The sequence below is a fragment of the Giraffa tippelskirchi genome, chromosome 7 (assembly GCF_054371585.1).
Source record: "Giraffa tippelskirchi isolate mGirTip1 chromosome 7, T2T-mGirTip1v1.2.pri, whole genome shotgun sequence".
Classification (NCBI taxonomy): domain Eukaryota; kingdom Metazoa; phylum Chordata; class Mammalia; order Artiodactyla; family Giraffidae; genus Giraffa; species Giraffa tippelskirchi.
The window spans coordinates 70,896,866-71,018,761 of record NC_137281.1 but is presented as its reverse complement, the minus strand read 5'-3'; the positions used below and the strand labels follow the sequence as shown (position 1 = coordinate 71,018,761).

Sequence of the window (121,896 nt, the reverse complement as noted above, 5' to 3'; positions counted from 1 at the left end):
CTTTCCAGGGGGACAAGAAGAAATGGGCCATATATATCATATTCAAATACTGGAGAGCCATTCTGTGGAATAAGGTTTAGATTCATTGCCAACTCCAGAATGTGTTTAGTGGCAGCTTAGGGAGTGGCCATCAGGAAGAAGGTGAGGACTAGAGGAGTTCCTTGAAGCTGATTTGCGTGTCACCAAATGCTTTGTTTGTTGTGTTTATTTGAGCTGGCTTCAGAGAGCAGGCAAGGACTGGGGGTTAATCCTTGTGTATACGTCACAGTCTGGCTTCACCAGGAACTGAACCACTCAAATCTTTAAACATGTAAAACAAATAATATTTTTTTGAATAATGGAATTGATAAAGGAATCCCTACATGAGAAAGATAAAGAACTTTGCAACATCAGAGCTGCATGAAGCTGGAATGGAACCAGTCAGCTCCCCGCCCCAGAGAAGGTGAGCTCAGCTGGAAGGCAGGAACTGCGCAGAGGATCACAGGCTGGCCATGTGCGGCTAGACTCGCTTTTAGGTTATGGTCAGTGTGGACAGCAAGATGAGCAGGACTCCATTTCTAAAGTCAGCATTCCTACTGCCTGTTCTTGAACAAACTGCATTTTCGGAGTAAACAAATCCTAATTAATGTGGGAAAGTTCCTCTTTTCAGAAAAAGTCTCAGTTTAAAAGGAATGATGGGAGATGGCGGGGGGTGGTGTTGAACTATTTTACAAATTCTCAGGGATTCTAGGCAAAAATCATCAGTGGATACTGAAGCCATTAGGAGAAAAATTGATGGGAAACTATAAAATGGAAGTCTCAGACTTCCCGCATTTGAGTCCACTAATCAGTCCTGCCATCTCTAAAAGGAGGATAATCAGACAGTTCAGTCGATCAGTCGTGTCCGACTCTTCACGACCCCATGGACCACAGCACACCAGGCCTCCCTGTCCATCACAGACTCCCGGAGTTTACTCAAACTCATCTCCATTGAGTTGGTGATACCATCCAACCAGCTCATCCTCTGTCGTCCCCTTCTCCTCCTGCCTTCAATCTTTCCCAGCATCAGGGACTTTTTAAATGAGTCAGCTCTTCCCATCAGGTGGCCAAAGTATTGGAGTTTCAACTTCAACATCAGTCCTCCCAATGAACACTCAGGACTGATCTCCTCTAGGATGCACTGGTTAGATCTCCTTGCAGTCCAAGGGACTCTCAAGAGTCTTTTCCAACACCACAGTTCAAAAGCATCAATTCTTCGGTGCTCAGCTTTCTTTATAGTCCAACTCTCACATCCATACATGACTACTGGAAAAACCATAGCCTTGACTAGACGGACTTTTGTTGGCAAAGTAATGTCTCTGCTTTTTAATATGCTGTCTAGGTTGATCATAGCTTTTCTTCCAAGGAGCAAGTGTCTCTTAATTTCATGGCTGCAATCACCATCTGCAATGATTTTGGAGCCCAAAAAAAAAGGCAGCCACTGTTTCCACTGTTTCCCCATCTATTTGCCATGAAGTGATGGGATTGGATGCCATGATCTTAGTTTTCTGAATATTGAGCTTTAAACCAACTTTTTCACTCTCCTCTTTCACTTTCATCAAGAGGCTCTTTAGTTCTTCTTCACTTTCTGCCATAAGGGTGATGTCTTCTGCATATTTGAGGTTATTGATATATCTCCTGGCAATCTTGATTCCGGCTTGTGCTTCATCCAGCCCAGCGTTTCTCATGATGTACTCTGCATATAAGTTAAATAAGCAGGGTGACAATATAGAGCCTTGACGTACTCCTTTCCTGATTTGGAACCAGTCTGTTGTTCTGTGTCTAGTTCTAACCGTTGCTTCCTGACCTGCATACAGACCTCTTAAGAGGAAGGTCAGGTGGTCTGGTATTCCCATCTCTTGAAGAATTTTCCACAGTTTATTGTGATCCACACAGTCAAAGGCTTTGGCATAGTCAGTAAATCAGAAATAGATGTTTTTCTGGGACTCTCTTGCTTTTTTGATGATCCAGCAGATGTTGGCAATTTGATCTTTGGTTCCTCCGCCTTTTCTAAATCCAACTTGAACATCTGGAAGTTCATGGTTCACATATTGCTGAAGCCTGGCTTGGAGAATTTTGAGCATTACTTTACTAACGTGTGAGATGAGTGCAATTATGTGGTAGTTTGAGCATTCTTTGGCATTGCCTTTCTTTGGGATTAAGATGAAAACTGACTTTTTCCAGTCCTGTGGCCACTGCTGAGTTTTCCAAATTTGCTGGCATATCAAGTGCAGCACTTTCACAGCATCACCTTTGAGGATTTGAAATAGCTCAACTGGAATTCCATCACCTCCACTAGCTTTGTTCGTAGTGATGCTTCCTAAGGCCCACTTGACTTCACATTCCAGGATGTCTGGCTCTAGGTGAGTGATCACACCATCGTGATTATCTGGGTCGTGAAGATCTTTTTTGTACAGTTCTTCTGTGTATTCTTGCCACCTCTTCTTAATGTCTTCTGCTTCTGTTAGGCCCATACCATTTCTGTCCTTTATTGAGCCCACCTTTGCATAAAATGTTCCCTTGGTATCGCTTAATTTTCTTGAAGAGATCTCTAGTCTTTCCCATTCTATTGTTTTCCTCTATTTCTTTGCACTGATCACTGAGGAAGGCTTTCTTATCTCTCCTTGCTATTCTTTGGAACTCTGCATTCAAACAGGTATATCTTTCCTTTTCTCCTTTGCTTTTCACTTCTCTTCTTTTCACAGCTGTTTGTAAGGCCTCCTCAGACAGCCATTTTGCCTTTTTGCATTTTTTCTTGGAGATGGTCTTGATCCCTGTCTCTTGTACAGTGTCACGAACCTCTATCCATAGTTCTTCAGGCACTCTGTCTATCAGATCTATTCCCATAAATCTATTTCTCACTTCCACTATATAATCGTAAGGGATTTTAGGTCATACCTGAATGGTGGTTTTCCCTACTTTCTTCAATTTCAGTCTGAATTTGGCAATAAGGAGTTCATGATCTGAGCCACAGTCTGCTCCCAGTCTTTTTTTTTGCTGACTGTGTAGAGCTTCTCCATCTTTGGCTGCAAAGAATATAATCAATCTGATTTCAGTGTGGGCCATCTGGTGATGTCCATGTGTAGAGTCTTCTCTTGTATTGTTGGAAGAGGGTGTTTGCTATAACCAGTGCATTCTCTTGGCAAAACTCTATTAGCCTTTGCCCTGCTTCATTCTGTACTCCAAGGCCAAATTTGCCTGTTACTCCAGGTGTTTCTTGACTTCCTGCTTTTGCATTCCAGTCCCCTATAATGAAAAGGACATCTTTGGGGGGTGTTAGTTCTAAAAGGTGTTGTAGGTCTTTATAGAACCATTCAACTTCAGCTTCTTCAGCCTTACTGGTCAGGGCATAGACTTGAATTACCATGATATTGAATGGTTTGCCTTGGAGACGAACAGAGATGATTCTGTCATTTTTGAGATTGCATCCAACTACTGCATTTCAGACTCTTCCATTGACTCTGATGGCTACTCCATTTCTTCTGAGGCATTCTTGCCCACAGTAGTAGATATAATGGTCATCTGAGTTAAATTCACCCGTTCCAGTCCATCTTAGTTCGCTGATTCCTAGAATGTCGATGTTCACTCTTGCCATCTCCTGTTTGACTACTTCCAATTTGCCTTGATTCATGGACCTAACATTCCAGGTTCCTATGCAGTATTGCTCTTTACAGCATCGGACCTTGCTTCCATCACCAGTCTCATCCACAACTGGGTATTGTTTTTGCTTTGGCTCCATCCCTTCATTCTTTTTGGAGTTATTTCTCCACTGGTAGCAATTTGGGCACCTACTGACCTGGGGAGTTCATCTTTCAGTGTCCTATCTTTTTGCCTTTTCATACTGTTCATGGGGTTCTCAAGGCAGGAATACTGAAGTGGTTTGCCATGCCCTTCTCCAGTGGACCACATTTTGTCAGAACTCTCCACCAAGACCCTTCTATCTTGGGTAGCCCTACACAGCATGGCTTAGTTTCATTGAATTAGACAAGGCTGTGGTCCATGTGATCAGATCGGTTAGTTTTCTGTGATTGTGGTTTCTGTCTCTCTGCCCTCTGATGCCCTCTCTCAGTGCCTACTGCCTTACTGGGGTTTCTGTTACCTTGGACGTGGGGTATCTCTTCACGGCTGCTCCAGCAAAGTGCAGCCGCTGCTCCTTACCTTGGACTTGGGGTATCTCCTCTCAGCCACTCGCAGCTCCAGCGCCGTGCAGCCGCTGCTACTGACCTTGGACGTAGGTCCAGAGTAAAGGTCCTGATTAATGCCCTGTGAGGTACTCTGTACTAGATCCTTGCCAAAGACAAGGCTGGATCTACTCAATCTGCTAGATCTGACATCTAGATCTCACCAGTGAAATGGGGAAAGTAAAATGGCACCATGAGGAAGCAGGCAGCTATGTCAGAGGTACCATATCCTAAAGATGAATCTGGGTTCTTCAGGAAGTCAGTGGTATGAAGAAATGGAGGGGAAGCGATAAGGTGGACCATTCGAGATTAAAAGAAATGAGAGACATAATACATGCACCTAATTTGAGTTTGGGTCCTGATTTGAACAAACGAACTTTCAAAAGACCTTTATGAGAAGACTAGGAAAATTTGATGTGAACTAGATATTTAGTGATACTAAATTTTTTAATTTTGTTGATTGTGATAATGGTTTATGTTATACAAAATTTTTTTCTCATATTTTAGAGATTCACTGAGAATTTGGATTGATAAATTCAGAGCTGCACTTTTAAAGAACCAGAGTGAGGCTCACCTCCAAAGCTTTTTCATTCAGAAGGTTATGGTAAACAGGAATCTTTAAATTCCGCAGGTAATTCTGATGAGCAGCCAGGTTTAGGGGTTTATATTAAGTAATTCAAAAGGCATTTTAACATGGATTGTAGATGATGTTAAGGTGACTTCAGACTGATAAATGTATGTATCTTAAATAATAGCTCCAAGCAGGGGTCTTTAGGAGGCAGTCAAAATACATATGTGTACCTCCTCCTGCCCCGCCCCACGCAGCCCCACAAATACCCAAAAGTTCATCAGTACTGAGAAGCCTGAAGATTTGAAAGAGGGGAAAATACAGGTAAGGAGCCTCATAGCTCTTGATTTTCTATGTCAGACCTAGCTGTGGGAAGCTAATGTCCAACACTGGAGACAGAAGATGTTTTTATTGAAAAGATTGAGGAAGTGAAGTTTGGCTCAATGTTAGCTGTTTTATTGAAATATTTTAGCTCAATCACTCACAGATGAAACCAAAAAATGCAGGAAGAATTTCTAAGTGGAGGACCCATTAATATGTAAGTAGACAAATGAGTTTTAGGAAGTACTGCCTGGCTAAGTTTTTTCAAACATTGTGCTACTTCCTATAAGGAGAGGAAACACAGATTACAGAACATAGTGCTCCAAACCAAATTATCTCAGCTTTTATTTCTACAAAAGGCATGTACCAACTTTACTTTAGTGTCTAAATGGCTTCAGAGAGCTCACTCCAATTTACTAAAATGAGATTTTATTTAAGTCAGAGTTGCAAACTGGGTTATTATAACTGTTGAATGTTTAATACTCATAGTGTCTATGGAAGTAGCTTCTTCTCTGCTTATAAATATATTATACCATAATGGAAATTATCCATTAAATTTTAACAGTGTAGCATGTACCTGGAATGTGCTTTTCCCCAGAGTTTTGTGATAGTATATGTGGGGGAGACAAGGTGATAGGAAGGGCATCAACGATGAAGTTAGCCTGTGTTTAAAAAAGAAAAAATGGCTTTTCCTCCAGTTCATTTTTATTTTGCAACCTTACATCTCATTTTGATTATGTTTCACCGTTGTCTGAAGAGAAGGCAGAAACTGTCAACCAAGGACACAATTGGAAAAATTCTGACTTAACAGGGAATTTATTTCAAAGATTTATTTCCTTAATGAATTACTCTGGCCCGGGTAACTTAGCTTCAGGAGACCTGACAACTTTCATTTTTTCCCCTGAAACACACAGAACAAGAAGAGCTTTAAGACAAGATGATTGTTACTGCCCAAATCAGCGACTTTTCGACCATGGTGACCTCTGTCTTCTCTATTCTTTTTTTAAAGGTAAGCGGTCATATCAGAAAAATTTTAAACAAGACCACACTGACCCCCATTCTGCAGCAGCCCTCTGCAGAGGCAACATGTGTGACCAATTTCTAGAAATGGACCTGCAGATACAGCCACATCCATGTGAATGTTTATCCCTACACGCTTATATACGATGGTGACCTCAAGACCAATTTACTCAGCAGAAACCCGAGTTTTCTTTTATTTGACAGAGCCTGGTATATTCATTTTCCATATTTCTATTGTATTCCTGAGAATATTGAGGAAGTGGGGGCTGGCTCATTGTTTGTTACTATATTGAAATATTGATATTTTATAAGAAAAAATGTTCAGTTTTATCATCTATGTTATATTTTTAGAAAAGACTAAGGGATGACTTAAAATCACTTATAAAAATAATTAAACAATAGTAACTGGGAGGTCATAGAACAAGACCTTGAATTTCTCATTTCCGCTGCTCCTTTGCCGCCTCTGCGTAGTGGCAACTTTGAGCTCGGTAAAGTGGGGCTGTTGCAGACTACACCACTGGCTAGATGACCTGTCTGCTGCAGAGGTGAACTGGAAGCAAAATTTCAATCTCCTGACACTTAACGCTTGAGGAGAGAAGGCCCTGGGGCCATGCCAACAACCGGTATCAGCTGCTGTGGGTAACTGGGGTTATTTGTTGCAACACTGTGGTTTCTCAGTAGAAAACCAGATTGCGGTTCTTACAGCGAGACCTGCTTGTTTGTACCGGCTCGGTTTCTCCACCTTCCTCACATCATAGAACACATAAAAGATTTTGTTTGTAAGGCACTCACAGTCAGCGCAGGAGGCAGCTTTTGGGTGGCATCCAACATCCTAGAGGCTCTGTTGCCCCAGTGTTGGTTGCTCAGTCGTGTGCGACTCTTCAACCCCATGGGCTGTAACCCACCAGGCTGTTGGCCCAGGTCCTACCCTAGACCCATCTTCTCAAAGGATTAACGGTAGCATATCTTAGCACACAGGGCATCCATTCCAGCTACTGGAATTGGTGATTATTTGCTACCCAAGTGAGGCCTGAAAAATCACTTCACTGCAGCAGCAGCATCACCTGGTGCTTGTTGGAAAAGCTGACACTCAGACCCATCCAATCAGCATCTGTTTTAATGAGCTCCCCGGTAAGTCTTGTGAACATTAAAGTCTGAGAGGTGGAGTCCATGGGGTAACCATGTACCTCCTTAGCAAGCCCTGGTGAGCTAAGCCCTGCCCCCCTTTGCAGCACTGCCTTTGGTCCTTCCCTTCTCTCCAACCCTTCATACCAGAGGGCGCTCTGCTCTCTCTGTTCTTTCATTTGCATAGACTGCCTCTCAGCCTAGAACGCCCTTTATCTGCCCTTCTGAACTCTTCCTCTCCCTTCAACCGTCAACTTTAAAGTCAGGTTTCACCCGCCCAGCTAAACTGGGCAGAGCAAGATGCTGGCCTGTTATAGACTTTTGCTTCCGCCCTATTGCTCCCTAGTTGTGATTATGTGCCTCTGCTAAAGAACTTCCCACGTTGGACAGTAATCACCCGTTTACTCAAGCAGACTGTGAATGCTTGGTGTCAGCAGCTTTGGTTTATTCATCTTTGAATAGTGGTAGGTGTGACAGTCATGCTCACTGGATAAATCAATCAGTGAATCTTGTTGGCCATTTTTACGAGAAAGCTATTTCCCTAAAACAGTAGTGTATATATATTTATAAGTCATTTCAAAATAATTTTGTTTGTATTCCTCTGATTTGTGGCCGGTTTTCATGAAGTGCAGGCTAGCACGTACCCCATTTCTTATCCTTCAGGCCAGATGTACAATTATGCTTTTTTTATGATTTAATATATTTTAACTGTAACAAAGTTGTTACAAAAGAAGTTAAATCATATCAAATAAGTTATAGATGAACACATCTTCTGATATGACTACTGTCTAGTAAACCACCATTCAGTGCTTATTTTTCAATGGTGTAACTCTAAATACTGATTACTGTCTTTTCTTTAAAGATGCTTAAAAAAAATCCTGATTCTTAGCTGGTCTGCATTCACTTTAAAAATCACATTCTCAGATTGTATCCTTTTTTCCCCCTGGATATTGTAAACTTATCCCCACATACATCCTCAGCCAGCCTTGTAAACACACCATTTTTAAAATCCAGCTCTGGGTAAAGAAATTTTACTGTTAGGAAGACTCATAAAAGGAAGATATTATAAAACACCAATTTCCCCCAAAGGCTTAACAACTATTGGGGTAATTTACCAAAGAAGTGCAGCCTGTGAGACCACGCCAGCGACAAAGCCAAGCAAATAGTTTCTTTCCTCTTCTGAATTTAGGGAAATGAGTATGAAGGGAAGGATATTAACTCTCTCAGGGTAAGATGTGAGCATTGTCTTTGAGAGCAGGAACTTCTAGGACATGAGAGAGCGGCTGGTGGTGACAGAAGGCTCCAAGGAGAGATAGAAGAAGGGCCCACTTGATGGCTGCTTGCCACGTTCAGAGAACGTGGAAAAGGAGCAAATAATTTGGAAAATATATAGAATAAAACTAGCAGAGACAACTGATTTGAGACCTCCCATTTAGGGAATTGCTTCTTTAATTCAGAGACTCACTATTAAAAAGAAAAAAATCTCTCACATTTGCAAAATGGGCTTTGTACAGTACCTCAGATGATGGCCTAGAGGAGCAAAGAGTTACCATGACTCCTTGAATCTTCCACAGGGAGGAAACAGACCAAGGAGTGGTTCAAAACCTACGAACAACCTGCCTGTGCCCTACTATCAAAGGGTGTAAGAAAATTGCATTCATCTATGTGGCCCTGACTAGCTAATCACTAAAAGCACAAACAAAAAATTCAGGCTGTCAACACTCTCCTAGGAGTGCCAACATACCTCACAGTCCAGAAAATCCTGCACGATTTCCCTTTTCCATTTAAACTTCAGAGACACAGGAGGAAGCCAAGTAAATTGGACAGTAGCTTCTTTTGCTGTTTTGCTATTCATGTCTATCAGAGCCCTTCCATGTTCTCACGAGATCCGGGTCACTGAATGTAAAGTCACTGCCCTTCCAGAAAATGGGCTTCAGTGCTGCAGGCCCACGCCTGCCTCCACGTGAACCTACAGAGGAGATCTGAAGAGGGCTGAGAGGTCAGATGCAGCAGGACCCGTAACGAACTAAGAAACACATTTTCCCTAACCAGGCCTCACCTGCACTTCAGGCTGAGATTTTTTTTCTAGGACTAAAGAGCTACCTCCTTCCTGGGGAAGCCTTTCCTCTCAACTCTCTGCGTGCTCTTCGCTTGTCTACCTTGGCACTTAGCTTCTTGTGTTGAAAATAACTGTTGATACATTTCTCTCTTCCCACCTGCACCATGCAGCCTTTGAGCAGGGAGCTGAACCTCATTCAGCTTAAGGCCAGTACTGGTGGGTGCTAGCTGACATCAATTTCCCCGCCTAGCCTGCAGTGATACCAGGAAAGGTTAGCAGTCAGGGCTCCACACCCAGCTCGGCCCTTGACCTTTAGCAAGCCATGCCTGTGCAAGATCTCATTATTGCAGAACACGGGGATCATAAAATGTGCCTCATAGATAGCTCCAAATAATGAAAACTAAGGTGTCTCTCTTTATAAATTGCCCACAGCTCTTCAGAAAACAGGGGTGTTGAGTTCCGTAAATGAAAGAACAGTATGTCAGCCAGCCCAGTAGAGTCTCACATGTATGCTAGGACTTGACAATACTGCCCATGTTTGCTCGAGATTAACAAGCTTTTCATTTTTAGACGTTTTAGATTTACAGAAAAATGCAAAGATGGTCCAGGGAGTCCCCAAATACTCCTCATGCAGTTTTCTGTATTATTAGCACCTTACATTAGCAGGGTATATTGGCTACAATTACTTAACCAATATTAATGCATTCTTATTACTATTAATTCTATTCAGATTTTCCTTAGGTTTTGCTTGGTGTTCTTTTTTTGTCTCAGGATCCCATTCAAGATACCACATTACATTTAGTTATCATGTCTTCTCTTGACTATAACAGTTTTTCAGACTTTTCTTCATAACCTGGACAGTTCTGAGTACTGCTCAGGTATTTTGTAGAATGTATTCGGTTGGGATTTATCTGATGTTTTTCTCATTATTAGACTGGGGTTATGGGTTTTGGGGGGCTTCCATGGTGGCTCAGTGGTTAAGAATCTGCCTGCCAGTGCAGGAGACACAAGTTTGATCCTCGGGTTGGGAGGATCCTTTGGAGAAGGAAATGGCAACCCACTCCAGTATTCTTGCCTGGAGAATCCCCATGGACAGAGGAGCCTGGTGGGCTACAGTCTGTGGGGTCGCAAAAGAGTCGGACATGACTCAGCAACTAAACAACAACAGTGGGTTTTGGGAGGAAGATCACAGAAGTAAAATACATTTTTATAGCTTTCTGCTTTTTAAAAATTCTTTCACTTCCTCTCTATCTCCCCCTGCCTCTGCCAATATGCTGTTAATACACCGATAATGGCAGTTAGTATCAAGGAAATAGGCCCTATTCTTGCATGTGTTACAAGAAATCATTCTCCCCAACTGGATATCACTAGCAGGAATGGATTCTTCAGTACAAATGTCCCCAGAGAAGTGGCCTTGGAGCCGCAGACCAGAAGTTCCTGTGGGCTTTTGATAGTGAACTCAGATAAAGGATCAACCAAAGACAACAAACCCCCAGCACAGAAAACAGTACAGTCCTGGTATTTGATCTTGTAGAAGCGCTGCCTGAGAGATTTTATCGTCCTTTGTGAGTAAAGGAAGAGTGGAATAACAAGTCATAAAAATACGACTACAGTTAAAGGTACTGGGTCAGAGAATCACACCTGCACCCAGCCCTCGACAGGGGCTGAGGCTTGCAGAGTAGACGCAGAAGTGGAGAGTTCATGACTAAGACAGATACTGTGCGCGGGCTAGAAGCACGGGCTCTCTCCTCACTCTGCTGCTGCTTCTCCCGGGATGCTGGGCAAGTCACCCCCCTGTTTGTGGCTTAGGGCAACCTTCTCTGGATATAGTGGATATAGTAATAACTGCCTTGCAGAGTTTTGTGGGGATCAAATGGGATGATATGATTAAGCACTTACAACGGTGCTGAATCAGAGTGAGTACCTCAGTACATATCAACTGTCATCATTTTTTTATTAAAATTAGAGTGAAGCTAATCTGAGAGGCACTCTAAAGTTAAAACCCTAAGGCTCAGAAGCCTTCTAAATAAGCCAGATGGAAAAAAAGTCAGATTTCTGAAAAAGATTCTGGAAATCTCTCTTTAAAAAAAAAAAAAAAGCCTGTTACAACCCCCATGCACCTGCTGGCAGGTGGAGAAGGCAGACAGTTTTTCCAGCATGGCTGAGTTACACGCCCACATGTCTTCTCCCACACAATTTAAACTTGGAATCCTGTTCAGAGGGCAATTAAGCAGGGTTAAGTACACTGCACAGTCTAAGGGCATGAAATGGAACCAGCCAGCTGGCCCTCACTGCTCCAACCACTGAGCCCGTCAGCTAGTGACCTGCCGACACAAACGGGCTTCAGCGTTCGCCTTCATCTCAAACCTCTGGTAAGGCCTAGAGGCACTTAGCTATCTGAGTGCCTTTAAGTGCATTTAAGCACTTAGCTTGCTAATCTGTAAAGTGATTTTAATTGAGAAGCATGCGTTATCGTGTTACCAGGGTTCTGTTAGGCCCTTTGCCCAGGTCTCTGGCTCTGACGAATGCAGCAAGAAACAAATTCCATGAGTTTGCCTCTTCACACACACTCTCCTTTCACATTTAAACTCCAAGGATGGTGTTACGGATGGCACAAGTGCAGAATAGTGACAGGGTTCGCTGAGCATTCAGTCTGCTCTGGTTACAATTCTAATCACTGTACGTGTATTAGTTCATTTAATCCTTACAACAACTCTCTGAGCCAGTACTGTTATTGTGCCCATTTTTACAGATGAGTAAACTGAGATACTGAAAAGTTAAATTAATAGCTAAAGGCCAAATAGCTATAATGTAGTTCTATCAGTTGGGACTATATTTGGTTGCATGTAACAGAAAACTCAGAAAGAAAAAAGAAAGAAAGACAGTGAAGTTGCTCAGTCGTGTTTGACTCTTTGCGACCCCATGGACTGTAGCCCACAAGGCTCCTCCGTCCACGGAATTTTCCAGGCAAGAGTACTGGAGTGGGTTGCCATTTCATTCTCCAAAAAACATAGTTTAAACAAGTTAGAGTTTAATTTTCTCTTGAGTAAAAGAAGATGGGGGTGGGGGTGGGGGTGGAGGTAGGTCGTCTAAGGCTAGAATGGAAGCCCCAAGATTCCTAGAGAACTGGACTCATCTCTTTTTCCTTTCTAGTCATCCTACTACATGACTTCTATCCTCAGGGTGTCCTCAGGAGTCCGAGGTGGAGGTTGGAGTGCCAGGCATCAGAACTGTGTTTCAGTTAGGAGAGAAGAAAGGAGAGGGCAGAGAGCTTCCCTGGAAGCCCCACCTAACAACTTCCAGTGACATCTCACTGACTGCCTCTAGCTGCAAAGACCGCTGGGGTTTTGTTTTTATTTCTCTATGCTGGGCACATTGGTCAAGGTTCTATAACAGAGACGGGGGAGAAAATAAATGTGGGACTTAAGTGCCAAAAAATGTGGGCTTCGCGGGTGGCACAGTGGTAAGTCTGCCAAGCAGGAGATGCAGGTTCCATCCCTGGGTTGGAAAGATCCCCTGGAGAATGGCACCCCACTCCAGTATTCTTGCCTGGGAAATCCCATGGACAGAGGAGCCTGGCGGGCTACAGTCCATGGGATCACAGAAGAGTCAGACTTGACTTAGCAACTAAACAGCAAAACAGCCATAAAATACAGCTTTTCAGATTAGAACTGTGGTGCTAAGAGCAGGTAAAGATATGGCTGTATTTCTGGTTTTATTTCCCATTTGCAGTAGACATTTGGAAAATACGAACAAGATGTTGTATGCAATTTTTAAAAAGTTAGAACTTTACTAAGATTTCCAGCTTTTTCTTATCCACAATTTCAAGTTATAATTGATGAGACTCTGTAAATTCATAGTATTTAAACTATTTTTTCAGACTTTTATAATTAAGAGTAAAAGAAACACAGAAGTGGTATTTTGATCAAATAATTTTCTTCCTTATTTTTATTCTGAAATTTTAATCTGAGGCTTTTTATCTGTAAAACATTACTCCCAGGTTTCCCTTTCAAAGAGGAAATGTCCATTATTAGAACTTTCTTTATCTTTTAAGGAAATATAGGAAAAGAATATTTGAATCATATTTTTCAGAGAATTTCCTGAGTTATACATAGTTATAGCTAAAATCCTTTCGTTTGACCTCAGTTTCTCCAGTTATAAAGTAGATATTCATTCATTGAATATATACTTGTGGGCTTATTAGGTGTTGGATACTTTATATATGATAGTCATTTTTGTCTCAGTGTTAACAAAATAATGGGGTAATTGCTAATTATGGAGTTTGTTACTCAATCAGTACTTTTACAGTTAAATTTCTTTTCATACAAGTAAACCAAGTTTGATGTATTGAAAAAAGAAACTTAAAACTCCTTCTGGAATCATGAGATGCAAATATTTCAACTAGGTACACATTACACATAGCAAAACATGTTTTGTCAATCATTACATGTAAGGATACAAAATATTAACAATTTTCCTATTTAAGAGGAATGGTTTTGTGAAATACAACACTTACCCCTAGCAAGCTGAGGGAACTCTAAAATAGATAACATTTGCAGCACATATTTTTTTTTAATTTATATTAATATAGCTATATGGCTGCATCTCTAAGGAAATACTTACAGTGTCACTGTGTTCCAGAAATATGTTAGAATCAAAATCATAGTAGAATCCTCTGTAATGGAAAATGCCATAATAATGTTCCCCCTGATAGAATTCAAAATTGTTCACGTCTCGGTAAATGAAGAGAGAGTTCAGAGTCAGAGCCTGAGGTTGGGGTACAGTGGTTTATTCTCGGTTTGTTACTAATTGTAATTACCTTCTGACACTGGCCAAACCAGTCAAACTCTGGACTTCCTCACTTTCTCCTGCCAGAGTACGTGGGGCAGCAGCGGTCACAGGAGGAAACTTGGCGCTCCTGGGAGCTTCGCGACGTACCTGACGACCTGCGAGGCGTTAGGAAAGGGGCTGCAAAAGTGATTTGAGTCCTTAAAAGAGAGCGTATCTGTGTCACATCACAAAAGACACAGGTCCCTCCACTTCAATTATGGATTCAAATAAGAAGCAGATGAAGTAGAGTCAGTGAGGAGAAGTGAGGCGGCAAGGACAGCCAAACTCAGGAGGGTGTTCTGTGGGAAGGGAGTAAACACGGTAGTTACAGAGGAGCAGCAAGTAGGTTAATAAATAGAAGTTTCATGTGTTTGCACATGTGCCCTTACTCAGACAAGTGAAAGTGAAGTCGCTTACTCCTGTCCGACCGACTCTTTGCGGCCCCATAGACTATAGCCCACCAGGCTCCTCCGCCGTGGGCTTCTCCAGGCAAGAATACTGGAGTGCTTGCCATTTCCCTTTCCAGGGGATTCTCCCTACCCAGGGATCAAACCCGGGTCTCCCGCATTGCAGGCAGACTCTTTACCATCTGAGCCACCAGGGAAGCTGGTGTTATTTTTAAAATTTTGAACATACTCCATAGCTCACCTCTGCCTTGGCTGGCTAATTGTAGGTGAAAATGTGCCTGCTTCTTGACCAAAAGCTTGTCCTTCCTACTGCTCAAAGTCAATGTTGTTTTTATAGTATGATGTTTAGAGTCTCTTTCTTAGCATCTTTTTTTCTACTCTGTAAATTTCTCCCCAGATATTTCTCCCCTCTACAATAGAACAGCAGTACTTGAAGCCCTATCAGGTATCAGTACTTAGATTAACCAGTAAATTGTTGGCCAATATTGATGTTGACATTTTTAACTTCAGATTAATGCAGATATGAGCTGTGTTCTTTGTTGAGGAACAGTGGCACAAGAAGATTTTTAAAATATGTTCTGTCGCAAAAGAAAACAATACATGCACGTTATCACTTTTGCCAAAGCCAATGAACTCTGCTATGTGATAGGAAAGGAAAGTCGCTCAGTCGTGTCCGACTCTTTGCGACCCCGTGGACTGTAGCCTGCCAGGCTCCTCCGTCCATGGGATTCTCCAGGCAAGAACACTGGAGTGGTTTGCCATTTCCTTCTCCAGGGAATAAGCTTACACTGATTTCTTCGTTTGAATACAACCCCATCTCCTCACTCACTGCCGCCAAAACCGATACTAGGTCTGAATCCTAAAAATGACCCCTTCTCCTTCCTCCCATGTCTTCCCTCTCACAATTCTCACAAAACAAACAACCGTCTACAATAAACAAGGAATTAGAGGAGAATGGTCGTTAGAGCCAGCCCATTTATTTTATTTTTATTTTTTTAAATAAATTTATTTATTTTAGTTGGGGGCTAATTACTTTACAATATTGTAAGTTTTTGCCATACATTGACATGAATCAGCCATGGGTTTACATGTGTTCCCCTTCCTGGACCCCCCACCCACCTCCCTCCCCATCCCATCCCTCTGGGTCATCCCATTGCCCCGGCCCTGAGCATTTGTCTCATGCATCGAACATGGAATGGTGTTCTGTTTCACATATGATAATATACATGTTTCAATGCTATTCTCCCAGAACGTCCCACCCTCACCTTCTCCCTCAGAGTCCATAAAATTGTTCTATGCATCTGTGTCTCTTATTCTGTCTCGCATATAGGGTTATCAATACCATCTTTCAAATTCCATATATATGCATTAGTATACTGTATTGGTGTTTTTCTTTCTGGCTTACTTCACTCTGTATAATGGGCTCCAGTTTCATCTATCTCAATAGAACCGATTCAAATGTATTTTTTTAATGGCTGAGTAATATTCCATTGTGTGTATGTACAACAGCTTCCTTATCCATTCGTCTGCTGATGGACATCTAGGTTGCTTCCATGTCCTGGCTATTGTAAACAGTGCTGCGATGAACATTGGGGTACACGCGTCTCTTTCAATTCTGGTTTCCTCGGTGTGTATGCCCAGCAGTGGGATTGCTGGGTCATATGGCAGTTCTATTCCCAGTTTTTTAAGGAATCTCCACACTGTTCTCCATAGTGGCTGTACTAGTTTGCATTCCCACCAACAGTGTAAGAGGGTTCCCTTTTCTCCACACCCTCTCCAGCTAATTAAAATTAAAAGCTTTTGCACAACAAAGGAAACTAAGCAAGGTGAAAAGACAGCCCATTTATTACAGCACTAATTAACTTCCTTTATCCCTAGCCTGTAACATCTCAAAGCAGCAATGGACTCAAGATTCTTCAGGATGGTTAAAAAACATTGATGCTAACCTGTAAGGCAGAAGAAATAACACAAAGTGGACCTTTGCCCCCAGAGAATGACTGAGGTCCTGAGGGAAGATTCTTCAGTCTTGCAAAGAGCAAACTTATGTGGCGGTAACACAAGCAGGCGTGATGAGAGAAGCAGATCAAAGAAACTAAAAACAGAGTATGTGGTTAGATTATTTATGATGATGCCGCAGCTGTATTGATCAGAGGCAGTTTTCTCTCCTAACCCTACCTTCCCCGTACTTATAGAAGGTGTCATCCATCCCCCAAAGAATTATGCCCCGATGTGAACAGGTTGGGGACAGGGTGTGGGGTTAGTTTTCAGGACCTTAGTTACGAGAAGCCTGGTTATCTAATATAGTTCTACCGTATCTAATGACAAACAAACCAGTGATCTCTTTGCATATCCCATTTCCTAGGAAAGAAGTGGTGTATCATTTCACAGTGTACCTTGCAGGAAAAAAAGAGTTCTGCCTTCCCTGCCAAGATCATATTACCTTCAGCATCAAAAAGTCCAATACAAAATTGAAGTTTTTAAAGCACAGCATGGTATTGAAAGAGCATTTATAGTTTAAGAGTCTTGCTTATCTTGTTCACTGCTGAATCTGCACTGCCAGAACACTGCTAGGCACACAGTAGGTGGTCAGTCATATTTGATGAATGAATGTTGTTGGTATACTTATCGGGACTCAGTGAATGGACATGGAATGCAGGCATTCAAGTCTCTATGCTTAGCAGCTTGGCTGATGGGACCGCAGGCTCCTAAGATAGCTGGAACTGGCCATTCCAGGCTTCCTTTTGGGCCCAGTCTTACTTGCTTGAGAAACAACAGTGTCCTCCGAGACTGAAGATGAATTTAGAATATGTGCCCACAGTTCCAACTTTGCAGTTTGGGAAACTCTGAGACGAGAATTGATCCTCTGTCCTTCAACAAACCACCCTAAAGCAGTTTGCCACCCTCTTTGGGCCAAAGATTGTCTGTGATAAACTTCTGAAGAAAAGAAGCTGGTAGAAAATACAATGTCCTTTTCACCTCAAGGGAAAGGGGACTTAAAAGGAAAGCTCTCCTTAATGTTGCTGAGGTAACCAACATTTCATTTGGAAAAAAAAAAATCTGTGCTCTGATGCAGAGGGGAAAAAAAGATTGGTAGCTGATCAAGCTGGTTCATTCTAAGAAAGTCTAAGAATTTGTCCCAACTGAGTGTTGAAAAGTCATCTAGGGAAGGCAAATTGTGACTTATCTCTGTAACAGACAACTTTGGCTAATGTATTACTACCTTTATTCCTAACAGCTAACATTTTATGGAATTTAAGCAAAAACCCCATTAGGAAGAGAAGAAAATGTTACTAGGTAGATGTGTTTAGCTTCTGGTGATAGTTAAACTGGTCAGAGAATACTAGAAATTATCAGGTTCCAGCAAGAGTCTAAAATGGCATCAACCTTGGATTTTGAAGAAGATGGAAAATAGAGCCATGCAAAGGCCTCTGTTCCTTCCATTTCAGGTTCCTGGAAATGACAGATCTTTTTTGCTCTTTAAAAAAAAATTCATAGCAGTACTAAGAAACAGGAATTGATACACTAGGCGGGCCAGAAATTATCATAAGGAATCCTGAAATATATGCAAAGCAGATGGAATAATGTTAACAGAGAAAAGCTACCAAACTAAAAATGGAAATGACTTCAAATGTGCTACTGACTCAGGGCACATACAGGGAACAGGAAGAACCCTAGACCCCCAGAAAGTGATCAAATGAGACAAATATGGACATTGAAGCAAAAATGCTGAAGAACATGTTGGTACACCAGATTCAGTAGTGTATTAATAGATTTATATATCATAACCAAGCAGGATTTATTCCAGAAGAGATTCAACACTGGAAAAAAGTTAACATAATTCACTCTATTACTAGATTAAAAATGGAAATCCTACAGTCATGTAAACAGATGTCTCATGAAAGAATTCGATTAATTTCAACATGTATATCTAATAAAAATTTCTTTTTAGCATAGTAGGAATAGAAAAAACTTTCTTACCCCAATAAAGGATATTATTAACCCCAAATCCTTAATCCCCCAAATCCTCAACTACAAAGATGAGCTATTTGGAAAGTTTCTATTAAAATCAGAAATAAGTCCAGAATGACTTATCATTTCTGCTAGCCAACATTATAATGTGGCTAACATTATAATGAAAGGTGTAACAAAATGGGTAAAAAATTCTCTAAATATTGGCAAAGAATAGATAAAGTGAGCTATGTGTATGCAGATAATATAATGTGCTTTTTTTCATTCGAGGAGACTCAACTAGCAAACTATTAGAAATAATAACAGAGCTCCACAATGTGACCAGAAACAAGATAGACAGTCTTCAGCCTTAGACTGAATGGGTGTGTCCCTCCAAAATACTTCTGTTAAAATCCCAATCCCCTACTGTGATGGTATTAGAAGGCAGGATCTTTGGGAGGTGATTCAGTTCAGTTCATTCACTCAGTCGTGTCTGACTCTCCGTGACCCCATGGACTGCAGCATGCCAGGCCTCCCAACTCCAGAGTCACCAACTCCCGGAGTCCACCCAAACTCTTGTCCATTGAGTTGGTGATGCCATCCAACCATCTCATCCTCTGTCGTCCCCTTCTCCTCCTGCCCTCAATCCTTCGCAGCATCAGGGTCTTTTCCAATGAGTCAGCTCTTCACATCAGGTGGCCAAAGTATTGGAGTTTCAGCTTCCATATCACTCCTTTCAATGAACACCCAGAACTGATCTTCTTGGGAGGTGATTGGGTCATGAGAATGGAGCCCTCTAGAATGAGATTGGTGGCTTCTATGAAAGAGATATTTTTCTTTCACGAAAAATGTACCTCAGTTAACACTGATATTACTAATTCTTTGAATTCTTTGCCTGGTAAATTGTTTATTTCATTTTTTTCCCAAGGGGTTTTCTTTTTTCTTTGAATTGGGACAGATTCCTCTGTCTTCTCATTCTGTTTGACTTTGTGTCTCTGAAATTGTGTGAGACAGTTACCCATTGTGGTCTTGAAGGAGTATCCTTATGTGGGAGCATCCTCATTCAGTGAGTGCCCAGTGGCTTTGGCAAGAGAGCTGAGTCTGCTGTGGCCCTGAGTCACATCTCCCCCAGGGTGTTGGTAGGAGGCGCGGCTTGAGTTGGAGGGGCTCGGGCTGGAGCCAGGTGTGAGCCAGGTCTTCCTGTCTCTCCTGTGACCATCCTCACCCAGTCCGGGGCTGGCTTGGGTCCCAGGTTACGGAAGCAGAAGCCTTGAGGACTGGGTTTGAGCTGGTTCCACTCCCTTTTAGTGTGTTCTCTCGCCCATCCCAGCAGCAGTACCCTCACCCTATGGGGAAGCAGTGCTGGAGAAGAAGGACTGGTGTGGGCCCCTGGCATGAGTTGGGGCATTGCCTGTAGCAGTCTGGCTGGGGTCAGAGGCCCAGGCTGCTTCCGATGTGCTGCCTGTGGAAGAACCAGTAATGGCTGCCCTGCCCTGCTTGGATAACACATCAGGTCTGAGTCACAGCTGTGCCTCTCTGCTGAGCCCTCTGCCTGAGCCTCGGCAGCCCCTGGCCCAGTGTAGAGTTGTGTCGTGATGCAAGCTGCTGGAGCTCTCCCCTGTCTCAGGCTGGGGTGTGCTCGGGGGCAGCGCTGTGCCGTCTCCGTCTGCTGGCTCTGCCCTGCTTCGGGCGCAGGCTGGTGGTCGTGTCCTCCTCTCGAGTGGAGTCCAGGCTTTCCGAGGCCTCCTTAGTCCCACCAGCCCCCCAGCCAGCTGCGGGGGCTTGTGCTCCCGGAGTTGGACCCCAGGGCTCGGGTGCTGGTTTGTGTCTTGAATGACTCACTCCCAGGGCGAATCTCCACCCGTGTAATCCCTTTTTGCCTCTGGCACTCTCCCAGGATCGCAGGTCCCAACCTGTTTCTCTTCCCTTCCCACCTGATTCTGCTGCATGCACCTTTCGTACCACCTTGGTTGTATGGCAGTCTCCTTGCCAGTCTCCAGTTAGTTTCAGTGTGAATTGTTCCACATGTGATGGTATTTCTGATGTGTCCACAGGGGCAGGTGAGTTCTGCATCCTCCTATTCCATCACCTTGCTCTTCACCCTTTCATCACTGATTTCTAGTATCACCTTTATTACGTAGAAACTAGATATAAATCATGTAAAATTGAATCACAAGTTTTAATCTAGATTATCTATATGTCTTATTGATCTACTTATTATTCTTATACCAATTGTCCTAATTATTATGGCTTCATTTTTGTATTTGCTACAGCATTGTTCTTTTACAAATTGTCTTACTAAAATCTTGTGTATTTCTCTTTTGAATTAATTTTATAATTAACTTGGCAAATTCCTGGAAAATCCTGAGAGTACTTTTATTGTGATTATTTTGGATTTACAGATTAATTAAAAGATTGAAGAAATTCGTTGCTAACACACTGTCTTGCAAATGTATTAAAGGAGGTTTTCAGAATGAAAGGAAATGACTACAGATAGCAGAAAATGATGAGTACCAGAAATGATAAATCGTGAGTAAATAAATTGTGTACATATGTTTTTAAACTCAATTTCCTTTGCAATCTTAGACTGCAATGTTAGACTGTGTAAAGTGCTGATTATAAGAATGTATTCTTGGGTTATAACATACATAGGTGTTATACATACATAATATATATGGCAATTGAGGGGAGAGAATTGGAACTACCTTCTTAAGCTGCTATATTTTACTTGTATTAAGTCAGTATTAACCTAAAGTAGATTGTGACAGGTAATATTTATATCATAACTCTTAAAGTAACTATTAAGAAATAGGAATTTTGTTAAAAATCAACAGAAGAATGAAATAGTTTCATTAAAAAATTATTAAACACAAAAGAATACTGTAAAGGAGGAACAGAGGAAGAACAAAGATTGGAGACATGGAATTCTCCACCCAACAGCAGAATGCACGTGCCTTTTAAGCATACATGGAATATTATCCAAAACATAATATTTTAGGGAACAGTAAACTACAACCCAAGGGCCAGGCACCTAATTTTTCAAAACTATTTTAAGTGTGTAATTCATTGGCATTATTTACATTCATAATGTTGTACAACCATCACCATTATCTATACCTGAAATTTTCATCATCCACAGCATAGTCTCTGGACCCATTAAATGGTAATTCTCCATTCCCCATGCCCTCCAGCCCATGTAATCTACTTTCTGTTCCTATGAATTTATTTATTGTAGACATTTTATATAAGTGAAATTACACAGTATTTGTCCTTCTGTGTCTAGCTTATTTCACTTAGCCTAATGTCTTTAAGTTCTGTCCATATTGTAAGCATATATCAGAAGTTCCTTCCATATTATAGACAAATAAGATTCCATTATATTTATCTATTATACCACATTTTGTTTATCCAGTCATATGTTGATCAACACTTGGCTTGTTTATATCATTTAGTTACTGTGAAAAATGCAGCAGTGAACACTTATGTGCAAGCAAGTATCTCCTGAGTCCTGCTTTCAGTTCTTCTGAGAGGTGGAACTGCTGGTAATCTTATGTTTAACTTTTCGAGGGACCACTGAACTGTTTCTCACTGCATCATTTTCTACTACCGCTAGCTATGTATTAGGCTTCCAATTTCTCCACAGCCTTAATATATTTAAAAAACACTGACATCATTTTTTTAAATGATTTTTGTTCCAATTAGATGAGAAATTAACAGGAAGAAATGTCGGAAATCTAAATTATTTAGAAATTTGGAATAATTTGGAAATTAAGCAATATATTTCTGAATAGCCTGTGAAAAGGGGAAATTAAAACACATTTCTTTAAAAAATGTATTCATTTTTACTTTTGCCTATGCTGGGTATTCATTGCTGTGCACAGGCTTTCTCTAGTCTTGGTGACGGGGCTGCTCTTTGCTGTGGTGCCTAAGTCCCTCACTGGGGTGCTCTCTCTTATTGGGGAGCACGGGCTCTAGGCGGTGGGCTTCAGTAGTCGTGGCACAGGAGCGTAGTGCCCCACGGCATGTGGGATCTTCCCAGACCAGGGATCGAACCCACGTCCCATGCCTTGGCAAGCGAATTCTTAACCACTGGCCACCAGGGAAATCCAAGATTGTTTCTAAATGAATAAAACAAACCCACAGTGTATCAAAAATTATGAAATGTAGCTAAACCAACATTTACGGTTAAGATGGAGTGCTTCTCCCCTTCTATTAGGAATAGGCAGGGATGTCAACTCTTGCCACTTTTATTCAGTATTATAATGGAGGTTCTAACTAGAATGATAAGGCAAGAAAAATCAAGGTATAAAGACTGGAAGGGAAAAAGTAAAACTTTTTCTAATTATGAATTAATGAATTTTACAACATTGCAAAATACAGTCTACCATGCAATTATTAGTTGCATTTCTATGTACAAACAATAAACAACCCAAAATGAAATTAAGAAATCAATTTCTTTCACAATAATAAGATATTTTGCAATGCATTTAACAAAAGCAGTGCAATATATCTGAACACTAAAAGCTGTAGAGCACAGCTAGAGAAATTAGAGAAAATCTCAATAAATGGAGACATATTCCAATGTTTTAGAAATGGATTATGAGATACCTGCATAACTCCATAATTTAATAAAAATTACTAAATTATACCCTTATAATTGGTGGGTTTTATGGTATGTAAATCATACCTCAATAAAGCTGTTAAAAATTGTTTTTTAAATGACCTTTCTGGTTATAGGTGCTAGGATGCATTTGTGTCAGAAAGCTATATTTTATTAATATGTTTGCACTCAAAATAAAGACTGCTGAAGTAAATATGCAAGTTTATTAAAACCAAGATAGTTTTATATTCCTAATTCCAGTCTCTAAGTCTTAAACTGCTAAACATTCATCATCATACATTTCAACTTCTAAACTTGTACTCTCACATCCATACATGACCACTGGAAAAACCATAGCCTTGACTAGACGGACTTTTGTTGGCAAAGTAATATCTCTACTTTTAAACATGCTATCTAGGTTGGCCATAACCTTCCTTCCAAGTAGTAAGCGTCTTTTAATTTCATGGCTGCAGTCACCATCAGCAGTGATTCTGGAGCCCAAAAAAGTAAAAGTCTGACACTGTTTCCACTGTTTCCCCATCTATTTCCCATGGAGTGATGGGACCAGATGCCATGATCTTGGTTTTCTGAACGTTGAGTTTTAAGCCAACTTTTTCACTCTCCTCCTTCACCTTCATCAAGAGGCTCTTTAGTTCTTCTTCACTTTCTGCCATAAGGGTGGTGTCATCCGCATATCTGAGGTTATTGATATTTCTCCTGGCAATCTTGATTCCAGCTTGTGTTTCTTCCAGCCCAGCGTTTCTCATGATGTACTCTGCATATAAGTTAAATAAGCAGGGTGACAATATACAGCCTTGACGTACTCCTTTTCCTATTTGGAACCAGTCTGTTGTTCCATGTCCAGTTCTGACTGTTGCTTCCTGACCTGCATACAGGTTTCTCAACAGACAGGTCAGATGGTCTGGTATTCCCATCTCTTTCAGAATTTTCCACAGTTTATTGTGATCCACATAGTCAAAGGCTTTGGCATAGTCAATAAAGCAGAAATAGATGTTTTTCTGGAACTCTCTTGCTTTTTCGATGATCCAGCGGATATTGGCAATTTGATCTCTGGTTCCTCTGCCTTTTCTAAAACCAGCTTGAACATCTGGAAGTTCACGGTTCACATATTGCTGAAGCCTGGCTTGGAGAATTTTGAGCATTACTTTACTAGCATGTGAGATGAGTGCAATTGTGCGGTAGTTTGAGCATTCTTTGGCATTGTCTTTCTTTGGAATTGGAACGAAGACTGACCTCTTCCAGTGGTTTTTCCAGTGGTCATGTATGGATATGAGAGTTGGACGGTAAAAAAAGCCGAGCGCCGCAGAATTGATGCTTTTGAACTGTGGTGTTGGAGAAGACTCTTGAGAGTTTCTTGGACTGCAAGGAGATCCAATCAATCCATCCTAAAAGAGATCAATCCTGGGTGTTCATTGGAGGGTCTGATGTTGAAGCTGAAGCTCCAATACTTTGGCCACCTCATGTGAAGGGTTGACTCATTGGAAAAGACCCTAATGCTGGGTAGGATTGGGGGCAGGAGGAGAAGGGGACGACAGAGGATGAGATGGTTGGATGGCATCACCGACTTGATGAACATGGGTTTGGGTAGAATCCAGGAGTTGGTGATGGACAGAGAGGCCTGGCGTGCTGCAGTTCATGGGGTCGCAGAGAGTCAGACACGACTGAGCGACTGAACTGAACTGAAACTTGTACAATTATTTATTTGTGTCCACAGCCATAAAAAATTGGAATGTGTATTTTTTGTGTTATTTGTTAAAACTATTATATTATGTTGTTTACTACAAGGAAGAGAAAATAGGGTGTCTTGGGTGAAAACGAAGCTAAGAATTGTGGCTCTCTCTGCGTGCTAAGTTGCTTCAGGATTCGCCAGGTGAGAATACTGGAGTGGGTTACCATGCCCTCCTCCAGGGGATCTTCCCGACCCAAGGACCAAACCCGTGTCTCTTATGTCTCCTGTATTGGCAGGCAGGTTCTTTACCACTAGTGCCACCTGGGAAGCCCGTGGCTTCTATAGGTTACAATCATTTCAGTAATCCACATGGCAGTCAAGCCGTTACAGTGAAAAGTTATGTCTATTAGACATAACTGACTATTAGATATAGTCATAACTGTAGTTATAACTATAGTTATAACTACAGTCATATAGTTATAACTATAGTCATAACTATAGTCATATAGTCATAACTATATGACTATATATATAACTACAGTCATATAGTTATAACTATAGTCATAACTATAGTCACAACTGTCTATTAGACATAACTTAGGAGACTGGCAATTAGATTTCCCACAGCGAGGGACTCTTCGATATTGCTAGACTTCTCAGTGTGAAGACTTCACACATCATGTAATCCCTCTATTAAATATCTTCCTTTTAGGTGGGTAAGTTCCCTGTGAAGCAGCACCTGCCTTGTTACTTTTATTATTTTCAAGAAATGTGAATTCACTTCTTTCTTAATTTTGGTTTCTCTGGGGAATGAAGTTAGATATTAATTTGTATACTAATCTTACTGTCTTCTTAGAAGTAAGAGAAATAATAAAGCAAGTTTTGTTGGGTACCTGACCCTGTGTCTTACAAGTCCGTACAGAGAACGTCAGGGGAAGTGTTAATGCTGTTTTCATTGTGTATGCCCCTCATCTTTGAAAGGGCTTCCCTGGTGGCTCAGATGGTAATGAATCTGCCTGCAATGCAGGAGGCCTGGGTTTAATCCCTGGGTTGGGAAGATCCCCTGGAGGAGGGCAGGACAACCCACTCCAGTATTCTTGCCTGGAGAATCCCATGGACAAAGGAGCCTGGTGGGCAACAGTCCATGGAGTTGAAGAGAGTTGGACACGACTGAGCAACTAAGCACACAAGCACATCTTTGAAAAGTTCTTAATGCACCATAGTCCTGTTCACACACTGACTAAATAAAGAGCGGTAAATACCACCAGGCATCTGAATAAACAAATCTCAGTGTTCAACTTGTGGACACCTATCTAGACTCTCATGGGCAGTTTCACTCCCTGCCTCTACAGTAGCTGATTCTAAGAGCCTTGCCCCCAGCCCCATCTTGGTCTTGGGCGGGGCAGGGAATTCAGGCAAGTGTTAAGCAGATTGTGCCTGAAGTATTTCATAGTAGCAAGTGATTGGGTGGACAGATCTTTTATAATAGCAGGTTTTTTTCAGGGAAAAGAGGAGCAGCTAGTGCTGCCAGGTGAAAAAGGGATCCTTAAATGGGAGATTTAGCACTAAGACCATGAAGAGGTTAGAGACCGTTGAGTTCAGCATCAGACAAATGAGAAAGAGAAAACTGAGACTCGGAAACCAAGTGGGTTTACCCCAGGGTTAGCCGAAACTGACCGCTTCCTGCTCAGTAGCTCTTTCCTCCTCCTCACTAATAAGTCCTCGATTTTGTGCAGAGTGGCAGCGTTCCCAGAGTGAATCACCTTCTCAGCCTTCCTTGTAGCAAGGGATAAAGACCTATGTCCCTTCTCACAAGGGAGATGTAAGCGGAGGTCATCGGATGGGTTTTGGAGAAAGCTTTCTAAAGGGAGAAGTTAGACTTCTTTTTGTCTCTTCCTTCCTCCTTCCTTGTGCAGACACAAGGCTAGTTGTGTCTAGCACAATCTAACATTGTGACTTTTTATTATTTCTGGGTGTGAAAACTTTTTCTTTTCAAGCAATACCTCTTTCTGGCAATCTATCAAATATTGGTGGAGAAGGAAATGGCAACCCACTCCAGTATTCTTGTTTGGAAAATCCCATGGACAGAGGAGCCTGGCAGGCTGCCGTCCATAAGGTCGCAAAGAGTCCAACACGACTGAAGCGACTTAGCATCGAGTATTGGAGGAATCCATTCATGAATGCTACAGATCTTACTTGAATTTGTATCTAGCTTTTCTTATGGAAGCAAAGGACATACCAAGGTTCTACAGAACCTGAGAAGGACAAGAAGCTTCTCAGCAAGACACGTGCTTGTTTCTCAGTTTCTATTGAGCCCTCACTGTGAACCCCCAGCACAGTAACTTCTGCTGGTTGCTGTAAGAGGGGATCAGCACCAGCTCAGAGAGGACAGTAACACCATCAACAAAAAGGCAGAGAGGGAAGTAACACACTGAAGAAGGAGCAAAGTTCTGGAGGAAGAAAGGGGCAACATTGTTAGAGCTTTATGGAGAAGTACGTAGTGGAAAGAGAAATCATTATATACTTTTGGATTTCTGGGCCAGAGAAGAAAGGGCATTTTTTTTTTTTTTTTTAGAAAAGTTCATGCCCTTATCACTTTTCTCCTTTTAAAGAAAGATAAGAGACTGCCTATAGTGGAGGAATAGAGTAGACCTGACTTTGTTCAGCCAAGTCTTCTTCTCAAGAGAAGCAAAGATTGTCAGGTTTGAATGAAGCAGAGAGAAGCCTAAGAGGCCGTTTCAGCTGCAGCCTCCTAGGGGAGATGCTATTTTAAAAAAGAAGTATAAAACGTGAGAAACACGGCACTTAATGTTTAACTCCATGAAATGAAAATAACTGGAAAGTGAGTTAGTAGTAGCTAAAGGGTGAGGATGTTTATCCAGGAAGCACACCTTGATGGCCAGAATCGTCTATTTTTTTTTTTTTTAATTAAAGGAAAGTTGAGTATCAAGAGGATATAGAGATATAATCGACCTTACACACTTTGTGCGCTTAAAATACAATCCTGGTGTTTGTTCTCATCTCAGAAGCGTTGGCTTGGTCTTTGTTACCTATCGGATTTCAGGAAGGCTGACTTGAGATGCGGCGTTGCCATTTCCCGGGCCCTCACTTATTTTTTTTCCGGCGCTGTCAGCCAGATCCTTTGTTGTGCCTGCTCAGCATTCATTCTCTCTGCCCTCACACCTCCAGACAGTGGGATGGGGATTTTTCCCCGGCCTTGCAGGAAGAGCTCCGGACGGCCACCGTCTCAGGCATCGGATAAAGGACAGCTTTAACCAGCCAGTGGGTGTCGGGGCTGGGTCGGCGCCACCCCGGGAGCAGACAAGCTTTTGTGTCGGTGTTTGTCTCCGCGGCCGTCCGACCCCCGGGCCGGAGGCGCGGGCCGCGACCCCCGAGGAGGCGGGGCCTCCGAGCCGGGCTCCGCCCGGTGTGGATTTCGCGGTCGCCGCCGCCGCCTTCGTTTGTTCCGTTACCTCGCCCTGTCCTGAGCTAAGAACGCCAGACGTGGCTGCCCAGGAGCCCTCTATGGCCGTCATCCCACCCAACTCCGCATTTTGCTTTTCCCCCTCGCTTTCTCATTTTTCCTCGTTAACAGCATCCTGGCGGGGCGCTTGGCAAAACTCAGGCTAAAAACAGAGAAAAGAGAGAAAAAGGACAAATTCGGTGCACCTGCCTCGTTCCTCCAGAGTTTGCGAAGGATCTTAGCCATGTCTGAGTCGGGGGAGATAAGTGAATTTGGCTACATCATGGAATTGTTAGCCAGAGGCAAGGTAAGTGCCGGGGCGCGCGGAGCTCCGGCCTGGGTACCCCCCCACCCCGCCGCCCCCGCCTCCCCGGGCACTACTTGGCCTGTGGCTGCAGGTGGCCCGGGCCCTGGCAGCCCCCGGGGAGGGCGGGACTGGAGTCCCAGGTCCGTGTTCTCAGCCAGGACGCCCCAGCCGCTGCCGAAAGCAAAGCAGACGTCTGACCTCCCATTCTCTCCACCCTCATTAATTGCGCGGCATCTCTGAATGAGAGCCAAAAAGGACTTGGCCATCTGGGTGACGGCGGGGGCTCTGGGGACCGAGAGGGGCAAGGTCTCAGCCTGCGAAGATGGGGAGGAGGGCCGGGCGTTGGCCAGGGGGCGCTCCTCGACGCGCCCAGGGCTCCTAAGCGTGGTTGACATCGTGTGGTTGACCTGGTCTGTCCAGGCGCAGAGCGCGGAGGGAAGGTTGGACCAGACGGTGGATAGGCTATGAGGCTGGGATCGGGTTCACGCAGTCCGACCTTACGGCGGATAAGTAGGGGCAGAACCCCGGTTCGCCCTGCTCTGGTGTTTTCAGGTCCTCGGCCGTTGTCCCAGGCCCGGAACATTTCAGGCATCCTTCCTTTGGAGGGGAAAGGGAGATGCGAAGGCGCCAGATTTCAGCCAGGTACCTGTTTCGGAGTCCTTTCGAAATCCAGGCTGGCGCTGTCTGTGGCGCCTCGTGACCACGCCCTCGGCCGGGCGGAGTAGCGCCTCGCTGAAGCGGAAAGCCTTGCCGGAGTCTGCCCTCCGAGCTGCATCTGGGAAAGTGCCTGGAGAGGCTCCTATGTGGTTTACAGGCGGGAAGAATTGGGAAATGTGAAGGTGGCGCGCTGCGCGGTCCGCCGGGATTCGCCTGTGCCTAGAAAGCGAGAAACGGCGTCTGCATTTGTCCTCTGCACCTGGAGTTTCGAGAAAAGGTTATGGCACAGACGAGAAAAGGATGCCCTGCGCAAGGTCATCATAAAAAGAAAGGTGATCTGCAGCTGTGCTGTAAGCCCCTGGAACATGAGTCTCCTGTCTCACCAACCCCAGCAACGTGGATGCTTCAGACCAGACAGTCCCACGGCTGGGGAGCAGGTTAACGTCCTCCCCCACCGAAGGGTCCCTGGCTAACTGTGGACCTCCTGAATTCTCTTGTTGTGCAAACACGGAATACACTCACCCAAAACAGAACGCTTATTCACTTTTCATTAGTAGAGTTGCTGTTTCAGGCCATCCCTGCCGTTTACACCCCAGACCAGAAGTACAAACGGAGGACACCGGTTCGACTTCCTTTCGTGTCCTGAGGCTCCATCCTACACTTCGAGGGGCCTCCAGCACATGCGTAGGCATCTCCAAGCTCTCTGTCGCCCCAAACAGCTTCCCCTTGTCCAGGAGCACCTTCCTTCCCCACTCCCGGTCTGGAGTGCATACCACAGCCCTCTCCACCGTCTGGAGGATCCACCCTGGGGAGAGAAGTTCAGAAGGAAGTGCTGAGCCAGGAGGCTGGCTTCCAGGGGGCAAGAACCTGGCCTGTCTAAAGCACACAGCAGGAGCCTGGTTGCCCAGGAACCAGACGGGGGAGGAGGATGCCTTTTGTTGGTTACAAAATAAATGGACCACCCTTGATGGGATCAGCAGTAGAACGACTGACAGGTCAGTTTAGGCCCCTGGTGCTCAGATATTCTTCAGAGTTAGCTGGAATTGCATTCGTTGGCTAATACTGTCCTTCAGTAAGCAGGCAACACTTGATACTGGGAAAGAATAGTTTTGAGGTAGGATCCAGGGATCTGCAAGTTGACATCCCAGGTGATTATGAAGCAGGCAGGTGAACGTCTCATAAACACTAAATGGGCAAGGAGGGCAGAATCATTAATGAACCCTTAGAACGTCTTATAATAAAGTCAGGTGAAGAAAACGAACCTCTGCAATTAGCATTGTGTTTCACAGTATGCTCACTGTAGTGAAAACTCACAACTCAAAACCTTCTGGCTTTATCCACTGAATTTCTCTGCCTCACTCTCCACTAGGTGGACCCTCTTCACTGGCCTTCAGTAATGGGCCTGCAGCTGAAGTAGAGGCATGAGCTCAACTGACTTCCAAAGTCAGAGGGGCAGGTGTGGCTGTGAAATCTCTGGGGTGGGAAAGTGGGCTCTCACAGTAGGGTGTCTGCCTTTTACTTGGTGGAGTGAGGGGTCAGGAGTAGCCTCTTAACCATTACAACTCAAGCTTCTTCTCTGCCCCCTGTCCTCACAACTCGGCTTCTACCAGTTCTGCTTACACCCTCCTTATGTATGTGATTATACAGGATTTGAACACTGAACACCTTACTGAGCATTAGCCATGGACTAACAGACTTTTGAGGTTTGACTTGCTTTCTTTTCCTCTGAGAAGTTAGGTTCCACCTTGTAGCTCAAGTTGGTAATGTAAAGAATAATATGAAATGGATCTAATTACACCAGGTGCATGACGTTTAAAACAAAAGAGTTGAGGCTCTTGTTTTTCTGCTCCCTCCCCTTTCCTCCCCTTCCTTCAAAGTTGGGACCAGTGAGTTGACCATCATCATAATTTCTTTCACTTTTCTCTGATGGCTTTAAAATTTTAAAACATTTAATATATGGTTATTGCAAAATATTCAAACTTTACTGAAAATTTTACAAAGTCAAAGGTGGAACTTCACTCCCACCTCCAATCTGCTGCATTTCCCAGAGGCAGCAGTTTGCTTTGTGTCTACTTCACATTAAATCAGCCTGCTGTTGTGTTCTCTGAATGTGGGAGGTGAGCCTTTCATCTTAGGGTAACATAAAACCCACATGATGAGCTTGATCAGCTTATTTGACTCTACTGTGATGATTACTTTAATATTTAAAGTACACAGTGATCTCTACCATTGTGGTCTTTCTGTTCATCCAGCGATACCCTATGAGTATGGGTAATACCTATGATAATTCTCAAGAGGTTTAAAAATCAACGTAAATGGACTCCTTATATTTCACTATCACAGAAATTTGTACCATTTCTGGAAGCCACTTTCTGAAGTTTGCTGGTTTTTTTTTTTCCAAAAAAAGTCATATTTTGTATTGGGGCATAGCCGATTACCAATGTTGTGATAGTTTCAGGTGAACAGCACAGGGACTCAGCCATACATACATATGTATCTTTTCTCCCCCAAACTCCCTTCCCTTCCAAGGCTGCCACAAAACACTGAGCAGAGTGCCATGTGCTATACAGTAGGACTTTGTTGGTTACCCATTTTAAATATAGCAGTATGTAGATGACCAACCCAAACTTCGTAACTATCCCTTCCCCCCATCCTTTCCCTGTACAGCCCGCTGGCCTGCGCCACCCAGAAACCACAAGTTCCTTCTCTGAGTCTGTGAGTCTCTTTCTGTTTTGTAAGTTCACTTGTATCATTTCTTTTTAGATTCCACAAATAAGGGATGTCATACGATATTTCTCCTTCTCTGTCTGACTTACTTCACTCAGTATGACAGTCTCTAGGTCCATTCATGTTGCTGCAAATGACACTATTTTATTCTTTTTAACGACCAGGTAATATTCCATTGATACAAGTACCACATCTTTCTTATCCAGTCCTCTGTCAAGCTGTGAACATTCAGGTTGCTTCCATGTCTTGACCATTGTAAACAGTGCTGCAGTGAACACTGGGGTGCATGCATCCTTTCAGATCATGTTTTTCTCTTGATATATGCCCAGGAGTGGGTCATGTGGTAGGTCTATTTTTAGTTTTTTAAGGAACCGTCATAGTGTTTTCCATTGTGGCTGTACCAATTTACATTCCCACCAACAGTGTAAATGAGTTCCCTTCTCTCCACACCCTCTCCAACCTTATTGTTTGTGGATTTTTTGATAATAACCATTCTGGTTGGTATGAAGTTATATCTCATTGTAGTTTTGATTTGCATTTCTCTAATAATTAGCAATGTTGAACACCTTTTCATGTGCTTCTTGGCCATATGTATGTCTTCTTTGGAGAAATGTCTGTTTGGTCTTCTGCCCATTTGTCGATTGGGTTGTTTGTTTAGATGCTGTTAAATGTCACGAGCTATTTGTAAATTTTGGAGACTAATCCCTTGTTGGTCAGATCCATTTGCAAATATTTTCTCCCAATCTGTGGTTTTGTTTTGTTTTTCTTCTGTAACTCATCTCTTTGGACTAAAAGAGAGCTTTCCAAATCTGTGATCAAAATCTAGCATTACACAATGCAGTGTTTTCAAACTGTTTTGGTCTCTAGGAAGATGTACCTTATTAATTTGTTATCATCTCCATACATTTATTTTTTCCACACCATTGTATACTTTTCTAGAATCATATAATGAAAACTTGATGACAGGAAACATAGAAGAATTTATATTTAGTCTACATCTTTATTTAGAGTTTAAACATATTTATATTTATTTATGTATTCATAGCCAGAAAGCACTTATTTCCTACAGTTCAATAGTTACTGTTAGGGCACATCCAAAGAGTATGATAGTTTGAGCAAAATAAAGAGGCTTTGGAAAGCTTACATTTAATTTTAATCGAGAAACAGTGATGATTTCATTACTTGGTGAATTATTACTTTTAACTTTGAATATCTTTGTTGCACAAAGAATTGAAGAACTTTTATAAACACAAAATTTGCTTTCAAACAAGAAGATGCTTATACACTGAAAGAAGTATGTTTAGAAAATCCTCACATCTAGACTAATGTGAAGTCTTAAACATCTCCTTGGACCAAAACAAAAATACCACCAAATGATCTGTTTCTGAAGACTCAATAGATAGTTGCTCACACAACTGAATCTAAACTGGGTGATAATACTAAGGTTGTATCCATGGCAAAGTGTTCTTTAAAATATTTTTTTATATCTTGGGATTGGGTAAAGTGTTTGTGTTGTAGGGAGAAGGGAATGCAAAGAGAAGATTTAGGTGTTAGCAATATCACTTGAAAACAGCTGATTTTGTAAATATCAGAATTTTCCTCTGATGTCTTTTACTATATTGCTCAAAGATAATTTGGGAGGGAAAAACTTTCTCTGAAATGACTTTGTCAAAGAATGTTTAATCACATTTTCTATGAAATTGTAAATTATGTGTTAGATGCTTACCTGTGGGCAGTGCTAAAGTGGGGAGGCTAGAGTGAGTCTCAGGTTTGAATCTTAGCTCTTGGTATGTAGGCATGTGACCTTGACAGTATTACTTAATCTCTGGATAAAGCTGGAGAGAAGTTGGCATTGTTACATGTCCCCTCTGAAGGGAAGTATACCTATTTCACAGGGTTATTGCAAGGATTAAATGAATATTTTGTGCAAAGTTCCTAACGCTGTTATTAGCACCTAGTAGGCCTTCAGTGAGTAAACCTATTACATCTACTTACTTTGACAACAGGTTTTGGTCTTGAGACACCTTATATGCAAATTATGGTCATTAACAATGGGAGGTAGAGGTGCCAGATAAAATACAGGATGTAGAGTTAAATTTGAATTTCAGGTAAACAACCAATTTTTTAATCTAAGTATATCCCATTCAATATTTGAGATATATTTATACTAATAAAAAGTTCATTATGTATGTGAAATTCAGATTTATCAGGGTGTCCTGTGTTTTTATTTGCTAAAACTAGAAACCCTAAATATAGGAATAGTGAGACGCAGTTAAAGGGAGCTGCTGCTGCTGCTGCTGCTGAGTCGCTTCAGTCGTGTCCGACTCTGTGCGACCCCATAGACGGCAGCCCACCAGGCTCCGCCGTCCCTGGGATTTTCCAGGCAAGAGTACTGGAGTGGGGTGCCATTGCCTTCTCCGAAGGGACCTGCTAACAGTCTCTAAATATTATCGATGTTCACCCTAAGTTGGCTAAAGGACCCCATTGTCTACCGGTTACGCAGCCAATATACTCCTGTCATTAATGGGAAAATGTCTGCCAGGGCAGCGCTGTGTACCTCTTATCAACTCTGAAATTGTGGGTCTGGTGCTATCAGTTAGACGATGAGTGCCTCCTGGATTTTCTTTTAAACAAACAAAAGCTTGAAATGGATGGGGAGATAAGGTTTATAAAACATCAAACATGAGTGTATGGAATAAGAGCATGTAATCGTTTTAAACTGAGCAGTAAGGGGAGTGCTCCAGCAGCTCAGAGTAAGTGGAACTGATCAATGAGAACTAGACTCATGAGGATGGAGACTAGATTTGCAGCTTGAAAGGTGAGCAGGAGTTGGCCCACCAAGGGAAATCTGAACTTCCTGGCTGGCTGGCTGGACTCCTCTCCTCTGAGGTTGTTCCCATAGAAACACTTTATGACAGGTAAGCTTGGCCTGTCAGAGACTTAGGTCAATAACTGGTAAATGTCATTTATTGTCCCTTTACCTATAACTTCCTGATACCCAGCGGCACAGACAGTGCATGTGCCAGTCTACTGGGATACCCTGTGGTTGCCTTCATTGCCACCTTCCTCATCACCCAAGTCCAGGACTCTCTTGTTTCCAAACAGGGGGCACGGTTTAGGGGTACGCTGGCCATGTCGCCTGGTCGCTCATCCCTGCTCAGGATGCACTCATAGAATGAGACTCTGGCTGTTTGACCTCAGACCGAACAGACGAAGAGCCAGCGGTGCCTCATGGCACTGACTGAGATACGCATCAGGTCATTAGGACGTGACTCAGCCTGGAATTTAATCTCTTGTTGGGTATTAGGAATCAGTGTGGAAAGAGAGCTGGTTAATTTAATGAATAGTGTATAGCCTAAAGGGTATCAGGTTTATATTTTAAGTGTGAGCTCATGAACATTTTTTGGGCCTTTATTTTACCAGACCTGAATAATACGTGTGTGAGTGTGAGTGTGTGTGTGTTTCAGGAGTGGTGGTTGTTAGCAAGTGAAGGAGGAGAAATTGTCCTTTTGGACTTCATGAAACAGATAGATTCAAAACAGCTCATGCCCCTGTGATAGAAGAGCAATTACACAATGCCAACAAGCATAAGATATCATAATGTAGGCAAGAGTATGAAGGTCAAGGGACTGAGTGGGTGACAGATGTGGAATAGGCTTCCTTGTATTGAATTTTGACCCATGTTTTAAAAGAAACTTGGAAAAGAAGGTGCTAGGATACCCCAAACTGAGGGGCAGGAGGCACCAAGGGATAGTATATACAGGACAAATTGGGAGAATAATGATTTATAAAACAAAACAAAACAAAACACATCTTTTGTGTCATTCCTACTTAAACATCTTCAAAAGCTTCCCAGTACCTACTAAGAAGAAGCATGGTAGTTCTAGGCCCTCCATACAATACTGGACACTTGTGTTTCTGCAAGAGGATTTGAAGGCTGTCAGAGAGAGGTATGGGGAAAGGAGAAAGAAGGATTTTTAAAAATCCCCAAACCCATAGGATTTTAAGTTGAGCAACTGAGAAAGATCTTGCTTATCTTTGATAACTGGGAGGCTGAGATGGATGGATGTTGGGAGAAAGTGATAAGATGCCCCCAAGCATGGCAGCCATAGGAAGAAAAATGACAAGGTAAGTGGGAGAGTGGTAGTTCAGACTGGTGGTTTTCAAATTTGCTATCTTCTTACCAATATTCACCCTCCCCTGTTTTGCTTTTAAAAGTATATGGATGAGTTTACATAAGTATAAAAACAGTTATGGGTTAAATTACATTAAAAAGTTTCTAGAACTAAAACAGGTACATATTATAAAGTGCAAACAATACAATGTGGACGGAAAGTGTCTTCCACACCTGCTTCATCCCCTTACTTCTTCACAACACTGTTAGCATTTCTTGTGCTCTATTGCAGACATTTTTATTTGCTTATTTGTGTACATAAACAATATGCCTGCTTGTCTGATCTTTTTTTAAAATTTTTGCCAAAGTGGCAACATACAGAATCCATATGGTTTTTTTTGTTTATTTTTACACTATTTTAGAAATCCTTTCTCATCAGTGCATTCATTTTAACTGCTAAATAGTATTTCATGGTGTGAATGTACATTATGAATGGTAGATATTTAATTTCTACAAATAAAGTCCCCCAGAGATCTTTATACACGTTTTTTTTTTTGTGCACACACGCAAGTCTTTCAGTGGGAAAATTATTATAAGTGGAATTGCTTAAAAGTAGAAGCACTGAAATTTTTTGATAGGATTTGCAAAATTTCCCTTCAAATAAGCCAAACCAATCGGCACTGTTACAAAAAAGTTTGAAGGTGCCTATTTCCCCCATTCTCAACCAAGTGTATTGAGGTAACTTTTGAACTTTGAGAATAAGATGGAAAATGGCAACTCATTGGCATTTGATTTGCATAATGGAAGGACATTCAAGTTTACTTTCAGCCAAATGTCGATACAGTTTTTTTCTTTAGTTCATGTTAACGAAACCTTCTAATCTCTCTTAGTCTGTACTTTAACTGATTAGTTTTGGACTAACGCACTATTCAAGTGGGGTGATGTAAGATGAGAGCGACGGGGAATTACTGAACCCAAAGACCATAATTAAAAACAGAAACTGACTTATAATGTTTATTTATGGTTGAGCCTTTTAAAATCTGTACGAGAACATGGTGTCGGACATCATACAGGTTACTAAATTACGCAGGCATTTGTTATTTTCCTCAGTTCCCCCGGATTAAGACGCTTCAGACCCCGTTGGGGAGGAAGCAGCCTCAACTCCAGCCTGTAAAGCCACGCAACCAGGCATTACTCGGGATCGGAATAGTCCAGTCATTACTCGGTGAGGTGTTCATTCTCTCTGGACCTTATCTGTAAACTGAGGGCATTCCATTGAAGACCATTGCTATGGTCCATTGCTGTTCTCAGTTGTACCCTGCCACACCGTCATTTAATTGTCGGCTGGAGAAGAGGCTACCTCTGCTGACAGCACTGTGGGAAGACGGCGGAACTGGTCACAGCGAGAGACTTGTCCCAAATAGGAAATAAAAGTGGGAAGCGTGTCAAAACCTAATCCGGACTCCGCGCTACAGCTCTGCGGTTCCCTCGCCCAGCTGTTTGTTTAGAGCGCCTGTTTTCTCAGTCTATACAAAAGAGAATGGAATTATTTAGCCCGCTGGGAGGGCAGGGGCGGGATCTAAAAAGACGGCTTTCAACAACCCCAGGTTCATTTGTTTTCGATTTGTCTTGATAACTGGAGGAAACGCGCTTGCACTTCAGCAGGTGAATTTTGCGCAGCTAGTATCCGAGCTGGAGAAGCGGGGCCTGAACACTGGCTGGGCGCGCCCACCCGCGGGTGCGTGGGTGCGGAAGCAGTTCAGGACCACCTGTCCCCATGTGCCCGCACCCTCCGTGCCAGGGCTGGGTGGCAGGGACCCGCAGAGCAGCGGCGGCGTGGACGGGACGCACACCCTAGGTCGGGTAGGGAGGCTGCCGCCTCTCATTCCTGGCCAGTACCCAGGGAGAGGGACTCCTACCCTGCGGCATGTCTTCGCGCCACTCGGCAAGAACGTGCCGGGCGTGACAGCGCCGCGCCCTGGTGTGTAAAAGCAGAAGCAGAGCCTGAGTGCTTGGTGAGCAGTTAGGGAACGTGCAGCTCGCCCTGCGCCTCGGGCCGAAGAGGAGGAGAGCGGGGCGGGGGCAGGGACCCACTCGGGGAAACCCGCGGTCCGGGGAGGGGCGGTGTGAGCCGGCTCTCTCCCTGGTCGCCTCCACGCCGCGCGCGGCTGCAGTGAGACAACACGGGGAAGGAGGCCCGGGCTCGGCCTCACCCCGCCTCCCCGTCTAGAGTCAGGAAGTGGTGCTTGTCTGTGATGCTCGAGGCGCGCTTTAGCGAAGGCGCGGACGTCCGAAGAGCCGAGGGTTGGCGCGGAGAAGCGGCCCGGGCTGCCGTCCCCCGCAGCGCCGCGGGACCACTCCACGCCGGCCCCGCCGCTGCTCGGCCCTCTGCCTCCGCTGCCCCTTCCCCGCTTTCACTTCCGCCCCTCCGAGGCTCCCGACCCCGTCAGGGGGCTTCGGCCGCGGCGCAACGCGGGGACCCGGCGCAGGCCGCAGCCTGCCCGCCGCGCGGCCGCGGGCCTCCCCGCCCCCTTTGTGCGGTGGGCGCTGTCGCCCGGGCGACGCCGCCGCGCCGCCCCGCCCCGCCCCGCCCTCCGCGGGCCCGCGCCCGGGTCTCCGCGCGGCCGCCCGCCTCGCCGCAGTCTGCAGGAGCCGCCGCCGCAGCCGGCCGCGGGCTGCGATTCCTGGGGCCGTCGCAGGGAGCAGCGCTCGGCTCTCCGCGCCTGTGCTGTCGTCCGCCCTGGCCTCCCCCTGGCCGCGTCGGTCCGCTGGCCGGGTCTGGCTGACCACCTCGCCCTCCGGCTCCGAACCGAGACTCGGCGGCCGCCGCAGGGACCCGCCCGCCGGACCCTCCCCGGGGCCGCGCGTCTGCCTGCCGGGCCCCTGCCGTTGATGACACCCGGCAGGAGGCTGCCATGGAGGGGGACGGCTCAGACTCGCTGGTGGGTAGGGGCGAGGGGCGGCTGCCTCACCCCCAGGGCGGCGCGCCGGGGCCCCGCGCGCTCTGTCCCCGCGGCCGCGAGCCAGGAGCGAGCCTCTCCTCCCGAGGAGCGGGGGCGGTCGTGCGGTGGCCCCGCTTCCTCCTCGCCCTCCGCGCCCCGGGCCGATTCCGCAACCCCGGGGCGCCCCCTGCCTGCTCCTCGGAGGAGGGTCGGATTCGGTGTCGCCCGGGCCCGGAAGAGGGCGCCCCTCGGCGCGGCGATGGCCCACCTGAGAGCCTCGGGGAGTTGGGGCGGGGCTCTCCAGTGGCTTTCAGACGGTCGAATTCGCTTCACGGAGTCGGCGGCCCGCCGCGGCCCCGGGCGCCGGCCCCGCCGCCCTTTGTCCCGGAGCGCGGCGGGGCCGGTGCTCGAGTACTCCTCGGACCCCCGCGAGCCCGGCCCGCGGTTGCCGCGAGCGCGGGGTCCTCCCCGGCTTTGCCCGCCCGCGTAGGGCGGGCTTGCTCCGGCAGCTGTCGGGGCTCAAGTGCTTTTGTTTCAAGGAGTCGGGTGTGCAGTGCAGTTCTCAACTTGTCAGTTTTCCGTCGAACCTCATTTATTTTGAAATGGCTTAATTGGGGGAGCCACCGCACCACATTTCTCGTAATCAGATTGCTTCCCTTCAATGCATGTGAAATGAACACTCGTTTTTCTTTTGCGTTAAGAATTGCTTTATATCCATCGTGATTAGAAAGCTTGTACACTGCTATGTGTACAAGAAAAGTGGAAATGATTTTAGATCTTCCAGTGAGAGGTAAACCTCTCATAAAATGGGGCGTGAGAGTCTGTTTTGGACTTTGAAAACAATATTTCCCTTTGAATTAGATGTCAAATTCTTTATGAAATGAGATAGGATGTGCTTTGATGTGAATTGTGAAGTGTGGATTTCGTCCAGATTCTCTAAAACTGTGACGTGATGCGGCCTTTTACTAAATAATTTATTGAGTGATGCAGCAAGAACCGCTGCATTGCACGACCCACTGCCAGTGTTAAAGCCTGTTGGCTGAAGTGCTGTCGTCAGGGATTATTAACGCACTTGGTGTCATTTTAAGGGGAATAGACTCGCATACATTTTTATTTAACTAAAAGAAGTGAATTAATTCAGTTTTAATTTTCTGTGTGTTTGAAATGGTTGACTAGCGTACCAACCTCAAAATTGCAAGGATGCTAAATACAGATTCATAGCACCTGAAGCTTGGGATCCATGGAGGGAAAACTGGTATGAGGTCATTAGACCTTTATAGTTGTGATGAGTCTAAGTGTTTCTCATTGAAAATATTGCAAGCTTGTACCATTGAGAGCACTTATAATGGTTCTTTGTAATCCTCTCTACCCTTTAGTATTCATAAAGTGCTTTCAGGGTAAGTGCTTTGGTATGCAGCCTGAGAACCTCAAGTATTTTACATACATTACAGTTGCAGCATGTGGAAAATGGTCGTATTTAATGTAGAAAATTGCTGATAATTCAGCTTGTAAGTAGATTTCAAATAGGGTCCAGGAGCATAATGGCTAGCCCAGTTTTTACCAGCTCCTGTTACTTGTCAGTTACAGAGCTAATGTGCTAAAAGGAATAATCCTGTTCTTAGTGCTGTATTCTTTTTTTTTTTTGATGCTGTATTCTTAATTTTTATTAAAGTAATCCACTGTCAGAATTTCACTGAAGGTGAAATATTATCGTTGCCAAATATTTTATGCTAATTTTTCTCATATTTCAAATATATATATATATATATATTTTTACCATCTCATGTCTGTTCACTTCTAGGCCATGCGATGATGAGGGGGTGGATAAATAATGCTATAGACTTTCATAGCCAAAAAGAAACTTCAGATTTTAAAAAATCTTTAATTCTTTTCGGTGGTAATTAACATATGTATTTATACACGCAGTATAAGCAAGTTAACGTATTTACACACTAAAAGCCTTTTATTCTAATTTCTGCTTCTCATTAAGGTTACCATTAAGAATATCGAAAGAGAGCTCATTTGCCCGGCATGCAAGGAGCTGTTCACCCACCCGTTGATTCTCCCTTGTCAGCATAGCATCTGTCATAAATGCGTGAAGGAGCTCTTACTGATGCTTGATGATTCATTCAATGATGTGGGGTCTGACAACTCCAATCAGAGCAGTCCTCGACTTCGGCTTCCCTCCCCTAGCGTGGATAAAATTGACAGAATTAGACCAGGTATGTGGTAGAACTGGGTGATGGAGCTTGTTTATATGTTCAGAGATAATTGTAGAAGGGAAATTTCGTCATTTTGGGGGTTAATCTTTCCAGGTGAATAAATTAAAACTGTACTTATAAAAGAATCTCTGTCTCTCTTAAAATGAACTTTTAAAATGTACGAATGAACTTTTGATTGTCTTTTGATATTCATTTAAAGTGGATATTGGATGTTGAACATCAGCTTTGTGTTAAACCCATTGTTAACTGTGTCTGTATTTTAGGGCGTGTTCTAACCCTGTGATGTCCTTTATAGGAGGGTTGAAATAATGGACTACTGAAGTACTTACTAGGGACTCTTCTGTGTTTGGTAATAGGTAAATAAATATGCAAAATTAAAGGATGAGACTACGTAATGCCTAGTCCCAGAAGCCTTTTAGAGGAATGTTATTTGGTATCATTCTACTACATTTTATTCTTCAGCCATTTTTTTTGATCTAGATTTTAAAATAATGAGTTTGAACAGCAGCTAAACAGTAGTAGAATTCTGTAGTAGTTTATAGAAGTAGATCTCAGTTTAGTTCAGTTGCTCAGTCATTTCTGACTCTTTGCAACCCTATGGACTGCAGCATGCCAGGCTTCCCTGTCCGTCACCAACTCCAGGAGCTTACTCAAACTCATGTCCGTCGAGTCGGTGATGCCATCCAACCATCTCATCCTCTGTCGTCCCCTTCTCCTTCCACCTTCAATCTTTGCCAGCATCAAGGTCTTTTCCAAGGGGTCAGTTCTTCACATCAGTGCAGTTCAGTTCAGTCGCTCAGTCGTGTCCGACTCTTTGTGACCCCATGAACTGCAGCAGGCCAGGCCTCTCTGTCCATCACCAACTCCCGGAGTCCACTCAAACCCATGTCCATTGAGTTGGTGATGCCATCCAACCATCTCATCCTCTGTCGTCCCCTTCTCCTCCTGCCCTCAATCTTTTCCAGCATCAGGGTCTTTTCCAATGAATCAGCTCTTCACATCAGGTGGCCAAAGTATTGGAGTTTCAACTTCAACATCAGTCGCTCCAATGAACACCCAGGACTGATCTCCTTTAGGATGGACTGGTTGGATCTCCTTGCAGTCCAAGGGACTCTCAAGAGTCTTCTCCAACACCACAGTTCAAAAGCATCAATTCTTCGGTGCTCAGCTTTCTTTATAGTCCAACTCTCACATCCGTACATGACCACTGGAAAAACCACAGCCTTGACTAGATGGAGCTTTGTCAGCAAAGGAATGTCTCTGCTTTTTAATATGATGTCTAGGTTGGTCATAACTTTCCTTCCAAGGAGTAAGTGTCTTTTAATTTTATGGCTGCAGTCACCATCTGCAGTTATTTTGGAGCCCATAAAAATAAAGTCAGCCACTGTTTCCACTGTTTCTCCATCTATTTGCCATGAAGTGATGGGACCGGATGCCGTGATCTTCGTTTTCTGAATGTTGAGCTTTAAGCCAACTTTTTCACTCTCCTCTTTCACTTTCATCAAGAGGCTTTTTAGTTCTTCTTCACTTTCTGCCATAAGGGTGGTGTCATCTGCATATCTGAGGTTATTGATATTTCTCCCGGCAATCTTGATTCCAGCTTGTGTTTCCTCCAGCCCAGCATTTCTCATGATGTACTCTGCATATAAGTTAAATCAGCAGAGTGACAATATACAGCCTTGACGTACTCCTTTTCCTATTTGAAACCAGTCTGTTGTTCCATGTCCAGTTTTAGCTGTTGCTCCCTGACCTGCATACAGGTTTCTCAAGAGGCAGGTCAGGTGGTCTGGTATTCCTATCTTTTTCAGAATTTTCCCAGTTTATTGTGATCCACACAGTCAAAGGCTTTGGCATAGTCAATAAAGCAAAAATAGATGTTTTTCTGGAACTCTCTTGCTTTTTCGATGATCCATCGGATGTTGGAAATATTGGAGTTTCAGTTTCAGCATCAGTCCTTCCAATGAATATTCAGGACTGATTTCCTTTAGGATGGACTGGTTTAATCTCCTTGCAGTCCACGGGACTGTCAAGTCTTCTCCAACACTATTGGGATGGTGTTTTTTTCTTCTGAACATCTATTGCAGGATTAATGTAGATCAAAATTAGTTTGAAATCACTGGGAACAAGGCCATTGGAAATTTAAGGGCCAGAATGAGCAGTGAGAGTCAAGGGGAGGCAAAGGTTTGGATAGAAGTGTCACAGCCTTATGTTCAGCACTTCTTTCCTGTTGAGAGTCCTCTGGTGGCCATGAGCACCAGGACTCAGGGCTTCAGCGCTGCCCAGTTTTGGCTTTGAAGTTTCCAGTTCCTCCTTTGTCGACTCTATTTCTCTCTCTTTCCTTTAGGAGTAACTTTTTGATATTGTGAAAAAAAAAAACCCCAAAACAAAAAACTTTATTTTAAATCAGAAAAGGATCTTTTCCCCCTCATTTGCATTTTAGAGAATGTCATCATTTTTGGTTGTGCTATGATACGGAATCTCCTTGGGCAGTATTTGTGTCTGTGTTCCATTAGAGAGTGGATAAGAGGAGATTTGTTCTAAGAGTGGTAGTATGATATTTTAAGTCCATGAATTTTTCTTTAAATGGTAATCACCGGTTGCGTGGAGGATATTCTACGCACATGAAAGTTGTATGTATATACATAACCGGGAGCATTAGGTAGGTGGGAGGTGCGGGGTGCCTGAGGTTGGAGAGCGTTTTGGTCTTTGTGACGTCATCACTTGCATGTTTTCCTCCTGAGAGGAGACTGGTGTACTGAGGAGAGTAGGAAAGACGGTGATAGCCTGAAACCATTCTACCAGATAAAAATTCATCTTCTATTAGTAGATTGTTAGAGAATAATTAGGGACCCTGGCTTAATTGACGAACAAGATTCACTTTTTGTATACTAATGTTCAGCACGGTCCATTAAATGAGATTCTAGTTAAATACTAGTATTTTTACTGATCTTTAGATTGAGCTCACATGTGTATTTCATGAAATTCTTTATTATATTTAGGCTTTTAATCTTAAGACTTGGTTCGTTTTTATGGACTCAATATAAAATCTGAATGAAATACAGATGAAGAGTAGTTAACCGTTTGTTTCCAGGCACTTATCTAGCCCAGCAGTTGGTAGCTATTCAATAAATAGTTGTCACATGGATGTTGAATGGCAAACGTCTACTATGAGATTTCTGCAGAGCATGCCATAATGGCTTATCTTCATTGATAATGGCATTTTTTTCCAGGACAAGAGATCAGAAATAGATTTACTAGATAGGCTCTCCCCTCTCCTTTAGGAAGAACCCTTTACGCTGAACTGTGTCCTGACAGGGGGCAAGTTAGAAAGCTGCTCTGTGGAGAATGATTAAAGGAAATAAGAATGTTTAGCTGGGAGAAGGGTGTGACTGCAGAATATGATGGCTGTCTCGTGGGAGAGTAGTAGTGCTGTAGGTATCTTGACAGCAGACGTTCCAGACCTGTCCAGTATACCAGCCAAATATGGCTATTGAGCATGTGAAACACATTAGTCTGAATGGAGGGATACGCTTGGAACTCTTAGAATGAAAAAATGAACATAAATATCTCTAATAATTTTATATTGGTTACATTTTGAAATGATAGTTTTTGAATATATTGTGTTACTAAATATGTATTTCTAAAATTAGCTTCACTTGTTTATTTTTACTTTTTTAATGTGGCTATTGGGAAATGGAGGAGGAAATGGCAACCCACTCCAGTATCCTTGCCTGGAAAATCCCATGGACAGAGGAGCCTGGCGGGGTACAGCCATGGGGCTGCAGAGAGTCGGACACGACTGAGTGCACACACATTGGAAAATGTAAAATGACATATGGCTTACACTTTCACATGTATTTCTTTCAAATTGCATTGCATGGTTCATTTGACAGATTTTAAAATAAAGGATGCCTTGAAAGGCGAGCAAGATTTGTGTATATAACATTAGCATATTAAGTTGCAAAATCTAAAAGAGCTGTATAACTGTTCGTTTTTGGTCAGGTTTTTCTCCCGTTTTGTTGTCATGTCCCATTGTCTGTTGTCGTTAAGATGCAACCAGTGTTAGTCGTATTTATTTACTGTGCTGATTTCGGTCACTTAAAACAAGCGAAGTTACTTTATTTTGACTTTGTATTTTCAACAGTTACCATAAGTAACTTTAAAAACACAAATGTGTGATTGTTTAAAAACACACATCTACAGGATAAAGTATAGGCTCCTAATTGCTGCACCAACAGTGTTTAATTCTGAACTGTGATAAAATAATCTCGATGAATGCTTTACATTGGTGGCTTTATATTAATACCATGTGTACCAGGAGGAATACATTTTTTACTGTCAATTCAACAATTGTGTTATGTGTAGGACACAGTTACTGCTTTATCTTTTGTTAACATGTTGTGAATCTTCTCTTTGAAATTAAATTCTAAATCCAGCTTTCTGTTCATTGTTCACAGCATCACAACGGAGATCTTTGGGGTGGAGAGGTAGAAAATGCTTTATTGCTTGTGTGGCCGCAGGCAGTATAGTGTTGGATTTAAATTAAATAACTTTATAGAGTTATATTAAAAAAAAATCATCATCAGTGGTCAAGTCTTCAAAATCATGTAGAAAGTGAACAAATTGGGCTGACATGACTTAAAGGTCAACAGGACTAAAATTTCAAGCAAGTCCTGATGTTTTTAAAGGGAGTTCTGATTATTAGTGCTTGCATTTTGTCATATATGCACACACATGTATATGTATACATGATGGGATATTTTTAAAGAAAAAGACATCCCCTGTTACTGTTTTTTTAAATGTTACCTTAAAAATGCTTTACATTTACTTAATGGAGCAAAGCTTAAATTAACAGCCATATTGCTACCTTGGGGGAGGTTAAATAACCCAGTACCTTAATCTGCTTAAAGGTATTGATAACTTCCCTGGTGGCTCAGATGGTAAAGCATCTGCCTACAATGTGAGAGACCTGGGTTTGATCCCTGGGTGGGGAAGATCCCCTGGAGAAGGAAATGGCAACCCACTCTACTCTTGCCTGGAAAATCCCATGGACAGAGGAGCCTGGCAGGCTACAGTCCATGGGGTCGCAAAGAGTCGGACATGACTGAGCGACTTCACTTTCTTTCACTTTATTGATAATTTTGATAGTTAATACCATAAATCTTTGCTTGTTTATGCATATGGTGTATTTTTGGTTAATATTTTAAAGTATTTGGGATCTGAGTTTTAACATTCAGGTCTTTCTCATTTGTGAATAAATAATGTACATTGCTTTTGTGTAAAAGGTGGGCCAACTCATTGTATTAAAATAATTTTTTTTTAAATTCCAGTTGACCTTTAAAATTGGGTACTTTTTTTTTTGAAGGAAAATGCTGGTGATGCCTTAAATTTTGGTGGAGAAAATAAACACCTGAAATGTTACCCTTTTCTGTTTTCCTCACCTTCTTCTACATGCCTCAATTTGAAAATCTTAAGCCACTTTTAGAAGCCACACGTAATCCATTCTCTTATAGGCTTTAGTGAGTCCCCGAGAATTTGAAGTGTTGAAACTTAATAATTAGGAGGAAAGGTAGGAACAGTTTGCTTAAAAAATTAATTGCTCATTGCCCACTTTTGATTCAGAGGGTAGTCGAGCAAAAGTTTTTGCAGTTTGAAAATCTAATACTCAAAGAGATGGTGTAACTCACAGGCATCAGATGGTCAGAATGTGGCTGCGTTCAGGTGGAAGCCCAAGGCCGAAGCCCAAGGCCACAGCCCGTTGCCCAGCACCAGGAAGCCAGTGTGCTGTCAGCGTGAGGAGATGCAGTCTCCTATGTGGCCAGGGAGTAAGTGTGGGGACGCTGATTGCAGCTGGAATATGGCAGAAGATACGCAGTTGGAATAGGTTTGGAATTTGTGATGCATTTTTGTTTTGAAATACTCTATTTTGAAATGCTTGATTACTATTTTTTATCATTTTAAAAGGAAAACATGATGGAAAGATGACTTTTGGGGGAGGATTTGCTATAAACCAGTTTGAAATAATTTTGGAGTCTTCATTTTTACGATTGTGTCATGGTTTATGTTTAACTGGTTTAATCTGTCTTTGAAGTTAAAGGTATTGGGGGGAAAGTGTTGATTCTGCGAAATGACAGTGTTCAGATAATTAGCAGATATCTTTGACCCCATGAATGGAGTTTGACTTGGAGAATTATGTCGCTTGGCCTATTTTGCTGCTTTACCTTGCTAAGATGTCATTACTTTCCCCCCGTTATACCTTGCTTTTGGGTAGTACTGTCCGTAGACCTTTGTATAATCATAGAAATGTTTGACCCTGCCCCATACAAGATGGTAACCAAAAATGGCTTTTGACAATTTTAAATGTGGGTACTACTACTAAGGAATTGAGTTTTATATTTTAAGTACATTTAAATAGCCACACTAGGCTAATAGTTACTATATTAGCAGAGTTATAGAGAAATATTGATTCTGTTATGTTTTATTCTTAGTTCTACTGACTTGATTTTTTTTTTCCCATCTGGGTTACTTCTCAGAATATCCTTAGATTTGTCTTGTTTTCTTTATTGCCCTGAAGTATATTTTATTGTTTATTTTTATGAAAATGATGGTAGAAGATAAGACAGACAAAAATTCTTTAGTATTCATAAAAAATTTTTGAGAGCTTTTAAGATCTGTTTAGAAAAATAGCCAAGATATATTGATTTAATAGTTTGTCTGGTTTAAGAAGTTCAGTGTGATGCCTTACACCTTGTTTTTTTTTTAATTATAAAAACACATTAAAAGAGGTTTACAGAAAAGGGATAAAACTTGTTTTTGAAATTTCTGAACATGAGGGTCAAAATCTGGGTGTCACCAGTGTACATGTTAAAGCATGATTTTACTGGCATAATTTACTTTTGTTTTTTCCCCATTACTTAATTGAGCACAACTTTCAATTCATAAAACCAATGATTCATTTTTTTAAAAACATTGACTGTTAAGATTAGTTATCCATTTTACTTTTTATCACCTAGTTCATGTGTGGAAGCATGTAATTAAATATGAATTTCCATTTGTTTAAACTTGACCACTGCACTGTATCACTTCCAGAATTATTTGGCTTGTTTTTTCACTAAATGAAATTTTCATTGGCATGTGTTTTAAAAACAGTTCTGCTGCTTATTTTATTATGTGCCTGCTGTGGTGTGAAATATCTCATACTATATTGCATGTTTTTAGAATTATTACAAGAATATATTTTACATAGGATTTTCATGTTTTTGTGTGACTGCTTTCTTGGGTATATTTTTAAATGTAAAGTTTAAAAATGTCCTTAAATTTTTTGAAGATATTTAAAATTTAAAATAATGCAGCTGCATGCTTGTTGTGTAAGTAGCTTTGGGGGCCTAATGCTGTTTTGCATGTTGTAAAGTCACTTCAAATGTCTCATACCATGGACTGATCATAAATTTTACCTGTAGTGATTTACTTAGTGATATGTCAGACACCTTTTAAGACAATCTACAGTGATGATAGTAATGTTGCCTAGGCAATATTAATACAACTGTTTAAGGACCTTTTCTAAATGTGATATACTAAGTTTAACCACTCACTTTTGGTATTGGATAGCAGTATGAAAGAAACCTATAGCCAAAACAGTTTGTGTTTATACTCAGGGAGTTATTTTGTGGGCAACCAAGACTACCTGCTTGGACTAGGTTTATACAGGAGAGGAGGAAACAGGATAGGCATGCACCTGTGTTAAACAGACCACTCCAGATTCCTGCGAACCTGTGGGTAAGGACTGTCATGCCTTGGTTTCTTGATTGGTTAAAACCAGGATACTGCTGAGGAAAGGTATGATGTTTAAGATCATTCAGTGTGCTGTAAGGAGAAGCCAATGGCAACCCACTCCAGTCCTCTTGCCTGGAGAATCCCAGGGACAGGGGAGCCTAGTGGGCGGCCATCTCTGGGGTCGCACAGAGTCGAACACGACTGAAGTGACTTAGCAGCAGCAGCAACAGTGTGCTGTAAAGTTACTTGTAGTATTTTTGGTGTATCTTTTGGCTTACTGAATTAAACAATCTTAATGATTCTTTTTTTCAGGTCATAAGAAGATATTAAATGGTTGGTTCCTCTTAAAGTCACTAGATTTTAGGTCTCTGAATAAGCTTTTCACTCTTTTATAGATTGCACTGAATTAACTAGTGATTTTGCCTACTGAATTTCCTAGATAAAACAGTACTACAGTGGGGTACCCTCTGTTGTGGTGCTTCTTAACAATTTTGTTGTCACGTATTCTGAGAATCAGAGCTATGGATTTGATTGTTTCAAATTTTTTAAATTTCTTTTAATTCTTTTTTTGTGCTATGGATTGTTTAACCAGAAAGTATGTATGGATACATAGATGCAAAATTTGACATGCAATTTCAAATAGTTTACCAAACTATTTGAATCTTCCTGGAGTCAATCCATGGATCCTGCCTGGGTTAAGGGCTCCTGCCCTTTTATGTATAAACTCAGTTCCTATCAATCAGCCAAGGATATTTTCATTTAAATGCAAGCCAGATTCCTTTGGGTATGATATATAAACATAACCTTTTTTATATAATTGTATACTTTCAAAAGATCTTGCCCCTGTGTAGTATTGTATACTTTGTCCACATATCTGATTTAATATGGTATTTATATGGGTTTTACTATAAAATAATTCCTTTCATCTTTGATTTGATAACTTAGCATCTTGGGCTTATCTTTTTTTTTTTTAAACTTATTTTTATTTTGGCTATGCTGGGCCTTCATTGTGGTACAAGGGCTGAGTTGCCCTGTGGCATGTGGGATCTTAGTTCCCTGACCAGGGATCAAACCCACATCCCCTAAATTAGAAGGCAGATTCTTTACCACTGGACCATCAGGGAAGTCCCGGGCTTATCTTTTGTATACCAAGGAAAAACCATTTAAAAAAAAAGAATTTTCAGTACACGAACTGATTCACATGCAGCCACTTTGAGTATTATGTTTTTGGAATATATATGTAGATACATATCTTTGCAAAACATGAGTCCTTTTTTTTTTTTGATTCTATTCATTTTCCTACCTATGTTACTAAACAAGGACTTATTAATTACACAGGCTGGAAGCGCAATTCACTGACCCCTAGGACAACCACTTTTCCCTGCCCTGGCTGTGAGCATGATGTGGATCTTGGAGAGCGGGGAATCAATGGTCTGTTTCGAAATTTCACTTTGGAAACTATTGTTGAAAGATATCGGCAGGCAGCCAGGGCGGCCACAGCCATTATGTGTGACCTTTGTAAGCCACCACCTCAAGAATCCACAAAAAGTTGCATGGACTGCAGTGCAAGCTACTGCAACGAATGCTTCAAAATTTATCATCCTTGGGGTACTGTAAAAGCGCAGCATGAGTATGTGGGTCCAACTACAAACTTTAGACCCAAGGTAAGCGAAGTTTCTATGGAGTTAGTGTATTAAACTTAATATGATGAGATGAATTATACCAAGTCTAGAACCTGACAGAGGAAAATAATTTTAAAAGCTGAGAGGAGAAATTAAGGCCTTGTAGTTAGTGTGTTGCTAAACATCCCCAGAGCTTAGAAGGCAGTAGTATAGTTCACTCTGTTAAAGCACAGTGATGTACAATACATGAATATTTGTAATGATAACTGAGAAATAGAGGAAAAGGTATATCAGATATACTCTCTATACTCTTTAAGACTGAGAGAGTTAAAAAGCTGTTGTCCTTTAATATGACAAGCCTGTCATTGTCTAAAAGGTGTGGTTGGGCAACAGTCTGACATTTTTAGTTACCACGAATAAATAAGAGTAATTACAGCCTAATAGTTTGAAGCTTATGACAGAATGGTTATATAGTATCTGAAGTGGAATTCGCATTTCTTAAATATTTGGGTAGTTTCTGTCATAATGTACAGAGGAACTTCATGAATGAAGCTATAGATGAAACAAAGTTGTCTCTGAATTGATAATTGTTGAAGCTAGATAAAGGATACATTGTGATTTATTTTATTATTCTTCCAGGTAAATAAATAAATATTACTCTTTTTTTAGAAAAAGGACTCTTAAGTATTGTGGTTTGCCCTACTGTGTGATTCAAAAGCAGAATATGTTTTTGATATCTTCACTTAATACTGCTTTCTGATTTATATAGATTTAAAACATGTAATTGATTCTTTTGATTGATGTTCTTATTCCCCTAAACCTAGTAACTTGTGTGAGTATGAATTCTATTTATGTTCTTAAACATAAGACAATGAGCATAAGACATTTCTGTAGAAAACTGGAAAAAAAAAACAATCTTCAAAGTTATCTTGAAACTGAGCTGAATATTTCTCATTTCATATTAAATGGTGTGGGACTGGTGGGTTAAAACAAGAACAGTCTGTGCTTATGCTTTTAGAAATGACTTCTTTCTCAAATTATGCCAATGTGGCAATAGATTTATTAAATACTTTAAAATTTGCTATTTTATTCTTTAGCTCATCTTAAATGCTCAAGGTCATAGATTTTTAAAAATTTATGACTTCAACCTAGTGTTTGATGTGTCTTTTAAAGTATTAAATTGATTAGTACTATTCTATCATGAAGGAATCTATAATTATTAAGTATGTTGGGCTTTAGTTTTTAGGAGTTAATTTTGTAAAATTGACCATTTTTGAGTATAAATTACAGTATTGTTCTATTTACAAATGTAAGATTGATAAGAGAATGAAATAGGAATAAGTTATATTGAGGAGAAACGTTTTTTCCCTCCAAGTGTTGTTATTCACTATAGTAAAATTCTAAAAAGGTGTCTCATCCTATAGAATATTTACTTGTAATTTACTTGTAATTTTGCGTCTTGCATTCCTTGCAGGAAGCCAAGCTTTATATTCTAATTGTAATGGCTTTGCAAATTTAGGAACCTGGATATGCTTAAAAATTTGAAATCTTTTCCATTTTTTTTCCCCTGGAGCTACATATTAGTATTAGGACTTTTTGTATTAGAATTTAAAAAATATTTGTAAGCTATCAGACCAGTTGTAGCTGCTTAAAATATTATCTTTTGAAATAATGAACAGCTTTTTGATTAAAACAATCCTTTTCTTCCAAATGAAAACAGCTGTGTTATATAAAGTTCAGTTTAACTGTGATGCTAGTTTACGGAATAAATAAAAAGATAGAAACTAAAATCAGGAAAGCACAGTTCTAAATTTGTTCAGTGTGTGGGTAACCAATATGTAAAAGCAAACATTTGGAACCTTATATCATAAAGTGTTCCAGGTTCCTTAGTAACAGATTTCTTGTGAGGATAATGAAGCTATAGGTTCTCATAGTTGTTTGTTTTAGTGCTTTATAAACATTTATCATAATCATGAATAATTGCCTAGTCGTTGTGGTCAGAGGACCTTTCTAGCTTGTGTAAGCATTTTACTTAAGTCTGATAGGAAAGGAATTTTCAACTTCTTAGCACTAAGTTTAGGGGAAATAACATTTACATAATTAATTGACCATTTGAACCCTTAAATTGACAAACAATAATTCTAATGTAGAGAATTTTCATACAATGGACCAAATGCTTTTATTTCTTTTTACACTTTTATTACTTTAAATGGCTTTAGTTAGTGATTTTATAATGCAAATCCTTGTGTTTCGGTACTTTATCCAGTTACTTGACATCTTTTGAGTGCCACATAGGCTATGAAGACTCTTAATCCCACTTTTATTCTTGCTTCAATAGATTTTGATGTGCCCAGAACATGAAACAGAGAGGATAAACATGTACTGTGAATTATGCAGGAGACCAGTTTGTCATCTCTGTAAGTTGGGTGGTAATCATTCCAATCACCGCGTAACCACCATGAGCAGTGCCTACAAAACCTTAAAGGTAGAGCTTATTTTAGAACTAAGTTTTGATTCTTTTTAACTTTAGACCTTTAACTTTTTTTCTGTATAAAATCATGGCAGATTGTGGGATGTTTTACTGAAATGAGTTAACAATCTGAAGCATTACTTAATGATCTGCTAATATGGGGTTGTTAGTATACGTGCCCAGGCAGCTCTTTGTCTTTGTAATGTGCTAGTTCTAAAGTCTGAGTGCTGAGAGGGACAAAGGACTCTTCATTATGATCCATCCCTGTGTGAGCCCAGAGCCATGACCTTGAGTGTGGTTACAGGAGTGACGCTCTTTGAAGGGTAGTAGCTTTTTTAAGACGCTTGATTCTTGTTGCTTGGCAGTAGAATAAGTATAAACTTTTTTGTCTATTCTGCGGATACTAGCTAAACCTGAGTTACTTGCTGTCTGTTAACATTATACATGGCCCTCTTAATAATTTTAAATTTGGATTTTTTTGTTTCATTCTTTTTTCCTTTTTAAAAAGGAATTCATTCATTTGTAAATCTACCACCCATTTAAACTGTTGTCTCCTTTAACAATATATGTGTGTGTGTTTGGCCTGTATCTAGTTTGCATATCTGCCTACAGTTTCATGTTTTGTGTTTTATGGATCTGTCATGCTCAGCCTGACCTCTTGAACACGTGGGTTACAGGTTTTGTTTATTGTCCACCTTTGTTTACCTAATTCTGTTAACCTGTATCATTTGTAGGTCCATTTTGACTGATTTTTCTCATCATTTTGAGTTAGATTCCCTTCCTGCCTTGCAAGCCTGGCAACTTTTGATTGGCTGCCAGGTGTTGCAAAGCTTACCTTGTTGAGCGCTGGATATTTTTGTATTCCTACAGTGATTTGAGAGTTTTCTTCTAGTGTATGATTAATTTACTTGGGAACAATTTGTTCCTTTTGGGTCTTAGTGTTAAGCTTTGTTAGGCGGGACAGAGCAGCGTTTCGTTCTAGGACTAATTTTATCTGACTGTTAAAGCTGTTTGTTTACTCTTCCCAGTGCCCTATGAATTTTGAGGGTTTTCATGTTTTTTTTTAGTCTGGCTGGTGGGGAATAGGCAGTGTTCTCAACTTGTGTGAGCTCTGAAATTGTTCCTTTCAGTTCTTCTGGGTGATATTTTCCCCAGCCTGTGGCAGTTTCCTTACACACACGAATTGACCAGAGCTCTTGTGAATAAACAAGAGAGACCCTTGGTAAATCTCTGGAGTTCTTTTTTGTGTGGCTGTCTGTTCTTAGGTGTTACAGTCTATAAACTCTGGCTTTCCCAGACCCTCAGCTTCATCTCGTCACAGGAGATCCTGAGCCTAGTTTGAATTCTCTGCATCAGGTCTGGGAAGTCTTCTCCAGACAATAAGCTGGGGCCACCATATTCCCTTGTGGCTCAGCTGGTAAGAATCCTCTTGCAGTGCAGGAGACCCGGGTTCCATCCCTGGGTCGGGAAGAGCCCCTGGAGAAGGAAATGGCAACCCACTCCAGTATTCTTGCCTGGAGAATGCCATGGACAGAGTAGCCTGGCGGGCTACAGCCCGTGGGGTTGCAAAGTCTCGGACACGACCGAGCAACTAACGCTTTCACCATAGGCTCGTCTTGTTTCCCATCCCTCAAGGTCACTGCTTTTTGTTTCTTGATGTCCAGTGTCTTGAGAGCTGTTCTATTTGTTCTGTTAGTTGTTTCAAGTGAGGGAGTAAATCCTGTCTTCGTTTCTCTCTTGTGCCTCACAGTGGCAGTACCACTGTTTGCTAATTTTAACTTTGGCTTCTTTTTGGTTTGTTTCTTACTGGTTGAATATTACACAAGTTGTCCAAAAAAATTTTTTTCTGTTACCTGGAATTAATCTTTGGCAATAGTATACACCTCAGTTAGCCTTTGCATTCTGTTGTCAATTTCTCTCATTTATGTTTCAGACTTTAGAAAAAACAGACTCCCTATGGAGTTTTCAGTTTGTTCACTTTTTAGTAAGGATAAAATTATTTCGATTGGCTAAAAATAGCAGGAAGATCTCCTAAGATCTTCCTTTTCACTTGGTCTTAGATTTTGCGTCAGAGGGCTTCATGATCTAGGTGACAGGTTTATGACGTCATTTTCATTTTTACTCGCTGGAGTGTTGCAGGGGCAGATGACACAGTCTGGTGGGCCTCAGAGCCTCCTGGAGCACTCTGTAAAGTTACAGAGGCCGGTCGTGTCCTCCTTCAAGGAGCCTTGGGCATCTGTGTTCCTCATGGGCTCTCAGGAGATGGGTACACACCAGCATTTGAGAACCAAGCTAGCTTTGAGCAACTTTGGGGTCCTTGAGAGTTTAGCCTCTCATCAGTTCCTAGAGAACTGGGGTCTTAGTAGAACTAAGGGATTTAAACCTGCTCCCCAGATTAGATGAGCTTCCTGAATAGAGTGTCTAGTACCAGTGTCTGGTGCATATACTTCTTGGAGGCTTGTGAATAAATGGACCACTGATTCTTGGTTAAAACAGATCTAGTCTTAACACAGACTGCCCAGGTTTAAGGGGACTCAGGTAAAGGCTGCCGGAGAAGGCAATGGCACCCCACTCCAGTACTCTTGCCTGGAAAATCCCATGGATGGAGGAGCCTGGTAGGCTGCAGGCCATGGGGTCGCTAAGGGTCGGACACGACTGAGAGACTTCACTTTCACTTTTCACTTTCATGCATTGGAGAAGGAAATGGCAACCCACTCCAGTGTTCTTGCCTGGAGAATCCCAGGGACAGGGAAGCCTGGTGGGCTGCCGTCTATGGGGTCGCACAGAGTCGGACACGACTGAAGCGACTTAGCAGTAGCAGCAGGTAAAGGCTGCTGTTGGCTGTGGACTTGCTCTCAGCATCACAGCTCACTGGAACCACTCAGACCTTGGACCATGTTTCTGAATTCTGTCCTCTCTCCTCCTCCAGCCTGTTTAGCACTGCTAACACCGTCTGTTTCCAGACTTAGAACTAAGTCCAATTCAGTTTAATTGTCCAAATTCCTCTCTTTGCTGCTGTAGCTGAAGAGTGCCAGCACTCACACCCAGTGGGTTTGGTCCTTACATGGGCCAGACAGGGGTGGGGGCCTGGAGGGACAGGCTTCCTTACAGCTTGGTGCGGAGGCAGGGCCTCTCTGCCTGTGGCAGCGTGGTTAGTGTACATGAGGAAGTTTCTAGTTCAGCATCTTGCTGGGTGATGTTTGTGTTCAGCTTTGGTTTCCTCATCTGTAAAATGCTGTATTAAGACACAAGATTTTAATGTCTCTTCTGATCCTTAACATCCTGCAGTTTCCTTCTTGGTCCCATCCTGCCTTGATTCCTCAGAAATCTTGTTCCTCCACCTAACAGGCCTTTCCTCTGTCCCTCTAGTGAGCCACGAGGGAAACTCACTGGTTCTGATTCCTGGGTGTCCCAGAGAGCTGTAAAGGTGGGTCCTGCCAAAGAGACCTGTTACTTTGATTTCTGTACACTTTCTCTTACCCTGTAACATGGTCTAAGTGGGAAAAAAAATGATGATACAGGAAGGAGGTTCACTTCTTTAATTCCTAAGGCTTTAATTCTCTGCCCTGCTTCTTAATAGCCCTTTTCAACCCTTGGTCACCAGTTGTGACCAGGAAATGCGTAGATCTTCTGTCAGGGCTACAGCTTGCGAGGTGTTTCCTGGATTTTCTTAGTCTTGCTTAGACTCAGAATACGTTGTCTGTCACAATTTTTTAGCCCATGGTGCTTCAGGGTGTTATTGTTTGTTTTAAAATATATTTTAGGCATACTATGTTTTGTGGGATGTGCTGGTGATCTCACCAAAACCTATGACTGTCTCTATGGTAAACTATACCAATGCCAAAATGACTGCTTTTAAACAAGTTATTCAGTAAGCTCTGAAAGTTACCTATTGTTTATATGTCTGTATTTTCATTGTTGTGTATTGTATGACTGTTTAACGAATATCTGGGCTGAGATGGACTATGAAGATTATTTTGCTGTCTTTCCTGTTGTGTGTGTGATGTGTGAGTGTTTTTGAGTATGTTGTGAAATCTAATGGAAGAAAACACTATTTGGATTGCTACTCTTCTGTTTACTTTGAAGCTTTGTGAAGAATCATTCTGGGAGTAATGATGAGACAACAGAAATGTAGTTTGTAGATTTGGAATTTTTGACTGATCTGAGCATCACTACCTTGTTCTTTTTGTTTGTTTGTTTTTAGGTAACCTACTTCTAATTGTTCATGTATCTTTGGGCCTGTATGCTTAAAGCCAGTGACTGCCCTGGGTTAATAACAGTAATCACTACAGTTGAGAGAGGACGATGCTATGTTAAGAAAAATTCTGCAAGCCCTTTGTTACACTTCTCTTTCTACTTATTTGTGTTTCTAATATGTTCTAACAGGAGAAGCTTTCAAAGGATATTGATTACCTTATTGGCAAGGAGAGCCAGGTGAAGAGTCAAATTTCTGAGCTAAACTTGTTGATGAAAGAAACAGAGGTAAGTGATATTTTTCTTTTCTCTTACATTTCAGAGGTGAGGTTTCCATATTTTTCATTTATTCATCTAGATATTCATTTATTCATTCATAAAATCCTAAGGGTACTTTATGAGCTGGGAGTACAGAGTTGTGTTAGATTTTCACCTCTGCTTTTCTGGGACTGGGAAAACAAATATAAGGAATGGAATGCTGTGTGATCAGTGCTGATAGAGGTAGTGATTAAATGATACTGAAACACATATGAAAAGATTATTTTCCTTATGTTGCTACTTTTGAGACCTATCTTTTTTTAATTTTTTTGAGACAGGTCTCAAAAATAGCAACATAAGGAAAATAATGGCTTTCAAAATTATCTATTTTCTTTTACAAAACTAACAAATTGCATTTGAAAAATGTATTGTATGTTAGTAGGACTAGGTTTATTTAAATTTCCCAGATATTCTTAAATATATACCTGTCATATGTTCACCAAAAGACATGTATTAGAATGTTCATAGCTGCAAAAGAAATAAGAAAAGGATGTTCGTAGCTGTATTATTTGTAATTGCCAGAAAATTGAAAGCACTCAAAAGCCCATCAACAGTGGAATATAAATAGCAATGATGAATGAATATCTACAACTGTGGGCAACAATGTAGACAAATCCTGCACTAATATTGAAAGGAAGATGCCAGACACAAAGGAGTGCTTGCTGTGTGAGGCTAAGAAAGGTGAAACTAGGTTGTGTTGTTCTGGATAGGAGTTGTTGAGGAGGTGGAGGGTTAGTGCCTGGAGAGGTTATATGGGGTAGCTTTTGGGATACTGGTAGTGTTGCTTAATCTGAATGCTGGTCACATGGGTGTGTTCACAAAGACTCTGTGACCCTTACACTTATGTGTACATTTTTCTCTTTGCATATTACATTTCAGTAAAAAATTGGAAAGATTGATAGCATTTTAAAAATATAGCAAAAGAGGATAGAATTCAGTTCAGTTCAGTTCAGTCAGTTCAGTCGCTCAGTCGTGTCCAACTCTCTGCGACCCCATGAATTGCAGCACGCCAGGCCTCTCTGTCCATCACCAACTCCCGGAGTCTACCCAAACCCATGTCCATCGAGTCGGTTATGCCATCCAACCATCTCATCCTCTGTCGTCCCCTTCTCCTTCCGCCCCCAATCCTACCCAGCATTAGGGTCTTTTCCAATGAGTCAACCCTTCGCATGAGGTGGCCAAAGTATTGGAGTTTCAGCTTCAACATCAGACCTTCCAATGAACACCTAGGACTGATCTCTTTTAGGATGGATTGATTGGATCTCCTTGCAGTCCAAGGGACTCTCAAGAGTCTTCTCCAACACCACAGTTCAAAAGCATCAATTCTGCGGCACTCAGCTTTCTTCACCGTCCAACTCTCACATCCATACATGACCACTGGAAAAACCATAGCCTTGACTAGACGGACTTTTGTTGGCAAAGTAATGTCTCTGCTTTTAAATATGCTATCTAGGTTGGCCATAACCTTCCTTCCAAGGAGTAAGCATCTTTTAATTTCATGGCTGCAATCACCATCAGCAGTGATTTTGGAGCCCCCAAAAATAAAGTCTGACACTGTTTCCACTGTTTCCCCATCTATTTCCCATGAAGTGATGGGACCAGATGCCATGATCTTAGTTTTCTGAACGTTAAGCTTTAAGCCAACTTTTTCACTCTCCTCTTTCACCTTCATCAAGAGGCTCTTTAGTTCTTCTTCACTTTCTGCCATAAGGGTGGTGTCATCCGCATATCTGAGGTTATTGATATTTCTCCTGGCAATCTTGATTCCAGCTTGTGTTTCTTCCAGCCCAGCGTTTCTCATGATGTACTCTGCATATAAGTTACATAAGCAGGGTGGCAATATACAGCCTTGACGTACTCCTTTTCCTATTTGGAACCAGTCTGTTGTTCCATGTCCAGTTCGAACTGTTGCTTCCTGACCTGCATACAGGTTTCTCAAGAGACAGGTCAGATGGTCTAGTATTCCCATCTCTTTCAGAATTTTCCACAGTTTATTGGGATCCACACAGTCAAAGGCTTTGGCGTAGTCAATAAAGCAGAAATAGATGTTTTTCTGGAACTCTCTTGCTTTTTCGATGATCCAGTGGATATTGGCAATTTGATCTCTGGTTCCTCTGCCTTTTCTAAAACCAGCTTGAACATCTGGAAGTTCACGGTTCACGTATTGCTGAAGCCTGGCTTGGAGAATTTTGAGCATTACTTTACTAGCATGTGAGATGAGTGCAGTTGTGCGGTAGTTTGAGCATTCTTTGGCATTGCCTTTCTTTGGGATTGGAACGAAGACTGACCTCTTCCAGTCCTGTGGCCACTGCTGAGTTTTCCATATTTGCTGGCATATCGAGTGCAGCACTTTCACAGCATCACCTTTGAGGATTTGAAATAGCTCAACTGGAATTCCATCACCTCCACTAGCTTTGTTCGTAGTGATGCTTTCTAAGGCCCACTTGACTTCACATTCCAGGATGTCTGGCTCTAGGTGAGTGATCACACCATCGTGATTATCTGGGTCATGAAGATCTTTTTTGTACAGTTCTTCTGTGTATTCTTGCCACCTCTTCTTAATATCTTCTGCTTCTGTTAGGTCCATACCATTCCTGTCCTTTATCGAGCCTATCTTTGCATGAAATGTTCCCTTGGTATCTCTAATTTTCTTGAAGAGATCTCTAGTCTTTCCCAATCTGTTGTTTTCCTCTATTTCTTTGCACTGATCGCTGAGGAAGGCTTTCTTATCTCTGCTTGCTATTCTTTGGAACTCTGCATTCAGATGGGAATATCTTTCCTTTTCTCCTTTGCTTTTCGCTTCTCTTCTCTCCCCAGCTATCTGTAAGGCCTCCTCAGACAGCCATTTTGCTTTTTTGCATTTCTTTTCCATGGGGGTTTTCTTGATCCCCGTTTCCTGTACAATGTCACGAACCTCTGTCCATAGGTCATCAGGCACTCTGTCTATCAGGTCTAGTCCCTTAAATCTATTTCTCACTTCCACTGTATACTCATAAGGGATTTGATCTAGGTCATACCTGAATGTTCTAGTGGTTTTCCCTACTTTCTTCAATTTAAGTCTGAATTTGGCAATAAGCAGTTCATGATCCGAGCCACAGTCTGCTCCCGGTCTTGTTTTTGCTGACTGTATAGAGCTTCTCCATCTTTGGCTGCAAAGAATATAATCAATCTGATTTCGGTGTTGACCATCTGGTGATGTCCACGTGTAGAGTCTTCTCTTGTGTTGGTGGAAGAGGGTGTTTGCTATTACCAGTGCGTTCTCATGGCAAAACTCTATTAGCCTTTGCCCTGCTTCATTCTGTACTCCAAGGCCAAACTTGCCTGTTACGCCAGGTGTTTCTTGACTTCCTACTTTTGCATTCCAGTCCCCTATAATGAAAATGACATCTTTTTTGGGTGTTAGTTCTAGAAGGTCTTGTAGGTCTTCATAGAATCGTTCAACTTCAGCTTCTTCAGCGTTGCTGGTCAGGGCATAGACTTGGATTACTGTGATATTGAATGGTTTGCCTTGGAAACAAACAGAGATCATTCTGTCGTTTTTGAGATTGCATCCAAGTTCTGCATTTTGGACTCTTTTGTTGATCATGATGGCTACTCCATTTCTTCTAAGGGATTCTTGCCCACAGTAGTAGATATAACGGTCATCTGAGTTAAATTCACCCATTCCAGTCCATCTTAGTTCGCTGATTCCTAGAATGTCGACGTTCACTCTTGCCATCTCCTGTTTGACCACTTCCAATTTGCCTTGATTCATGGACCTAACATTCCATGCAATATTGCTCTTTACAGCATCGGACTTTGCGTCTATCACCAGTCACATCCACAGTTGGGTGTCGTTTTTGCTTTGGCTCCATCCCATCATTCTTTCTGGAGTTATTTCTCCACTGATCTCCATTAGTATATTGGGCACCTACTGACCTGGGGAGTTCATCTTTCAGTGAACCCCATGAACAGTATGAAAAGAATAGAATTAGGTTATTTTAAAATTCTAAATATTCTTCACTGACTTCTTTTCTTTATTTGAAATAAATTGAAGATTGTTTACTCTTGATCACTTTAAAAGTTTTAATTAAATATAAAAATATTCTGACTAGCATGAGACTTATGTCTTAAATACTTTCTAAAGTGGGTTAAATTATTGAAAAATTAGGTGAATTAGCACATTACCAGTATTGCTTTAGTTTTTAGTATTTTCTCATATTCACTGATTGCTTTCACCATCCTAAGTAAGTTGGTTTTATGTGTAATTTAAAAGTAGGGTTTTGTTTTTCATATTTGTGTCTGATTGACAAACTCTTCTCAGTTTACTGTAATCCCCTAACACATAGCACATTATCACCTAGACGGTAGGTCTTCAGAGATTGTATCTGTCGTCATTTTAGGTTTGTCTTTCATAGTTCTCTCAGTCATCTGCCTTTATTTTTTAAAATGTATTTTTGGCTGCGCTGGGTCTTCGTTGCTGTGCAGACTTTCTCGAGTTGCGGCAAGTAGGCGCTCCTCTTAGGTGCGTTGCAGGGGCTTCTCATTGTAGAGGCTCCTGTTGTCGCAGAGCACAGGCTCTAGGGCATGGAGGCTTCAGTAGTTGTGGAGCATGAGCTTAGTTCCCCCACAGCGTATGGATTCTTCCTAGACCAGGGATCGAACCAGCGTCCCCTGCATTGCCAGGCGGATTCTTATCTACTGTACCACCAGGGAAGTCCTGCCTTTACTTCTGAGATAAGGAAATCCAGTGCTTATTTTTGAGTTTGTCATTCAGTAGATTGAAAACTGAGGAATTCAAGCATTAAGTATTCATGTAGGCACTGACTCCTTGAGATCCTGGAGAAATTATTTAATGTTTTTTGTACCTTTGACCTAAGCTGTATTTGTCGAGTTATCAATAAGAGTCTTCTGTACTAGAAAATTTGTCTCTGTTCTCGGTGAAGATTGTGACACTGTCTTTTTATCTATAATTGTACTTTGCTGGAAACAGTTTCCTCTTTACCTGTGTGTAATGATATTTCTGAATTTAATGTGATATGTCACTGAAAAAATAACAGAATGTCATCACCTCTTTTCTCTCCTCCCATCCCCCTTTTAAAAAATTGGCTGTTGGGGTTAGAAAACAAGAGAAGGCAATCTGGAAAAAATTTCCTTTCATTATATATGTTGGCCAGAAGCCACTGGAAAATGTACAGTGCACTTCTGCCATATATTGTCAGCTTTTAAGAATGTGCTCAAAGACTCTTTCCTGTTGGCTGCTGCTATGAGTGTATTATAAGTGCTTGTAAGTGCTTTGCTAGTCTTATTTCCAAAGTCAGGTCAGTCTCTGATTTTGTGGATAGCCAAAATGTTCAGTAAGCACTGTAGAGAGGATCATTTTATGGCAAAGTAGTGGAACAGCTATGTATATAGTGAAAACATGTGACATTGAGGTATGCATTTATGTATTAATAAATAATCTTTCTCAATCTTCAGAAAAGCCTACATGGTCTCTCTTATTCCTAGTTTTCAGAAGAGAGAAACAAGAATAAAGAAGTTAATTTGCATAACATGTAATTAAATGAGTATTAGTTAAATTACAATTTATTTATAGTTACTGGGTTGGCTGAAAAGTTCGTTTGGATTTTTGCATAAGATGTTACAGAAAAACCCAAGTGAACTTGTTGGCCAACCCAGTATATCACTAATACTAATTTGAAGAGAAAAGTTACAATTTTATATCTTAGTAATGGATGTAATTTTTTTCAGTTTTATATCTGTGCTTTACCTTTTTTAAAAATTGGAATATGATAAGAAGAATAACATTTCTTGAATTAGAAATGAATAACTGCAGAATTTTTTTTCCCTGTGTCCTCGGTTAAATCAGATAATTTCTGCCTAAGTTCCTTTATATACAAATTGAACATTACTTTTTATTTCATTGAATACATTGTTTATTGCTGGACTTGACTTTGGAGTTTGAAAGCTTAAGTGAATTCAGTTATTATAAAATTACAAAGTATGTCTAAAAGTTGCTAGTCATCCCTCACTAAGTGTATTTGGTGTCAGGTTATTGTTCTGACAGCTTCAAGGCGTCAGACAAAATCTTCCTTCCAGTATTTGGGTTTGTTGCGCTGAATTTTGACTCCTTCATTACAGGCATTTGGATTTAGCAGATGAGCTAATGCTTTGCTTGTTTTACAATAGTGTAATGGAGAGCGGGCTAAAGAAGATGCAATTACACATTTTGAAAAGCTCTTTGAAATCCTAGAAGAGAGGAAATCATCTGTTTTGAAGGCAATTGATGCTTCTAAGAAACTAAGATTAGACAAATTTCAGACTCAAATGGAAGAGTACCAGGGGCTGCTGGAGAACAGTGGACTCGTGGGGTACGCTCAGGAAGTGCTGAAGGAGACAGATCAGTCTTGCTTTGTTCAGATGGCAAAGCAGCTCCACATCAGGTATTTTGCTTTGAACTGACAGTCTCTCTAGCAGTGTCATTAAACACTGCTCCAAAGTTTCAGCTGTAGCTCTGATGGCTTCGGAATGCTGTGTTATGTGCATTACCTCTTGTTTCACTCTTAACCAAATGCTGAGTGAAGTTTTCTTTTGTTAATCTCATTGCAGATGTTTAGTCTGATTTGCCTTTTTAAAGAATCATTTTTATATAATTTTATATCTGTCTATAGAATACAGAAAGCTACAGAATCTTTGAAGAGCTTTAGACCTGCGGCTCAAACTTCTTTTGAAGACTATGTTGTTAACACATCTAAACAGACAGAACTTCTTGGAGAATTATCTTTTTTCTCAAGTGGTAAGTTTTAGTATCAGCATACCTTCGCTTTTTTGGTTGAAATTCACGCTGTGTAGACGACATGTGGACTTTCCTGGTGGCTCAGCGCTAAAGAATCCGCCTGCCAGTATAGGAGATGCAGGTTTGATCTCTGGGTCGGGAAGATCTCCTGGAGATGGAAATGGCAACCCACTCCAGTATTCTTGCCTGGGAAATGCCATGGACAGAAGAGCCTGGCGAGCTACAGTTCTGGGGGTTGCAACTAGTTGAACTTGACTTAGCAGCTAAACAACAACAGAATACACACAAATTCTCTTCAGCTTGACATTATAAAGCAGCAGCTCAGTTGCCCAGACCTTTCTATCCTAGAATTGTATGCCATTTATGTTTTTATAACCGTATTTTTATGCCCCAAAGCTAGGTTCTGTTGGTTTGTATGTTTTTAAACATTGTGTGAATGGCATCACACTGTATGTGTCTTTTTTGGTAAATTGCTTTTTTGAGAAATTAAGTTCAGGATAAATATTTGTTAATATATGAAGTTCTGGTTTACAACTATATTTTAGCTTTAATATTCCATTAAAAAAATGACTTTCCTACTGAGCGACAGTCTGTTCCTGTTTTTTATCTTTTGTAAACAGCTCTATCAAACATCTTTGTCAGTGTTTCTCTGTGCCTGTGTATGAGTTTCCCTAGGGCAGAAGCCTGGAAATGGTATCTCCAGGTTAAAGGTGACTCTAAGAAGTTTAAGCGTTTACAGTGCTGTATGAGTTTGCTAGGGCTGCTGAAACGAAACACCACTGATTGGGTGACTTAAACACCAGAGATCTGTTTTCTTAGATTCTGGAGGCTCGATTGGGTGATTTAAACACCAGAGATCTGTTTTCTTAGATTCTGGAGGCTCGAGGGCTGAGATGGAGCTGTTGGGCAGCATTGGTTTCTTCGGACGCCTCCCTCCTTGAAGTGCAGATGGCCGTCTTCTCCTTGTGTTTTCACAGGGTCTTCCCTCTATACGTATCTGCATCCAGATTTCATCTTATAAGGACTCCAATCATATTAGTCATATTGGACTAGGTCCACCTTGATGGCCTGATTTTAACCTTGTTACTTCTTTAAAAGCCCTCTCTCCAAATAAAGGCACATTCTGAGGTGTTACTTCTAGGGGCTAGAACCTTAACATGTGAATTTTAGAGCATGTGGTTCAGTCCCTGATGTTTGCTTGTGTTTGCGTTCTGCTGCTCACCAGGAGGGAAGTTGTCTGTTCCTTTTTTCTTCTCACCTTGTTCATCTCCTTCAGATTTCTCTTCTAGTCATGGTGAACAATTACAATCTTTGGAAAAGTATGTGTGTGTGTCCTTAGTTGCTCAGTTGTGTCCAACTCTTTGCAACCCCATGGACTGTAGCCCATCAGTCTCCCCTGTTCATGGGGATTCTCCAGGCAAGAATACTAGAGTGGGTTGCCATGCCCTCCTCCAGGGGACTTCCCAACCCAGGTCTCCTGCATTGCAGGCGGATTCTTTAGCGTCTGAGCCACCTGGGATGCCCAAGAATACTGGAGTGGGTAGCCTATGCCTTCTCCAGGGGACCTTCCTGACCAAAATTGAACCTGGGTCTCCTGAATTGCAGGTGGATTCTTTACCAGCTAAGCTACAAGGGAAGCCCTTGGAAAAGTATAAGCTTAATTATTGTGCAGATATAGATGTGTAGATTTGTATTTAGTCAAAGGAAATATGTCTTGTTAAAAAGTTAAACACTGAAGAATTATTACTATGACCATCTTTATCTTCCAGTCAGTGTCTGAATCTCCTTTTGGCTATATACTTATCTATTCTCTTTTTCCAAAATGTATACTTGAATTGTTTTATATATATATGTTATTGTTTGTTTATTAGGAGTACAAGGTCCTTCCTCCTCTGGAGGAGGGGTCCCAAAACTGTCTTTGGAAAGAGGAGGTTGAGGTTGGGTAATCTCTGGCTATGCCAGTGCATGACGAAGAGCCGGTAGAACCTGTGGATCAGGATGTGAAGTGGTCACCCATCTTCCGCCTGCTGGGTGCCTGCCTCATTGTTTCCTGCGTGAACAATTTTTTAGTAAGCTGTGGTTTAAAAAAAAGAAAAGAAAGAGGTATAGGGTGAGGCATACAAGTCATGATAGTTGCTTTTTTTTTTTTTAACTTTAAAATGTAGTTTGGATGACTTTTTAGATCCCTTGGTTGCACAAAGACACACACAGACATACTTATGCTGTCCATCGCTTGTACACAGCTGGAGGATAAGGGAGACTTCTGCTTTTCATTTCATATGTTTCTCTGTGATTTGATATAAATATGTGTTTGTTTATGTGTGCATGTATAACCCTTACAGCTTATTTTTACCATATGACCATAGCAGTTAAGCTGTTTGGAATTTATCCTATGGAAAAGATTATGAATACACAGACATATTTAGCTGTGAAATTTTAATCATTGTATTTTTAGTGATAAATTAGAAACATGTTTCTGAAAATAGTTAAGTGTTGCTACAGTGGAATGCCACTGGGAGAAAAATACTGGCAGGAGCTATGCACAATTATTGTAGTGATAATCTTTGAGCTACTTAATTTGTGTGTGTGTGTGTTTCATGTAGTTTCTGATTTTCTTACAAAAATATATATCTTGTTAATGCCAAGAAAAAGTCATTTTAAATTGCTTTGCAATTCTGAGAAAGATAATATGAAAGGAAATTATATAATATTTTGACATTTATTATTATACTAACCAAACTTAGATTTTAAAACACTTACTAAAATAACTTAAAAGAGGACAGAAATTAGAAATTTCACATCCAGGGTTGTTATTTCAGTAGATGGTCGTTGAAGGGTATATGGTTAAAAATTTTGATTTATGACATTTTAGAATTAATATGGAAAGCTAAAATTGTTTTACTGATTTTGTCTTATTTTTCATTCTTCTTTCCCCTTTCAGTTTTAAACATAAATATACACTTTAAAAATCTGTTTTATTTATTACTTTTCTTTTAAAATTTTGTTGTGATAAAACTTATCCTGAGATCCACCCTCTTAAATTTTTGGTATAGAATATGGTATTGTTGTCTATAGTCACAGAGTGTACAGCAGATCTCTAGAGCTTATTCATCTTGCTTAACTGAAACTTTATGCCTGTCTATTAATAAGTACACATCTCTCCCTGCCCCCCAGCCCCTGGTAACCACAATTCCAGTCTTTGATTTCATGAATTTGGCTATTTTAGGTACCTCACAGAAGTGGAATCATGACATCAGAATTGGTCTTTCTGTGTCCTTTTTGTTTCATTGAGCCTGCCCTCAGAGTCCATCCATGTTATTGTATTTGCAGGAATTATTCTTTTACTTATACACCTTATTATAAATATAGAAAGTTCTTGGACAACAGAGAAATCCTTTAGTTTTCGTCAATAAATCATTTTTACTGAGGAAAAATAAAGGTTCTGAAATAATAGTTTAATGTTGTTTTCTGTTTTATAATTCTTTCAGGCGTGGATGTGCCAGAGATCAATGAGGAACAGAGCAAAGTTTATAACAACGCTTTGATAAATTGGCACCATCCAGAAAAGGATAAAGCTGATAGCTATGTCCTTGAATATCGCAAGATTAATCGAGATGAAGAAATGTTGTCTTGGAATGAGATAGAAGTGTGTGGCACAAGTAAAGTTATTTCCGATCTTGAGAGCAATTGTAGCTATGCTTTCAGAGTAAGAGCCTACAAGGGTTCAATCTGCAGTCCTTGCAGCAGAGAATTGATTCTTCATACTCCTCCAGCTCCAGGTAGTGTGAATACTGGGAACAAGAAAAGCATAGAGTTGGAAGAGACCATGATAAAAAATAAACCTGCTGATGTGTCTATGCAGACCTACATTAAAGTCACCTCTCATTTGTAAAAGATTCTAGAAAAGTAGATTCTATATCCAGCTAGGATTTAGAAATAGAAAGAATACTTGAATTTCACCACGCAGGCTGAGAATAGGGTTAGACTTCTAACTGATAACAGATACAGAATAACATGACATTTGAATGTGTAGGGTTATTAATTTGGAATTAAAATAGTGTAAATGCTACCTTACAAGTTTTAAATAGTATAATTCTATTTTTTTTGATCAGTTTATAGAGATCTCTATTAGCATAGGATCTGGGTAGATATTTTAGAAATTTATTGGTATAATAACACGATGTATAATTTTAGTTAACCTAATTCTGACTTGTCTGGCTTTTCTAACCCAGTGATTACCAGCCCATGGGGATGGAAGGCACATATTAAAGCCACGTGGATAGCCCTCCTCCCCCTTCCCCCCACACTAAAAGCTCCTTCTACCCAGCACTGCCTCTCCTTTCCAACTTGGTAGCCACTGATACTACTTAAACAAGGCCTGTACATTTTTACAGAATGAGAAAGACTTAACAGGTTAGTTGATGTTTACTTCAGTGTTTCCATGGATAAGGGACGTGTAGAAGCAAAGTTACGCCCATCCTGGTGACCAGGAAATCATTTTGCCCTGTTGGTCATTGCCTTAGACGTTCCTTCACGTGGCTTTTAGACCACGTTCCTTCTGTCCATTCTTAGTGGCTTATGTACCCATATTTTGTGCACTCTGCCCTTTCTTGCCGTTTTGTCCAGGGTGTGCTATTCACTCTTTGTTTTTCATGTATATTGTAGCTAATTAAGAAAAAACAACCAAATGCATAAGGTTGGCTAAAATTGTTTTTCTTGAATTTTAATAATATCCAAAAGAGAGTTTTAGGGTGCATTTACAAGTATTAAGTACATATCTCATGGTTTATGCAGTTTCCACTTTGTTTTCTAGTCTGACTGAAAGCGGGAGAAGGAACCTGAAAGTAGCTGCTGTTTCCAGTGACAGAGTGGAGGGGGTCGGGGAAAGGGGACAGGAAAAGCTGGGAGGAGCCATATGAATAGGGTGGCCATCTAAATTTATTTTACAAACTGGGAGACATTTGAGATTGAAAGCAAGCGTGAATTGTCATGCCAGGACAATAGGCATTACCGGGAAGACTGGTCAGATCTCACTCATGGAAAATGGTTTTAGCTTGTTAGCAGCATGGCAGCCCACTCCAGTTTTCTTGCCTGGAGAATCCCCATGGACAGAGGAGCCTGGTGGGCTACAGTCCATGGGGTCGCAAAGAGTCAGACATGACTGAGTGTTAAAATTTCCCATTTTAGCTATTTTTAACTGGATGCATCAGTGACATTAAGTACATTCTGTGCACCCATCATTATAGTCTCTGGAACTTTTTCATTTTTCCAAATCAATATTGCATCCATTACACAGTCACCCCCCCCATCCACCCTTCCCCCAGAGCCTGGCAACCTCTATTCTGCCTATGCCTCTAGGAATCTGCCTCTTCTACACACGTCGTGTGTGAATGGATTTGGAAATCCTTTTGTCACTGGCTTATTTTCAAGGTTCCTACATGTTGTGGCACGTATCAGAATTTCCTAACTTTTTTAGGTTGAATGGTATTCCATTGTATGTATATCCCACTATCAACTTAAAAAAAAAGCCCAATGTGAGAGTGTTACTGGGGGCAAAATGAGGACTGCAGTCTGGGAAAGCAGCCACTCAGGTAGCTCTGAGAAACTGCTCCAAAGAGGCAGAGGGGAAGGTCAGTATATGTGTGATTTTGGTGAAGGGAGAGTCCGTGCAATCAAGCACATTTTTTTTTTTTTTTTCAGAAGGTTTCTGCTAGTCACAGGGAGCAGTCGTCACGATGAAGGATTTTAATGCTTTTTTTAGATACAGGGCGACAACAAGAACTGGGCTCATAAACTAGGCTCCTGAGACTAGAGCAGTCCTGCCAGCCTGCCCTCCCCCGCCCGCCCCCTGCACAGAGTGCCTCGTTTCTGCTCTCCACCCTGAACTCCTTTCAGGGGTGTTGAAAGCCAGCAGCTGCAGCAGCACATGATTTAATCCTTGCAGAGATAGACGGCAAGTGCCAGTGCAAGTGCCAATTTGAAGTTGACACCACATTTTCTTTGTGCATTCATCTGTTGACGGGCATTTGGGATGTTTCCACTTTCTGGGCTAGCTGCCAATGAATGTTAGGCTTAATGGGTTTAAGTTGATAGGCTTAGGAGAGTAGTGTTGTCTCCATTCTGCAGTTGAGGAAATTAAAGTTTAGGTTAAGCTCCAGTTAAATGTTTGAGCCAGGAATTCAAACCCAGGTGTCTCTGAACCCAAAGCCTGTGCTTTTTTTTTTAAAAAAGCAAAACACTGTTTCTCGTGTCTGCCATCTTGATTGGTAAGGAGAAGACCTTATTAAAATTGCTAATATTTTCTGTATTTATAAAATTTGGGTTTTCCTAGTGGCTTGGTTGTGAAAGAATCTGCCTGCAGTGCAGGAGACCTGGGTTTGATCCCTGGGTCAGGAAGATCCCCTGAAGAAGGAAATGGCAACCCATTCCAGTACTCTTGCCTGGGGAATTCCATGGACAGAGGAGTGGGACAGGCCACAGTCCATGGAATTGCAAAGAGTTGGACATGACCGTGACTAACTTAAAGATAAAATTTGGAATAAATTTTAAGAAAACATGTAGATATTTTTCAAAATATACAACCCCTTATTTTAGGGGTAAAACAAGAACAGATTCAGTAGTATAAGGTGTTTAGGTGTGCAGGTTTTCTGCATCTATTCCAAGGAGCTACCTTCATAAATTTCTCCTACACTGAAAATGTTCCTTCCACTTTGAAATTTCTGAAAATTTTCAGGTATAGAGAATTTGCTGGAAATCATTTCTAAGTTGGGGATTTGGTTTGTGAGTAGGGTAGAATAATATCCTTCCTCCTATTTCTCTTTAGTAATTTCTCTTTGAAAACCTGTTAGATTTAACCATAGAGTGTAGAAATGCTAATGAATAATTTGCAGGCTAATGTTAGGCTCTGTTTGCAGTTTTCAGTTTCCTCTTTGATGAAAAATGCGGCTATAATAATGAACACCTCCTGCTGAACTTGAAGAGAGACCGTGTGGAGAGCAGAGCTGGATTTAACCTCCTGCTCTCTGCAGAGCGGATCCAAGTGGGTTATTATACCAGCTTAGACTACATCATTGGAGATGTTGGAATTACTAAAGGGAAGCACTTTTGGGCCTTCCGTGTGGAGCCATATTCGTACCTGGTAAAAGCGGGAGTTGCTTCCAGTGATAAACTACAAGAATGGCTCCGGTCTCCCCGGGATGCAGTTAGTCCAAGGTAGATTCTTTTATTGACCTAGATCTTGATAATTCTTTAATTCTGTAAAATGTAAACCTGGTTTAGCAAAGCAAGCCTGAAAGTAGACTTGGATTTACTTATTGCATTTAGAGTATTTAGTATTTAGAGTATGCATTTCTTAGATTCAGATGTTTGGCTGTGCTTATGTGGCTGGCTAAGAAAAGATGTCACGTTGTCTTGTATTCACACAGTGACTAATGAGCAGTTAAATTCTAATGCTGTGAGGTAACAAGCCTTTTTTGGGTACACCTCTTGAGTATAGCTTCGCAATTTAGAATATTCAAGGGCTTTTCATATAAGTTGTCTTAATTATAAATAAAATTGCATAAATAATGTTTTTAATTTATTTTAGTCGCTCAGTTGTGTCTGACTCTTTGTGACCCCATGGACTGTAGCCCTCCAGCCTCCTTGTTCCATGGGATTCACCAGGCGAGAATACTGGAGTGGGTTGCCATTCCCTTTGCCTCTAAATGCCATATTTCACAGTTGGTACTAAATGGATACAGTTTCTTTAAACCGTCCTATAAGTGCTTTAAAAATCTGGTCACGGTAAACATGTTCCCATGGCAAAGAATTTCAGTTTCTTGAGAGTGACTTACTGAATGGTTTGTACAGTTTAGTTTTGTTACATGATGTGGTGTGAACTAGTCCAGACAAATAATTTTTGATCACTTATGTCTACAGAAATCCCAGAGTAACAATCTGAGTGATAGGAAAAACTTGTTGCCCTAAGATGAGAAATTGAAATAATAGCAAAAATTGAAATACGGAAATAGGTACTTAAACATAGTGGCATGTCTACTTGGTAAATTATTAACAATGTTAAAAAAAAGTTTATAACATGAGAAATACTAGAAGTGAAAAGACCTGATTAAGATGGTTGATGTACTGTGTTCACAAATGTACTAATATAAGAAGCACACTATGCATAGGGGAGAAAATGGAAGGAACTTTGTATCAAAATTTTCTTTAAGGTGTTACTGTTTTATAATCAAAGGAGAATAAAACTCTTCATGATACTTGCTTGCATCATAGAGCCATGTAGAAAATCCCAGCCAGGAAATAACAGTTCTTAGCAGGAGAATGAAACATGCTTTTTTTTCCTGCTTTATTTTGTAGTGCCTGTTTATTTTACTTAGTCTGATAATTAACTTCTCATCTGTTTACATATATAGGTAAAAATGGATGATACTTTATGACAGAATTTGGGTCTGTGTCTGTGGTGTAATTCTGAGTGGCAGTGTGTAGTCCTTATGTCTCTAATTGGTTATGGTTTAACAGAAAGGTTTTGATGTAAAAGCAGTTACAATTGATTTTAATTTAACTTAATGTATATTATCTGGTGAAAATGTTCTGAAGCGACTTGAAGGCCTTTGGATGATGATACAGATAAGATTCTGCTTTGTCTGTTTGTGTTGTGTTTTAGATACGAGCAGGACAGTGGGCATGACAGCGGAAGTGAGGATACCTGTTTCGATTCTTCACAACCCTTTACATTAGTTACTATAGGTATGAAGAAATTTTTTATTCCCAAGTCACCTGCTTCTAATGAACCTGAAAATAGAGTTCTTCCCATGCCAACAAGTATAGGCGTTTTCCTCGACTGTGATAAGGGCACAGTGGCTTTCTATGACATGGATCACATGAAATGCCTTTATGAGCGCCAGGTGGACTGCTCACACATGATGTATCCAGCGTTTGCCTTGATGGGCAGCGGAGGAGTCCAGCTCGAAGAATCCATCACCGCAAAGTACCTAGACTACCAAGAGAATGTGTAGTCTGCGCCTCTGATGTGACTTAGGATGAAACATGTGAGCAGAATAATGCCTCGGTGTTAACCCGCGTAACTAATTACATGTCATCTAAGGGTTGTGTCACCACACTTATTTTGTGTGTATGTTTTTTCTTCAGACACAGAAAACCTAAGCAGCCTCTCTGCCTTTCACAAATGCCGGGGGGAAGACGTTCTTTCCTAGTTAACACTGAAATGGTTAACTGGATTCTCTTTTTTATGCACAGGAAATCTAATTTATTTGTATCAGCTTGTGTTGCTGATACTTAGACATTCCTTGTTTGGGGGTGGGGGGAAGGGATACAAAAGTATTTATTACTCTTCTTTTGTGTTTGCTTTTTCATTTTTGTATCATGTTTATGTCCTCAGAGAAGATATTTTTTAAATGCCTTATGGATAGAAAGTAGTACTAAGCATGGTATTGTGCATTCATTTTTAAAAGGAAAACAAAGGTATAGATAGATAAAATGACAAAGGCCATAGAAATAGTAGTATATTTAAATGGAAAATTATGTATTTAAGACTATATTGCCTAGAAAATGAATACTACTGTTTGTTTTTTTCTGAGACCACAAACTGTAAGGACATTTTAGAGAGTTTTCTTGGCTGGTAATGCTCCTACTTGCATGTGTAAGAAACATGGTTTCTTGCAGGAAACACAGAATTCTTGGCTAACACATGAAGCTTTTCACTTCGTAGGATTTTTTGGAAATTTTTTTCTTCAATTTTTTTTTTTCAGTTACTCTGTGAGCATATTTGAGCTTATATCAAATATTTATTTTTCATAAATACTAGTGACAATAATGTCATTCTTTTGCTTTTTGTGTAATTTTCATTTTGGGACACAAATATTACATATCAGATTGTCCTGGTTTATGTTTACATGTTTGAAAAGTTCACAATATATTTTCAGTGTCATTAAATATATTATAAAATGTGGAGTAACTATCTGGTCAGTTGTATGGCATTTTCTATGGCTCATTGGTAATAAGCATTTACTATATAAGGAAATAAAAGTATAGATCTGTTTAGAAATAATAACTAAAATCATAATGACTGTGTATACCCTTCTTAAAAGTTGAAAGTTCTTTGAAGAATTACATTTTATCTAAATTTTATCCTCATTTTTGAAAGATGTTCTTTCTTAGGTGGTTTTATTTAAACTGGTTAGTTTTTTTAAAGTTAGAGTATTCAGAAACTAGACTGTTAAGTATATTTAGCGTTAATCATTTCGGAATTCTTTTGACACATTTTAATTGACTAACCAAAACTCTCAGCTCTGGGTTTGTTGTTGTTGTATACATATGTTAATGGAAATCTGTTATTCAGGTTGGTAGCACTAAATTAGTACTTTTTCCCCCAGACACAAGAAGGAAATATCATGGAGAGTTTCAGTGTTTAGTCAGCTTTGTTCCTTTCCCACCTATGAATAGCACTTTATGACATAGGCTGAACTAAACAAATATGCAGTGTTATGTGGATCGTTGTGCAATAAAGCTGCTAACGTCACATATATGGTAAAGTCTGATAGTCTCATGCCTGTGAAGTGCATATCATGTAGACATTTTAAATATAAAGCTTTAATAGGGATAGGAAAGCTGTTTAAAACATTGTATAGTTGCATATAAATTGTTCTCTTGAACTTCTTTCATTTTTAATAAAAATTAAAAGTCAAATGTCATTTTTGAAGTTTGCATTCCAGGAGTTCTCAGTATGTTTATATTGAAAATAGAAGCAGTGTATGAAAAGATGTTTGACTGAATATATTAACCTAGAGGTAAAGTTCTATTTAAAATTATTTTGGGCATTTGCTAGCTTTAATTCTTGTGGAAGTGATCATTAGAAAAGCTTAACATCAACAGGGACTCTTGAATAATGCAGAATTAGGGAGAGTCCACTCTGTATGCAGTTGAAAATCCCAGTATAACTTTATGATTGGCCTTTTGCATCCTCAGTTCTACATCTAAGGAACCAACCGAGCGGGGATTGTGTAGTACCATAGAATGTGTTTACTGAAAAAAAAATCCATGTATAAGTGGACCCATGCAGTTTAATCCTGTGTTGTTGAAGGATCAACTGTCTAAACTGATCAGTTTGTCTAATATTTCTCTTTTTAAAAATTATTTATTATCTTTGACTGCTCTGGTTCTTCACTGTGGCGTGTGTGGCGGCCTCTCTCGATGTGGCTCACGGGCCCTGGAACACACAGGCTTCAGTGGTCGTGACATGTGGGCTATCCCTGGCAGGTGGGATCTCAGTTCCCCGCCTAGGAATCAAACCCAAGTCCCCTGCATTGGAAGGCACATTCTTAACCACTGAACCACCAGAGAAGTCCCATCATATTTCTTCTTTGATCTATAGTAGGTCAGATTTTTTTCAGATGAGTAGCCCCTCCATTCATATTTATACTCTTGGGTTATGAGGCTCTGGTAGTTAAGTCTGAATCACAGTGAATTGTTATTCATGGTTGATGGGTCTTAATTTTAAAATAAATAAGAGTATATTCACAAATATCTCTATGATAGTGTGTAATAACTACATTCTCATATTCACACTGCTTTGTTGAAAGTAGTAGAAATCAGGCTACTTCTAGGGGATTGAACACCATCTGAACTTGTTATCCGTCTCTTAGCCCCCGTCATCTGACAGGCCCTGAGAATGTACACTGTGTGGGAATAGAATCAATCACTGAATTGCTACAGGAAGCAGTTGTGAACTAGTGCTGTGGGTAGGAATACTCTTAAGAAATGATGTTCCACCAGACAGATTTGCATTCATTTTAAATGAGTTTTACCTGCTTATGGGAATAATATTGCTTAAGAATTGGAGAGTGTCTTGGGACTTGAATTAAACTTGAAGGGATTTTTTTTCCAAGTTTGACTTGTCCAAGTTTGAAATGACGATGTCATTTCACAGAAGTCTTGGACCCCTGCCCTTATTAGACTCTGTGCTGTGTAATGGGTAAAAAGTGAACAAGACAGTCTGGTTAGGTTCCTGCCTTTAGGAGCTTACTTTCTAGGAAGGAGAGATGATAAAAATGAAAGGGACCAAGGGGGTGCTGGAGGTGGGAGCTAATACTCGATTTGTGGTCAGGGAAGCCCCTCTGAGGAGGGTGATAGGAGTCTGACACTTGATCTCCAAGGAGCTGGTCGGTATACGAAGGGCTGAGTGCTGAGCATGTTAGGTATAGTGAACATGAAGTGCAAAAAGGCTTTGAGATAATCGAGTTCTGGCTGGTAATGGAATTGCCCTAGCTGGTTCAATTGAAAAGAAGTTAATGAAAGAGTTGCTTAGAGATATGGGCAGCCTTAAAGTCATGAGATGGCTGGTATGAGCTAGCTACAGCTTTAAGCCATTACCACATCTAGAGCAAGGACAAGGGGAAATAGTGTTACTAGATCCCAGGGAGAGGGAGAATGTGAAGGAAGGGTTGCCACGGGAGGCAGCTGTCGCCAAAGGTGGGTGCCAAGGCAGGGAGGAAGACATACCATCCACTGGATCTGCTGGGGCTGCCTACTGACCAGACCCGACTGGCCCCAGCCGGCCGGTGCCCTCTGGAGATGCTCACTGCGGGAGTCTTCTTCCTGGGGCAGAGATGGGGTGACAGGGGTCTGGCGGTGGTTATGATGGAGGGTGGTGGTGTAAGGGGAGAGCAACTGACAAAGCGGGAGGGAGTTTGTTGTATTTGAGGGGGAAGAGGGAAGGCTATCAGCCACTGTGCTGGCTGCTTAAGTGAGGGCATTTATAATCTGAAAGGTAAACGAAAGGAGTCATTTTGATTCCTAAAGACTCAGACAGCCGATGCCCTTTCCCCTTTCAGCCTCCCGGTACTTCTCTTTTTCGTTGGCTGTTCTTTACTGAGATCTGAGACTAATGATGTTGCTCTTTTTCCGGAGTTTGCTGTCTCTTGTCTGAAATACCTTTGAATAGGGAAGAATAATTAAGTGTGATGGTTAAGATAAAACGTTTCCTTGAAGTTCTGGGCTAGACTGATGCCTGCATGTGGAAGTAAGTTTGTAACATACTGTCAAAATAAAATTGAAATGTGCCTTAAGTGAATTTTAGACTATAACCTGCCCGTGGATACTAAAAATATTTTTAAAAAATTATTTCCCTTTTTTTAAAGGTGCGTTTATTTATCTTATCTGAACACAATGGTTTATTAGTTTTTCAAATGCCATATTGCATATTTTTAGAAGACCTAAAAAAGTTCCTTGGCTTTGTTTATGTTGGGATGTGGTTCAGTTGAGTTTGAATCTGTGCTCACTGGCCAGATTATATGACTGCTTCTGAAGATCTGCTTGCTTTTCTTCCAAGTCTTGGTCTCATTAAAAGACCATAAATCTTTTAAGTGCAGAGCTAATGTCCTTTGGAATAGTGTACCTGTCATGTGATACTAAAACTGTTGGAGCAACATTGACTCTTTTCTTGGTAGAGTGGTGAGTACTCTTAGCTGCTGTAGAAATGTTTTCTCTATCTTAAGTAATATCTATATATCTCCAAAATAATAAGTGCAGGATTTATAAAGTTAAATAGTAGTGAAAAATGCATAACAAAACCAGAGACCTCCCAAACCCCCACCTGTACCCCTTGTAGCTCCCTAGAGTCAGTGACATTAACTCTCGTTTGTTTCTTCTGTATTTATAGTAAGGTTCATTTTCTCCTAATATAAGAGATTACTTACCAACATCCTGTAATATTAAATGAATGTTTTAACTCTCTAAGTAAACATTGTTCCATATTCAGCTAAGTAGGTCTGTTATGTCTGCCTTTCTTGTACACTTTTGTTTTTCTCTTGGAATTAATAATTGCCTATTTTGTTGACTTAATTTTCTTTTGCTGTCTGTCTAGCTAAATTGTCCTACCTCTTTCAAAGGTCTGTAAAATGCCTCTAATATGGCAATTCCAGAGGTCAAACCTGTTTCTATGTTTTTATTTTTCCTGAGGCATCTGCTAGAGCTCTGTCCTCCTGCTCCAATGTGGACTGCTTGGTTCCTGGGCCTGTTGTTAATACATAGATCTCTTGGGGCTTCCCTTTGCCTTTTTTTTTTTTTTAATTTTTTTATAAATTTATTTATTTTAGTTGGGGGCTAATTACTTTACAATATTGTAATAGCTTTTGCCATACATTGACATGAATCAGCCATGGGTTTACATGTGTTCCCCTTCCTGGACCCCCCTCCCACCTCCCTCCCCATCCCATCCCTCTGGGTCATCCCATTGCCCCGGCCCTGAGCCCTTGTCTCATGCATCGAACATGGAATGGTGTTCTGTTTCACATATGATAATATACATGTTTCAATGCTATTCTCCCAGAACGTCTCACCCTCACCTTCTCCCTCAGAGTCCATAAAATTGTTCTATGCATCTGTGTCTCTTATTCTGTCTCGCATATAGGGTTATCGTTACCATCTTTCAAATTCCATATATATGCATTAGTATACTGTATTGTTGTTTTTCTTTCTGGCTTACTTCACTCTGTATAATGGGCTCCAGTTTCATCCATCTCAGTAGAACCGATTCAAATGTATTTTTTTAATGGCTGAGTAATATTCCATTGTGTATATGTACCACAGCTTCCTTATCCATTCGTCTGCTGATGGACATCTAGGTTGCTTCCATGTCCTGGCTATTGTAAACAGTGCTGCGATGAACATTGGGGTACATGCATCTCTTTCAATTCTGGTTTCCTCGGTGTATATGCCCAGCAGTGGGATTGCTGGGTCATATGGCAGTTCTATTCCCAGTTTTTTAAGGAATCTCCACATTGTTCTCCATAGTGGCTGTACTAGTTTGCATTCCCACCAACAGTGTAAGAGGGTTCCTTTTTCTTTATGCTAGGAATAACCCATCCTTCTAAGTTGAACCCCATTTCCTGGATCCCATGTTTTTCTTGTAATTGATTTATGCCCTCATTTTATAAGTAAGTATAAGTAAGTATCTTGAGAGATGGTCCAGGGAAGGTAGAATTTTTGGAAATCTTGCATTCTAAAATTGCTTTCTTCTAACCTCCCACCTAACCATTTGAAATAATTTTCCTGTTTTTTAAGGAACTTTTATCTGGTGAGTAGATTCAGTATTTGATAAAATTGGGGCATTTTAAGATGCTGTATGACCCCTTAATTTGTTTACCCGTTTGAAATCTTTGTACCCTAGATGCTCCCTCCATTTTTAAGCACATCTGACTTAAGTGGAAATATTTGTATTCCACAAGTTATTTTGCTGGTAAAATTTCTTGAGTTACCAGTTCTGCCCATAACTTTGACATGTAAGCATTTGAATTCCTTCTTGGACAGTCCCTAATACTGAGCAACTTTCATTTTCACTTAGTACACCTTAAAGCTGTTGTACATTTAAAAATGTTGTAAAGGTTAGTACGTCGTGGTATCTAAAGGGTGATATGTCTAAGAGCAGTTTATAGGTGTGGAGGAAAGGGGAGGACTCCATGAGCAAATAAGTTTGGCTGATATTCCATAAATTTAAATTAGATATTTGATGCATTTTTGACTGCAGGAATTTTCACAGCATTTACTGCCTATTGACTTGGCTCAGTCTCACAGAGAATTCTGTGGATCACATGGACATAGTAGCAGTGGTTATTGTGAATTTTTGGCTTGGACTTATATCTGAGATTTGTCGTTTAATACCTGTATGATCTTAGACAAGTTCATAACCTGTAAACTTGATCTTATCTGTAAGATAGTCCTAGTGCCATGTACTGAGGTTCGACAATGTACACAAAGTACTTAACACAGCGTCTTGTATATAGTAAGTACTTATATATGGTGGCTTCTCATACACATTCTGCTTTTTAAATAGCATTTCTGAAAATAGTATTTTGACTTGATAAGGTGTATTTCACAAATGATGGAAATATATTCCAATACAGAATTGTACTAGGGAAGTCTTACAGTTTTCAGCTGCTATTATTTGCTTATAAAGGGCAAAACCAAACTGGAGAGGTACAGTAGTCCCCCCCTTATCCACATGGAAAGTGTTCCAAGCCCCTCTGGATGCCTAAAGTTGCAGATAGTGTTGAACTCTCTCTCTATATACATTTTTTCCTGTACATACATACCTACTGTAAAGTTTAACTTATAAGTTAGTCACTGTTAAGTAAGTAACAACAACAACAGTAAAATATAACATTTGCAACACTGTGTGTACTTAGTTGCTCAGTCGTGTCCAAACTCTTTGTGACAAACCACCCCCGCCCCAGACTGTGTCCTGCCAGGCTCCTCGGGACTCTCCAGGCAAAGAATACTGGAGTGGGTAGCCACTCCCTTCTCCAGGGGATCTTCCCAACCCAGGGATTGAACCCAGGTCTCCTGAATTGCAGATGGATTCTTCACTGTCTAAGCCACCAGGGAAGCCCCTTTGTAACACTATCCTGTCATAAAAGTTACCTGAATGTGGTCTCTCACAGTATCTTATTTTCCTGTGAGATGTTAAAATGCCTACATGATGAGATGAAGTAGTATGAATGGTGGAAGCATTGTGACTATCAGGCTACTATTGATATCCTGATGTTGGGTGTCTGGTGTGGACCGTGTTGATGGCTGAGGGTCCTGGGCAGAGTGCGACCAGACAGCGTGAGTTATAGTAAGGTTCATTTTCTCCTAATATAAGAGATTACTTACCAACATCCTGTAATATGTTACTGTTACTCAAAACAGCACACAGTTTAAAACTCGTGAATTGTTTCTCTCTGGAATTTTCCATTTAATATTTTCAAACTCGGGTTAGCTGTGGGTAACTGAAACAGCAAAACAGCGGCTGAGGGGGGGACTATTGTATCTGAATAATTAACTTGAGGAATAATTCAGCCAGTAAGATAATTCAGTTTTCCGTGAGATCAAGATAATATGACCCATGTGTTTCTTTGCCAAAGTTATTTAATGAGCAAGAGAACATAAAACACAAAGGAAAAGGACTCGTAACCTGTGTCGCCTCTACAGGGTCTCAGATAAACTCAGTTCACCCTACATCTTTCAGTGGCTCCTGGAACCTTGTGAGGATCTTGTTAATTAAAATGCAGCATGCACTAGGGCTTCCCAGGTGGCGCTAGTGGTGAAGAACTCATCTGCCGATGTACTAACTGCGGGTTCGATCCCTGGGTGGGGAAGATCCCCTGGAGGAGGGCAGGGCAATCCACTCCAGTACTCTTGCCTGGAGAATCCCATGTAGAGAGGAGCCTGGTGGGCTGCAGTCCATGGGGTCACAAAGAGTCGGACACGACTGAAGCGACTTAGCCCAGCACAGCACACGTGTACTGTGGGGCAGTGTTTCTCCAGTGTTAGCATGCCTGTGGGTCACCTGGGGGGGTCTCATTAAAATGCAGATTTTGATTTGGGAAGGCTGAGAGGGAGCTTAAGAGTCTCCATTGCTAACTAGCTCCAGGTGAAGCCAGTGGAGCTCTTCTATAGACTGCAGTGTGAATAGCCAGATGTCCAGAGCAGGACTCAACTGAGCGATTAAGCAGAGCCCAGCCCAGTCCAGCGAGCAGGATGGTTCCTCTCTGCGAGTACAACCAGGGAGCCCCGGGGTAGGAGAAACTAAACGTAAGGCCGTTTGCAGTGAAAATTTAACAGTCTCAGCGCAGCTGGACTGGGAATTATCATCTGAGTTCGGCTTCATGAGATTTACAGGTAAATCTTGATGTGTTAAAGAAGCTTTGAATCGCCTTCACACTTGGGCAAGTATTCAATTGAAATTTCCAAACTACTGAGTTTTATGGTATTAAGACTGAGTTTGGGCTTCCCAGATTAAGTCCATGGGTTACAGAACCCATCCATTTAAAACAAACCAGCTGAACTCAACACGTGTCTTCCAGAATGTGTCTTGTGTAAAATTGTTTGATCCTAACCTTTGGTCCTTGGTAATACTAAAGTGAGGTAACTGCAAAATATGTCCACAGTTACCTAAAAGATTTGTTAGAAATTTGTTATCATTTATTGACTGCTGTATTCTTGGAACTGTGCTTACAACTATATATATATATATATGCTTACGACTATACATAGACCTTATTTTAATTCTCATAACTTTCATAAAAGGAGTGTTTCGTTTTACCTATTTTACAAGTAACCTCCCTATATATATATATATATATATATGCTTACAACTATACATAGACCTTATTTTAATTCTCATAACTTTCATAAAAGGAGTGTTTCGTTTTACCTATTTTACAAGTAACCTCCCTAAGGTCTCAATGCTAGTTGGTGGCAGAGGGGGATTTGAACTCAAATCTTACTACAAAATCTAAATATTGAACCATTATCTAACTTTCCTGTTAAACTCACTTAAATATTGAGGAATGTTAGTAAATAAAATGATGACAATAATTGAAAAAATAAATTCTGTCATCAACTCTTAGAAAAGTTTTAAATGACTGTATAGCATTTAATTGTTGGATCATTAGATTTTCTAGTCTTTGCTCTTGTTCATGTTGCTTTGAAGAATGTCCTTGGTACAGGGGTTTCAAAGTGACGACTCCATGAGGAATGTACCTGTATATATATATTTTCCTCATCTGTAATGGGAAAAATGCCTATCTTGTAAAGAAACAAAACTTTAACTTGAACATTTTTCTGCTTTGGGGCAGGGCATATACTTTCCATTTTAGGGTCACATCTAACCTTTGTAACTTGCCCTGCCTCTGAAAGCCTTTGAGTTTTTCAAGGCTCATATAAATTCTGAAGAGCTGATGTTGTCAGCTTGGAAGATGAGAAATTCTCAATCTTTTCAGTATCTTTAGTAGACTCAGCTTTTATGTGTGTTTGAAAGAAACCATGCCTAAGTTGGTATTAACACAGATGGTTTGATAAGAATTCTGCTGATAAATCATGTTCATAGGCAATTTTCAGTTTTATATGATCGATTCTAAAATGGTTGGAGTTACTAGATTCCAGCTAAGGAAAAGCTCATTATCTGCAAAGTGTAGATTTATTCTAGGTGGTACCTTGCCGAGCCATTAGAAGAGATGTGTGTACTTTGGTGACAGTTCTCAAATCTGTGTTTATTCATTATTTGCTTTGTCTACAATACCCCATGCCTTTTCCCTTTACACTGAAATAGAAGTTGCTTCAGAAAAGAATTTAATCTGTGTGTAGTCTTGGTTGAGTTCTTTGAGATAATTTCCCTAACTCCTCCGAAGATCTTTTTGTTTCCTCAGTTTTAATTCAACCATCTGCTACAACCACTTCTCTACAGTTTTTCACCTGTCCACAGTCCATTTAGTTAGTAAATTACTTTATACTTTAAAAGGTCATTTGTGAAACTGTAAAAGCTTCCGGCCTGTATTAACTTCATTCTCTCTATATGTTAGCATTCCACTGATGTACAGTTTAATTTAGGGACAACTGAAATGAAAAAAGCATTGATTAAAACAAAAAAATCACATTGAAGATAGTAAAAAATATTTTGATGATGGAGATAAATGTTACAGTTATTTGAATCAGTTGTGTCGGTTCCTAATCTCGTAATGTAATTGACTCACCTGGACTTAATTTATGGCTTTTAATATTCTTGGATTATGTTGACCCATGAGTTTGACTTTTTTCCCCCAACTGATCAATTTCCTAAGGGTATTTCCAAGTGTTTCCTATCCAGACTCCCTGTGAATAGGGACATTAGACAGCCTTTGCAGTTAGATGACTTTAGATGTTAATCTAGACATCTGAGAAATCTATCCTTGTATTAATAGAAGACAGCAGCATGCCACTTGGCAGACTGAAGGATTAGGTTCCTACAGGTACTATAAAAAGATAACTGAAATTAGGCTGCCTCTCCTGGTCTCCTGTCCTAAAAGATTGGATTGCAAATGAGTGAATTTGAAGAGATTCGATCTCTTATAAACAATTAAGTCTTTGGAGGAAAAACAGAGAATCGGGATCATGGGGTTTTTCTGCTGCTGACATTCTGGGAGAGACTCTTGAGTCATTTTGGACCATCGGTGTTTGCTCTGGGTCCTTTAGGACTTTGTAATTCCAAACTCTGAATTGATTAACACTGGGGACAGAGTGGAGCCCTGACTCACACGTCGTCTTAATCCCTTAGGTGCTCTCTTCTCTGCACCCAACTTCAGTCATGCTTCCATAGTCTATTACCTTCAGCCTGTATGTCTCCTCTATTTCCCAGACCCATAACCGCCTACTTGCCATGGACAAGTTAGGTGTCTCAAGAGTCCCTCAGAACTAAGCTGCAGTTTCCCAGGGCTCTTGACCCTTGCTCTCCCCAACCGGGCAATTCATGTTAAAAGGAGGTGTTTTTTTTGTTTTGTTTTGTTTTTTTTTAAAGATAGACTAGTGATTCAGAGAGAGAATTTAGATAGAGAGTCCTTTGGGGATCTTCAACTGCTCACAAGGTGCACCAGGAAATCACGTCAGCAGCTCACCGTCCCTCTTCAAAAGCCTAATAGATGGTGAAGAATAATGGCTTCTGTGGTAAATTCTCCTCACCTCCCCAACTCCTGTCAGTGTGACTCAAGTTCTGGCTCAGTTGCTTTCCTGGTCTTGAGCAACAACGTCCTCATTGGGCATGCTTGCTGGATCCACTGCCTAGGGATTGTGCTGCCGTGTAAAGAATTTCAGAGTGAGGTTGGTTATTGAATCGCTCAGTCATGTCTGACTCTCTGCGACCCCATGGACTGTAGCCTGCTAGGCTCTTCTGTCCATGGGATTCTCCAGGCAAGAATACTGGAGTGGGTTGCCATTTCCTTCTCCCGACCCAGGGTTTGAACCCATGTCTCCTGCACCGGCAGGTGGATTCTTTACCACTGAGCTACAAGGGAAGCCCTTGGAGCAAGGTAGACAAGTTCAAATCTTAGGTCCACTACTTTTAATGGGATAGCCTTTGCACAGTTTCAAAACCTCTTAAAACTACTATAACAGTAGTTATAAAATGAAAAACACCCGCATTATAGAGTTTGTTGAGTATTAGATGAAGTAAGTATGCCTGGTGTAGAAACACTCAATGAATATGAATTCCCTCCTGCTTTCACAAACTGGGAGCAAATGTCACAGGGTCCCTGTTTCTCTCTAATTCTCCCACACAGTAAAATATACTTGTTGGCTTCTTTCAATAACGTGAGCGTCTCTCTTGATCTTGGTAGATTGAGGAAGTAAACTTCTTCTGTTTTCCATTTTTTTTTTGTTCTCCTGTAAAGTGTCCTAGTAATAGAGTATGTTCAAAGAAAAACAGTTTTTTTTTTCCTGGTAATTTAACAATTTTATTTTTTAAGCTAAACCAATATCTTGAATCAGATGATAAAGAGTTGTTTTTAGATTGTTGTTTTGCTTCTATAAACAATTACCTTGAAATTACCTTTTGATGTGACTTCCTGCTGTAGCTTTCTTGACATAGTGTCTGGCCTATAGTAAGTGCTAAACAAATTCTAGACCTGATTAGCTTGCGGTACAGCTGCCATTGTCTCAGCAATAACACCTAGGGACTTCCCTGGCGGTCCAGTGGTCAAGCCTCCCCCCTTCCACTGCACGAGGTGCGGGTTCAATCCCTGATTGGGGAACTAAGATTATATAAGTCTTGTGACATGACCAAAAAATAAAACAGTTAAAAAAAGACCAATAACATCTAAATTATGATGACAACCTGTAGACTGGCAGTATCAGACATATACTCAAGATTAGGTTTGCGCGTGTATTTCACTGTCAGTGAGCAAAAGACTAGACACTTCAGAAAAGAGGAAATCCAAAAGACGAATGCATGTTTAGAGATGCAAAACAAGATGACTTCGAGACATCACTAACACCTCTGATTGTCTGACACGTACTTGTAAAATTGTGGCTTTTACAGGAACTCAGACATGGCTGGTGAGATGTTAGATAGGTGGAACCCTTTTTGGATAGTAGTTTTATTTTCTAGTAAATTTGAGGGTTTGCATATCTTAATGGCCTAGCAAGTCTACTCATATGTCCTAGAGATTTCATCCTCCTGTCCATCTGGATACATACAGGAGAAAACTCAGAGTCTCAAAGTGGATGCAAACCAGATGTCCATCCATAATGGAATGAAGAAATATGAAATATTTGTATGTGGGTTACTGTGTAGTACAATGAAAGTTATCTATAGCTAACACATAATGAAGTGAATATCACAGTGTTGTACAGAAGAAATATGGTGCTATATGTCTGCATGATATTTATATCAAGTTCACAAATTTGGTAGAATGTAAGCTCGGTGAGGGGAGGGATCTTACTGTTTCACATGCCTCAAACAGAGACCCTGGCCCACATTAGATGGATGCTCAATGAATATTGAATGAATTTAGCCATGTTGTTCAGGGATTTGTATGTGGATATCAAAATATAAACCTTTAACATTAAAGTCAGGATAAGGTTACCTCTAGGGATGAGGGCAGTGGTTATGACTAGGAAGGAACTAATGGAAAGGTGTCTTCTCAAGTGCTGGTAATTTCTTGACATTTGTGATTATAGGAGTGTTCACTTTAAACTATACGTTTGTTTTATATACTTTCTTATATGTGGTGTTTCACAATGAAATAGCTAATGCAACAGCTTTCCAGTTTATCTGGTTTCATTTTCACATACTATTTTGGAGCGTAGGTGAGGGGAAGGTGGGTGCAGGGACTTTGGGACGATCACATGGAGCTCTTCTCCCTGGGACGGCATGTGCACGTTGTGGGGTCGGATTGACGATGGTGACCACACAGCTTTTCACTGCACCAGGACATCTTAGGAGATGCTTAGATACCGGGGACTTGGGTTCAATTCCAGCTTTACCACCTACTGGCTGTGTAATGTGGGAAATGAGGCAGGCTCCTCAGCTGTGAAGTGGGCATGATAGGAGCCACCTCATAGGGGTGTAGTAGTTAAATGAGGATTAAACAGGATAAACCACGGAAGGCATCTTCACTGGCAGGGTCTCTGCTAGTCCACGGGGTGCTTTGCATGAATTGGAAGAGCGCCCTCCTCCTCACAGACACTGCCTTGAGGGTACACCGCTTGGTGAGCAGATGACACCATTGTGTCGGTTAGAGGAAGAGGCAGTGCTGAGTTTGGGCCCCTGAGCCGAGTCCTGCTGTGCAGTGAATAAACAGCAGAACTCTCTGCAGCCGCCTTGGCATTTGGCGTAGAGTAAATGTTTAATGTACCTGCCGTGATACAGATGCAGATTGCTATCCACTCCAAACATGAGCTGTGTACAAGGAATCAGCTGAATTACCATGGTGGAAATGGGAGTCTCAGTTCTTCCTGTTGGAGAAGTTTTTTTTAACACCCCATGGAGGAATCGTTTTCTGTCAATTCTGTTAGGATGTTTGTAAATACAACTTCACTGAAAAGAGCAAAGTTTTGGGGTTCCCCAGGCTCTGGTCTCAGAGCTGAATCTGGAAGCTATGAATAGGAACGAAGTTTCTGTGTCCTCATTTCACAATGGGAGTTGCGTTGAAAACTGGTCCATGTACCTGCTGGGTGAAAGACAGGTGCTTTGAGGTTAGAGGGACCAGATGTGATGAGGGTGGAGTCTTACTCTTGGTGCATAAGAACAGAAGTCATTCACACTGGAAATCACAAGTTCTAACTGCCCAAGTGAAAATCAGAATTCAGGGGCCACTGTTGGGAGTTTTCACAATAGTTGGAGAGCATGTCTTTCACAGTCCCTATGCAAACTCTGAATGGCATTTTATTTTATTTTACTTTCTGGATTCTTCCCTTTAATTGGACAGATTCCCTAATATGGAGGAATAAAGCCACAGCAAAGATGTGTTAGGTGTGGGCAAGTGCGGATCAGATTCTGAATGAGGCTGGTGCCCCCTAGTGCCAAAAGATAGCCCAACAAGGAGCGCCCCCTTCCCCAAACCGCAGCTGCACAATTCTGAGATTTTCACGTTTGTCCCAAAGACCCTATCACCCTGATTTTGATTTGATTGTGGGTGCTCAAAAGAACTAATGGTAATCACATGGTGTAAGAGAAATGTGTAACAGTTACTATTGCCCCTTTGGGTGCTGGTTGGAATACGAGCACGGCCATTTTCAGGGACGGGAATCTCGTGTATCAGAGATGGCGGGAACTATGCAAGTAAGCAGCTCATTTCAGGAATCAGTTTCAGCTCACGAGGTCTTCTTCCACATTTGTGGTAAGTGTCTGGTTGCTTTTGGGCATGAATATTGCCACTAGGATATGGAACTTACTGTCCTTCATGAAAGAAAATCTTCATGTGCCTTTTATGTACCTTGTATTAGGTAACACTGGTGTCAGTTTCTGTGAACAATGTCAGGATATTGGTTTCAGTGTTTTAATTTGGAAAACTGGCCGGGCCAAAGTCTTATCTGGGTTTTGTTATCAGGTAGAGCAAGTGTGTAAGAACGGCTCCTCTCTCTGAGCACCTGTGTCGGTCAGGGTCCAACCAGGAGACAAAGACCACACGGTAATTTGAAAAGGAAAAGTTAAAGTGTAAATATTAACTATTACTGGGGGTTGGAGTAACAGGGAATTGGCTAGTAAGGAGGACAAAACCTTCGTGAATGACAGTAATACCCTCACCAAAGAGGCCCCTGAGCACACCCTCCCGTTTCCAGCAGCAAGAAGACGGCTGTTATGAACCAGGAAGTGGACCCTCATCAGACAGCAAGACCGGCAGCTCCTTGGCCCCTGTGTCTTAATTTCTGATATATACCAGCTATGCTATGAGATGGTAATCAAAGAGGCTCTTTTACTCAAAAAACAAATTCCCTTCTACCATGGCTAAAAGCCCAGTGAGGCTGTGTGCCTCAGGTCATTTAAAATACAACTCCTGCCCAACCTCCCTTTCTCTCTGGTGCCCACGCAGGGTGTGAGGCTGGTAGCGGGAGAGACGCTGGAGGCACAGGCACTTCTGGGATACTCAGTTGTGTGTGGTCTCTCTTCCGAGCTCCCAAGTCCCTTGTTATTCATCCTGAAAACTCAGAAGATGCGATAACCAAGGATCTCCAGATAACTGGAGTGAGACATCCAGTATCATTTCCCAGGCACTCCTCCCACAATTTATCTTTTCTTCTGTATTCCTGCTCCTCCACGCTCCTCCCTCCTCGCCACCACCTGCCATACATATGTCACTGAAGAGCGTTCATACGGTCTGTACTTTTTGTATTCCCACCGTTTCTTGAATATGCTCCATTCTGGCTTCCATCTCCATTCAGGGATGGATGCTGGTTTATGGACCTGAAGCTTCTACAATTTTCTGGGTAGGGAAGCCTCTGTAAGAAAAGATCTAATTATGAATACAAAACTAGGCATGAAAATAAATGTGTGGAGTGAAAAATAAATTACAACAAGATTTTTTTTTAACAAAAGCTGGTAGAGATCACAAGCATTACAAAATAAAAACAGTTTTTTTAATAAGTATCTGATGCACCTGTATATAACTTGTCCCTTATCTTTATTGGTTCTGCATGTTCTTTGTCTCCTCACATGACAAAATTCTGTAATATAATTTTCTACAGAGGGATTATAAAGATAATTTAGTCTTTCCTCTAGCATAACTGACCACACTTTTAAAAATACTTATTTTCATTTATTTATTTGGCTGCATTGGGTCTTAGTTGGGGCATGCAAACCCTTAGTTGTAGCAAGTGGGATCTAGCTTCCTGATCAGATGTTGAATCCAGGCCCCCAGCATTGGGAGCTCGGAGTCTTGGCCACTGGACAACCAGGGAAGGCCCAACATTTGTGTTTTTTTTTATTGGTCCTTGGGATACATAAAACATACAACTTGGCACATCACATTTCATTGCTACAGGTTTATACCCAACAAACACAGGAACTCTGACAAAGTCTATTTTATGTGATTCACAAAGAAAAGGAAATAAATAGCATATTTAATAATTGTCTTTACAGCAATATCAAGTGTATTCTTGATAGAGAATTTCCATGTTGACAGTGTGTTGGTGATGAGAATGAACACCCTGATTATAACTGGGGAGTTGGCACAGGCTTGTTTCTCACTCCATGTACCTCGAGCCTCTTCTCTCCCACCACCCAACTACTCCACGTGCAGGCTGCCAAGCCCAGATGCCCCTCATCATCCCACCTCTGTCACCAGGACCGGCTCACTCCCTTCTCAGTTCAGTTCAGTCACTCAGTCCTGTCTGACTCTGCAACCCCATGGACTGCAGCATGCCAGGTTTCCCTGTCCATCACCAACTCCCAGAGCTTGCTCAAACTCACGTCCATCGAGTCAGTGATGCCATCCAACCATCTCATCCTCTGTTGTCCCCTTCTCCTCCCACCTTCAATCTTTCCCAGCATCAGGGTCTTTTCCAATGAGTCAGTTCTTCACATCAGGTGGCTAAAGTATTGAAACTTCAGCTTCAGTATCAGTCCTGGCAAAAACCACTACAATATTGTAATGTAATTAGCCCCCAACTAAAATAAATAAATTTATTAAAAAATAAAAAAAATAAAAATAAATTGCACAGCAAATTCAAAAAAAAGAAAAAAAGAATATTCAGGACTGATCTCCTTTAGGATTGACTGGTTTGATCTTGCAGTCCAAGGGACTCTCAAGAGTCTTCTCCAACACCACAGTTCAAAAGCATCAATTCTACGGTGCTCAGCTTTCTTTATAGTCCAACTCTCACATACATGACTACTGGAAAAACCATAGCTTTGACCAGACAGACCTTTGTCGGCAAAGTAATGTCTCTGTTTTTTAATACAATGCCTAGGTTTGTCATAGCTTTTCTTCCAAGGGGTAAGTGTCTTTTAATTTCATGGCTGCAGTCACCATCTGCAGTGATTTTGGAGCCCAAGAAAATAGTCTGTCACAGTTTCTATCACCCCATCTATTTGCCATGAAGTTATGAGACTGGATGCCATGATCTTTGTTTTCTGAATGTTGAGCTTTAAGTCAACTTTTTCACTCTCCTCTTTCACTTTCATCAAGAGGCTCTTTAGTTCTTCTTCCTTTTCTGCCATAAGGGTGGTGTCATCTGCGTATCTGAGGTTATTGATATTTCTCCCAGCAATCTTGAATCTAGCTTGTGCTTCATCCAGCCTGGCATTATGCGTGATGTACTCTGCATATAAGCATCAATGAGCTTCTCAGGGAAAGCTCTCTTCTCAGGAAAACACTTTTTCTCTTGGTTTCCACAACTTTTCCTGGGTTTTTCCTTTTTTATAGGCAGTTCCTTCTCTGTCTCTTTTGTGTGTCATGGGGCTCAGTATGAGCTGCTGCTGGTTTATATTCACTCTTCAGTGATCACTTCCAGCCACATCATTGCACGTACTGGTTAGAAAATGATGCCTCCCAAATTTACACTTCTGGCCTGGACTCCTCCCGGAGCCTGAGACATATAAGTTATTTACCTACTCACGATCCAGCTTGGATTCACATGGGCATCTCAGAGAATCATTATGTTCAAAATGACCCCCAATCCCAAACCTGTCCTCCCCATTTTAGCAAGTGCCTCCACCGTGACTCAGCAGGGCAGTCTAAAACCAAGGAGTTGCTTGATTTCTCGCTTTCTCTCTCATACGCATTGTCCATTGGCAAGTGCTGTCGGTCCTACTTTCAAAATAGATTCTGAATCTGACCATTTTCACCCCCTCCTACTCCAGCCACCCAGTTCAAGACCGTCACCATCACTGCCTGAGCTAGCTCCGCAGCGGGTCCGTTGTTTCCACCTTTACCCCATATAGATTTCCTTCATCCCCTGCTTGAAATCCCCCAGTGGCTTCCTGACACATTTAGAACATAATTGGAGGTCTTCTATGACCTGCAAGGCTCCACAGTGGTGATTTTCAACGTGTGGTCCCCAGGCCAGCAGCATCAGCCTCACTTGGGAACTTGGTAGAAACGCACAATCTGAGGCCCCACCTGTTGAAGCAGTAAGCTTGAGGGTGGCCTGCAGCCTGTGCTCCCAGCCGTGCTCCGGGCGGTTCTGAGCAGGCTCTGTGTGTTCGCGTGGCCTGGCCGGTGGCCGGTCCTCTGCCCTCCTCAGCTCAGCCCCTCGCTGCTCCCGCTCCTGTGCCTGGAACACGAGGAATGAAATCCCCCTGGCTTCGGCTCTTGTGCTCGCCTAGTCCGCACCCTTCTCTCCAGCCAGGAGGGTGACTCACTCCTGCTTCAGACGGGGTTGTGCTCAAGAGGCATCTCCTCAGAAGGCTGGTCCTCACCACCCTGCCAGCGTCACTCGCCCTTTCCCCTTTGCTCACCCTTGCGTATTTTTCTTCATTGCCTTTGTCGCCACCCGTCATGACTTCGTGTTTATCATCTCTCTCTGACTAAAATATAAGCTCTATGAGGCTAGGGATTTTTTTTCTGCCCCCATTCAGGCTGTGTCTAGTACCTAGAACATTCTCTAGTACATTAAATGCTCAATAAAGGCTTGTTGAATGAATGAACAGCCGGATGGTATTGGATTAGTGCAGGAACCATTTCTCATATTTCTCTATTTTTTCTACAGTAAGAATCTTGTGAGTTTATGCAGTCCCCTATTATGAGTAGATTGACTTCTGTGAACCTTAGCCCAGTTTAGGTGTGTTTTATTTCATCTCCTCACACCTAAGAGTGGGGTGGTGAAGTGGAAGAGGCCCCAGATTTAGTGTCAGTCGTCTTTTTTTTCTTTGCTCTGGTTGCTGACTTTGGGAAGGAATTTGAGCCCAACAAGCACCGGTTTCTTCTTTGGTGAGTTAGGGGCAGTTACAGGCACACCCACAACAGGGATACAGTGAGGGTTAATTGCATGTAAGTCACCTTTTGGGGGCTTCCCAAGTTGGTGCAGTGGTAAAGAATCCACCTGCCAATGCAGGAGACATAAGAGACATGGGTTAGATCTCTGGGTTGGGAAGATCCCCTGGAGGAGGAAATGGTAACCCACTCCGGTATCCTTGCCTGGAGAATCCCATGGACAGAGGTGGACTACAGTCCATGGGGTCACAAAGAACTGGACATGACCAAGCACACACAAGTCACCTTTTACAGTGCCTGACATGGGTAGGTTCTAGAGAATATTAGTTTTCTTTCAAATTTAATGTTCTTGGTTTCTGAATAGGAGTGATTTCCTCAGAAGGTGATGGGAATGGCCTGACCATCCCTGGTTTAGAATGAGGAAGATTCAAGCTTGCTTAGAATGCCCAGTGCAAAGCAGTTCTTCTGAGGTGTTCAGCATGTGGAGGTTTTGCCAACTTTCTTTTCTCAGAAAACCTCTCTTGCTTTTCCTGAGGCACTAACTCATCTGTGACCAATTGTTTTCCCTGTTAAAACCCAGCAAAGTGTGCAAATACAGAGATGGGCACACAGTGGCTGTGGTGAAGTTGGAAAGTTCACCCTCGTGAAGAAGGTGGGTGTGTGGATTTCTGAGGACGCCCCAAAGACTGAGGGTTAGTGCCAGGAATGACGACCTCCTAGGCTTGGCCGTTATGTACTTTAGGGAGGCCTTATCCAAGCCAGCAGATCACACTAGAACAGTCAGCTTACTCTGGAATCTAGAGGTGTTTTCTTCCGAGACGTACGCCTTCCAGGTGTGCCTGTGAGTGTGCATGCCCCGGGGCAGGCCAGCCGGCATCGCTGGAATGGTTCAACATGTGTATTTTCCTCCTCCCAGATCTTCCCATTCTAAGGTTCTCACCTCAGTCTCTCCTCCCCACTCCCCTTCCCTCAGAGCCCGACTCTATGTTGAGAAACATCTTCCCCAAAAGGCGACAGTTGGAAATGACTTTCCATGGATAGCCTTGTTGCTACTTGAGTAAGAAACCAAAGTCCTTTGAGAGCTCGGTGAACTGAATTTCAGGGGAGGACATAGAGACATACTCTGCACTGGTAGCTTCTAGGGTCCCTCCTGTTACAGCACTGGTATCTGCTTCTGTGTGGTTACCAGTCTCTGAGGAATTCAAGACAGTGCTTTCCTCTGTGCTCTGTGAAATCTTGGGCTTTGATGTTGCTTTCATTTTTACCAAAATAATTATCTCACATTTTTGTTTTGTGATTATTTCCAAGCTTGCCAAAACCAACCAAACAACCAACCTATAGAACTGTCGAAACATTGGCTTATTAAAAACAGAGCTGTTATTGAATGATTCCCATGTTATTCATTTTCCCAATACCTTGCCTGTACTTTATTAACTTTTAGAAAGCCCTAGGTCACAGGGTTAAATGCTGTTTAACAGTTTAAATATATGACTTCAGCCCTAACATAACACTTCCCTTTCCTTATTTTGCTCAGTGTAAAGCCATGGAAATGAGCCAATGCTTTTCCCGGATTCCTTCACAAAATCTAGCAATTTCACTGCCATTGATAAAAGCTGACTTCTTTTTACCAGTGAAGCATTTAAAGTTTTCTCTTAAGTCAGCAAAGAATTCCAAATAATTTGCTGAGAGCTGACATTCTCTTTCAAGGCAAATATGTTGGTAAAGCTTATGAATAAAGATTGTTCACCATCTGTCTGTTGTTTTTATTTATTAGGGATATTAACCCTTTGTCATAGTATATATTACAAGTATTTTTTCCAGTTTATTGTTTAGATTTTGACTTTCTTTTTATGGTGTGTTTTGTCCCTCAAATCTTATATCTTATATGGTAATTTGAAAATGTTACTTTTGGTCTGGGCTGTGACATGCTAATTTATTTTCTCTCAGTAGAAAGGGAAATTTCAGTGACAGAAGCCACATGAGGTCATTTTTTGGTGGCCTAGGTACTTTCTGCTCCCCTGGACTCAGAAAGTGGGTCAAAATGGCTTGATCCTGCAGGTTGGTGAGTTTTGCTCCTTGTTTTCCCAACATGGAGGTTAGGCTTTTCTCCCACACTGGGGTTGGTTTCCGGTGGTTGTACAGAGTTAGTCTGGCTTCTCCCATCTAGGCCTTCTAAAACCCTAGCAGAGTCAGCTGAGCTTTCCCAGCCTTCTCTCTGGGAGAACATGAGCATCTTTGGGGAAAAGCACTGGCCGGACCCAGGGTGGTGGTGGCCTTGCCCCTGGCTGTCGTTTGTGAGCCTCTGCTGAGAACTCTGAGAGCAGTGCTGTGCACAAAGCCCTCAGCGGTGTGACGCTCTCGTTCTCCCTCTTGGAAAGACTTTCTTCCATCAGCTCTAAAAAAGCAGCGGTCAGTCTCTCTATTCCCTTTTCAAGCGTATGCTTTCACATGCCTGTGGGTGTAAACAGAAACAAAACAATTGTCTTTCAGTTAACATCATAACACAGGTCTCTTTTCGTATTCCTATATATATATATCATTTTTAGTGATCACATAATATTCTATTAATTGGATATATCAAAATTTTTGGAGAAGGAAATGGTAACCCACTCCAGTATTCTTGCCTGGAGAATCCCATGGACAGAGGAGCCTGGCAGGCCATGGTCCATGGGGTCACAGAGAGTAGGACACGACTAAAGCGACCAAGCACACACATGTCAAAATTCCCCTCACTCTCTGGTCTTAGCCTGAGCTTCCCCTGAAATAGACTGAGTCAAGGATTTGTGTGTAAGAAGTTCATCTGGGAGGTGATCCCATGAAATACTCAGAAGGAATGGGAAAGTGAGACAGGAAAAGGAGGAAACCATTTAGGTGGCATTAAATAAGGGTTTTGTCTGGGGGTAACCGGGACTCAGTCTTGTTGGGATCCCTCTAAGAAACAGTGTGAAACACAACTCAGAATTGTGCCACCCAAAGGTGAGAGAGCTGGGGTCATTATCAACTCCAGAATCAATGCGTCTCATTGCTTGAGATTCACTCAGAGGGTGTGAACTCCCTGGCCTTCCACCTTTCCCTACACTGGAGAACCAAGCGCTCTTTCTGGGTAGAGAATGCTCTCTGGCAGAGAGATGCAGGAAGCCAGCGGACCATTGGGGATGACTATCTTCTCATGAACTCCAGGCGTGTCAAGGGGGACAAGGGCAGGACATGGATGCATCTTCCCTGGTGCATTCCTTGAGCTGCTCATTGCCGTGCCACACAGTAAGTCACTCTGGCCCTGACTCTCCTTCAGGATGGTTTTTAGTCATATCTGTAATATAAGGATGTAACAGCGGGAGGGTTGGTGGGGCACAGCTGCGGTGTTCCCCAGGCTATAATGATATTCATCCTTTTCCTCCCAGATGCTCAATCTGGATTCTCCCCGCTTTTGGTTCTCATTTTCACTGTAGATTGCTAGCCTGATGGAATGACCCGGACCTTCTGCCCTGCTGAGACTCCCTGGTTATCTTGCCCTTGTGGAAGCATTAAGAGGCACCCCAGTGAATCACCCACATTCTTAGGCATATTGCTTCCTGCTCCCATTATGTGGCACCCACCTTCTCTTTATAATCACATTTAGTTATCCCTAGTAGTATATGGGGCTTCCCTGGTAGCTCAGCTGCTAAAGAATTCACCCGCAATGCAGCAGATCCCGGTTTGATTCCTGGGTTGGGAAGTTCCCCTGGAGAAGGGATAGGCTACCCACTTTGGTGATCTTGGGCTTCCCTGGTGGCTCAGACAGTAAAGAATCCACTTGCAATGCAGACCTGGGTTCAATCCCTAGGTTGGGAAGATCCCCTGGAGGAGGGCAGGGCAACCCACTCCAGTATTGCCTGGAGAGTCCCCATGGACAGAGGAGCCTGGTGGGCTACAGTCCATGGGGTCACAAAGAGTTGGACATGACTGAGCGACCAAGCACAGCACAGTAGTGTGTGAACTCCTACAGAGGAGCCCCAAGTGATCAGGTGGCATTGGTAACTAGATTCAGTGGAATTCTGTACTGTACTCCAGACCTCCTTTGTGTCTATTTCTGAATATTGTTCTCTTGCTCCTTTTAGGCCTCTGATCAACCTACCGAGTCAGTTGACGCTTCCCAGGAGTTCTTGAATATCCTGACTTCTGATTGCTTCTCCTTCTACCCAAAGTTAATGACCATGTGTGCTACTTGGAGGATTTTTCAGGGTGCCTTTTATGTGGTAGTAGCACATTTTATGACCCACTCATGAGCTAGGCTTGCTGTTCTTTTTTTTCCCTTTTATCATCAGCTGGTGTTTGGGACCCTTTCATAAGATCATAGATGAGAACTAAGGGAGGGACATATGTGCTCAGCTGCTTCAGTCTGGTCCAACTCTTTGTGACCCTATAGACTGTATCTGTCCATGGGATTCTCCAGAAAGAATACTGCAGTGGGTTGCCATGCCCTCCTCCAGGGGATCTTCCTGACCCAGGGATCAAACCCACATCTCTTACAGCTCCTGCATTGGCAAGTGAATTCTTTACCAATAGCGCCACCTGGGAAGCCCTTAAATACTGAGTGTTGCTCAGCCATGTCCAACTCTTTGCAACCCCATAGACTATAGCCCACCAGGCTCCTCTGTCCATGGAATTCTCCAGGCAACAATACTAGAGGGGTTAGCCATTTTCTACTCCAGGGGAACTTCCAAACCCAGGGATTGAACCCAGGTCTCCTGCATTGCAGGCAGATTCTTTACTGTCTGAGCTACCAAAAGTTGGAAACTTAGGGTCTAGAATGTCTTTTTGTGCAACTTTGTTGTGTCTTCCAACCTGTTTGGGTTCAGTCCAAACATAACCCTTCTCTTGTGCCAGCCACTCGTGTTGTGCCTGCCTGACCTTAGAACTTCATGGATCTGACCATACCCAGCTCCTGAATGGCAGCTCTGGTCATGTGGTCTCTTGATTTTTTTTTTTTATAATCAGCCGTGCAACCTCTAGCAGCATGTTAGAGCTGCTTTCCAAATGGTGAACAGCTATTTGTTTTACTGCAATTCTTCCATCTAGGCTTTCCCAAAGACTCCATATGGGAAGTTTATTTGAGAGGGGGTTGCAGAAATTTCTATGAGGGATTGTGGGAACAAGACAAGGAAAGCCATGAATGAGCCGTGGGCAACCATGGGCAAATGGATCTTCATTGTGCTGGGGACCGCGAGAGAAATTTGTCTGGAACATAGCCCTGAATTGTTCCACTGAGCATCAGGAAACCAGGCCATTTACCCACCAACCTTCCCCCTCCATCAGGCATTACATCCTCGCCCTTTGTCTTGTACAGGTAGGTTGACAAACTCCCATGGCCTGATGGAAACTTTTGGGCCTAGATATGCCTGAAACCAGCAGTGGGAATAACAACCACCTACAAAGTCCTCTCCAAATGGCTCAGTGGTAAAGGATACACCAGCAACGCAGGAGACACAGGAGACATGAGTTCAATCCCTGGGTCCAGAAGATCCCCTGGAGGAGAGCGTGGCAACCCACTCCAGTGTTTTCGCCTGAAAAATGCCATGGACAGAAGAGTCTGATAGCCTACAGTCCATGGGGTTGCAAAGAGTTGGACATGCCTGAGTGACTAAGCACGCACATACACAACCCCTTCCAGAGTGGGCTGAGGTCGTTAACACAGGGTACCACAGCACTGGCTTTATGTGTCTCTATTCTATCAACTCTTACTGCTTTCACAATGAATACAACACAGTCTTTCCTCTGAGGGGTTCATAGTTCGATGGGGAACTAAAGAGGACACAGGTAACGTTACAGTGGAAATGTAAGAGAATTAAAGTGTACGTGGGATCCTCCATCATGGAGAAACTAAACCAGATTCTCAATGTTCCCAAGAATGCCTGAAAAGAGATATTTTTCAGGTCAGGACCGGAGGAAGTCAGTTGGTAGCATTAGTTAGTTGATTTGGAGATAAGTGCTCCCATAAGCACGTAAAATTCCATAGGAATGAGCTCCATCAGACAATTTGTTTGGTCTTAAGTGCTCAGTCGCTCAGTCTGTCCAGCTCCTTGTGTTGGACATGACTTAAGAAAGGCTTGCCTCTCTTAAGGGTGACATAGTGAAAAGTGCAAATGTTAGTCACTCAGTCCTGTCTGACTCTTTGCAACCCCATAATCTGTAGCCCGCAAGGCTCCTCTGTCCATGGGGTTCTCCAGGCAAGAAAATAGAGTGGGTAGCCATTTCCTTCTCCAGGGGATCTTCCTGACCCAGGGATATAACTTGGGTCTCCTACATTGCAGGTGGATTCTTTACCCTCTGAGCCACCAGGGAAGCCTGTGTAGGACATGGAGGCACAACAAAATAAAAATTGAAGACTAGCCTCTAAATAGTGAAAGAAAGTGAAAGTGTTAGTCACTCAGTTGTGTCCAACTCTTTGTGACCCCATGGACTGTAGCCCACCAGGCTCCTCTCTCTATGGGATTCTCCAGGATATTGGATGGGTTGCCATTCCCTTCTCCAGGGGATCTTCCCAACCCAGGGATCAGACTTGGGTCTCCTGCATTGCAGGCAGATTTTTTTTTTTTCACTTGTTTGAGCCACCAGGGAAATCGAAATCATAAGTTAAAGATGAACTCTGAGACCAACAGAGGAAGGAGGGGGATGCCATGCACATACCTCTTCTCTAAGCTACTGAGTCTCTTGATGAATTGTCTTCTTTGCTTCTGTTGGGTGGTTCAAAAAACGGGGTGGTTTCCTCAGGTGAAGTTTTTGGTTTGTTTAAGCTAGAGGAAGGTGAGTGAAGTTGAAGGATAACTGCATCTGGACAGTAGAACCAAGAGAATTAATTAGCAAATAACTAGACCACCGATCAACCTCTCTCTCTCCACCTCCCCTGCCCCGCTCTGTCTAAGCCCTTGTCTCCCTGCCCAGCCTCGGACCGTCCACCTCTCTGTTCAGGGCGACAGATTGTCAGAGAAAGCCGTCTTTTGCCCTGTAAAACCATTTCTTGTTGACTTTATTTCAGAGCCCCTACGGCTGTTGAAGCTTGAAACCGCAGCCTCCCCAGGCCCAGTATTTCTGTTGTATTTGGACAGCCTGGACCTCTGGGAGAGGCCACTGGCTTTCCTGGGAATGCTCTCTTTAAAAGGCATCTCCTCTGAAAGTCTTCCCTGGTCTTTTGGGTAGAATTACATTTCTACAAAAACTTTGTTAACACACACCGTATAGCAATTGTTTCCAGTTTCTCTTTAGCATTGACAAGCACTCATGGAGTGGTTGCTATGAGGTATCATCTAGGTATTTTCACAGACTACATCTTAGATTCTTAGATATACATTATTGATAACTCTTCTCTCTTTGTTCAACTCTAAACTCTTTGAGGTCAAAATGTGTCTTTCATTATTCTTGTCATTTTTAGACAAGCGCTTATTGTATTGGGCTTCCCTGGTGGGTCAGATGGTAAAGAATCTGCCTGATAACTTTTGAGTGAATTTACGATGTAGTAGTAAACAATCTGCCTGTGGTGCAGGAGACGCAGGAGCCTTGGGATCGATTCCTGGGTCGGGAAGATCCCCTGGAGTAGGAAATGGCAACCCACTCCAGTATTCTTGCCTGGAAAATTCTGTGGACAGAGAATTCTGGCAGGCTGTAGTCCATGGGGTTGCAAAGAATTGGACATGACTGAGTGGCTAAGCATTCACACACTGAGTAAAAATTAGTGACTGCCTGGGACCAGCCAGCTTAAGCCTGTAAGCTTATGTGTATAAGAAAAGTCACTTAGTCTTGCCACACAATGTGGATGGCAACAAATGGTCGGCTGTTCCATTATCCCTGATTTAATCGCCAAATGCTATTTTAATTAACCTTTTTTATGGTAGTAAAAATAGATATATTAATCCTTACCTTTTAAATGATTTTTAAGTGGCATTAAGTACAGTACCATTGTTGTGTAACCATTACCACCACGCATCTCCTGAATTTTTTATCTGCAAAATGAAACTCTTTCGCTATTTTCATTTAAAAAATATTTATCACAGTAACACATGCACCTAATTTAAAAATAATTTAATACAAGAAGTCTTATAAAGAAGATCAATTCTCCTCTCTTCTCATCTGAGAAGCAATTACTTTCTACTCTTTTAATGGTTTCTCTTGATGTTTATCTACATATTTACAAGGATTAATTTTTTACCTCTATTTTCAAGTATATCAATTTCACATTATTTCTGGACTGCTGTAATAGCAGTTAAGGCTCCAGCCCTCTTTTTTCTCTCTTCCACCTACACTCTCTGAATCTTCCCTACAGTTATCCCCAAATTTTTGGTTAAATCAGTAATGACTGTGACATACCTTTGATTGAGTGAATCATCAGTGTTTACACTGTCTGAGTCCCCGGTGGTGTGTAAACCTGGACGCTGGTACTCAAGGCAAAAGTGGAGGAGGGTGGGCTAAGTTCACTCTGAAGTCTTATTTAAGCCTTTTTATTTTTTAAATTTTTTGCCTGGTTCCACATTGAATTCTTCACTGTGCTTGTCTTCCCAGAATTCTGAGCCTCTCGCACTTGCTTTCCGTGGAGAATAAACGTGTCTCCAGAGTGGGCAGGGAGGGGAGCCCTGTGGTGGGTGAGAACCAGGGGGATCACCTGGTTCTGTGGGGATGGGGTTGGTAGGGGCAGTGGTGGGAACTGGCTTCTAACTTCTCTCTCTCTAGACTTGATTCCAGCCTGCACACACACAGATCTCCTCAGCGACCCTGCAGCCTCAATTCCTGTGGTTCTCTGCAGCACTGATTCACACGGGCTGTTACGTGGAAATATCACTCCATATATGTGCCAAGATGTGTATGGACTGAGGTCCATCAGTGCTCAGGGCTCCATATATGTGCCAGGATCTTTGTCTGCTGTTGCCTCCTTTTGAATTCTCTTTGTCCTTGAGGATGATGTCTTTTTAATTTTGTCATTGTGATTTTAGTCGAGCATTGGGAGGGAAAGGAAGTGAATATGTGTGGTCAATTTATTGTGATTAACCTGAAATTCATATGCACATTAAATGGAGAGAAGACCCCAACATTTAAAATTTACGTACAGCCCAGTAGACGAGTTTCTAACAAGTGAGAGCAGAGGGCAGTGATGGGCCCATCTTTCTCCCTTATTCTCACCTTTTCTCAGGATGTGGAGAAGATTAGGGAACAAGATCAAATCTTGAAAAAGAAAGTTATTTTTGGAAGGATGCTCTGTTAGTGAGATATTCGGGATGTTGCAAGGGTATGGGTCTGGAAAAAGAAGACCTTGAAATCAAATTTGCATGATATATTTTGGATAAGTTTAATGTAGAAATTTCTATTTTTATGTGAGCTTGGCAAGGATATTATTATTTTTCAGAGAATCTTTCCATTGAAGGTCAGTAAGAGAATTAACATTAGGGTTTAGTTTGGTCTGTAGCATGTTACTGGCATTCCTTCAAGCTGGGGCTCACAAGCTCAAGTTCCTGGAAAGAGCAGTGAACTTCTTTCTCAGCCCTTTGTCCACTGGCCCCGCAACTGCAGGCTTGTGTATTCCCCGTGCTGTCTGCTGGCACTCTGGGAAGCATGAAACTCCTCCTGACTTGTCTTCTGGAAATTTCTCTGGGATGTTCACGCTTGCCCCTTCTGTCTGATGCTTTTTCTTAAATGGAAGAAAATTTTCTGCCAAAGAAGGGCACAAAGACCACTCATGTGTTCAGAGGGTTTCTTTAGGGGGACACAGGTGTCACAGGAGCTTGGGAGTGAGAATTTGCCTTGCCCCCACCTTCTGTGCTTGTCTGGAAGATCTGGGCCTTGGAAGATATAAGGACATGAATATTTGGCAGAGGGCAGCTGTCTGGTTAACTCCTGTCTTTCTTTTCCTGTGTCCTAGCTCCGGGATTCTTGCTTCTGCTTCTTTCCAGTAGGTGGCAAGCTAGGCCTGGGGAAAAATAGCAAGGATCTGATGGTTTTGTGGATTCGGTTTGATCTTGCAAGGCTGTTTTCTGCAGACATGTGGGGCGTGAGGAATTCTCTGAGGGAAGCAAAAGGATTCCTGGAGGTCTATCATCAGGCTAGTTAGTGGGTCATCTTAGTATTAGCTTATTATTATTATTATTATTTTAAATGAAGTGTATCTATGTCTAACACACATGAGTTTTTGATAGGAAGACTTTCCTAGCGCTCACATACTGATTGTTTCTAGCATCCAGTTCAGGAGGTGGGGCTCCAGACCGACTGACAAAACTACTCTGGAAGGTTGATTAGAGGTGAGGATTTGGGATAACCTAGACCGGAAACTAGACACTGAAGTCAGGGACAAAAAGATGAGAGTCAGTGCAGCAAGTCGAAGCCAGGATCCTGGAGGGTAAGGCAGTAGCCAAGCATAGCAGAGGAGCCAGAGGGGACTACGGCAGTGTGGACTCACCAGCTGGCAGAGCTAGGAGGAAACACATGTCTGGGGGTGTCCCTGGCACCAGCTCCTGTAATCCTGTTGACTCTGGGTGTGCTGGTCTGCCTCTTGGCGACGTGTCTAGTGTGGTGGTTAAGAGCTTTGCTTTTAGAGACAAAGAGAAATGGGTTCGAATTGCAGCTGTGGCAACTCCTAGGACGGTGAGGTGTGGCATGTTGTCAGCCTTCTCTGAGCCTCTGACATCTCACTGTCCAGATGTGATGATAATACTCAGCTCGAGGGTTGTTGTCAACGTTAATGAAAAGTTTTATTACTAATTCTGGAAAGAAATAGGAGCTTTATAGATAGTATCTTTGATTACGCTTATTCATGGATTAAAGTATAAAGAAAAATTAAAAAACGGCATCTCACAAATATACTCTTTGGTCACCAGGGGAAATGAATATGAGAAAACAGCTCTAAGCAACTTTCCTACCCTGAGAGGGTGTTTCCCCTCTTCCCATTTTCCTCAAGAGAGCAGTAGATCTTTCTTTGTGATGGGTGAGAAAATTCTGAGCACAGTGCAGCAGAGTACCTTGAAGGTGGCAGAAAAGCCACTGTCGAGCTTGTCCGGAGGTACAACCCTAATTTCTGTCTTTTTATTCAGATGGTAATGATAGCAATATTTTCTAGTCCAGAATGTTTAGCTTCATTTAGGAAGAAGATGCAGAAGTATGTTCAGAGCATTCACAGATATGCTTTTTTTTGGTTGTTGTTTATTTTTAGATTTCTTTTGATGTGGGCCCCCTTTTTTCTTAGGTCTTTATTGAGTTTATTACAGCAGTGCTTCTGTTGTATGTTTGGCCACCAGGAATGTGGGATCTTAGTCCCCCGAGCAGGGATTGAGCCAGCACATCCTGATTGGAAGGCAAAGCCTTAGTCTCTGGATCACCAGGGAAGTCCCCCACATGTACTGTTAAATAAAGTTAGGAAGCTGCATAATGGAGGGCAGACACCGGGCAGAGGGACATCACTCTTGTTTCCTGGCTTCCTACCCCGTTCTCCACTTCCGGGTGAACAGCATCGCCCCTCAGGCCCACACGCCAGCCCAGGCTATGGGGAGGTTTCTCTCGCTCAGGGCTAGAGTTTCTTGTGTGTTCAAGTGTGTCGAGTGTGCCAGCTCTTAAATCACTGATTTGAAATAAAGACATTCTAGATTTTATCTCTCCCACCTCTAATTTTATTGCGCTCCAGCTTACTGATGTTCCTCCGTTAGAGCTGATAATGATGGTAAAAGGGTAAAGAATCCCCCTGCAATACAGGAGACCCAGGTTCAGTCCCTGGGTTGAGAAGATCCCCTGGAGAAGGGAAAGGCTACCCACTCCAGTGTTCTGGCCTGGAGAAGTCCATGGACAGAGGAGCCTGGCCGGCTACAGTCCAGGGGGTCACAGAGTCAGACACAACTGAGTGACTAGCGCGTGCACACACACACACACACACACACACACACACTGATGGATGTGTTTAAAGGGAAGCTGTGGTCTTTTTTTCCAAGTGCTGTGTTGAAACTCCTCTGGTGACAACTGGTAGGTACAAAGAGAATGGAGATGGAGACTTCCACCCTCAGTTCAGTTCAGTCCAGTTGCTCAGTCGTGTCCGACTCTTTGCGACCCCATGGACTGTAGCTTCCTTGTCCATCACCAACTCCCAGAACATACTCAAACTCATGTCCATTGAGTTGATGATGCCATGTCCTCTGTCATCCCCTTCTCCTCCTGCCTTCAACTTTTCCTGGCATCAAGATCCTTTCCAATAAGTCAGTTCTTCACATCAGGTGGCCAAAATATTGGAACTTCAGCTTCAGCATCAGTCCTTCCAATGAATATTCAGGACTGATTTCCTTTAGGATGGACTGGTTTGATCACCTTGCAGTCCAAGGGACTCTCAAGAGTCTCAAAAGCATCAATTCTTCGATGCTCAGTTTTCTTTATGGTCCAGCTCTCACATCTGTACATGACTAACCCTTCCACCCTATTGCTAGCCAGTTCTGCTCTTTAGAGGTTAACTCTACTCCACAGCCACAGCATCTTCCTGAATCCAGAAAACAGAGCTATGTGGTCTGAGGGAAGCATCAGGATAAAAGCCCAGGAGAAGAATCCAGGCCTCACTGAAAAGTCACTGTTAGAACCACCATCCCATTCCAAACACATCAACTTGTCATCCATTAAACAGAGGCCAGCACCCTCAGTTAACATACATATTTTTACATTCCCTAGTCACTGTTACAGTGTGATTTTATTGAACCAGTTCTGTGAAAATACCACTTCACAGGCAGTTATGGTTTAAAAAGAAGGCAAGGAGATTTTTTTGCTCAGGAGCTGCAGAGGACTCATGAATGTGACATTTCCTTTTTTCTTTGGATCAAAAACTCAATAGCAAGTAACCTATAGACTGAAACATTCCTAGGTAACTGCCTGCCAAGCTTTGGAGCCCATTCCTCTGGACTGGGTCACCATTTGATCTGAAACGTTGGTTCTAAGTTTCTATCATTAAACATCCTTTTTACTACTAACAATAATTTTTTTTCCACCAGCACCTCAATAGTAAGCTGAATTTATGAAAGCATTTATCAGTTCCTTTTCCATCAAAGCATTCGGTATACTGGTCTAATGTGCTGGTTATATTTTAGCATCTTCGTGGCTGTAAGTAAGATGTCTATTATGACTCTGCATGCATGCTAAGTCGCTTCAGAAATGTCTGACTCTTCACAACCCTATGAACTGTAGCCCACCAGGCTCCTCTGTCCATGGGATTCTCCAGGCAAGAATACTGGAGTGGGTTGCCATGCCCTCCTCTAGGGGATCTTCCTGACCCAGGGATTGAAGCCATGTCTCTTATATCTCCTGCAGTGGCAGGCAGGTTCGTTACCACTAGCGCCAACTTATGAACACACACAGATTGCTCTCATTAATCTCTAAGAGGTTCAGGAACCTCAGTTTGGAAATCACCATATTCAATAGATTCTGGATTCTCTTAATTTCTCCTTTCTTCCTTCCTTCTTTCATTGCAAATAACCTACGCTATCTATCAGTGACTACCCTAGTTAGTTACTAAGACAATAATACTTTGGACATATGACCATAGGATGAGATATTTGAAACAAATTGTCCTGGAAATTCTAAGATATATGATCTCTTTAAAAAATTAATTTTATTGAAGTATAGTTGACTTACAATGCTGTATTAATTTCTTCTGTACAACAGAGACTGTTATACATATATATGTAAGTATACATTTATACATATATTCTTTCTCATATTCTTTCCCATTATGGTTTTTTACAGGCTATTAAATGTAGTTGTCTGTGCTATATAGTAGGACCTTGTCATTTATTCATCCTATGTATACTAGTTTATTTCTGATAATTCCAAGCTCTCAGTACATCTCCCTTTTTCAACCACAAGTCTGTTCTCTCTCTGTGTGATCTATTTCTGTTTCATAGATAGGTTCATTTGTGTTGTAATTTAGATTCCACATATAAGTGATATTATACAACATTTGCTCTTTTCTTTCTGACTTAATTCGCTTAGTATGATAATCTCTAGGCCCATCCATGTTCCTGCAAATGGTATTATTTCATTCTTTCTTATGGCTGAGTAGTATTCCATCACATATATATCTCTATACACATCTTCTTTATCCCGTCATCTATGATGGACATTTAGGCAGTTTCCTTGCCTTGGGTATTGTAAATAGTGCTGCTATGAACATAGGGGTGCAAGATACATGATCTTTTTACTCAACCTCTTGATGTTCATGACAATATCAAGATTTATAGAATCTTTACTGTAAGTATTGTAATCAATTAATTAATAAAAAGAATAGCTACTGCTAGTATTATAGAGAATTTACTGTGTATTGTGGGCTAGGTCCTTTACATACATGAATCTTAAATCCATAATATACAATGAAGTAGATGACAGCTTAAATTGCGTAATGAGGGCACAGAGGCTTCAGTTCTACTAGTAGGAAGAGGAAAAAGTGGGACTCAAGTTTTCTCAGATTATGGAGGACATGCTTCTGTTGCTCCTCCATAAATGGAACCTGAGAAATCTCAGGTTATGATGGGGAAGATGGTTTGCTTTTCAGTTTCTTTTTTTCTAGAAAGAAAAAGGAGGGCAAGCACCAACTGTGATAGGTGGCCTTTGTCTTGGATCCTTAAACATTACAGCATGATCTGCCAAAACAGTGCAGTGAGGACCACAAAGCCTTTGATGGTAACATGGGTTGTGGTAACTGACTGTGATCTTCCTTGTGTGGCTGTTGGATTTTCTATCTGACAATATCTGCAAAGGAAAATATTTTTCCATGAAAACCTCTGGGATGCAGCTCAGTGTTATTTGGTTTGGCTTCAAGTGTTCTTCACCTGATGATATTTGAGAAGAAAAATATTTCCTCTTGAAAACCTCTGGGAAGCAGCTTAGTGTTATTTAGGTTTGGCTCCATATGTTCCCCCATTTGTGTAGAAACCTGCAGTACTGTTTTTCAATTCTGTACCGATGTCCTAGGAATGATGAGCAATTGATCTTTCTATCTATGTATCTGGGCTTCCCTGATAGTTCAGTTGGTAAAGAATCTGCCTGCAATGCAGGAGACCCTGGTTCGATTCCTGGGTCGGGAAGATCCCCTGGAGAAGGGATAGGCTGCCCACTCCAGTGTTCTTGGGCTTCCCTTGTGGCTCAGCTGTAAAGAATCTGCCTGCAATGCAGGAGACCTGGGTTCAATCTAAATATCGATCATCAACCTATCTGTTGATGTATCAGTCTATCTCTGTATATCTAGGTCTATCTATCTAGATCTATCTATCCATATCTATCTTTATTTTTGTATCTATCTGTATATTTATAAGGGCTTCCCAAGTGGCTCTAGTGGTAAAGAATCTGCCTGCCAATATAGGAGATGCAAGAGACACAGATTTGATCCCTGGGTTGGGAAGATCCCCTGGAGGAGGAAATGGCAACCAACTCCAGTATTCCTGCCTGGAAAATCCCATGGACACAGGATCCTGGTGCATTACAGTCCATGGGTCGCAGAGTCATACACAATTGAGCATACACATACACATATATTTATAAAGTATTAAGTATTTATGTAGTATTTAATATATACTTATATAATGCATTAAAGTATAATTATATTACATTTAAATATAATTTGTACGTAAAATATTAAAATATATTTATATTTTAAAATGTTTATAAATATTGAAAATATTAAAAAATTATAGATATGTTTTGTGTTAAGCATGGATATGTTTAACATTAATACTTCCTCACCGGAAAAGTATAACTGTCTATTTTCTCTCAGAGATGATCGATAAAATCTCACTTCCTTTGAAAAGGATTACTGAACCCTAGGGTGGTCGTCAGTTTCTCTGATTTGAATTAAAATGTCTTCTTACTTTCAGCTCCCTTCCTCCTGTGTCACCTGTCTGTGTTTGCAAGGTAAGGGATGTAGGTAGGTGACCTTGCTGTCTAGGGAACTGAGTTGCGGCTGTCGGCTTTCCCATAGCCAGTTTACTCCTCCTTCAGGAACATTCAGTCTGTTTTCAGGGACTCTGGGTCCATTCATGAAGATGGAAAACTGAAGTTTCAGGGGGGAAATGATGGGAGGAAAAAAGAAAGGGGAGAGGAGGATTTACTGGAGTGCGGTAAGGAAATAAATGTTGTCTTCACTTCTGAGCCATCTGGACTTTTTGCTTAAATGGAGAATGAAGGAGCTTCTAATGACTTTGAGCTTTTAAGAGCTGTATGCTCCCTTTTAACTAAATGAATGAACTAATTTTTGGTTCAGGGGCTGTCTGGTTCTGGTAGAATGAATTTGCCAAATGATACCCCAAAAGCCAGTCTCCCCAGTGTTGTTCCCAACAAAAGAGAACTGGTGAAAAGATCCAATTCCAGCCGGAGGCAATTTTTTTTAATTGATTTTTGTTATCTCCCCTATTGTTTCTGTCTGTGGAGCTCAGTTATTAAATTTAGGGACCTTGTGTCCAGTCCCCGGCTTTAAAATCACATTACAGATTTCGCTACCAGGCAAGACAAGAGTACATTGATTGGGATAGAACAGTAAAAGTAATGTTTCTATTCTCAGCATCAAGTGCTCATTTAGTTTTTAGGAAAATGATCAAGAAGTCATTCTGTATCCTCAATGAGGTGTTTCTATAAGGGGAGTAGAAGGTCTTTTGGTCCAATCCATCCTCACAACAAGACTAAACCAAGAGAAGCAAAAAGAAGTTATGAGGCCATAAGACAGCTCCAGCTGCAGGAACTGGAGTCTATAGCTTAATTTGTTTGCATAGAAATAGAAATAGAAGCTCATGTTCTTTGAGCATAAAACATCCAGTACGTTGAGGCTGTACGAACTTCCTGTGATTTTCTTGCATTTGTAGTACCCAAGCTAATGGCCAGACTTTCTCATCATTGACTTTTTGGGCAGCTTGAGTGGGAATCAAATGTATCACTGGTTATCTGAGAACATTCCAGTAATACTTTATGAAAGTGAAGTGTGCTGTACTCGAAGTCCAAAGATGCTTTTCACTCACCTTGAACAGAACCTGTAATTTGCTTCTCTAGCCAAGGTGATGACTTTGTAGAAATCCACCTACCCCCTGTTCTGTCCGCCTCAGGACCAACAGTTCCCAAGGACAGGGCTGTGAGAGGGCGGAGGGTACAGGGCGACTTCCCAGCGCGGCGTTAAGACTAGTGGCTCCAAAGAGACTCACCTTGGTTTCCAATGAGGCTATGCAATTCAGACAACTTCCAGAGTAATCTATTCACCACCTTAAAACATCACTGGAACATATCTATGAGTGAAGAAGGAAATAAGGGTGAATTTCTACACTTTAGGGGCCTAGGAAAGTTGATGAAAGAAGTCAAATATCAAACTCAAATATAGTTTACAATACCAAATCTAAGTAACAAATATGCCTTAATGAAACTCCCATCACCTAAGACTTACATTTTTTAAAATTTCTATTTTATTTTTTATGAATCACTTTTGCAGTCAGAAAATATAAGCAGAGTAAAAATGTGTCTCCATGATGTCAAATCTGGATAAAAATGAAACAAATCAGACAGTCAGGGAGTTTTCAGTCTGCTTCACGACAGATACTGGTCTTTCGACTTGTGTAATTTTTTAATCTTTGGTAGCTGGCCAACTACTAAGTTCATTGTTCTTTAGGGAATGCTGGAAGTGGTGCTGACTGGAGTCAACTTGGCCTTAATATGTTTTTGTCTTTTCCTGGGGGGGGGAAGGAAAGGATAAAGAGTGAGATGGGAGGTGGATAAGATTATCAGCAGAATGGTTTTAAGTTTTTAATAAAATAAAATAGAATATGGGGCCTCACTGGGAAAATGCAGAAATCATTCTCTGAGGATATCAGTCTCTTTGTCCCTTGTCTTTCCTTTATGTTGAGATGTCCAGAGAGGAGCATTCTTAGTGGAAATTCTGAGGCCCAGGATGAAATAACTAAGCTTTAGAAGTACATAGATCTAAGCTGCATCAGGTCTTGAGGCTTGAGGCAGATCTCAGCGACATAGTGACTTATCTTAAGGTCATACACTTGCTAGCAAGCCCAAGCTGGCTGGTTGAGCACCGACTCTTCTTTACCTTGAGGGAAACTGCCCCCCATGGATACGGATCTGCATCATGGTCAATGAGAAATGTTTTCCTGGAAGTCTGCTGTATGGAAAGCACTTGCTGGGCTCTGGGGATTTAGGGAGGAATTCAGCATGATCTCTATGCTCTCCACAGTTACAATTTAGTGTGGAGTAGAAATAATGTAATAGTAATTATTGACAACAAGAGAATCCCAGATGAAAGCTTCAGATGAAAGCATTGTTGCAGATAGTAGGTATTTGGTAAATCTTTGAGTGAGTGAGTGAATGAATGCTGAATTTAGGTCATCAGTGAAGTGTCATCCTATCACATCTGTTGGCAAGAAAGACCTCACATTAAAGACTTTAAAGGAAAAGTAGGACTTGGCTGGATGGTCAATGAGGGAATCCCACCACTGGAAATGTACTTATTACCTGTAAGATCTGACTCTTTAGCATAGTTATATGTGGAATCCATTCCATTCCCCTTCAGCACTTATTTATCATGGGGCAATGTAGAGCAACCTATTGGTTGGAGAGAAAGTTTTAAAAAAGCTGTGATGCTGTTGTGGATGATACTACTAGATCTGGGTAAAAATTCAGATGTCAGGTATACAAGCAAATTTGGAAGCCAGGAATAGAAAATATTTTTAGCAGCAGATGACCGACCACATGAAGCCAGTGCTAATTAAGAAGTTGAGTAACACCGAGGCGTCACAACAAACATAGTAATGAAACTGGCTAATATAATACTTATGGAGCTTTGACTATGTACAGACACTGTGCTACCTGCCTTCATTTCATACTTAAAACATCCCTGAGAATGAGCTTTCATTATTACACTAATATATAAGCAATGAAGTCAAGACTCAGAGAATTTAAATTACCTGCCCAAGGACACATAGTTATGGAGACCGAAAAGAAACCCTCTAATTCTGCCTGTTTTTCTCAAGGACTCCATCACCTAGCCTCTTGCAGGCCAATCAGGAGACAGAAAGAGGAGAGTCTTGTATCTGCTGTCTTGTAGGGCCTGAATGATGGTGGCTTCCACGAGGTAGGCTGAGATCAAGATCTTTCTCAGTTACTTTGTTAGAGCCAGGCTTCAACAGTATGTGAACTGAGAACTTTCAGATGTTCAAACTGGATTTAGAAAAGGCAGGGGAACCAGAGATCAAATTGCCAACATCCACTGGATCATGGAAAAAGCAAGAGAGTTCCAGAAAACATATGCTTCATTGACTACGCTAAAGCTTTTCATGGTATGGATCACAACAAACTGTGGAAAACTCTTAAAGAGATCAGAATACCAGACCACCTTACCTGCCTCCTGAAAAACCTGTATGCAGGTCAAGAAGTAACAGTTAGAACTGGACATGAAACAACAGACTGGTTCCAAACTGGGAAAAGAGTACATCAAGGCTGTATATTGTCACCCTGCTTATTTAACTTATATGCAGAGTACGTCATGAAAAATGCTGGGCTGGATGAAGCACAAGCTGAAATGAAGATTGCTGGGAGAAATATAAATAACTTCAGATATGTAGATGACACCACCTTTATGGCAGAAAGCGAAGAACTAAAGAGCATCTTGATGAATGTGAAAGAGGAGAGGGAAAAGGCAGGTTTAAATCTCAACATTCAAAAAATTAAGATCATGGCATGCGGTCCCATCACTTCATGGCAAATAGATGGGGAAATAATGGAAATAGTGAGAGACTTTATTTTTTTGGGCTCCAAAATCACTGCAGATGGTAACTTCAGCTATGAAATTAAAAGATGCTTGCTCCTTGGAAGAAAAGCTATGACCAATCTAGACAACATATTAAAAGGCAGAGACATTACTGTGCTGACAAAAGTCTGTATAGTCAAAGCTATGGTTTTTCCAGTAGTGAGAGCTGGACCATAAAGAAGGCTGAATGCCGAAGAATTGATGCTTTTGAAATGTGCTAGAGAAGACTCTTGAGAGTCACTTGGACTGCAAGGAGATCACACCAGTCCATCCTAAAGGAAATCAATCCTAAATATTCATTGGAAGGACTGATGCTGAAGCTGAAGCTCCAATACTTTGGCCACCTGATGCGAAGAGCTGACTCATTAGAAAAGACTCTGATGCTGGGAAAGATTGAAGGCAGGAGGAGAAGCGGACGCCAGAGGATAAGATGGCTGGATGGCATCACTGACTCACTGGAAATGAGTTTGAACAAGCTCTGAGAGATGGTGAAGGATAGGGAAGCCTGGCGTGCTGTAGACCATTGGGTCACAAAGAGTTGGACACAACTGAGCAACTGAACAACAATTACTCAGCAGATTCACTGATTTTTCCTAATTTCAAGTCTAAAATTCCTAAGAAAACACAGTCTCTAAAAATACAGCCAGGTCTCAAGTCAGCTTATTGTTTGACTTGTCTTTGAATTCCAAATAAGTCTTCTTTATTAGCAAATTTATTGGCACAATGGATGCCCTCAGCTTCTGGCGTGCTGGGTGTTTTTTTTGAAAATCGTCTGGCTTTTGAAAATAATTGCTAAGTGGTCCATTTTCATTTAATTCCCATCATTCTCTCAAAGATGACTTTCCCACTGTATTGTATTTTAAGTGTTTTAAAACCTGAAACCACTCAACATTCTTTTGAACTAGGAAATAGCTTTCAAAATTGTTACACTGGTTGAGGCTCTTGTATCAGAAAGGCCACTGGAAGAAGGTCCTGGACTATTGCTGTGTTTTGCAGACATGTCTGCTCTTACAAGGACCTGCAATCCTTATGAAATCAAACACCTATGCCTTGGCCCCTGGAGACTCAGGTTCAGTAAGTGTCGAGGGAGGCTCAAGAATTTGTATGTTTAAAACAAGTGCCCCGGGTGACCCCCTGCTCAGGCAAGTGTGGAAACCCTGTGTGGAGGGGAGGCTCTGGCGGGACACCTGGAGTTTGGGCTTCTGACCTTGTTTCTGTCACTGACCTGTGTGAGCTCGGGTGAGGCCAGTCTAATTTTTTTTAATTTACTATTAAAATTAAAAAAAAAATTGATTAGGATATAGTTGCTTTACGCTGTCGTGTCAGTTTCTGGTGTACAACGAAGAGAATCAGCCATACCTATACGAAGAGAATCAGCCATACCTATACGTACCTACCCTGTCTCTGGCTCCTCCCTGCCCCCAGGCTTCTTCCCCATCCCTCCGTCCAGGTCATCACAGAGCCCTGGGCGCTGAGCTCCCTGTGCTGTACAGCAGCTCCCACTGTCAGCTTTACACATTTCAGTGGATCCATGGCAACCCCAGTCTCCCAGTTCATCCACCTCCCCCTGCCCTGTGTCCACATGACTGTTCTCGGCATCTGTTTCCTGCCCTGCAAATAGGTTCATCTGTACCATTTTTTTTTTTTTATCTGTACCATTTTTGTAGATTCAATAATTTCAACATTTCATGTGATGTTTTGAGGCAAACACATTGGGGTCTGAGGTCTTGTTTGCAACTTGTTCAATTCTTTTTTTTACAGAATGGGTTTTTTTGATTGAGGTCTAGTTGATGTACAATATTATGTAACTTTCAGGTATATGGCATAGTGATTCACAATTTTAAAGGCTATAGGTCTTTTGTAAAATATTATTATTTTATAAAATATTGGCTCTATTCTTCATGCTGCGTCCTCGCAGCTCGTTTTGCATGTAGTCATCTGCGCTTCTGAATCCCCTACCTTGTTCATTTCTTCACGGGGCATCTGTGGAGCATCTCCGAGGCTGGAGCCTCTGCGGCCAGCAATGGGTCTCCTCGGGCTTTCAGGCCTCTGTCTGCTCCCCGAGGCTGCCTCTCCCCAGAGCTCGGGCTGTGAGAAGTGGGGCCAGAGTGGTAGCCTCCTGTGGCCTGGCCCTGTCAGCTTCCTTAGCACCCAGCCTGCAGTGGAGGGGAAGACTCCTCAGAGAGGGATTCTCGGTGCTCCCTACACAAGAGTCATGCCTTCCACCCTGGCCTTCAGGAGTGTCATGCTCTGCTCTGCGGGTGTGACGGCTGGAAGCTGGCCCCCTCCTGGGAGTCGGGCTTCTGCTTCATCAAAGGGACTGGGAGCCACTTGGCCTATCTACTCACTCTTAGAATAAAGGGCGCCTTGTGTCACTCCTTGTCCCCCTCCCGCACTTATTGTTCTGACCAGCAGGCGGGCGTTGTCAACTCACCTGGGGCTCTAGCGCTGCGAGCTGGAGGCAGATGGGGTTGTGTCGTTTTGGTTCCATGTAGTTTGCTGACCTTCTGCTGTCGTGGCCAGGCTGCAGAGATGAACAAGATGCTGCTTTGTTGGGGGCCAGCAGTCCAGGGTCTGATGGTCTGTGCTCTCTAGCTTTGTGACCTGGAGCAATTTATTTGAGCTTTCTGAGCCTCAGACTCCTCGTTTGTGATCTAGGGGTAATGAAAGTACCAATCTTGTGGGGTTATGGTGAGAAATAAATGGCAGCATGCAGATAAAGCATTTTAAATAGTGCCTGGCATACCAGCGGTGCTATAAGGGGGACTATAGAAACAGAATGGTGCTCTAGGGGCTTCCCTGGTAGCTCAGGTGGTAAAGAAGCTGCTTGCAATGCAGGAGACCCTAGTTTGATTCCTGGGTCAGGAAGATGCCCTGGAGAAGGGATAGGCTAACCACTCCAGTATCTTGGGCTTCTCTGGTGGCTCAGCTGATAAAGAATCCGCTGCAATGCAGGAACTGCAGGAGACGTGGGTTTGATTCCTGGGTGGGGAAGATCTGGAGGAGGGCGTGGCAATTTTTAATTGGAGAAAAATTGCTTTACAATGTTGTGTTGGTTTCTGCCATACATCAACCCACTCCAGTATTGTTGCCTGGAGAATCCCATGGACAGAGGAGCCTGGTAGGCTACAGCCCAAAGGGTGGCAAAGAGTCAGACACCCCTGGAGCAACTTAGCATGCACAAACCCATGGTGCTTTAGATCAGTGGTCCCTAGTATTTTCGGCACCAGGGATCAATTCTGTGGAAGACAGTTTTTCCACGGACCCTGGGGACGGTTTGGGGATGATTCAAATGCATTACATTTATTGTGCACTCTATTTCTATTATAACTATATCAGTTCCACCTCAGATCAGCAGGCATTAGATCCCAGAGGTTGGGGACCCCTGCTCTAGAGACTGCCCCTTGTGTGAACTCAACAAGATCGAGCTGGCGCTCAGAGCCTTGCTCAGCTCTGGCTACTTTTCCTTTTTTTTCAAGTTTTGCTTTAAACCATCAACCGCACCCACAGCTTGCACTGACGTCCTTCAGCAGCTGCTGCTCTCTGACCCCTGTTTGTCATCTTCTTCCCGTTTCCCATCCTCAGGTTAAGAAAGCATATGATTTCTCCTAAATTTACTTCCTCTGGGGACACAGAGCCCCGATCAAGCTCAGAGAGTTTGGGGAAGCATACATAATTGTTTTTACTATTTTTTCTAATTTTTAATTGGAGAATAATTGCTTTACAATGTTGTGTTGGTTTCTGCCATACAGCAAAGTGAATCATCCGTAGGTACAACATATGTCCCCTCCCTCTTGAACCTCCCTCCCATTCCTTCCCCATCTCCCCATCCCATCCCACTTCTCTGGTGTCATGGATCACTGGGTTGAGCTCCTTGTGTTATATGGCAATTTCCTACTAGCTATCTGTTTTACATATGGTAATGTATATGTTTCAATGTTCCTCTCTCAATTCATCCCATCCTCTCCTTCTCCCACTGTGTCCACAAGTCCATTCTCTATGTCTGCGTCTCTATTCCTTGTCCTCACAGGATCATCAGACCATTTTTATAGATTCCATATGTAACATACACATTTTTTTGACCCACTGCCTGATTTTGCTCTGTTTTTCAAGAAATTTTTGTTTCTTGAAATAAAAGAAATAGTATCATTGCTTTACAATGTTGTGTTAGTTTCTGCTGTACATATGCATCTACATATAATGCATCCCCTCTTTGTTGGATTTCCTCCCCTTTTCGGTCACCTCAGAGCATTGAGTAGAGTCCCTTGTGCTGTACTTGGTTTCTCTGAAATGCCTGGCACATGGCACCATGTTTACTCTGGGGCTGTCCCCTTCAGAATCCCGCTGTCACCTGATTCTGGGTTGTGGGCGCGAGTGGCAGGGAAAGCTTCAGTGTGATGAAAGCACTGGCTTTCCCAGAAGAGCCAGGCGGGTCTCCCGGGCTCACTCTGGCCGGCCGTGGCTGGCCCTTGCTGCGGGGAGGGATGAGAAGAAGCGACATGGCTGAGCACAGGGTTGCCAAGGGGCCTAGAGAATCCCCTGCTGGATAATCCCGCCATTGAAGACAGGCTGAGCTGCAACGTGTGTGTCTCATCATGGGCAAGCCTCATGAGACACGCTATGAATTAGAAATATTTGAGGCTTATCTTTATGAGCTGCTTTTTAAACTGAGGGTGGAAAAGAGCAACTTTGGTTCAAAATGAAAGTTCAGTGCCATGAGCAGGTGAATCTCTATTGCTTGTCTTTAGGGACTGAAAAAACCTCTCTCCTTCTTTTGTCTTTTTCTTTTTTAAATTTCTAATGAATTTGACAAAGTGGTATCTTTGTACAGTTACCATTTTGTCTCCTTTTCTTTGTCTCTTGAGCAGCACAGTTGTTTATAAGACAGAAGTCTGCAGTGATCTTGACCTTACCTCCAGTGGTCTGGGTCCAGCCGGGTGTACTGGAGGGGCTCAAGTAGAAGGACGCCTGAAGTCAGCTAGATGCAGCCCTGGCTGGAGACAGGGCAACCGTGAGACATGGACAAAGGGCTGCCTCGGTCCCATTGGGGATTTTGTGGCTTGCTTCACTGGCTTCATTAGTGTCTCTGTCCCTGAAACATAACGTGAGGAATTTAAACTGACTGGAGGGAGACTTTTGTGGGTGCTGGAAGTCAAGGTCTGCTCTTCTCCTGGATTCCCTTTCATCTCTGCTTTCCCTTGAACCTTCTTCATCATCACAGACATTATCTACTGTCAAGAGAGAGTCCTTCACATTTATGTTGCTTATTGTTGGCAAAGCTGCATTTTTTTTTTTAGCATTTATGCTGAATGCCACTCATGATATTAAAAAAAAATTTGGTGCTTGCAGTTCTGTTGATAAATGTTCTGATCTGAATTTATCAGCAAACCAGAGGAATCTTGCAGTGGAGCTTATGTTGTTTACTCTGGGAAAATGTGAAAGTGAAAATGTTAGTCGCTGAGTCATGTCTGACTCTTTGCGACCCCATGCACTGTAGCCCACCAGTCTCCTCCATCCATGAGATTCTCCAGGCAAGATTGATTACAGGAGTGGGTTGCCATGCCATCCTCTAAGAGATCTTCTCGACCCAGGGAACGAACCTGTGTCTTCTACATCTCTTGCATTGCAGGCAGATTCTTTATCGTCTGAGCCACCAGGGAAGCCACTCTAGGAAAGGAGGGGGCCTAATTCAGAGCTCCTCAACAGGGACCCCAATCGCCATCCCTGGAGAACAGTTGTTGATGGTTTGACTACACTTTGCTGTGCTGAAATTCTGTGCCCTCGCTGTTAGGAGCTCCCCTCCACCATCAGAGCCCCGCACTCTTTCTATCAATTCACAATACAATACAGTCTTAGGTAATATCAGAAATTGGGTGTGGTTGAAACCAGGAAGGACCTGGGAAAGAACTATATTTCAGAGACCAGGTGGACCTGTTAGGGAGGGCAGGGTCATGCATCCCAGAGGTGGGGGGTGCCGTTAGGCAGGAAGGTGCTTGGTGGCCTCTGGTCCTATGCCACTGGGCTTCATGTTACCTCTCCAGCACTGATTCCCACCATGTTCATTTGACATTGTGCTCTAACCCCCTCAGCTTTCTTTCACTCTCTCTAATGTGCAGTCCTCTGCTGCCTCAGGACCTTTGCATGTGGTTCCTTCAACACTTGTCTGCCTACCTTCCTCCCATCCCTCTTCAGCTCTCTCAGGGTTGCCTTCCTTCACTCCACTCCCATAGGTCAGATCCCCTATGATGTGCCTTTCTGGCACCCTGGGCTTTTTCCTTCTTGGCATTTAGAGTAGTTAGTAATTATGTGTTTCTTTGTTTGGTTATCAGCTTTTTGTCTTTAACCATGAGGGCAAAGACGGTCAGTTTCACTGACTGCTGCAGAGAGCAGAGTCCTTGGTGCAGAGAGTGTTCAGTAAGCATGAATCTGGATGGACCAATGGGAAGGAAGAATGGCCCCTTGGTGGTCTCAGTGTCTGTGATGGTGTAGACCTTGGTGGTCTTGTCCCTCTGATGGTGGAGACCCTGTGTATTTTCCATGGCTTGACTGCTTCCACGCTCTAACTGACCACAAGCTGGTTGGGACTTGTTGCAGCATCTTTCATGATAGTGGACTAAGGGGGAGAAGGTGATGCTACAGAAAGAAAATACAGTAACTGAAAAATATTTTGTTTAAGATACAAGTACATGCATCCCCATAAACTCCCTGTGAAACTTCTTTAGTATAAACGTTTCACAGACAGAAGCACTAAGGCTCAGGAAAAAAAGTTGAAAGAAGAACATCTGTTTCTCAAATTTCCAATTTCAAATGTGGTGATTTGAAAAGAGAGTATTTTGATCCACGTCATTTTTACTCTCTAGTTGTGTTGGTGAAGAACCAGCATTCTGAACTGAGAGAGGCTGAAAGCCTGAGCTCCATCTCCTCAAGAGTTGCCTCCTGCCTCTTCTGCAGGGTTTAGAGTTGGATCCTTAAAAAGGCTGCGAGTCTTCTTTCTAGTACCAGCAGGATGGCCTATGCTCCCCAGAAGCAGATTCTGAGACCAAGGTCCATGTGCAGGAGATTTATTGAGGAAATGATCCCAGGAAAAACCAGTAAGGGGGTGGAGAGGCAAGATGGGGAGAGTGAAAGAGAAAAGCAAGGATGGCATTTTGATCCCACCAGGGAACTCAGAGTTTGTCCTCACACAAGGCAAGAGAGCTGGACTTTCTTAGTGTACCTGTCATTCTCCAGACTCCAGCAGCCTGAGGTGTCACCTAAGAGAGGTCCAGGTGCAGACTGTCGGAGGCCAAAGAACACAGTGGCCAGGAGAAGGGCAGTCCGAAAAGAGAAGGGAGACTGAGGGGACATGCAGGGAGCACCGACAGTGTCCGGAAGAGATAAGAAATTATGCTACAGTGTTGTAAACAGATCTCACATGAAAGTATGTTAACATGCTTTCTCCTTAGTTCTGATAACATACTAGTTATTTAAGCTGACTCTACGGGCTCCCCCAGTGGTGCTAGGGGCACCTGCCAATGCAGTAGACATAAGAAACACGGGTTTGATCCCCGGTCAGGAAGATCCCCTGGAGGAGGGCATGGCACCCCACTCCAGGATTCTTGCCTGGAGAATCCCATGGACTGAGGAGCCTGGGGGGCTACAGTCCATAGAGGTGCAATGAGTCGGACACGACTGAAGTGACTTCGCACACATGCACGTGTCAAATATTGTGTAAGTGCTTTACATATATTACTTCTAATTATTATGATATTCCTATAATAATGTTACTATAATTACTCTTCTTATTGTAGGGGTGAGGAAACTGACTGTCTTTTTTAGATATTTGAAATACAACTTTATTCTGATTCTAAATGAAAAGGAATGGGAATGACAGTAACAAACAAGATTTCACCTGTCAGTGTTGTCATGTGACTATGCTGCTGCTGCTGCTAAGTCGCTTCAGTCGTGTCCGACTCTGTGCGGCCCCATGGACAGCAGCCCACCAGGCTCCCCTGTCCACAGGAGTCTCTAGGCAAGAACACTGGAGTGGGTTGCCATTTCCTTCCCCACGTCATGTGACTATAGCAGTTTTATATTTGAAACTCAAGGAGGAAACAACTGTGCTCCAAACCACCTAAATATGCAGGTCCAAAAAATGAAAGTTTTTTTTTTTTTTAACTGCCACATTCACTCCAAAGCCCATCCTCCTCCTTCAGTATCCAAATATTAAGCACATGTTCTGCTTAGCTATATAATAAAGTGGCAAACACGCTGCACCACTGACATCACAGGACACTTGCCTATAAAACTAGACTTCTGACACTGGGCCCCGGCTTCACCTCCTCACAGGTTATCATCTTCATCTGGGAGAGCAGGCATCTGAGCAACCTCTAAATCGTGCTTGTATTGCACTGCCAAGGCTGGGTCCATGACCGCCTCTGGCGGTGCAAGAGCAGGCATGGTGGCAAGCTCCAAGCTAGGGTCTCTGATCAGTTTTCTAGCAAGCCAGAGGAAGGGCTTTTCAAACTTGTAGTTACTTTTGACAGAAATGTCATAGTACTGAAGAGTCTTCTTTTGGTGGAAGACAATTGACTTTTCCTCAACCTTTCTGTCCTTAATATCCACTTTGTTGCCACACAACACAATTGGGATGTTCTCACACACTCGTGCCAGATCTCTATACCAGTTAGGCACATTCTTGTGAGTAACTCCTGATGTTATATCAAACATTGTAATGGCACACTGAGTTTGTATATACTAGCCATCTCTCAGTCCACCAAATTTCTCCTGACCAGCTGTATCCCATACGTTGAACATAATAGGTCCTCTGTTGGACACAAGAGGATGTACCTCGACACCCAAGGTAGCTACATACTTCTCAAATTCACCAGTCAGATGACATTTCACGGATGTATTTTTTCCAGTACCACCACCACCAACCAATACCAGTTTGAACTGAACTTGGGGTTCTCCTTGGGCAGTCATCGCGATGTTACTTCCAGAAGTGTCTCCACGCCTGTCTGACTGAGTGAAACTGACTTTAAAGAATTCAAATGGCTTGCCCAAATTCTCGCAAATAGAAGTAACTTTCAGACCTAGGCTGACAGGACCGTAACTCCAAACTT

At 41.9% G+C, this 121,896-nt stretch overlaps 2 protein-coding genes, 3 long non-coding RNA genes and 1 pseudogene across 6 annotated transcripts; 2 read left to right on the top strand and 4 right to left on the bottom strand.

Annotated features, from left to right (window-relative positions):
* The first annotated feature begins 1,711 nt into the window (after window positions 1-1,711).
* LOC145514814 (uncharacterized) lies at window positions 1,712-17,581 on the top strand. Its single transcript, XR_014060475.1, has 4 exons — window positions 1,712-4,830; window positions 6,003-6,097; window positions 16,408-16,632; window positions 16,892-17,581. It is a non-coding gene; the product is annotated as an uncharacterized LOC145514814 (long non-coding RNA).
* A 10,098-nt stretch (window positions 17,582-27,679) lies between these two features.
* Window positions 27,680-29,999, bottom strand: LOC145514811 (uncharacterized). Its single transcript, XM_081513668.1, has 2 exons — window positions 29,717-29,999; window positions 27,680-29,413 (listed from the first exon to the last, which is right to left on the bottom strand). The coding sequence occupies exon 2, from the start codon at window positions 28,930-28,932 to the stop codon at window positions 28,507-28,509; it is 426 nt and encodes a 141-aa protein (XP_081369794.1). The 5' UTR covers window positions 28,933-29,413; window positions 29,717-29,999; the 3' UTR covers window positions 27,680-28,506.
* A 7,037-nt stretch (window positions 30,000-37,036) lies between these two features.
* Window positions 37,037-39,571, bottom strand: LOC145514813 (uncharacterized). Its single transcript, XR_014060474.1, has 2 exons — window positions 39,246-39,571; window positions 37,037-37,561 (listed from the first exon to the last, which is right to left on the bottom strand). It is a non-coding gene; the product is annotated as an uncharacterized LOC145514813 (long non-coding RNA).
* TRIM36 (tripartite motif containing 36) lies at window positions 38,674-73,466 on the top strand. 2 transcript variants are annotated; one of them, XM_081513667.1, is made up of 10 exons: window positions 38,674-38,977; window positions 40,968-41,199; window positions 50,311-50,636; window positions 52,933-53,079; window positions 57,451-57,546; window positions 63,745-63,998; window positions 64,227-64,351; window positions 67,840-68,130; window positions 71,266-71,563; window positions 73,011-73,466. In XM_081513667.1, the coding sequence occupies exons 1-10, from the start codon at window positions 38,951-38,953 to the stop codon at window positions 73,360-73,362; spliced, it is 2,148 nt and encodes a 715-aa protein (XP_081369793.1). In that variant the 5' UTR covers window positions 38,674-38,950; the 3' UTR covers window positions 73,363-73,466. The 2 variants fall into 2 exon arrangements, with proteins under 2 accessions (XP_081369793.1, XP_081369792.1); XM_081513666.1 differs by having other exon boundaries at window positions 67,840-68,133.
* A 21,312-nt stretch (window positions 73,467-94,778) lies between these two features.
* LOC145514809 (uncharacterized) lies at window positions 94,779-97,435 on the bottom strand. Its single transcript, XR_014060473.1, has 2 exons — window positions 97,142-97,435; window positions 94,779-95,479 (listed from the first exon to the last, which is right to left on the bottom strand). It is a non-coding gene; the product is annotated as an uncharacterized LOC145514809 (long non-coding RNA).
* Window positions 97,436-121,114: 23,679 nt separating this feature from the next.
* Window positions 121,115-121,756, bottom strand: LOC145512454 (GTP-binding nuclear protein Ran pseudogene; annotated as a pseudogene).
* Window positions 121,757-121,896: the final 140 nt, after the last annotated feature.

Coding starts and splice junctions, on each gene's coding strand:
- LOC145514811 (XM_081513668.1), bottom strand. CDS start 28,932: ATGTCAACCACGCTTAGGAGCCCTGGGCGCGTCGAGGAGCGCCCCCTG.
- TRIM36 (XM_081513666.1), top strand. CDS start 38,951: ATGGAGGGGGACGGCTCAGACTCGCTG. Junction 53,080..57,450: donor GTGCCTACAAAACCTTAAAG/GTAGAGCTTATT, acceptor ATGTTCTAACAG/GAGAAGCTTTCAAAGGATAT. Junction 71,564..73,010: donor CGGGATGCAGTTAGTCCAAG/GTAGATTCTTTT, acceptor GTTGTGTTTTAG/ATACGAGCAGGACAGTGGGC.